The following is a 144,179-nucleotide window of genomic DNA, read 5'->3' as shown; positions in this document are numbered from 1 at the left end:
GATTGAAGGCTGGCTTTCTGAAAAAAAGACAGTAGGACAAGAATAGAGAAAAAAGAATGAAAAGGAACAAACAAAACATCTGAAATATAGGATTATGTAAAGAGACCAAATCTACGACTCATTGGTGTCCCTGAAAGGGATGGAGAGAGTGTAAGCAACTTAGAAAACATATTTTAGGTTATCATCCATGAGAACTTCCCCAATTTAGCGAGAGTGGCCAACATTCAAATTTATGAAATGTAAAGAACCCCAGTAAGATACCTCAGGAGATCATCCCCAAGACATATAATCATCAGATTCTCCCACGTCAAAATGAAAGGAAAAGTGTTAAAGGCAGCTAGAGAGAAAGGTCAGGTCACCTACAAATGGAAGCCCATCAGCCTAACAACAGACATCTCAGCAGAAACGCTACAAGCCAGAAGAGATTGGAGGGCAATATTCAACATTCTTAAAGAAAAGAATTTCTAACTCAGAACTTCATATCTGACCAAATTAAGTTTCATAAGCAAAGAAGAAATAAAATATTTTTCAGACAAGCAAATGCTGAGGGAATTCATTGCCATCAGACCTGTCTTACAAGAGCTCCTGAAGGAGGCACTGACTCTGGAAAGGAAAGACTATTACCAGTCACTACTAAAACACACTGAAGTACACAGACCAGTGACTATAAAGCAACCACACAAATAAAGTCTGCCTAATAACCAGTTAACATCATGATGACAGGATCAAATCTACACATATCAATACTAACCTTGAATGTAAACAAGTTAAATAACCCCAGTTAAAAGGCACAGAATGACAACTTGAATAAAGAACCAATACCCATTGGTATGCTATCTTCAAGAGACCTATGTTACATGCAATGACACACATAGGCTCAAAATAAAGGGATGGAGAAATATCTACCAAGTAGGTGGAAAACAGAAAAATGCAGTGGTTGCAATCCTAATTTTAGACAAAACAGAATTTAAACCAACAAAGATAAAAAAAAAACAACAAAAAAAAACAAAGAAGGGCATTACATAATGGTAAAGGATTCAATTCAACAAGAAGACCTAACTATCTTAAAGATATATGCACCTAACACAGGAACACTCAAAGCAAGTTCTTAGAGATGTTCAAAGAGACTTAGACTCCCACACAATAATAGTGAGAGACTTCAACACCCCGCTGACAGTTTAGACAGATCACTGAGACAGAAAATTAACAAAGATATTCAGGACCTGAACTCAGGACTGGATCAAATGGACCTGATAGACATCTACAGAACTCTCCACCCAAAAATAACAGACTATACATTCTTCTCATTGCCACATGGCACATACTCTAAAATCAACCACATAATCAAACACAAAACACTCCTTGGCAAATGCAAAAGAACTGAAATAATAACAACCACTCTCTCAGAACATAATCAAATTAGAAATCAAGACTAAGAAATTCACTCAAACCATACAATTACATGGAAACTGAACAACTAGCTCCTAAATGACTTTTGGGTAAATAATGAAATTAAGGCAAAAATCAGGAAGTTATTTGAAACTAATGAGAACAAAGATATAACATACCAGAATCTCTGGGATGCAGCTAAGGCAGGATTGTGAAGGAAATTTATAGCACTAAATTTCCAGATCAGAAAGTTGGAAAGATCTCAATTTAACAGCCTAACATCACAACTAAAAGAACTAGAGAACCAAGAGCAAACAAACCCCAAAGCTAGCAGAAGATAAGAAATAACCAAAATCAGAGCTGAATTGAAGGAGATTCAGATATGGAAAAACCATTCAAAAGATCAGCAAATCCAGGAGTTGGTTTTTTGAAAAAAAATTAATAAAAATAGACTGCTAGCTAGACTAATAAGAAAGAGAATCCAAATAAACACAATTAGAAATGACAAAGGGGATACTACTAATGATCCCACAGAAATATAATCATCAGAGAATATTATGAACACCTCTATGACACAAACTAAAAAATCTAGAAGAAATGGATCAATTCCTGGAAACATACACCCTCCCAAGACTGAGTCAGGAAGAAAATGAACCCCTGAAAAGACCAATAACAAACTCTGAAATTGAATCAGTAATAAATAGCCTACCAACCAAAAAAAAAAAAAAAAGCCCAGGACTGGACAGATTCACAGCTTAATTGTACCAGATGTACAAAGAAGAGCTGGTACCATTCCTGCTGAAACTATTCTAAAAAATCGAGGAGGAAGGATTCCTCCCTAACTCATTCTATGAGTCCAGCATCATGCTAACAGCAAAACCTGGCAGAGACACAACAAAAAAAGAAAACTTCAGGCCAGTATCTTTGATGAACAGTGATGCAGAAATCCTCAACAAAATACTGGCAAACGGAATCCAGTAGCACATCAAAAGCTTACTCACCATGATCAAGTAGGCTTTATCACTGGGATGCAAGGTTGGCTCAACGTGTGCAAATCAATAAATGTTATCACATAAACAGAACTAAAGACAAAAGCCACATGATTATCTCACTAGATGCAGAAAAGACTTTCAATAAAACTCAACACTGCTTCATGTTAAAAACTCTTAATAAACTAGGTATTGAATGAACATACCTCAAAACAATAAGAGCCATTTATGACAAACCCATGGCCAACATCATACTGAATGGGCAAAAGCTGGAAGCATTCCCCTTGAAAACTGGCACAAGACCAGGATGCCCTCTCTCACCACTCCTATTCAACATAGTATTGTAAGTCATGGCCAGAGCAATCAGGTAAGAGAAAGAAATAAAGGGCATCCAAATAAAAAGACGGAAATTCAAAGTATCCCTGTCTGCAGACAACCTGATCCTGTTTCTAGAAAATCCCATCACCTGGGTTCACAGCCGAATTCTACCAGAGGTACAAGGAGGAGCTGGTACCATTCCTTCTGAAACTATTCCAATCAATAGAAAAAGAGGAAATCCTCCCTAACTCATTTTATGAGGCCAGCATCATCCTGATACCAAAGCCTGGCAGAGACACAACAAAAAAAGAGAATTTTAGACCAATATCCTTGATGAACATTGATGCAAAAATCCTCAATAAAATACTGGCAAACTGAATCCAGCAGCACATCAAAAAGCTTATCCACCAGGATCAAGTGGGCTTCATCCCTGGGATGCAAGGCTGGTTCAATATACACAAATCAATAAATGTAATCCAGCATATAAACAGAACCAAAGACAAAAACCACATGATTATCTCAATAGATGCAGAAAAGGCCTTTGACAAAATTCAACAACCCTTCATGCTAAAAACTCTCAATAAATTAGGAATTGATGGGACGTATCTCAAAATAATAAGAGCTATTTATGACAAACCCACAGCCAATATCATACTGAATGGGCAAAAACTGGAAGCATTCCCTTTGAAAACTGGCACAAGACAGGGATGCCCTCTCTCACCACTTCTATTCAACATAGTGTTGGAAGTTCTGGCCAGGGCAATTAGGCAGGAGAAGGAAATCAAGGGTATTCAATTAGGAAAAGAGGAAGTCAAATTGTCCCTGTTTGCAGATGACATGATAGTATATCTAGAAAACCCCATTGTCTCAGCCCAAAATCTCCTTAAGCTGATAAGCAACTTCAGCAAAGTCTCAGGATACAAAATCAATGTACAAAAATCACAAGCATTCTTATACATCAATAACAGACAAACAGAGAACCAAATCATGAGTGAACTCCCATTCACAATTGCTTCAAAGAGAATAAAATACCTAGGAATCCAACTTACAAGGGATGTGAAAGACCTCTTCAAGGAGAACTACAAACCACTGCTCAAGGAAATAGAAGAGGATACAAACAAATGGAAGAACATTCCATGCTCATGGGTAGGAAGAATCAATATCATGAAAATGGCCATCCTTCCCAAGGTAATTTACAGATTCAATGCCATCCCCATCAAGCTACCAATGACTTTCTTCACAGAATTGGAAAAAACTACTTTAAAGTTCATATGGAACCAAAAAAGAGCCCGCATCGCCAAGTCAATCCTAAGCCAAAAGAACAAAGCTGGAGGCATCACACTACCTGACTTCAAACTATACTACAAGGCTACAGTAACCAAAACAGCATGGTACTGGTACCAAAACAGAGATATAGATCAATGGAACAGAACAGAGCCGTCAGAAATAATGCCACATATCTACAATTATCTGATCTTTGACAAACCTGACAAAAACAAGAAATGGGGAAAGGATTCCCTATTTAATAAATGGTGCTGGGAAAACTGGCTAGCCATATGTAGAAAGCTGAAACTGGATCCCTTCCTTACACCTTATACAAAAATCAATTCAAGATGGATTAAAGACTTAAATGTTAGACCTAAAACCATAAAAACCCTAGAAGAAAACCTAGGCATTACCATTCAGGACATAGGCATGGGCAAGGACTTCATGTCTAAAACACCAAAAGCAATGGCAACAAAAGCCAAAATTGACAAATGGGATCTCATTAAACTAAAGAGCTTCTGCACAGCAAAAGAAACTACCATCAGAGTGAACAGGCAACCTACAAAATGGGAGAAAATTTTCGCAACCTACTCATCTGACAAAGGGCTAATATCCAGAATCTACAATGAACTCCAACAAATTTACAAGAAAAAAACAAACAACCCCATCAAAAAGTGGGCGAAGGACATGAACAGACACTTCTCAAAAGAAGACATTTATGCAGCCAAAAAACACATGAAAAAATGCTCACCATCACTGGCCATCAGAGAAATGCAAATCAAAACCACAATGAGATACCATCTCACACCAGTTAGAATGGCAATCATTAAAAAGTCAGGAAACAACAGGTGCTGGAGAGGATGTGGAGAAATAGGAACACTTTTACACTGTTGGTGGGACTGTAAACTAGTTCAACCCTTGTGGAAGTCAGTGTGGCGATTCCTCAGGGATCTAGAACTAGAAATTCCATTCGACCCAGCCATCCCGTTACTGGGTATATACCCAAAGGACTATAAATCATGCTGCTATAAAGACACATGCACATGTATGTTTATTGCCGCATTATTCACAATAGCAAAGACTTGGAACCAACCCAAATGTCCAATAATGATAGACTGGATTAAGAAAATGTGGCACATATACACCATGGAATACTATGCAGCCATAAAAAATGATGAGTTCACGTCCTTTGTAGGGACATGGATGAAATTGGAAATCATCATTCTCAGTAAACTATTGCAAGAACAAAAAACCAAACACCGCATATTCTCACTCATAGGTGGGAATTGAACAATGAGAACACATGGACACAGGAAGGGGAACATCACACTTCGGGGACTGTTGTGGGGTGGGGGGAGGGGGGAGCGATAGCATTGGGAGATATACCTAATGCTAGATGACGAGTTGGTGGGTGCAGCGCACCAGCATGGCACATGTATACATATGTAACTTACCTGCACATTGCGCACATGTACCATAAAACCTAAAGTATAATAATAATAATAATAATAAAAGAAAAAAAAAAAAAAAGAAAATCCCATCACCGCAGCTCACAAGCTCCTTAAGCTGATAAATAACTTCAGCAAAGACTCAGGATACAAAATCAATGTACAAAGACCACTAACATTTTTATACAACAACAACAACAGTCAAGCCAAGAGCTAAATCAGGAACGCAGTCCCATTCACAATTGCCACAAAAAGAATAAAATACCTAGGAATACAGCTAACCAATGAGGTGAAAGATCTTGACAAGGAGAACTACAAAACACTGCTCAAAGAAATCAGAGATGACACCAACAAATGGAAAAATATTCTGTATTCATGGATAGGAAAATTCAAAATCATTAAAATGGTTGCACTGCCTAAAGTGATTTATAGATTCAATGCTACTACTATTAAACTACCAATGACATTCTTTACGGAGCTAGAAAAAAACTATTTTAAAATTCATATGGAATGAAAAAAAAAGAGCCTGAATAGGCAAGGCAATCTTAAGCAAAAACAACAAAGCTGAAGGCATCATGCTACCTGACTTCAAACTATACTACAGGGCTACAGTAACCAAAATAGCATGAAAATTCATTTCTGCAGGTTTTAATAACATCAGTAAGTAATACTGATTTAGCACCAGCTGTGTGCAAATCCCTGTGTCTTATGTGCAGCATCTTATTTAACCCTTGTGACAATCCTATGCAATTGGTGCTATGGTGATGCCCATTTTATAGAGGAGGAACTGAGATATAGAGAGATCGATTAGCCTACCCAGAAAGCCAGCAACCAGCAGATCAGGGTTTGAATCCAAGTCTTGTCAACTCCAAAGTTCAACAACTCCCCTGGAGCAGGGTTTCTCAACTTGGGCACTACTGGCCTTCTGGCTGGATAATTCGAGGCTTTCCAGTGCTGGTTAGGATGTTTATCGACATCCTCGTCCTCTACCTACTAGATGCCAGTAGCACCTTGCCCAGCTGTAACAAATAAAAACTGTCTCCAGACATCTCAAAAGCCCACTGGCATTCTGTTAGCTCACTAGCACTTCCAGTTAGTCTGGAGATAGGAAGACACTGTTCTGGGTGTCTTCCTGTCCCCAGACTAAAGGCAACAGCCCTCTCTTCAATCAGCAGAACAGAGGTCAGGAAATGGACTCAGGATTCATGGTCTATGTAGGACTTGCAGTCACTCTACACCTTCATCATCTTGGCCTTAAAATGAAAGAGGATCAGATATAATCTGAGGATTTGGTCAGTTCAGAAATCCCATGATTCCCATATAACATGGAAGTATTTTTGAGTGTGGAGATCCATGTTCCAAAAGCGCTATGTTTCCCAGGCACAAGGTGCAGCTGCCTATTCCATCCACCATGCCCCCTGGTTTGACTGACTCATTAAAATGACCTGAAAATGGAAGCTCCTGGAACGAATGGTTAGTTAGTAAAGACAAAAAGCAGCTTGTTCATCTTCTCATTTATAATCAAGTAAACTGGTCATCTACTCCATAACATTCTAACATTTTACTCAATATACTGCAGCACCCAGAAGAACACAGAGCGATTAACAATATTATGACACTTGATTGTACTCCAAGAGGGAGAGAACTACTAGAAAATTCTGAAACAGAAAACCATTCCCCTTTGCTTGAAATGATAGCTTTTTTTCTTTAACGTCATTAGTTCTTACAAAAATTAACTTGTTTTCCCAAATAAAACCTTTGTTAAATGTAAGTTTTTTCAACAGACCTTTGAGACTCTCAATGAACGAAAATGTAGGGCCCAGTTATGCAGAATCTAATACGTTTACAGCTCTTTTTCTATTTTTCCTTCAACTTTTAAGTTCAGGGGTACATGTTCAGGATGTGCGGGTTTGTTACATAGGTATACGTGTGCCATGGTGGTTTGTTGCACCTATCAACCCATCACCCAGGTATTAAGCCCAGCATCCCTTAGCTATTCTTCCTGATGATCTCCTTCCCACTACTCCCCACCTCTGACAGGCCCCAGTGTGTGTTGTTCCCCCCATGTGCCCATGTGTTCTCTTCATTCCGTTCCCACTTATAAGTGAGAGCATGCAGTGTTTGGTTTTCTGTTCCTGTGTTAGTTTGCTGAAGATAAAGGCTTCCAGCTCCATCCATGTGCTTGCAAAGGACATGATCTCATCCTTTTTTTTTGGCTTTTTACGGCTGCATAATATTCCATGGTGTATATGTACCAGTCTATCATTGATGGCCATTTGGGTTGATTCCATGTCTTTGCTATTGTGAATAGTGCTGCAATAAACATACACATGCATGTATCTTTATAATAGAATGATTCATATTCGTTTGGGTATATAACTAGTAATGGGATTGCTGGGTCAAATGGTATTTCTGCCTTTAGATCTTTGAGAAATCATCACACTGTCTTCCACAATGGTTGAACTAATTTATACTTCCACCAACAGTGTAAAATTGTTCCTTTTTCCCTGAAAACTTGCCAGCATCTGTTGTTTCTGGACTTTTTAATAATTGCCATTCTGACTGGCATAAGATGGTATCTCATTGTGATTTTTGCATTTCTCTAATGATCAGTTATGTTGGCCTTTTTTTATGTTTGTTAGCCACATGAATATCTTCTTTTGAGAAATGTTTGTTCATGTCCTTTGCCCAGTTTTGAATAGGGTTATTTTTCTTGTACATTTGTTTAAGTTCCTTGTAGACTCTGGGTATTAGACCTTTGTCTGATGGATAGATTGCAAAAAAATTTCTCCCGTTCTGTAGGTTGTCTGTTCACTCTGATGATAGTTTTGTTTTGTTTTGTTTCTGCTGTGCAGAAACTCTTTAGTTTAATTAGATCTCATTTGAAATGATAAAATGCCAAAAGCAGTTGCAACAAAAGCAACATTTTAGTCATGAAATCTTTGCCTGTGCCTATGTCCTGAATGGCATATAGCCTAGGTGTCTTCCAGAGTTTTTATAGCTTTGAGTTTTACATTTAAGTCTCTCTTAAGTTAATTTTTGTATGTGTGAGGAAGGTGTCCAATTTCAATTTTCTGCATATGGCTAGCCAGTTCTCCCAGCACCATTTGTTAAATAGAGAATCCTTTCCCCATTGCTTGTTTTTGTCAGGTTTGTCAAAGATCAGATGGTTGTAGGTTTGTGGTCTTATTTCTGAGTTCTCTATTCTGTTCCTTTGGTCTATGTGTCTGTTTTTGTACAAGTACCTTTCTATTTTAGTTATTGTAGCCTTGTAGTATAGTTTAAAGTTGGGTAGTATGATGCCTCCAGCTTTGTTCTTTTTGCTTAAGATTGTCTTGGATATATGAATTTTTTGTTGTTGTTGTTCCACATGAATTTTAAAATAGTTTCTTCTAATTCTATGAAGAATGTCAATGTTAATTTAATAAGAATAGCATTGAATCTATAAATTACTTTGAGCAGTATGGGCATTTTCACAATATTGATTCTTCCCATCCATGTGCATGAAATGATTTTCCATTGTTTGTGTCCTCTCTAATTTCCTTGAGCAGTGGTTTATATTTCTCCTTGAAGAGGTTATTTATTTCCCTTGTTAGCTGTATTCCTAGGTATTTTATTCTTTTTGTAGCTATTGTGAATGGGAATTTATTCATGATTTGCCTCTCTGCTTGCCTGTTGTTGGTGTATAGGAATGCTAGCAATTTCTGAGCATTGATTTTGTATCCTGAGGGTTTGCTTATCAGCTTAAGAAGCTTTTGAGCTGAGACAATGGGATTTTCTAAAAATAGGATTATGTCATCTGCAAACAAAGACAATTTGACTTCCTCTCTTCCTATTTGAATATGCTTTATTTCTTTCTCTTGCCTGATTGCCCTGGCCATGACTTCCCGTACTGTGTTGAATAGGAGTAGTGAGAGAGGGCATCCTTGTCTTGTGCCGGGTTTCAAGGGGAATGCTTCCAGCTTTTGTCCATTCAGTATGTTATTGGCTGTGGGCTTGTCATATATGGCCCTTATTATTTTGAGGTATGTTCCTTCAATACCTAATTTATTGAGAGTTTTTAACATGAAAGGATGTTGAATTTTATCAAAGGCCTTTTCTGCTTTTATTAAGATAATCATGTGGTTTTTGTCTTTAGTTCTGTTCATGTGATGAATCACATTTATTGATTTGCATATGTTGAAGCAACCTTGCATCCCAGGGATGAAGCCAACTTGATCGTGGTAGATAAGCTTTTTTATGTGCTGCTGGATTTGGTTTGCCAGTATTTTATTGAAGATTTTTGCATCAGTGTTTATCGGGGATATTGGCCTGACTTTTTCTTTCTTTGTTGTATCTCTGCCAGGTTTTGGCGTCAGGAAGATGCTGACACCTAGAATGAGTTAGGAACGAGTCCCTCCTTTTCCAATTTTTGGAATAGTTTCGGTAGAAATGGTACCAGTTCTTCTTTTTTCCTCTGGTATAATTCAGCTGTGAATCTGTCTGGTTCTGGGCTTTTTTTGGTTTGTAGGCTATTTATTACTACCTTAATTTCAGAACTTGTTATTGGTCTATTCAGGGGTTCATTTTCTTCACGGTTCAGTGTTGGGAGGGTGCATGTGTTCAGGAATTTATCGGTTTCTTCTTGATTTTCTAGTTTATATGCACAGAAGTATTTACAGTATTCCCTGATGGTTGTCTGTATTCCTGTGGCATCAGTAGTGATATCTCCTTTATCATTTCTGACTGTGTTTGATTCTTCTCTCTTTTCTTCTTTATTAGTCTAGCAAGTGGTCTATTTTTTTTTTTTTTTTTCAAAAAAAAAGCAGCTCCCAGATTCATTGATTTTTGAAGGGGTTTTCATGTCTATCTCCTTCAGTTCTGCTCTGATCTTGGTTATTTCTTGTCTTCTGCTAGCTTTGAGGTTTGTTTGCTCTTGGTTCTCTAGTTCTTTTAGTTGTGTTGTTAGGTTAATTTGAGATCTTCCTAGCCTTTTGATGTGGGCATTTAGTGCTATAAATTTACCTGTTAACACTGATTTAGCTGCATCCCAGATATTATGGTGCATTGTCTCTGTTCTCATTGGTTTCAAAGAATTTCTTGATTTCTGCCTTAATTTCATTATTTACCCAAGAGTCATGCAGGAGCAAATTGTTCAATTTCCATGTAGTTGTGAGGCTTTGAGTGAACTTCTTAGTCTTGAGTTCTAATTTGATTGCACTGTGGTCTGTGAAACTGTTTGTTATGATTTCAGTTCTTTTGCATTTGCTGAGGAGTGTTTTACTTCTAATTATGTGATCAGTTTTACAGTAAGTGCCATGTGCTGACGAGAAGAATGTATACTCTGTTGTTTTGGGGTGGAGAGTTCTGTAGATATCTATCAGGTCTGCTTGATCCAGAGCTGAGTTCAGGTCCTGAATATATTTGTTAATTTTCTGTCTCAATAATCTGTCCAATATTGTCAGTGGGGTGTTAAAGTCTCCCACTATTACTGTGTGGGAGTCTAAGTCTCTTTGTAGGTCTCTAAGATATTGCTTTATGAATCTGGTGCTCCTGTATTGGGTGCATATATATTTAGGATAGTTAGCTCTTCTTGTTGAATTGAACCTTTTGCCATTATGTAATTCCCTTCTTTGTATTTGTTTAATTTTTGTTGGTTTAAAGTCTGTTTTTTCAGAAACTAGGATTGTAATCCCTGCTTTTTTCCGTTTTTCATTTGCTTGGTAAGTTTTCCTTTATCTCTTTATTTTGAGCCTATGTGTGTCTTTGCAAGTGAGATGCATCTCCTGAAGACAGCGTACCTATGGGTCTTGACTCTTTATGCAGCTTGCCATTCTGGGTCTTTTAATTGGGGCATTTAGCCCATTTACATTAAGGTTTGTAGTGTTATGTGTGAATTTGATCCTGTCATCATGAAGCTAGCTTGTTGTTTTGCAGACTTGTTTATTTGGTTGCTTCATAGTGTCCCTTGTCTGTGTACTTCAGTGTGTTTTGTAGTGGCTGGTAACAGTTTTTTCTTTCCATTATTTAGTGCTTCCTTCAGGAGCTCTTGCAAGGCCGGCCTGGTGGTGATGAATTCTCTCAACATTTGCTTGTCTGAAAAGAATCTTATTTATCCTTCCCTTATGAAGCTTAGTTTGGCCAGATATGAAATTTAGCCCCCAATCTTTTCTGGTTTGTAGGGTTTCCACTGAGAGGTCCACTGTTAGTCTGATGGATTTCCCTTTGTAAATGACCTGGTCTTTCTCTCTAGCTGCCCTTAACATTTTTCTTTCATTTTGACCTTGGAGAATCTGATGATCATGTGTCTTGGGGTTCATCTTCTTGTGGAGTATCTTACAGGGGTTGTCTGCATTTCCTGAATTTGAGTGTTGACCTGTCTTGCTAGGTTGGAGAAGTTCTCCTGAATGATATCCTGAAGTATGTTTTCCAACTTGGCCCATTCTTCCTATCTCTTTCAGGTACCCCAATCGATCATAGGTTCAGCCTTTTTACATAGTCCCATGTTTCTCGGAGGTATTGTTCATTTCTTTTCATTCCTTGTTCTCTATTCTTGTCTGCCTATCTTATTTCAGAAAGATAGTCTTCAAGCTCTGAGATTCTTGGTCTGTTTTGCTATTTGTACTTGTAATTGCATTGTGAATTTCTTGTGTTGTGTTTTTCAGCTCCATCAGTCAGTTATGTTCTCTCTAAACTGGCTATTCTGATTATCAGCTCCTGTCATGATTCTTCTTTGCATTAGGTTACAACATGATTCTTTAGCTCAGTGAATTTCACAATTACCCACCTTCTGAAGCCTAATCCTATCAATTCAGCCATCTCAGACTCAGCCCAGTTCTGTGCCCTTGCTGGAGATGTGTTGCAGTCATTTGGAAAAGAGCCATTCTGGCTTTCGAATTTTCAGCATTTTTCTGTTGATTCTTTCTTGTCTTTGTGGGCTTATCTGCCTTAGATTTTTGAGGATGCTGACCTTTGAATGGGGTTTTTGTGGGGTCTTTTTTGATGTTGTTGTTGTTTTCTGTTTGTTTGTTTTTCTTTTAATAGTCAAGCCACTCTTCTGTAGGGCTGCTGTGGTTTGCTGGGGAATCACTCCAGACCCTAGTTGCCTCAGTTTTCCTTTACCTGGAGGTATCACCAGTGAAGACTGCGAAACAGTAATGATAGCAGCCTGCTCCTTTCTCTTGGAGCTCCATCCCAGGGTGGGACTGACCTGTTGCAGGCTTAGACACTTCTGTAGGAGGTATCTGGAGACTCTTATTTGGAGGTCACACTCAGTCAGGAGGCACGGGATCAGGAACCCGAGGTCACACTCAGTCAGGAGGGACGGGATCAGGAACCCGCTTAAAGAAGCAGTCTGGCTGATTATTGGTAGACCAGGTGTGCTGCATTGTGGCGAACCCTTTCATGTTTAGACCACCTGGACTCTCAACAGCCAGCAGGCTGGAAAGGCTGAGTCAACTGAACTGCACAGACCTCAACCACCCCTCCTCCCAGGAACTCCATCCCAAGGAGATATCAGAGTTCTGTCCATATAACCCTGGCTGGACTTGCTGAAATTCCCACAGGGAGGCCCCACCCAGTGAGGAGGGATGGATTGGTGTCCCACTTAAAGAAGCAGTCTGGCCACAATCTGGTACAGCAGCTGTGCTGCATTGTGGGGGATTCCTCCACATCAGGACCACCTAGGCTCCCCGGAGCCCGCAGGCTAGAATGGCTGAGCTGACCTAACCACAAAAATGGTGGCCACCCCTTCCCCCTGGAACTCATTCATCTCAGGCAGTCTCCAGCCTGCCGCACTGGCGGGCAGGAATTTCAAGCCAGTGGATCTTAACTTGTGAGGTGCCATAGTAGGAGGGCCTGCAGAACAAGGCTGCTTGGCTCCCTGGATTCAGCCCTCTTCTTGGGGGAATGTACAGGTCAAACTCCTGCCATGCCATCCCTGGGGCCAGAGTCTGTAAAACTGTTAGGTCTCTGTGTAAACCCAAGTGACTGTTCTGCTAAGACTCTACACAGCTGTGTGTATCAGACCCAAGGCCCTGGTGGCAAGGGCTCACAAGGGGATCTTCTAACCTATGGGGTTGCAAAGATCTGTGGGTTTCTGCATGGTTTCTGAGTTTGAAAACATAGAACCTAAGAGGAAAAAATGAAGGATGGGAAGACAAGGCATAACACAATGGTTCAGACAAAATCCAAATTTTTTTAAAAATCCAACTAGAACAGATAGCCCCAAATTAATCAAATTTAGACAGATATTAAAGTATTGAGAACTTTAAAGTTATCAAATATAGTCACACTAAGCCCCAGCTGATTTGTAGATGTAGGCTCCTGGAGAGGATTTACAGAAAGAGGTAGTTAGGGAGTGGCTGATGGGTTTGCTCTGCAATTCTTTCTTAGGTTTCCCAATTCATTACCCTCCCCACTCTGATACCCATTTAGGTAACCTCTGTGAAGAGCCTGGGCAGGTAAGATAACCCATGGTTTTCATTTCACCTCTGGGGACATTGGAAATATGTTGCAATGAAAAAAAAACACAGGACTGCTAATCAGGGGACCTGGTCCTAGACCCACCTCTGCAATTGGCCAGCTCGATGATCCTTAGCAAGGTACTAACCTCACTGTCCTAATGTTCTATAAAAGGGACTAACCTGAGACGGGGCACAGTGTCCCCACTTGTGAAATGATGGGATTGAACTAGCTGACCTTTAAGGTCAGTTTTTACCCTGAACTTCAATAAATCAAACCTGATGAAAAAAAAATAGTTAAGTCACTAGGTTTAACCAAGATCTCTAGAATCTAGCTTTTCTTTTCCCCTCTTTTTGTCTAGACAGTTTATTTTTATAAAACAGGATAGAATCTGATTCCATAATGTGTACTTTTGTGGAAAGCCTTTTATACCAACCTGCTGTCTCCCATTATATTTATATAGCAAGCCTTGAAGTCTACATTTATCCTGATGAATGGAGTTTCAGCCAAAGCTAAGAGTAGCGACTTAATGTACAACAGGGGAGGCACAAGAACTACCTTTTAGCTCTTGCTAAGACTTGTCCTGTGGCTGACCTGGCTGGGATCATTTCAGAAAGTCTGTGGGGCTAGGTCAAAAGAGGAAATGTGGAGGGAAGGATTGCCTCCTCTCTAATTCACTGCCCTCTGTCTTGTCTATTAACCCCATACCTTCTGAAAGAGAGGCCTGGGAGGATAGGAAGTGTGAGAAGAGTTCTGAGAAACAGGATGTGAGAAGAATCTTCTTGCCATTGAAGCCTGAGCATGCAAAGTATATCATCCTTGATGTCCACACATCTAGGGGACTGTGCCTTTCTAAAATGCAGGAGCTAGGCTAGTTAGAATGCATTATTACAGGCAAAAATAAATTTTTGCAATGTAATTCTGACGTACAATACCTAAGGATTATTTTGGCTTCACAATAACTAGGAATAAGGATGTGCTCATTTTTTGGCTTCCCACTTTGCTGGTGCCCTGGTTTTTTCTATGGACAGTTTGCCTGCTCTTTTGCATGATTTAATTCTAGTATCTCACTCACACGCACTTCTACATCTGCAAACACACTTGGGGGATTTAACGCCATACCGCAGGAGTTTCCTTCTCTTGAAAGTCTGCTTCTCAGGCTCCGTGAGATTTTCCAGGTTCTTCCCTGGACTGCCAAGTCCTACCTCTCACACACCCAAGTCCCCAGAATCCTGTCCACACATCTTTCCTGTTAATCCTCTTACCTGAAGATGGAAAACCATCTAAGTCAGGTTCTCTGCCACCAGCACAGTGACTGTGGGCTTTGACCAGTAAGTAAATGAAAAGGAAATAACAAAACTCGAGGGAGTGAGAGAAGGGAAGATTCCAAACATTTGGAATGCAAAGTGTTTATCTTCTCCGATTCTTCTAACACCATTGTACTTATCCTCATCTTATTTTATGTCTTTCATTTTTCTTCAGCAAACAATGGCTGAAAGTTAACTGAAGAAATCTTGTAATCCCAACACTTTGGGAGGCTGAGGCGGGTGGATCACCTGAGGTCAGGAGTTCGAGACCAGCCTAACCAACATGGTGAAACCTTGTCTCTACTAAAAATACAAAAATCAGCCAGGTGTGGTCATATGCCTCTGTAATCCCAGCTACTCAGGAGGCTGAGACAGGAGAATCGCCTGAACCGGGGAGGCGGAGGTTGCAATGAGCCAAGATCGCGCCACTGAACTCCAGCCTGGGTGACAGAGTGAGATTCCATCTCAAAAAAAAAAAGAAATCTGTAAATCAAAAACATGCACACAAGTATCAAGAGCATGCAACTGAGGCTCCATCTCTAGAATCTGATGATTCCTTTGAAAACTATTCCTAGCAGATGCTTTTTAGATGCAGTGGCTCAGCCAGACCATGGCAATTAAAGCACCTCTCTTTGTGCATGAAATGTCCATCCACATGGGTCAGCAAGGCATCTCTGGAGAAGAGAGGCGCAGGTTCAGAGACCAGATCAACGTAAACTGATATGCAGGAAAACCACAGTCAGAAGAAAAAGAATGAAGCTGAAATTTCAGGAAGAGTTTTCTTCACTAAAGAGGTAAGTCATTGAGTCTAGAAGTCTATTGTTCTGTATCATTTTGAGACCTGCAATGAGGAATATGTCTAAGGATTCTGGAGGTTGTAATCAGCATAACTGTTTACATAAACAGCCAACAGGACTTCCTCTTGCTAGAAGTAGAATATTCAGTGTATCCACTCTTATGTCAAGAGTGAAAGGAAAAAAAGAGAAAAGAGAGGTAGAAAAAGTAAATATCCAAGAAACACAGCCACATGTTGTGATGCTTTAAAATAAAGCAAGAATACTGACTCTGTATATTAATCAACTGGAGGGGCAGCCACATATGTTTGTGTATGTTATGGTTGCTACACTTTGGAAAGCAGGAGTGGAGGGGAAGTGTCACTTTAGATAACTGCAATTTAAGCAAAACAACAGCTTAATAAAGTGTCAGCAGCTCCCTCCCAGTTTAAAAACAGATGGGCTTTGCTACCCAGGAAGGAGAATTGTTAGACCTGCTGTGATTTGGAGAGACTGTCCTCACCCTCTACTGAATCATTAAAACTCTGAAAAGCATAAATAATTATAAAGTCCATAAACTTCAGTGCTGTATGTCTCATTTGGTCAACAGCACAAAACTATCATCAGTTTTAAATTATAATAAATATTTTTATATACAGGCAAACTCTGAACAAGGTTTTAGCCGAAGGACTTTTGCAATCTTTTCACAATAGAGTATCCGTGAGGCTAACAAGGTGGCTAACTTTTCAAGGTCAGACTATGAATCATATATACATGTTTTAACCCCTCTCCTTTAAATAGAGATATCTCAAGTATTTTTTATCTTAATGTTGTGTACTTCTTTCCATTAAAATGTGATTGTTATTGCATCTTATTTCAAAAGTAAGCTCTTATCAGACGATTGCAGAAATAAGATAATAAAATAACATCGTGTCCATTGTGGCTAATTAACAAAGTTGCAGATCCTAACACACCAAAGCTCTGTTTCAAATTGAAAGAACAAATCCATCTCCCTTATCTTCACTTTTTTACTCTGGAAGGTACTGCCAGCAAAGCCCAATTCTTTATATGCCCACTCCCTTTATGTCAAAGGAGGAGTAGGTCAGTAAAAATTAATTAAAAGAGTTACTTAAGCAGAAAAGAGAAATTTACCAAGCAATTTCCCACTTCTTGGAGAAAGCCTCATCTCAGGCCATGGTGTCTCCTGAAGAAGTGGCTCTATATTGTGATTTAACAGTAGGGTATTTCTTAGCTTATCCCATCTGCATCCATTTTCACAATGACTGAACAAATGCAATTAGCTTGCAGTGAGCCAAGTAATGGTTTTCTTAAAGGATTGGGAGCATTTTCTTAGATTTTAATGTGTACAGATGTCTGCAGCAGCTTCTTCCCACCAGGCTCTCATAAGTAGCAGGCACATGTCTTTTTCCAGAATACCAAAGCAAAAGTCTTGCCACAAGAAAACAGTACCATGGGATTGAAGTCCAGTTGAGAATGTAGATGGGGAGAAGCTTGTTTCCCTGCTATTTTCAGCTTGGAAACTCTATCTGGAACAAAGAAACTAACACCCATGGCACACCTACTGAATGGTGAGCATTGCACTGGTGTGTTTGCATACATTATGCCAACATTCACCAGAACACAGACCTCACCTGTCTTGCTCACCACTATATCCCAATGCACATGAGAGGCACTCAAAAAGTGTTTTGTTTTGTTTTTTTTGTTTGTTTGTTTGTTTGTTTTGAAGGCTAACTGAACAACCCTAGGAGTCATCTCCATCCTGGGTAGACTCCCAGGTATCTTCTCACTGTCAGCTGATCCTAGAAATCAGCTGACTTCTCAGGAATCATCATACCTGGGAATGCTCTGAAGGCCCAAAAGTAATATCTCTAAGACTTTCAGATTTAAGGGAACTGGGAAACATTTGAATGGGTATATTTAATTCACTGACCAAAGCAGAGGCCATAAGTTGATACCACATAAATGTATTCAAAAGTATTCAAATGAGACTAACCTAGACAAACAGTCCTCCTAGACAAACAGACAAACCTAACCTAGACAAACAGTCCTCCATTCTAACTAATTAAATTAGCTAACACTATTCTCTAAAGTTATTAATAAGTCAGTATTAGTCATGTATATTTTATCAATATTTGCCTTCAGTGACAAATATTTGAGAGTCTACTGGGTGTGGGTAAGGCAATATACTAGAGATGGTGGAGATTCCAAGCTGAAACAGGCATCATCACAGTTACCCAATCAACAAGCAGTAAGATTCCTACTTTCCAGCCCACTGATAACTATATTTCATCAGATCTAAGACACGTCCTGTCAACTGTAAGACACGTTCTGATTTCAGATATGGTAGAATGTGAATTATGCTGCAGACAGCCCTCTGAGATATTGTGGGTTCAATTCCAGACCACTACAATAAAGTGAATATTGGAATAAACCAGGTTACACAAAAGATTTCATTTCCCAGTGAATATAAAAGTTATAATTATACTGTACTATAGTCTATTAAGTGTATAATAGCATTGTGTCTTTTAAAAAATGCCCACACCCTTTTTTTTTTTTTTTTTTTTTGAGATGGAGTCTCGCTCTGTCACCCAGGCTGGAGTGCAGTGGCACAATCTCTGCTCACTGCAACCTCCGCCTCCGGGTTCACGCCATTCTCTTGCCTCAGCCTTCTGAGTAGCTGGGACTACAGGCACCCGCCACCATGCCTGGCTAGTTTTTTGTATTTTTAGTAGAGATGGGATTTCAGCGTGTTAGCCAGGATGGTCTCGATCTCCTGACCTCGTGATCTGCCCACCTCAGCCTCCCAAAGTGCTGGGATTACAGGCATGAGCCACTGCACCCAGCCGCACGTACCTTAATTTAAAAATACTTTATTGCTAAAAATGCTAATGATCATTTGAGCCTTCAGCAAGTCAAAATCATTTTGCTGGTGGAGGGCTTTGCCTCAATGTTGATGGCTGCTGACTGATCAGGATGGTGGTTTCTGAAGGTTCAGGTGGTTGTGGCAATTTCTGAAAATAAGACAACAATGAAGTTTTCTGCATTGATTGACTCTTCCTTTCACAGAAGACTTCTCTGTAGCATGCAATTTACCCACAGTAGAACTTTCAAAATTGGAGTCAATTGTCTCAAGCTCCTGCTTTATCAACTAAGTTTGTTTAATATTCTAAATACTCTGTTGTCATTTCGACAGCACCCAAGGCATCTTCACCAGGAGTAGATTCCATCTCAAGCGAACACTTTCTTTGCTAATCCATACGAAGCAACTCCACATCCATTCAAGTTTTATCAGGAGATTGCAGCAATTCAATCCCATCTTCAGGCTCCACTTCTAATTCAAGTTCTCTTGCTATTTCCACCACATCTGCAGTTTCTTCCTCCACTGCAGTCTTGAACTCCTCCAAGTCATCCATGAGGGTTGGAATCAACTTCTTCCAAACTCCTAATAGTATTGATATTTGGACCACTTCCCATAAATCTCAAATGTTCTTAATGGCATCTAGAAGGTGAATCCTTTCCAGAAGGTTTTTCAATTTACTTTGCCCAGATCCATCAGTAGAATCACTATCCATAGCCTTATAATTTTACGAAATGTATTTCTTAAATAATAATACTCAAAAGGCAAAGTTACTCCTTGATCCATGGGCTGCAGAATGAATATTGTCTTCACAGGCATGAAAACAACATTAATCTTCTTCTAATATCACCATCAGAGCTCTTGGGTGACCAGGTGCATTGTAAATCTGCAGTAATATTTTGAAAGAAATCTTTGTTTCTGAGAAGTAGGTCTCAACAGTGGGCTTAAAATATTCAATAAATCATGCTGTAAACAGATGTGCTGTCATCCAGGCTTTCTTGTTCCATTTATGAAGCACAGGCAGAATAGGTTTAGCATAACTCTTAAGGGCTCTACAATGTTCCAAATGGTAAATAAACAGTGGCTTCAACCTAAAGTCACCAGCTGCATCAGCCCCTAACAAAAAAGTCAGCGTGTCCTTTGAAGCTTTGAAACCAAGCACTGACTTCTCTCTAGCTGTGAAAGTCCAAGATGGCATCTTCCTCCAATAGAAGGCTATTTCATCTACATTGAAACTCTGTTGTTTAGTGTAACCACCTTCACCAATTGTCTTAGCTAGATCTTCTAGATAGCTTGCTGCAGATTTTCCATCAGCACTTCCTGCTTCACCTTGCACGTTTATGTTCTGGAGATGGTTTCTTTCCTTAAACCTCATAAGCCAATCTCTGCCACCTTTCAACTTTTGTTCTGCAGCTTCCTCATCTGTCTCAGCCTTCATAGAATTGAGTTAGGGCCTTGCTCTGGATTGGACTTTGGCTTAAGGGAATATTATGGCTGCTTGGATCTTCTACCCAGACCACTCAAACTTTCTCCATATCAGCAATAAGGCTGTTTCATTTTCTTGTCATTCATGTGTTTACTGGAGTAGCACTTTCAATTTCCTCCAAGAACTCTTCCTTTGCATTCACAACTTGGCTATTTGGTGCAAGAGGCCCAGTTTTCGGCCTGTCTGAGTTTCTGACATGCCTTCCTCACTAAGCATAATCCTTTCTGGCTTTTGATTGAAAGTGACAGACGTGCAACTCTTCCTTTCATTTGAACACTTATAGGCCGTTGTAGAGTTATTAATTGACCTAATTTCAATATTTTTGTGTCTTAGGGAATAGGGAGGCTCAAGGAGAGGGAGAGAGATAGGGGAACAGCCAGTCAGTGGAGCAGTCAGAAAACACAAGAGTTATTGATTAAGTTCACTGTCATATGGGTACGGTTTATGGTAACCCAACACAATTACAACAGTAACATCAAAAATCAAGGATGACAGATCACCATAACAGGTATAATAATAATGAAAAAGCTTGAAATATCGGAAGAATTACCAAAATGTGATACAGAGACACAAGGTGAGCACATGTTATTGGAAAAAAACATTACCAAGAGACTTGCTTCATGCCTGGTTACCACCAACCTTCAGTTTCTAAAAAACGCACTATCTGCAAAGCACAGTGAGGTGTAAGAGAATAAGTATGCCTGTATTGTTAACACTCCATGCATTTAATTCTGCTCTGCTCTTACTTCTATCATCACTACACTTCTGCTGAGCCACACATAGGAAAGAAAGAAGAAATCTGAAAGTGCCTGATGGTTTAGGATAGATGTGGGACTGTTTTCATCAGAAGAAATGTGGTAGTCTAGATGACCCATTAAACTCTTCATCCCAAGCCTCGGTATCCTTCTACTACCACAATATACTATATCACCTTCATTTGAATACACACTTCACACACATGCACAATTTAATTTAAATGGGAATTGACAGTAAAAAAACATTTTTAATGACAAAGTGAAATGATATGAGAATTGAAAACTAAATGTTTACATTTATATGTGATTTGGCAGATACATAAGTAAATTCAATTGCTACACATGAAAAATAATGATGCTTTTTTCATAATCAGTGCAAAACTATTTGGTTGGCAGGCTAAGTTCTGCATGCTTCAAGTGTATTTTATTCTAGGTTGAAATCCTCAGTTTTATTTCTATTGTTTACAATTTTGTAGCTCAGAGGAACTTGACCAAACAACTTATTTTTAAGAAAAAAAAAAAAAAAGGAATTAAGACCAGGCACAATGGCTCATGCCTGTAATCCCAGCACTTTGGGAGGCCAAGGCAGGCAGGTCACCTGAAGTAGGGAGTTCGAGACCAGCCTGACCAACATGGAGAAACACCATCTCTAAAAATTACAAAAATAGCCAGCCATGGTGGCACATGCCTGTAATCCCAGCTACTCAGGAGGCTGAGGCAGGAGAATCGCTGGAACCGGGGAAGCAAAGGTTGCAGTGAGCCAAGATCATGCCATTGCACTCCAGCCTGAGCAACAAGAGCGAAACTCCATCTCAACAACAACAACAAAAAAATGAAATTAAAAGTAATCTTTCTTTAAATCATTTCTATCTTTTTTGGTACTTTGGGGATAAAAAAACTTCACCACTGCTAAGTAGATTTTTCCATACAAATAAATGAAGAATTTGTAATAACTTCTAATACTGAATCTTGGAGAATTTTTAAGGCATAGAAACTTGATCAGTAAAAACGAAGAAAAAGTTATAGTTCTCTGAAAGTCATCTTTTTTTGTAAAGTTATCACAGAAAAGACACTCAAATAGGAATAGATACTCAAATAGGCATTATAGGTTTATATATATGCCTATTCCTGTGATACTCAAATAGTGTCTATTCCTATTTGAGTATCACAGCAAAGATATCCAAATAGGAAAGATACTCAAATAGGCATATATATAAACCCCAGAACCATCAGCCTCCTAAGAGAGGCAGGGTGGATGCTGGGTTTCATAGCGCCTGGCAGGTAATAAACTCTTAATAAACATATATTAATTGAACAAATGAATGAATAAGCAACTTGCACAGCCATGTAAGACGCAGCTGTGGATAACAGTCAAAAGCAAAGGATAACAAGTCCAGGATATAGAATGTTAAGGGTAGCTATACAAAACCACAGCTTAGTCCTAATTATACTCCTATGTTCCTACCAAAGGAAAATAAACAAATGCATATGAAGACAAAAAACAAAGAGGCTCAAAAGGATGTATTAGCTGAGAACAAACTGGCTAAGATGAAAGTCGTTGTGTATTTCTGGTAAGGGTCATGAGAGGGTTTATTCTAATCTGTAGAGCCAGAGAGAGTTTGCAAGTTCACACAGAAAAGGGAGGCAAACTCAAGCGGAATACAGATGTGCTTTGTCATGTGGGAATTTTTAGAGCTGCAAGGGCCAGGTATGACTCTGTTGGCTTCCCGTTGGGGATTCTGCAAGACCCAAACAAAGCTCATGTGGGGTACAGGGACTTAGAGGCCTTCATGGCGTACTCCTTGGAGAGCGTACAGTCCACAGGCAGATGGTGCCAGAGGCAGATCTGAAGCCCACATGTCCTGAATCCTTATACAGGGCTGTTGTCCTAAAATGTGTTGCTTGCCTGAGTCTTCTGCAGGAAAACCAAGGGCATGACTGTACGACTCAAGTCCTGAAAGTAATTGAAATACTGGCTGAAGGCAAACATAACAGTCTTTGGATCAAGATTTGCCTTTTAGTCCTGTCACAGTTATTCATCAAAATGAGAGGAGCAGATTCTGATACTGAATATTCTTGCCCACTGCTGCAGAAGCTGCCCCCCAGTGAGAGATGGGAGAGAGGAGGGGGCTGCCTAGGAATCCTTGCTTTGACTAATGCCATGCCACAGTGGCTCAGTGGCTGCAGAACTGCTGAGCTGTTTTTACTTTGCCTCAGGTGTCACTGACAACACTGTCGGTTAGGCAGAGATTGCTGAATCTTTATTCCTGGCAATGAGGCGAAAAATAGAAAGTGCACAGCTGGATTTTCTGATCACAGGTTGGGTTTGCGAGGCTTAGGGTTGGGGAGTGAGGGAGTCATCTTTTAATGTGCTAACTGAACAGTCAAGCTGGAAGTCAAAATCTATAAAATCGAAGAGGGAATCCCATATTTTGTCTGCTGCCAGCTCTCAGATGGGGCTGTATTTTAAAATAAATAGCAATTTTCTTTTAGGGAATTCTATGAAATAAGCAAGCACCCCCCCAAAAGTGGAAATCATTGGAGGCATAAAATCAATATATAAATTTATAAATGAATAAAAAGTTTGCAACCAATATATTAGAAAGGAAATGCCCCTACTAGACAGCGCAAGGACTTTAGAATAGGAGGACCTGGGTTCAAATCCTGACTCTACTACCTCTCTCTGTGATCATCGGGAAATTATTTCAATTCTTAAGCCTGAATTACTAACTTTGCAGGGTTGTCATGGTCCTTTAAAAGCATGAGTCAGATCATGTCACTCTTCTGCTCCAACACCTCCTTTCAATGGCTTCCCAGCTCATGCAAAGTAAAAAGCAATGTCCTTGCAAGAACTTAGAAGGTTCCACAGGATCTGTCCACTCCCCACTCTCCTTACCTCTCTGATTTCATCTGTTGTGTCTCTCCCTCCTGAGGACTGTGTCAGCCACATTGGGCACAAGCCAGCACATTTTGTTCACCTTGACTTCACCCTTCTTCCTTTCTCTTGGTCAGCACCCTACTTCTGCTGGGTCACCCATCTGCCAATAGACTTGGGTCGGGTGTGGCTTTCTGGTAGACCACCAGAGGTCCAGAAGGTATAATCTGGCAATGTGAGGAAGTTAATTCCACATAGGGTGGTCTTTCACCAATGCAAAAGAGAAGATGGGTGGGAGCCAGGCTGATAAACCCCTTCCTTTTGTGAATATACCAAGATGCAGTTCCTCTTTGCCATCCTTCCCTAGAACTCTGACAAGCCAAAGAAGATGCAACCTGCTGTGCCTATTGGCAGCTCATGATGCTGCAGCCAACTCAATATACATCACATTGCTTCACATCTCTCTTTTTTTGGTTTTTTTGTTTTTTGTTTTTGTTTTTTGATGGCATCTCGCTCTGTCACCCAGGCTGGAGTGCAGTGGCGTGATCTCAGCTCACTACAACCTCCACCTCCTGGGTTCAAGCGATTCTCCTGCCTGAGTCTCCCAGCCTCACATCTCTTATCTCTCTCCTCTTCTTTCTATATTCTCCAAGTCCAGCCTTGCACCTCCCAAATCCTTGCTTCAACCTCTGCCTCCTAGAAGAGTAGAGCTAGCGTTGATCGTATCTTGTTGATTTATAATATTTCATTATTTTATGTCTTCTTCCTAGAATGTAAGTTCAATGAGGGCAGAGATTTCATCTGTTTTATCCACAGCAGAATGAATACTGCCTGGAACTCAATCAATATTTATAGAATGAATAGATGAGTTTTTAGCACAGTATACAGCATTGTATCTGGCACTTAGGAATTGCCCACTGAATGGAGATTTTCACCATTATTCTTATTATCTACAATATTTAGGATAAGCTGTACTGTGTACTATGTGTTTTACACAAAAATAAGTTTTTCTAGGAACATTATTAAAGACATGTATAGTGTAATATTTTGTAATAGTATTTCAAGACATTTTCTGGATTTGACTTTTTTTTTTTGCTTAATACTAATTATACTCCAATGTCCTTACCAATGGGAAATAAACAAACACATATGACAAAAAAAAATAGAAGAATAAAAGGAATAGAGGATGCAGGCAAAAGAGCAAGGAGGAGTTAAAGAAGAAGCTAAGAAGGTAGAAAGACGTAGGATCTGTGAGGGAAGAGCATTTCTGGATGCTGTGGCAATATATAAAACAAAGAAGTAAAGGACATAGAGAAGGAAGGGCTGTCAGAGAAAGAGGAGAGAGACAAAGACAATAATTATATATTTTTGCAATGTTGTCTCCAACCTTAAAGCTTTGAGATTGTAATTAGAGTACTTTAAAAGCTATATTTCCTTTCCTTGCATATATTTTTTCCTAGCATGTTGCCAGCAAGTTGTGGCAACTGCCTTGACTTCATTCCCATGGTTCATAAGAGACATACTTTCTCAGAGATTCATATTTCAAACGTTCCCTTGGAGTTTCTAATACAAAAAATTTTTCACTTTATGATTATGTATCTGGAAATTCAAAAGAATCAAAGGAAAAGATACTATAACACTGAGAGCAGTGTTAGTAAGGGAGCAATTTTTAGAAGTAACAAAGAAAAATAAATACTCATCATATATTGTAAACAAAAACCAGTAAGAAGATGAAGAGATCACATTTGTGGTAGCAAAAATAAGAAGGAAATACCTAGGTATAAATCTTACAAAGAAGTGCCCAAAACCTACATGAAGAAAACCATAAAACACTCATGAGAGAGGCACAAAACTAGACTTGAACAAATAGAAAGACACTCCATGTCCTTGGATAGGAAGACTCAGCATCAAAAAAAAAAAAAAAAAAAAAAAAAATTCAGCACTCACTAAGCTAATAAATAAATGTAATGTAATACAAAGTTGAAGAATTCCCAGGTTTTTTACCTGGGCCAGACAGGCTGATTATATAGAATTTATTTGGATTAACATACGAGTAAGCATAGCAGCTTAAAAAAGGAGAGGAATGGCAGGGAGGGTGGTGGAAAGACCTCTCAGATATTAAAACACCCTACAAGCTGCCATCATTTCAAAAGCTTTATATTAGTGTTTAAATAGGTACACATGATTCAGAATATAAAATCTAGAAACAGACTTACGTGATTATTAAAATGTAGTATACACTAAAGTCAACATCTTAAGTCAGTAGGGAAAAAATAGACTCTTTCACAGGTGGTGTTAGGATAACTGGATAGCCATATGGAAGAAAATAAAATGGAATCTTTACTCGTGTTATATGATAGGATAAATTTCAAATGGTATGTATTTAAATGTAAAAACAAAACCAAACCATAAGGTACTAGAAGGAAATGTGGCTGAATTCCTCTTTATCCTGCGAATGAAGAAAAGTTTCCTAATTATGACTTGAAATCTGAAGCATTAAGTATAACATTTGATTAATTTGATCACCAAAAAAACCTTTTTTATGAAAAATTAACAGCATAAGCAAAGTAGAAAAGGGAAATTATAAACTAAGAAAAAACACATGTATCAAAAGTCAATAAACAATATAAAAGAGATTCTAAAAAGAGAAAAAAAGGCTCACAACTTGACCAACAGTAGTCTAGAAATATGAGCAGATAGTTTATGAAAGAATTAATGTGACTGACTCTTAGGCAAATGAAAGGTGCTCAACCTCACTTATAATAAAGGAAATTAATACTATACTAAGATGCCATTGGATTTAAACACATCAAATATGATTGAATTTATATGTTCATAATGATACATATGGGCAAAAAAATCTTCATTGATTACCTCTGGAGGTTGCCTGAAAACCAATTCATTATTGTGAAAATCAATAAGTAAAAAGAATCAAGCATTTGTCCTGCCTTTCCTAAATGGACTGTCCCTCAGTGTAGTCAAAGAGGTGGTAAGGGGAGCTTTCTTTTTATAGAGCTGTTCTAGCTAATAAATAAAGAATGATAAAATTTAAATACCTATCACTGTTTTGCAACCCCTAATGGAAATCATGCCTTAGAAAAACCCAAGTTACACAATGTATGCTCCTTTAACTTGGCTATCCCACTTCTATGCTCTTATCCAATGATATTCTGGCAAAAATCTGAAAATGTATAGGCAATTCATTGCAGCACTATTTGTGAGACTGCATAAAACTTGGAACAATCCAAATGTCTGTCAATCAGGTACAAGTTGAATTAACTGGGGTGCATATAGAAAGTATTAGGGTACTATGCAGCTATTAAAAAAGACTAAGAAAGATTTCCATTACGAATTGATCTCCAAGATTTATGGTCCAACGAGAAAAGCAAGATGGAGAATAGTAAATACAGTAGTCTAAGACAGAAGGGGGATTGAACATATATATAGAATTTGCTTAAAATTTAAAGTAAAAGAAGATAATTGTTTTTAGAGATTGCCTTATCGAAAGAAAAGGGAGTAAAATAGAAGGGACAGGAATAGAAGCCAGACTTCTTTGAATAAATCTTACCTTGTAGTTTTAACTTTAGAACATAATTAGAAAACAAAATTAATTTCTAAAAAACCAATCTCTAAAAATCAAAAATAAAGTGAACTAAATGAACTTAAGCGGCATCCAGTTGACAGCATAACCACAAAGAGGAACTATTCCAAATGCCGTTAAAACACATTTACAACTGTACATCTCCAGTGACAAATCTGTAAGGCAAAAATAACTTTGAACAAATTTTAAACTGTTTTCAGTAAATATACTGCTCCCACAAGTTTTGATATTGCGACATGAAACTTGTGTCTGTGTATCTTATGGGATAATGCAAATGAGTCATTACTTTGGTGTCACTGAGAACCTGAAATTTTAGCATAGAAAAAAATACAATTATGAGATTGATGAAGATAAGTAAAAACTCTGTGGTCCTAACTTTGAACTGGAAGCTTCAGGACATACACCTGGTAAAGTTTATCTTAAACAGCAAATAAACAAACAAGTAAACAACCAAAAAAATGTTTTGTCTCTGTCTGTTGCAAGTCCTAGAATCAATGACCAGCCCAGTAACAATAAACATCCCTAGCACCCAGGTTTTGTCTTGACATTGCATTTCCCATTAAAACGAATATGTGCTCCTTGGAGAGTGAGCTTTCCCAAGCCTGGGGTAGACATGTATAGGAAGAGGCTGGAACTTTGTGTTATGCTAGAAAGGGAGGAAGCTGTCAAAGACTGCTAGGGAGCTATCAAAAAGACACAGGAGCCAAGAGGAAACAACCAAATGTCCATCAACCAATGGATAGATAAATAAAAAGTGGTACATCCACAGAATGGAATATTAATTGGCAATTAGAAGAAATGAAATACTGATACATGCTACAGTGTAGAGGACCCTTGAAAACATTTTACTAAATGAAAGCAGCCAGTCACAAAAGACCGCCTATTATATCATTCAGTGTATATGAATTGTCCAGAACAGGCTCGTCTAGAAAGTGGATTAGTGGTTGCCTAGGTCTGGGGGTGGGGTGCAGGGATGGAAGAGGTAGGTGGAGGGAAATGGAGAATGACTGCTGCTGGGTACAGGGTTTCTTTCGGGGATGACAAAAAAGTTCTAAAATTAATTGTGGTGATGGTTGTGCAACTCTGTGAATATACTAAAAACCATTGAATGGTGCCCTTTAAATGGGTGTTTGTACTGTATGTGAATTATATATCTCAATAAAACTGTTCAAAAATATTCAGGGGCCAACCTGCCCAAAGTTGACAAATTTGATCCTGAACATGTCAATATGCTTACATCCCTAAGTTCACAATTATACTAAAAGAAAAAAAAAATCTTGATTACCTTTGGAGAATGTCTAGAAACAAACACATTATTATTAAAATCAGTACATGCTATGATTTGAATGTATGTATCCCCAAAAATGCATAAATGGGAACCTAAGACCCAGTGTGATAACAGTATTAAGAGGCTGGCCTTTGGGAGGTAATTAGATCGTGAGGGCTCTGCCTTCATGAATGGGATTCGAACCCTTATGAAAGGGCTCTGGGGAACTAGCCAGGCCTTTGGCCCTTCCATCTCTCCTGCCACATGAGAATACAGTATTGATCACCTCTGGCAACAAGGCTCTATCTTGGAAGCAGAGAACAGGCCCTCATCAAACATCAAAACTCTAGGTACCTTGATCCTGCATTTGCAGCCTCCAAAATGGTGAGAAATGAATGTCTGTTCTTTATCAATCACCCAGTCTCATGTGTTTTGTTATAGCAGCCTGGAATGGGCTAAGATAGTAAGTAAACAGAAAAATCCAAGCATTTATCATGCCTTTCCTAAATGAACTGTCCCTTGGGTTATTAAATAGGTGACTGGCAGAATCTTTTTCTTTATAGAAATAATTCAGCAGTGAATGAAGCGTGAAGAGTTAGCCCATCACCATTTTGCAATCCCTTATGAATTAATGGATTTAGTCAATCAGGAATTGTTTCTGTGTGGCTCTCAGGCCAACAATGGAGTTTCTATAAAGAATGGTGAAATAAAACAAAAAAGAATAGACAACAGAAACCACAGGTGGTGTATTAGTCCATTCTCACACTGCTATAAGAACTGCCCGAGGCTAGGCAATTAATAAAGAAAAGAGGTTTAATTGACTCACAGTTCTGCATGGCTGGGGAGGCCTCGGGAAACTTACGATCATGGTGGAAGGCAACAGGGATGCAAGGCACCTTCTTCACAAGGTGGCAGGAAGGACAATGCCTAGTGAAGCAGGGAAGAGCCCCTTATAAAACCATCAACTCTCGTGAGAACTCACTATCATGAGAACAGCATGGGGGAACCACTCTCATGATTCAATTACCTCCACCTGGTGTCTCTCTGAACACGTGGGCATTATGGGGATTACAATTCCAGATGAGATTTGAATGGGGACACAAAGCCTAACTATATCAGGTGGCCTGAAAAGCCGGAATATCTACCATCTGGCTCTGTACTGAAGCATCCTGCCACCTTCAGTGCTCATCCGCCATGTCCAACCTCACAAGGAGCCGCGAGGCATCCTGATGACTTTCAGTGGAAGGAAGTGCAGCCCAGCACAGAGCTACCTTGTCAGTCACCCAACACCATCACCATGGCCAGTGGTCAAAGACAAAACACAGAGATACAAAAGGCCGATGTCCTCACCTCAAAAGGGACCCACAATGTGGCAGGATTCCTGCCATGGAGCTGCCATGGGCTCTGGCAGAAGCTGGTCTCCGGCAGAGGCCACATCCCCAGCCTAGCCCCGTGCCTTCCACCATGTGTCTTCCTGATCCCTCCTCCTCCTAAGAATTCTGCCTTCATGAATCCCTCATGTAGTCTTCCCCAGCTCCAGTTCTGCTTCTGGGGAACTAAAGGCCCTTGGCATCAGAGTGAGAGGGTACAGGGGTGGGGAGACCTTTCGGTGCCCATGGCCCTTCACAGCATGGAGGCATCTGCCAAATTCCACCAGTGCAGCAGGTTCTGATTGCACCCCTGTCTCAGGGTCTCCAGCTTGATTTCTCCCCTCCCAGAAGTCACTTCATGGCTTTGACATCAGGGACACAGGGGCAGCCCCAGAAGTGAAGCAGGAGAACTGGCAACACTGTCAGGCAGGCTCCAGGGACATGACTCCACCCACCCTTCTCTACCGAGCAGTGGCAGCAGCACGGATTCCAGAGGGACACCAACCCATTTTATTCCCAGTGGATTTCTATCCTGCTGCACTCCTCCTTTCCTCCGCCCTACACAACTTCTCCACCCATCTCAATATGCACCACATCTGGGGATGCCTGGGGCTCATTATAGAACCTACTCAAGTCCTTGTCAGCAAGCCTTTCTAATGTGGCAGAGGGGAGAAAAAAGAAAGGGAAACAAATTATTGCTGCTTTAAGACTCATAGGAAAAAAAACATGTTTCCCCACTAGATTTCACATGGCTAACAGTTTTAGCTCTCATTTCTCTCTTGCAGAAATGGAAAGAAAGGTTTTTTTTGTTTTTCCTGATTTTGTGAGAGTCTGGAGAGAGAGGCAACATTTTATTTGTCGTTTGTACATTTTAGCTCCGTGTGGGTTCCTTGTTCAACTGATGGCCCAAAGAGTCATCAGTGAGGGGGAGAGTGCGCAAACCACTTTGCCTTTGATCATTTTGCAGCAGGTCTGGGCAAAACCACGCTTGCAATGTATTAATGATTTCTGCATGTTTGCAGAGCAGATGGTTTTTAAGGGTATGTGTGCGCTCTTGGTAGGGCCTGCTCCCTGCAAAACACTGCTGCTCAAATTCCACAAGGCATCTCGGATTCCAGAGTAAAAAGACCTCACAAAACCTCTCTATCCAACCATCTTTCCAAGGCGAAGCTTCTGTTGAGTTGTCTCGAGGGGTCAAATGTCTTCCATGTAAGAACACATTTCAGAATATTCAACCAGAATTCTATCTTAAGTAGACTTAGAATGTATTTTCCAATATAGCTGCAGTGTCAGGGGAGCAGCATTCTCTCTTCTATTCAGTACTTCTCCCACCCAGGGTTTCAACTTCCTGCATGTCATCCTAGGGTTGACACAATTTGAGTCGTGTTTCCTATTTCTTTTTTTCCATAGACATAGTTTTCATTTTTTGACCTATTTTTGATCCTGTTTTCCAATCTGGCCTGTCATGTTCATTCCATTCATGTTTGTGAAAATGTGCTACTTGTCTAGTCCTCCTAGATGACACACTGAAAGTTGAGCAAGTCAAATAGGAAGGCAACTGAGTGCACACCTGAGTAGAACATGGGGCAGGTCTGATCCCGGCATGAGACTTTTACAAATGATGATGTGTAAATGGTGGAAGATGTCTGAGTTACTGGCGAATCCATACGGGCCTGCAGCAACCTCAATTCTTGCCTCCACAGAAGAAACAATTTAGCCGGGCACGGTCACTCACACCTGTAATCCCAGCACTTTGGGAGGCCCAAGCAGGTGGATCATGAGGTCAGGAGACCAAGACCATTCTCAGAACGTGGTGAAACCCCAGCTCTACTAAAAATACAAAAATTAGCTGGACGTGGTGGCACATGTCTATAGTCCCAGGTACTCAGGAGGCTGAGGCAGGAGAATTGCTTGAACCCAGGAGGTGGAGGTTGCAATGAGCCGAGATCACACCAGTGCACCCCAGCCTGATGACAGAGCAAGAAGAAAGAATTTGACTGAGAGGCATAAGGTAGAAAAAGAGACCAAGGCAGTTTCAGAGCAGGAGTGTAAGTTTATTTAAAAAGGCTTTAGAATAGGAAAGAAAGGAAAGTAGGCTTGGAAGAAACCCAATTGGGTGACTTGAAGAACAAGTGCGGTGTTTAACCTTGATGCTAGGGCCTTATAGGTGGCCCCTTTCCCACGATTCTTCCGTTAGGCTGGGCTGCCCGCATACGCAGTGCCCCCCTTACCCTTGGGAAGTGAGCACCCGCAGTGTGTTTAGGAAGCTGTCCACATGCCCATCTGAGGCTTTCTTCCCTTTTCCTGTGGGGTGCCCTTGGAAGGTCATACTCTGCCATTTTGTGTCTTTATGTATATGCCCAGGAAGTTGCTTCTCCCTGGTGTCTGCATTCAGTGAACACTTTAGTGCAACAGGTGTGGGCCAGCAGGAAATGGCCTCTCCCTGGCACCGGCTGCCAATTTACCATTTTTAGAGAGACATTGTGATCATTGCTGAACCATTACCCAACATTCCTAGTGGATGGGAGAGCCCTCTTCTGCCCTGCTCATACTGTCTGACTACCTGTAACAATGAGGGAGGTAAAAAGGAGGGACCCCACTAGATTGTGGCTTTGGGAAAGCATATGCCTTTATAAGGGAGATGGCACTGTGGTTGGGTTTGAGTGATGGACATGATTTCAACAGGTAGAAATGGGAAAGGCATGATGGGAAATGCAAATATGTTTTTTGCAGAGGGAACAGCCTGTGCAAAGGCGAAAGGCAAGGAAGCACAGCCATGTTCCCTGGATGGGAATCAGCCCAGTGTGAGCTGAAGCCCAGAGCATGGATGGTAAGCAAGTGGGACAGTAGAGGCAGGTCCACGCCAGATCAGAAGGGTCCTGAGAGGTGGGCCAGCGCTGCCTCACTGTTAAACATCCAGGAGCCACTACAGAGCTTTCAGCAAGTGAGTGGCTGGATTGTCCGTAGTCTGTGTTTGCCCACGAGGCCTTCCATAACAAAGTGCCACAGACCATGTGGCTCAAACACAAATTTATTTTCTCACAGTTCTGGAGGCTGGAAGTCTAATATTGAAGCGTCACTAGGTCTGGTTTCTTCTGAGGCCTCTGTCCTCGGCTTGTAGATAGCCGTCTTCTCCCTGTGTCTTCACATGGTCTATCCCTGTGTGTGTCTGTGTCCTAATCACCTCTTACTATTAAGGACACCGGTCAGATTGGATTAGGGCTCACCTCAAAGACCTCATTTAAATTTAATTACCTCTTTAAAGACCCTACCTGCAACTACAGTGACATTTCTGAGTTACTGGGTTAGAACGTCAACGTGTGCATTTGGAGGGACACAGTATTCCACCTATAACATAGTGTATCTTTATAAAAATGCACTTAAAGAAGATGGAGACAACAGAGAAGGAGGCAATGGCGTCATGGAGGCCATTGGAGGCTGGCAAGATGAGTCCAAGGAGAAACAATAAACAAACAGGGAATGAGGACTTCAGAGATTTTGTGAAGATAGATGTTTAGGACTCGGCACCTGATGGGTGCTTCCTGTGTGGGAGGGAAGAACTAAAGATAACTCCATTGGAACTCCACGAGTCAGCTTGAACCTGGCACAGACCTTTGCATAACAATAGTTTATCAATAACTAGGAAGGGAAGGATGAATGGATCCATGGGAGAGCTGATTTGGGCAGGGACTAGGGTGGGAGGCACACTTGCTCTCAACAGTACTTTTGTATTGCTTGAATTTATTTATTCAAAAAATTAAATTCAATTCAAAAAATCAAAAACAAAATAAAAAATAATATATAATTGCAGAACTTCAAGGAGTTTTCCATTCTGGGCTAGTTTTTCATATCACTGGACTCTCCCCCTGACCGCAGGCATGTTTGTTGAGGACCCCCTCTGAGAAATCATGCCAGAGTAGAAATTGCAGTTGTCTAAAGTGAAGTCAACTACTAGAAAGAAAAGAAGTAGGAATTCACGAGAACCACAGCAAATCAGTTATTTATGGAGAGCAATTTGATATAAAGAGGATTAACCCTGGGCTCTTCCAGGAAGATTCAGTTATTAAGGTCCATCTCACCTCCCAACAAAGCCCAATACAAGGGGCTTCAGGTTGTTAAACTGATGGAATGAGATGACACCTACAAAGTGCTAGTACCACACCTAGTGCAGAGTACGTGCCCAGCAAGTGTTAGCCATTGTCGTGGCACTAATAACATCCTGTCATGCATTACATTTTGGGGACCTCCTCGGTGAGTTACATGGAGCAGAGGGTGCAGCCATTCTTGGTCACTACCCCACAGCTCTTCCCCCTATTACTTGCCAGCAGAACCCCAGCTGTGTCCAGGGACTGGAAGGCCTTGAGCTTCTGGGGGCTGAGCTCCCCCTCTAGCCCTAGGGTGAATTGGGATTGACCTTGGCCATTCATAGTCATTTTACTCCCCTTGTTGGTGGCTAGTTTAAGATAGTGTGATGGTTACTGTTGTGTCAACTTGACTGTGCCATGAGACATCCAGATATTTGGGTAAACTTTATTTCTGGGTGTGTCTGTGATGGTGTTTCCAGGTGAGATTAGCATGGGAATTGGTAGATTAAGTGAAGCAGATTGCCCTCCCCAATGTGGAAGGGCCTCATCCAATCTGTTGAAGGCCTGATGAGAACAAAAGGCTGAGCAAGAGAGAATCTGCTCTCTCTGCCTGGCTGACTTTGGGCTGGGACGTCTCTCTTCTGCTTTGGACTCACGCTAGAACTTAACATCATTAGCTCTCCTGAATCTCAGGCTTTTGCATTGCAGATCTGGGGACATTTCAGCCTCCAGAATCATGTAAACCAATTCTTTATTTTGTATATATACACACACACACAAACACATACACACTTACATGTATGTACATAAATGTATCTATCTCCTATTGGTTCTGTTTCTCGGGAGAACTGGACTAATACAGCTTGGAAAGACGACACAGTCATGGTCAAGGGCAGTGGAAGTGAAAATCTGCTGGAGAACCTCTGGGAAATTATCCCCTACTCTTAAAAAGGGACAGAGATGTTGTCATCTACATGGCATGCCTGGAATTGTCATAGCCATCTCTGCAGCATGAGGAAAGCCAACCCTAAAAGGATAAATCAAGCCCACGAGGATCGCAGAGAGAGAAGGGCGGAGGAATTGAGTTTTAAAGGATTTTGTTGCACTGCTGAGTTAACCAAGCCTGATACTGGCCTATCTCTGAACTTCTTGTGAAGGAAATAATGAATGACCTTAGCTTCTTTGTTATCTGGTCTATTACTTACAGCCAAAAGCACCCTAACTGGTAAAACATTGTTTGGTTCTTGTGAAAAGCTTTGGCTCCTCATCTGGTGCACCTCTCGCTGTTTTCTTCATCCAGACTTGGGGTAGAGGTTTAGGGGAGTCCCGGTGCAGAGGCCTATAAACCAGCATTCTTCCCACAAGAGCATGTTACATATCCCTGAAGCATCTTCCTCTTGGAAAAAACTTGGGCAAACAAGTATAATTTCCTGGTGGCTAAAGCGCATGTGTTTCACACTGAATTCTTCGCAAGTTGAGTCTTCTGTTATCTAGTAACTGCCCTGCTTTTGCCTGGACTCTTTTCAATGTTTTCAGCATCCTGGTGCTCATGTTTTCAGCATCCTGGTGCTCACATTTCTAAACCCCAATACAGAATTCCAACTGTGGGCTCATCAGCTTTCTCCAGACTATTTTCTTTGTGTTTGCCAGGATTCTTTTCTGAGATGAGTCAGAATGCTTTTTCTACTGATAAAGAAACAAATCAGCCTCACTGCCCCTACAACCCTGGGCTGTCTGCCATTCTTCTTCTATCCAATCTCCCCCATTGAACTTGAAATAGTAGCAATCATGACAATGCCTTACAATGCATTACACGGTTCTCAGTAGTTTACAAAGCATTTTCACACGTGCCATCTAATTTACTCCTTGCAACAATGGATGAGATGAGTCGAGCAGACGTAATTATTTCTATTTTACAGAAGAAGAAGCACAGATAGAGAGGAGGGCTGGTTGGGCCAAGGTCAAACGGCACATAGCTGGCCCAAGTAGAAATCAAGTTCAGAGTTAACCAGAGTTTCTCCCCATCTAATCCAATTCCACTCCATTCATACTTAGCCAGCCTTCCCCTTGTGCTCAGCACTTTGTGGCTTGCCTGGGACAATTGTAAGGGTGAGGATTAATGTTCATTTCCCTGCTTAAAAGAAATAGAAGGAAGTCAAACTGCCATCAGACAGCAGTGGCTGGAATCAAGGAGTCTCTCACCTTGCCTTCGTTGTGTGAACTTAATCTGGTTCTGGGAATTTATATATTCTATGCTTTCTTCTATTAGGAAAAGCCACTTTGGGTTTGTTTTTCCTTGAACTGTGTGTCAGGAATGAAAAGCAGGATGCAGAGGATGTTCAGTGCCTATGAAGCTGGGCGATGCCTGTGCTTAGCATGCCCAGCAGAGGCCAGCAGGGACTAGCGAGGACAGTCACACAGGAAGGGGCAGAGGCTCACCATGGAGAAACCAGTACTTATGGGGGGAGCTGAATAAAAAGCTAAAGATGCTAGCTACATTTACTCAATGTTTATTGTGCTCCAGGTGTTTCAATTAGTTATCAATGAGCAACACAATACCCCCAAATATACTGCCTGAAAACCACAACTGGCCGGGCGCGGTGGCTCATGCCTGTAATCCCAGCACTTTGGGAGGCCGAGGCAGGTGGATCACCTGAGGTCAGGAGTTCAAGACCAGCCTGGCCAACATGGTGAAACCCTGTCTCTACTAAAAATATAGAAATTAGCCGGGCGTGGTGGCACGCGCCTGTAATCCTGGCTACTTGGGAGGCTGAGGCAGGAGAATTGCTTGCACCTGGGAGATGGGGGTTGCAGTGAGCTGAGATCACGCCATTGCACTCCAGCCTGGGTAACAGAGCGAGACTCTGAAACACACACACACACACACACACACACAACCATGTGTCAGTGTGTCATTTCTGAGTTGGCTGGTGAGGTTCTGCTGACCTAGGCCAGGCTCAGCATTCTCAATTTGGCTAGCTCATATGTCTGCAGTCTGCTGGCAGGATGGCTGGGCACAGGCATCCTTGTGAACCTTGAACTTGGCCAACCTCCTTCCAAGTCAGAGACCCCAACACAGCATTGCACAAGGAAAAAGGAGTGTCAAGGACAGCCCTGGCCCTGCCTGCTTCAGTGAGGCATGGAGGTAGCCAGGTTTGGGGTACATAACAGAGTAAATACTGTCACAGTGGAACAGTCTTTCCACTGCATGGAAGGGTGACACAAGGTCATCAAGCCCCAGAAAGGAGAAAAGCCTCTAAGCAGGTCCCTTGTTTTTCCCAAGGCTCAGAAAGACACAGACGATAGCCACGGTGAATGCTCCAGAGTCTTCCAGAGTCCTTGTACTAAGCTAAAACTCAGGTGAAAATTCTCACAGGCTGTTTTTTTTGTTTTATTATTTTATTTTTATTTTTATTTTATTTATTATTTTTTTTTTTTCTGAGACAGAGTCTCACTCTCTTGCCCAGGCTGGAGTGCAATGGCGCAATCTCTGCTCACTGCAACCTCTGCCTCCCGGGTTCAAGTAATTCTCCTGCCTCAGCCTCCTGAATAGCTGGGATTACAGGCGTGTGCCACCACACCTGGCTAATTTTTGTATTTTTAGTGGAGATGTTTGTTTTATTTTTAACATTTTAGGCTATTTACCTCATAGTGGAGTGGAAGGTCTCTTGCAATGGTATTTCAAACATCAAACTAAACTGCCTATCTCCTGGGCAGTGGGGTGGGGTGGGGGTGCTGCTCTGAGCCTGGCCCCCTGAGTACCTCTGCCCATCTTCTGGACCAAGCCTCTGCCAGGGTTCCCCCCATCCATTCTGAGGCAAAAGCACCATAGCCCAGGAATCCAGCATTGTTCCTCCTTTGGATGCTCAGCCAAAGCCAGAAGCAGGAAGCAGGAAGTGGGAAGCCAGAAGTAGGAAGTGGGAAGTGGGAAACAGGAAGCAGCTTTTTGTGCTGCTTCAAGAGTCCTTCCTCTAAGGCCCGGGGCCTGGAGGCAGATGAGGGCCCAGGGAACTTTCATCTGGCCATGGCCCTTAAGATGATGGATATAAAGAATCCTTCCCTTGGGGTTCAACTGTAGGGAATATTTCTGGAAACTGTTGATCAGGGTGTTGATTTCTGGTATTAAAGAAATAATAATGTGAGAAAAGAAAAAATATTCCGGAGCCATTGTAGAAATAACGTTAATAAATAAAATGCTGCGATTGAATAACACTTAGGTACATTTTTAAAAGTCAACTTAACTTTGAGACAACTTTTCTTCCATTACAGGAATTATAAATGGCTCACATGTGTCCCTTCCTCCTGGTGTTTTGGTTGGGTAGCATGGTCTAAAAAACAACTAGGCAGACATTAGCCTGTAATCAACATGGAGTGGACACCCCACGGTGACATTTTATCTAATATGATACTTGTATGCCTTCCTATCTGTAGCTGATGTGTCCTAGGAAAATTGACTGCAAATTAAAATTTCCAAAGCCGTATGATATTTTAAATGTCCTTTAAGGTCTGTCTCTAATGTATGCATTCTCAAAGAGGAGATATTGTACTCAAGGGGGTGAAAGTTTGAATGAGAGGGTGTGTGCAACAAATGGTACTCTTTTATACATCTTTTATATATCATTTTATGTGTTAAGAAAAAATATACAAACAGTACATAAATAGGTATACAGTATGTCTTCAATATTAAAATTTCATTGGGGGAGTGATTAGGACAAAAATGTCTAAAAAGCCTTGTTATTAGGGAGGGAGGTAATGAAGAAAGAAATATTGAGAAATACTGCTCCAAATGGATACTTTTGTGAAGCTCTTCTATTTTGCAGTGTCACCTTCTAATTAATTTTTAAAACAGAAATCTGGATTTTCACATCTTGAGATTGCTTAACATAAGACAGATCTACAGAAAGTCCATTACTGCCAGAAGGCAATATTCATCCATCTTAGCCATGACATGGAGGCCCCCAGGAGAGTCTTCCAGCAAGAAATTTGTGCCATGCTATTATAAAATAATAAGGTGCTTATTGTCTACAGCTTGTGGAAACAGTCTCATTATTATTTTATGGCCAGATCTCTTTGGTAATAATAGTACTGATAATTACAAGACCACAATTCATCAAATCAAGACTCCACTGATTGTAAGATGCATCATTAAAATTTGACACAGATGCCATAGGCGGTCAGATGCACTGAAGAAATGTTAAACTGTGAAAAAAAATGCATCTTAGGATTGATGAATACAGAAATAATAGCTGAAAATCACAGCCTTCTGTATGTGCCAAGCAAGACCTAGTTTATCTAATCAAACACTTTGAACAGTGATGCCTATTACATGCAGTGATATCTATTATTCACTCCAGTTTACAAAGGAGGACAGCTGAGATTCAGAGAGGTTTACAACTTGCTGAAGATTACACAGCTCCGAAATAGTAGAGGAAGGACTCAACTTGAAGGCCTCAGGATCCTAATGTCTCAGCCTTCTGGTGAACACAAGGGTTGTATCTTTCTCTACCCCTGTTCTATCTGTTTCCCCTGCTACTCAGAAAATAAAATTCACCTCAGTGCTTTTAAGGTACAAGTTTCTAGAAAGTGCACAAAATGAAATGCTTATAGCTTTTAAATTGGTGAGGGGGAAGTTATTTTTTTTTAAAGGTTGTTATATAAATAATACTTTTGATAATGGGGCAGCCTCCTGACATGGTGAAAAGATAAGTAATCTTGAGCCAGGAAAACTTGGGTTTGATTCTTTTTTTATTCTATATGTTGTGCATCTTTATGGGATACAGAGAAATATTTCAATACATGTGTACAGTGTGTAATGATCAAATCAGGGTAATTAGCATATCCATTATCTCGAACATTTATTTCTTCATATCATGAACATTCAAAATCTTTTCTTCTACCAATTTGAAAATATACAATAAATTTTTGTTAACTGTAGTCACCCTACAGCAATATAGAACACTAGAACTTATTCTATCTAGCTGTAATTTTGTATCTATTAACCAGACCCTCCCTATCTCCCTCTCCCCATTACCCTTTCCAACCTCTGATACTCACAATTCTACTCTCTACTTCCATGAACTCAAATTTTTTATTAACTCCCACATATAAGTGAGAACATGTGGTACATATCTTCCTGTGCCTGACATTTCACTTAACATTATGGTCTCTAAGCTCATCCATTTACCATGAATTACAAGATTTTATTCTTTTTAAATGGCTGAATAATATTCAATTGTGTATATTAACACATTTTCTTTATCCATTTGTCTGTTGATGGACACTTAGGTTGATTCTGTATCTTTGCTATTGCAAATAGTGCTGCAGTAAACATGGGAATGCAGTTATCCCTTTGATACGCTAATTTCCTTTCATGTATGTGTGTGTGTGTGCAAGTGTTTAAAGACCTGATCTGACTGTCACCCAGGCTGCAGTGCAGTGGCGTAATATGGCTCACTGCAGCCTCGACCTCCTAGGCTAAAGCAATCCTCCCACCTCAGCCCCCTAAGTAGCTGGGACTACAGGTGCATGCTACCACACCTGGTTAATTTTTGTATTCTTTGTAGAGACAGCCTGGGTTTTGTCATGTTGCCCAGGCTGATCTTGAACTCCTGAACTCAAGCAATCTGTGATTTTTTTTCTTTTGGATAAACACCCAGTAGTAGGATTGCTAGATTGTATGGTAGTTCTATTCTTGTTTTTTTGATAACTCTACACTGTTTTCTATAATGGCTGTACTAATTTACATTCCCACCAACAGTGCATAAGAATTCCCTTTCCTGATCGAGACCATCCTGGCTAACACAGTGAAACCCCGTCTCTACTAAAAATACAAAAGATTAGCCGGGCGTGGTGGCTAAAACTGGAAGCATTCCCTTTGAAAACTGGCACAAGACAGGGATGCCCTCTCTCACCACTCCTATTCAACGTAGTGTTGGAAGTTCTGGCCAGGGCAATCAGGCAGAAGAAAGAAATAAAGGGTATTCAATTAGGAAAAGATGAAGTCAAATTGTCCCTGGTTGCAGATGACATGATTGTATATTTAGAAAACCCCATCGTCTCAGCCCTCTTTTTCTATTGATTGGAATAGTTTCAGAAGGAATGGTACCAGCTCCTCTTTGTATCTCTGGTAGAATTCAGCTGTGAATCCATCTGGTCCTGGACTTTTTTTGGTTGGTAGGCTATTAATTATTGCCTGAATTTCAGAGCCTGTTATTGGTCTATTTAGGGATTCAACTTCTTCCTGGTTTAGTCTTGGGAGGGTGTATGTATCCAGGAATTCATCCATTTCTTCTAGATTTTCTAGTTTATTTGCGTAGAGGTGTTTATAGTATTCTCTGATGGTAGTTTGTATTTCTGTGGGATTGGTGGTGATATCCCCTTTATCATTTTTTATTGCATCTATTTGATTCTTCTCTCTTTTCTTCTTTATTAGTCTTGCTAGTGGTCTATCAATTTTGTTGATCTTTTCAAAAAACCAGCTCCTGGATTCATTGATTTTTTTGAAGGGTTTTTTGTGTCTCTATTTCCTTCAATTCTGCTCTGATCTTAGTTATTTCTTGCCTTCCACTAGTTTTGAATATGTTTGCTCTTGCTTCTCTAGTTCTTTTAATTGTGATGTTAGGGTGTCAATTTTAGATCTTTCCTGCTTTCTCTTGTGGGCATTTAGTGCTATAAATTTCCCTCTACACACTGCTTTAAATGTGTCCCAGAGATTCTGGTATGTTGTGTCTTTGTTCTCATTGGTTTCAAAGACCATCTTTATTTCTGCCTTTATTTCATTATGTACCCAGTAGTCATTCGGGAGCAGGTTGTTCAGTTTCCATGTAGTTGAGCGGTTTTGAGTGAGTTTCTTAATCCTGAGTTCTAGTTTGATTGCACTGTGGTCTGAGAGACAGTTTGTTATAATTTCTGTTCTTTGACATTTGCTGAGGAGTGCTTTACTTCCAACTATGTGGTCAATTTTGGAATAAGTGTGATGTGGTGCTGAGAAGAATGTATTTCTGTTGATTTGGGGTGGAGAGTTCTGTAGATGTCTATTAGGTCCGCTTGGTGCAGAGCTGAGTTCAATTCCTGGATATCCTTGTTAACTTTCTGTCTCGTTGATCTGTCTAATGTTGACAGTGGGGTGTTAAAGTCTCCCATCATTATTGTGTGGGAGTCTAAGTCTCTTTGTAGGTCTCTAAGGACTTGCTTTATGAATCTGGGTGTTCCTGTATTGGGTGCATATATATTTAGGATAGTTAGCTCTTCTTGTTGAATTGATCCCTTTACCATTATATAATGGCCTTCTTTGAGTCTTTTGATCTTTGTTGGTTTAAAGTCTGTTGTATCAGAGACTAGGATTGCAACCCCTGCTTTTTTGTTGTTTTCCATTTGCTTGGTAGATCTTCCTTCATCCCTTTATTTTGAGCCTATGTGTGTCTCTGCACGTGAGATGGGTCTCCTGGATACAGCACACTGATGGGTTTTGACTCTTTATCCAATTTGCCAGTCTGTGTCTTTTAATTGGAGCATTTAGCCCATTTACATTTCAGGTTAATATTGTTATGTGTGAATTTGATCCTGTCGTTATGATGTTAGCTGGTTATTTTGCTCGTTAGTTGATGTAGATTCTTCCTAGCATCAATGGTCTTTACAATTTGGCATGTTTTTGCAGTGGCTGGTACCAGTTCTTCCTTTCCATGTTTAGTGCTTCCTTCAGGAGCTCTTGTAGGGCAGGCCTGGTGGTGACAAAATCTCCTAGCATTTGTTTGTCTGTAAAGGATTTTATTTCTCCTTCACTTATGAAGTTTACTTTGGCTGGATATGAAATTCTGGGTTGAAAATTCTTTCCTTTAAAAATGTTGAATATTGTCCCCCACTCTCTTCTGGCTTGTAGAGCTTCTACCAAGAGATCCACTGTTAGTCTGATGGGCTTCTCTTTGTGGGTAACCCGACCTTTCTCTCTGGCTGCCCTTAACATTTTTTCCTTCATTTCAACTTTGGTGAATCTGACAATTATGTGTCTTGGAGTTGCTCTTCTCGAAGAGTATCTTTGTGGTGTTCTCTGTATTTCCTGAATTTGAATGTTGGCCTGCCTTGCTAGATTGGGGAAGTTCTCCTGGATAATATCCTGCAGAGTGTTTTCCAACTTGGTTCCATTCTCCCCGTCACTTTCAGGTACACCAATCAGACATAGATTTGGTCTTTTCGCATAGTCCCATATTTCTTGGAGGCTTTGTTCGTTTATTTTTACTCTTTTTTCTCTAAACTTCTCTTCTCGCTTTACTTCTTTCATTTGATCTTCAATCACTGATACCCTTTCTTCCACTTGATTGAATCGGCTACTGAAGCTTGTGCATGCGTCATGTAGTTCTCATGCCATGGTTTTCTGCTCCATCAGTTCATTTAAGATCTTCTCAGGCCGGGTGCGGTGGCTCACGCCTGTAATCCCAGCACTTTGGGAGGCTGAGGCGGGCGGATCACGAGGTCAGGAGATCGAGACCATCCTGACTAACACGGTGAAACCCCGTCTCTACTAAAAATACAAAAAATTAGCCAGGTGTGGTGGTGGGCGCCTGTAGTCCCAGCTACTCAGGAGGCTGAGGCAGGAGAATGGCATGAACCCGGGATGCGGAGCTTGCAGTGAGCCGAGATTGTGCCACTGCACTCCAGCCTGGGTGACAGAGCAAGAATCCATCTCAAAAAAAAAAAAAGGTATTCTCTGTGCTTATTTATTCTAGTTAGCCATTTGTCTAATCTTTTTTCAAGGTTTTCAGCTTCTTTCCAATGGGTTCAAACACCCTCCTTTAGCTCAGCGTAGTTTATTATTACCGATCATCTGAAGCCTTCTCCTCTCATCTCGTCAAAGTCATTCTCTGTCCAGCTTTGTTCTGTTGCTGGTGAGGAGCTGTGTTCCTTTGGAGGCGAAGAGGTGCTCTGATTTTTAGAATTTTCAGCTTTTCTGCTCTGGTTTCTCCCCATCTTTGTGGTTTTATCTACCTTTGGTCTTTGATGATGGTGACCAAATGGGGTCACCAAAACCAGATGGGGTTTTGGTGTGGATGTCCTTTCTCTTTGTTAGTTTTCCTTCTAACAGTCATGACCCTCAGCTGCAGGTCTGTTGGAGTTTGCTGGATGTCCACTCCAGACCCTGTTTGCCTGGGTATCACCAGTGGAGGCTGCAGAACAGCAAATATTGCAGAATGGCAAATGTTGCTGCCTGATCCTTCCTCTGGAAGCTTCTTCTCAGAGAGGCACCCAGATGTATGAGGTGTCAGTCAGCCCCTACTGGGAGGTGTCTCCCAGTTAGGCTACTTGGCGGTCAGGGACCCACTTGAGGAGGCACTCTGTCCGTTCTCAGATCTCAAAGTCCATGCTGGGAGAACCACTGCTCTCTTCAAAGCTGTCAGACAGGAATGTTTAAGTCTGCAGAAATTTCTGCTTCCTTTTGTTCAGCTATGCCCTGCCCCCAGAGGTGGAGTCTATAGAGGCAGGCAGGCCTCCTTGAGCTGCGGTGGGCTCCACCCAGTTCGAGCTTCCCAGACGCTTTGTTTACTTACTCAAGCCTCAGCAATGGTGGATGCCCCTCCCCCAGCCTCACTGCCACCTTACAGTTCTATCTCAGACTGCTGTGCTAGCAGTGAGCAAGGCTCCTTGGGCGTGGGACCCTCCGATCCAGGCACGGGATATAATTTCCTGGTGTGCTGTTTGCTAAGACCATTGGAAAAGTGTAGTATTAGGGTGGGAGTGTTCCGATTTTCCAAATACCGTCTGTCATGGCTTCCCTTGCCTAAGAAAGGGAATTCCCTGACCCCTTGCACTTCCCAGGTGAGGCGATGCCCCACCCTGCTTCGGCTCACACTCCATGGGCTGCACCCACTGTCCAACAAGCCCCAGTGAGATGAACCCGGTACCTCAGTTGGAAATGCGGAAATCACCCGTCTTCTGCGTTGCTCATGATGGGAGCTGTAGACTGGAGCTGAACAGCATGCAGGTGTGCAGTGGCCCCACTACTGGAGGGGTGGGGTGCTTCTGGTGGCAGCAGCCCTGGGCAGGTGGCTCCCAGGCTCTGGAGAGCATGCGCTTGGGCTCCCTCTGTTCTGAGGGTAGCCTTCCTGCGTGCTGCACTGCCTGCTCTCTGCGTGGCCATAGGACACTGCATGGGCTAGAGTGCTGAGGATCCAGCCAAACCACTGGGTCCAGATGGTGTTGTGATGCTAAAGACCTCTGGGTGGACATGGGGGCAGCTCAAAGGGTGATCCATGGATGTGGAGATGCAGGGGATATTGGGCTCCAGGGCAGAATGTAGTCTGGTTGAGGCTGGACTCTCAAAATGGTGCCATGCCATAGCAGCTTGGGTCTTAAGGGATGAGAAGGACCCAGCATTTCCTCTCTAGGACAATGCAGTCATGCATACTCCAGGCAGCTCCCTGTACTAGTCTCAGGGCCTGTGAGGGCCAAGGGGTTCTCTCGTGGCCAGTATTGCAGGAGTCTGTGGTGGGAATGTGGACTGTTGGGAATCTCTTGCTATCTTTTCCCCACAATGGGGAGTTCCTTCTGGCTTTATACCAATCTTAGGTGGACCAGCTGCTTTGCTTTCCCCACCTCCACGCTTCAAAGGGTCCCTGCCACTTCCCTGCTGAATTCCAGTGTATTATCCTAGATGTACTATTCAACGTGTGGTTATCTGTTTGCTGTTTTGGTCCTTCTTTGTGGAGGAGGCAAGTGCTGGGTGCCTCTATTCCTGCTCCAAGAATTTCTTATCTTCTTCAGACCTGTATGCTATTTTCATGGCAAAAGGCAGAAGAGCCTTAGGTTTGATTCTGTCTCTTCCACTGACCAGCTGTGAGAATGTGGGTGGAAGTTTACCTTTGCGAATCCTGGTTTCCTCCTCAGGAGCCTCTTGCAGGTGGAGGTGTGTGAAGCTTGACCAGATTACATGTAAAGTAGCCAGCTGTTTGCTGCCCCTTTCCTATGTATTTGTTTGTTTTTTGAGTTGCTTGTTTTTGAGACTTTGGATACTACATTTACTTAAAGTGATTATACCCAGACTCATCAACTCCTTTCCTCTTATAAGCTGGAGCTTAGTGTTTATCTGGAGTTGGAAAGAAGCTGATGCCTCATAAATCCAAGCTCTGATCGTCTTATAGCTTCATTAATATTTTCCTGAAGGATGAGATGTTAAACCTACGCTTCTGATAGGTTTATAGCTTTCTGCTTGGGGGCTAGTGTCAGGGAGAGATGTTCTATTTTTATCTCTTTTTTTTTTCCTTTGTTTTGATTGCTGTTGTGTAAAGGATCTTGGCTTTCCAGAGCATATTTCACTCATTTGGCTGGGATACTTTCTGAATGGTACAGAGATAACCAATTGTGTAGTTTATATTGAAACTGAAAATTTCACCTCCCTCAAGAATATTATAATCTTAACTTATTGTTTGAGGCTCCATTGCTTTTGAATAAATACAGAATGTGTTTTCTCTTCCCCTATACAAGTGGGCAGTTTTTTAAATGGACTGTAACAGGAGCTTTCTCTGTTTGCATTGGGAGCCATCTCAAGTTTACATCCAGAAAACCTAATAAAAATTTGAGCTGCAACAACTGGGTGGAAGCAGAGGAATGAAAGAAGTTGTTTGATGAGGATTTTGCCGAACGATGGCACAAGGCTGTTGCTTGCAGAAGGGCTTAGCAATTTTTCAGGAAGGGGGAGCTTGCTCCTGCCCACTCCAGTCTTTCTGAAGGTTCAGATGACCATTAATCCCTCTTGCAAAACTATCCCACACATGTGAGGTGGTACATCCTTATGCACTGGCCTCACTTAGGGTGCATTTCTAGTAAATTCTCCTTTCCCCTAACTCAGTGTGATACAAAGCTGTTCAAAATTATTATAAACAAAACCAAAACAAAACAACTGAAAATCTCATCAGAGTAGATGTCTCCCAGAGCTTATACAGTAATATTTATCATTTTGCCAATTTCCGGACAGGAAAAAATTCTACATTTGTTAACTATACATTGTGTCATAAATCAAAAGGGAATGTTTTCTTTCTAAGATTTCTCCATTGTTTTAGTTGACTGGAGCACATGTTATCAATTGAACAAGTAGATTTTGGCCAGTAGATGAGATGGTGTGTCAGTTCTGTTTCTTGTTGGTGTTTGGTATCATGGTGGTCTTTTGATTTGGAAAACCATTCCTTCACTTTACCCAACTTGTGATTCCTTAGTACCTAAGCCAGCTGTATTGTTTACAAGAGCGGACTACTAGTGCCTCCTACCAACACTGTTTTCAGTGACATCATTTTGGTAGCCTGAAATCATTTATGAGTGGAGTGTTTACACCACAGAAATGGGCAAACTCTACAAATCAGGGCTCTCTCCCATATTCCTGACCCCCAGAGAGCTGATTGCTAAACAATTACAGACCTCCAGGGCCCATGGCTGTCAATTCTGAATACCTCAAACCCTAGAAGACAGGGGACTAGTGTTGGACAGAAAGTCACCATCTGGGAAATTGATCTGGGTCTTCACCAGCAGATAAGTAAGCTGGACATTCCTACTGTCACTGCCTCTGCCTACCATCATGCAGCTGGAAGGAGCTCTGCCTGAGTGTGTGTATACCTGTGTGTGTATTTATGTATGCGGAAGGCCTGTGTGTGTGCCTGTGTTTATGTATGCATTCATGCATGTGACTGTGTGCATGCATGTGTGCAGGTGTACACCTATGTGTGCCCATGTGTGTGCATGTGTGTACCTATATATGTGCATGTACACCTACATGTGTGCATGTGTGTGCATACATGCCCTGTAGCTCCTGCAAGCAGCTGTCTGAAGCAGCCTCTGTCCTCTGCCACACATTTTCTCTTTCTGCCTAACACATCTTTCCCTTCCACCTCAGCCCATCAGAACAGAGCTGGGCCTTCACTAGCCTGGACGATCAGCTGCTCAGAGCCTTGCATACAGTGGGAGGCTGAGGAATGTTCTTTCTAGAAGAGTGTGAGTATCAGGGGCAACTCCAACCACATCTTTTCCCTTCTCTTGTCTGCCTCTCCTTCCTTGCCTTTCAAATTCACATTTGGGAACCTTTAAAGAGAAAAAGACGCCTGGACTGGGAGGCTGGTGGGAATGAGGAAGGAGGGAGAGCCGTTGCTGCCTGTTTGCCCAGCAGTGGTAGAGAGTTTGTGGACTGGCCGTGGATGTCAGAGCCTGGGGGCTTCTCTAGGATCTTCTGAAGGGCCTCTCCCTTCTCACCAGTGAAAACCTAGACTGATCTCCAAGACGTGAGCCTTTGTATAGCTTTTGGGTTTTGTCAGGCCTCTGCACTACTGTTTAGGCCACTGGGGCAGCAGCCTGAGTCACCACTCAGAGTTAGAGATGACGGCCAGAGCCCTGGCCTTCTCTCTGTGCCCTGAGGCTGTGCTGCACCAGCCTAACATGTGCTCACAGTTTGCCTGTATTGTTCTATAGTCTTTAAACATAATAGCTTCTTTACAGAAGGGCCCACTGAGGCAGGCCCCTCATATTCCCATTTCACTCTTGGAGAGACTGAGGTATGAATCGGTGAAGCAACTTGCCCCAAATCTTACAGCCAGCAAGCGGCAGAAACAGAATTGGAAGACAAAGTTCCAGGTTCCCAGCTAAATCTCTAACCTGCCACTCGAGGGCCAGAAGCAATGTTTCTGTTTATTTGCTAGTTTCTGTAATCTCTAATGTGAATCTCTCTTCAATCCGTTTTGTGTCTTAAATGTAACCACAGAAATCCAAACTTCCCAGGCTAAGCTGAGGATCTTGGTGTGGAGTCCACTCCTGCTGTGGGGCCTCTAACTCTTGCTCCACTCCATGCCCTGACTTGGTTGCAGCCAGGAGATGGCTCCCTGTGCAGACTCAACAGGTTAAAGCTGGAGGAGCCATCCGTCTCTGAACACAGCCCCTTGCTCTACCCCGGGGGAATCGAAAGCCGAGAGAGTAGTACGTCCATCAATGTAGAATGCTGGATTCAGGCTCAGCCGGCCCGGCTCGGGCCCATCTCGTGTTCGTCCCTCCACCTGAGGGTGCAGACAGGGCTCTGCCGGCAGGTGGAGAGTGGGTACATGGGAGCCCCTAGACAGGGGACAGATCATTGCTGTTGGCCACTGGGAGGAGCTGCAGCAAGAAGCACAGAAGCATGTCTTAGAGCCATTCCAGGGCATGGTGGAGCTGCAGATAGATACCCACATAAGCATGGGCATTGGCAAAGTGATGTGAACACTGGGGCTGGGGTCTCTCTGTTCTCCCCAAAGACCCGAGACCTCGCAGAATTATGATAAGGCTAGAGGAAGACTTATTTTTATTTCATTTTTTTCTTTTTTACCTCTAAGGTGATGCCTTGTGCAAAGCTGGTGCTCAAAATATATGATTATGGATGGATAGGTCAACAAAGACATAAACAGCAACAACGCTGGCTGCTCGGCCCTTTTGCTCTCTTCATTGGCTTCTTTTTCCAGAGCATGCATTTTCTAATAGGTCTAACCGCAACAGTGATCAAATGGGACCTCTGTTCTATTCCTTTCTTAACTGTAATCATGTGTGTTAGCATGGCTGTCATTTTACTGCCTGCTAGGAAAAGGGAATATGTTTGAATTTTATAAGTTTCTGAATTTCGTAATTTTTTTTATTTTTAGAGGTGCTCCAGGCTGACTCCACACCTCTCACTGAATGACAGTTGTTCTAAAGGTAGATGTTCTTATTTAATCCTCAAGAAAAGCACTCTGTAGTGAACAAGGGCACTCACGCAATTGGATTCATGGAGAGATGTTTGTTTTTCTCCCACTTGTTTACTGTTGCTGGTGTTAGATCAAGTCTGGCCTTTACTATTCCATTAAAAAATGACCATTTGTGATTAGATATTTACAAAAACATATTCAGAAGGATATATTTCAGATATTACATTTTTTCTAACAGTTCATTTTAGTTTTGAATAGAAGCCTTAAAATACTTGGCCAGGTGCGGTGGCTCACGCCTGTAATCCTAAAACTTTGGGAGGCCTAGGCAGGCGGATCATGAGATCAGGAGATCAAGACCATCCTGGCTAACATGGTGAAACCTTCTCTCTACTAAAAATACAAAAAATTAGCCGGGCGTGGTGGCAGGCACCTGTAGTCCCAGCTACTTGGGAGGCTGAGGCAGGAGAATGACGTGAACACAGGAGGAGGAGGCTGCAGTGAGCTGAGATCACACCACTGCATTCCAGCCTGGGTGACACGGTGAGACTCCATTTCATAAATAAATAAATAAACAATTGGAAAAGTAAGAGTTAAAAATAAATCATGGAAAATCATAAAGTGATTCATTATCTGAAATACTTTCTGAGTACAAAGCACTTTGTTTCCACTTCTTTGCTGATACCTGCATGTGAGCTAAAATGTGAAGGAAGGCATTTGTGATCTGATTTTGTGTCTACAAATGTCTATGCCTAACCTTGAGCTGCTGCCTTTGTTGGTGTGTGAAGTGATGCAGCAGAGCAGGGGATGGCAAACCTTCTGCAAAGGGCCAGACAGTCAACTTGTTGTACTTTGGGGGCCAAATGTGTCTGCCACGACTCCTCAACCCCGCCATTGTAGCCGAAAAGCAGCCATGAATAATATGTAAAGAAATGGGCATGACTATGTTCCAATAAAACTTTACACAAACAGGCACCAGGTCAGACCTGCCTTGCAGGCTACTGTTTACCCACCCTGTAGTAAACAATACTCAAATGTACTCTAGTTGAGAATAAAATTAAAATTAGCGATAATGGTACAGTACAGCTAGAACATTATTATTTCTGACAGAGCATTAAAGTGCTATGTGTATAAAACACTTCAACATAAATATGGGCAGATTATATTAAAAGGTTGTGTTGGCAATCACCATCCAAGTAGTGACTCCTGACCTGTGACTTCTCCTGTCATCTACAACCACTTAAAAATTTGTTGAACCACTGGGGCGAGAGTGGCAAGATATGAAATCTTCCCTTTGTCACCCTAATGATGAATTTCTACATAATCAATTGGAACAGTGATACCATACATTTCTTTGAGTTGATAATATGGCAAAAAAAAAAAAAAAATCATGGGGCTGCCCATGAAAATCCCATCTGTTTAGGAGATATAGGCAATATAAATGAAATAAAAAGCTCATAATAATAATTACTAAACCTGAAATTAAGGTAGAGGAAGACACTTGCCCATGAAGATGTTTTAAGTCTGAATGCCCAGAAACAAGAGTCAGCCAAGTCGAAAGTTTGAAGAAGTCTCACCGAGTCTTCTCATTCCTAATCCACTCACAGAAGCAGAGAAGTCTGTTATTTCAGGCCTCGGGCTGACAGCTCCCAGGGCTTGCCCTTCCATTCTGTCCTTTACACCACATCTCAGATATCCCAAAACTGAAACTCGACTTGGTGTGTGCCCTGCCTGATGGCCTTTTCCTCCTTAAAGGAGGGTAAGAGTGGGCAAGAGGCAGCAGCCTCCAGTTGCAGCATCACAACTGACCCCAGCCAAGAAGGACACCATGACATTCATGCTTTTCTTGTGCCTTTCAGGGGAATCCATAAATCAGACCCATTCATGGCCACCTGGGAAAACACCAGGAGCTGTTCGTAATCACAGCACACGAACACAACGCCATCAGTCAACGTCTTCTCCTCAACTGTGATCGAAATTAATTTAAAGAGATTTAACTTTAAAAAGGAACATTGATGCGATGTTCATAAATCAATGAGCTAAATATTAGTCCTCATAAGTGTTATAAAATCAGTTAATGATCCTTTCTGCTGTAAGCACAATTCTTAATCATTAGCGCCATTATACACAGCTTCTCTTGAAATGCATCACCCAATACATCATGACACACAGCACTCAGTTTCTAAGCAATCACGTGAAAGAATAAGGAGATATCAGTATTTCAAAACTGCTGCAGGCTTCTGACATCCTAGCAGGCAATAGGCCCCTAGAAACTATAGATTAGTGATGTTCAGTTGTTCTCAAACTTTAGCATGCATTAGAACCACCAGGAGGGCTTATGAAAACATGGATTGCTGGGGCCCAGCCCAGAGTTTCAGATTTAGCAGATCTATGGTAGGATAAGAACTTGGATTTGTTTATAACCTCTCAGTGGTGCAGATGCTACTGCTCCAAGGACCACACTGAAACCACTGTTGTAGAGAAGGGGCCTACACACTTTCTCTAGAGGGTCAAATTAATACTTCTGCTTTACAGCCCATGCCACCTCTGTTGCAACTACTCAATTCTGCTCTTGTAGCACAAAAGCAGCCACAGACAATACTTAAGTGAGTGATGTGGCTGTGTTCCATTAGAACATTATTCACAAAAATAGGCGGTGGACTGGACTTGTCCTTTAGCCACAGTTTACTGACACCTGCTAGAGAGAATGAAGGACTATCTTCAAAAGACTTGCCCCGTCTCTCTGACATGAATAACCGAAAGGGATAAAGTGTATGCAAGCCAGCCTCTCCCTACCCAAAATTTCTTCCTGAAAGATCTTGCCTGCACGTAACATAAAGCATGAATGCCTTGGCACCTGACTTTTATCTTTTAAAATATGTTCCAAGGAACTGTCCAAAAACAACACATTATATTAATATCAGAAAGCTTTAGAAAGTGGATCATTATTCAGCATTTCAGTCTGTTTTAGAGGAGAATACCAGAAGCCTACCTCTGTTACTTGTCACCATGTACTGTGTCGGCCTCCACTGGACTAGAGTATAAGCTCTGAGAGAGCTGAAACTTTATCTTCACTCTCTAGAAAGGTGCCTGGCAAAAGGAAGCTGCTCAAAAATATTTTCTTGAATAAAAGAAAGTCTATGAAATCAACAACTCCCTTCCCGGCCTTGAGATTTCTAGATTTATCTTCAGAGCCTGGTAGCCAACCATGCCTCCCTCCTCTCCGTTACTACAGCCTTGGGACTGTAGGAACAGAAAAGAGACTCCAGGAGGGAGGCTCAGGGTCAGCAGATGTCTACCATGACCACCACACTTGGGCTGATGATAAGGACAGACTTCCTTTCAGTCTCTCAGCTCCTGTACTTTGCTGTTTGGACCCTCAAGGACCACTCAGCTCTCCAGACACCTAAGTGAAAGTTGGAAGTGGAAACAAACACCAGGGAACTGAGATCAAACAAAGCAGAGAGCGTAGGGCTGTTGATGGAAAGAGCTGGCTCCATGGGACAGGCAGACTTTAGTATCAGAAAGGCCAGCAAGGTAGGTGGAGTTCGGGGGAAAGGAGGTGGAAAGCAAGACTTCCCGTTGTGCAATGAATTCATTAGAACAGAAGCAATGTAAGTGTCCATCGACAGATGAATAAAGAAAATGTGACATCTGTGCACAGTGGAAAACTATTCGGCCAAATACTGCAAGACCCCACTTACATGAGCAAGCCACAACAGTCAAACTCATAGAAACAGAGTAAAATGGTGGTGCCAAAGGCTGGGAGAGGCGAAGACATATCTCTTGATATATCTTACAGTTTGCAAGATGAATACATTCTAGAGATATGCTACACAGCGTCATGCCTGTAGTTAGCAATACGGTATTACTCAAAGGTTTGTTAAGAGGGTAGATGTCTCATTAAGTGTTCTTACAATAATAAAGAAAAAGCCATTAGAGGCTCTGCTTTTTATTTATGTGCAGTTTGCAAGTTAGAAAGAGAAAAACTATAACTGAGGTCTGAAAATCTGATTAGCAAGAGAATTTATGTAAGATATAATCTGCGACGATGAACTAAATTAGTACGAGGTCATTTTGCAGCTTAAGTCTTTAATAATAGGCACAATGTATGAACACTATTCCCTACAAGGGAGAGGTTTAGGAACAGATGCAATTATCTTAAATGTGTTTTACAACTTGGAGTTACACAAGGTATGAGGTTAAGGGGTTACATTCCTAATGGGTAAAGATAGGCTCTGGGGTAAAACACTGGATAATAGGAGTGCCCTCATCTCTTGAAATCAAATTTCAGAAAAACCTGGCAGGAGGATCAGTAACTTATGATAGATGACAGAGTATAGCCAAATGTGATATGGTGTGAGGCCATCCATCCTGGTTGTCAGTTGACAGGGCTGCTTGATTAGCTCACTAAGTTGTAAATGTTCTCTCCACTTCAGCTTACACCCAGGAAGATCATGTACAGCATAACACCTGAATCAAAGTCGGTTCAGGTCCAAGAATGTTGCATGCTGTCTGCATCAGGTCTGGAATGGAGATCCAGGAGAGAGGAAAGTCATAACTGAGCATGTCAGTCAGGGTGCTCAGAGAAACAGAACCAATAGGGTGTGTGTGTGTGTGTGTGTGTGTGTGTGTGTGTGTGTGTGTGTGAGAGAGAGAGAGAGACAGAGAGACACACACAGAGAGAGATTTATTTTAAGGAGTTGGCTCATGAGATTGGGATGCCTACAGTCAGTCTTTTTTCTGCTAAGGTCTTCACCCGATTGGAAGAGACTCACCCACATTATAGCGAGTGCTCTCCTTTACTCAAAGTTCACCAATTTCAGTGTCTAGCTCATCTAAAATAGAGCTTCACAGATACATCTAGAATAATGTTTGACCCAATACCTGCACCCTATAGCCCATCCAAGCTGACACATGAAATGAACCATCACATTGAGTCATCCACCAGCAGCGTCCTAGACAGAGGTCGTTTGTTGGTGTTTCCAGAGCTTCCCTAGTTTTCTTTCTTTCTGAGGCTGCCAGAGTCTTCTCCTTAATACTGTGAGCCCCTCAAGTACCCTGTAAATATTCCAATAAGAACTTGGAGTTGGTTTCTCCTTCTGAAACGAAAAGAGAAGGGAAAAGAAAAGGAGAATAACAACATTCTTAAGGGACAGAGGAACAGTAAATAAGCCAAACCCAAACTAAGCCCGACCCAGCATGTTATTCCCCAATATTTGTGCTGAGTGATGTCATGTCAAGCTATACCTTTGCCACAACCTTGCCTGGAATGCTAAGTGTAGCTTTTCTTTACCCAAATGCCCTGTGGTTCTTTGTTAAGGCCATGAATAGTCATGTTGTAAGTCTCCAGTGAGCTACTGAAATTGTATATTTTCTTTTATTCTTTCCATGGCCAAAGGCATTTTATTAATTTGTGTCAGTGAAAAGCTTGTGAATGGTGCCCCAGAGGGTCCCTCCAAACCTGAAGGATGGCTTTGGGATTTGTTCTTATCTGGATTAACAGCAATTGTACTTCCCAAGCTCGGACCTTTTCTAAAATTGAGCAAGAACAGAGCTGGCTTTTCTGCAAACACACTGAGGACTAGGATCCGACAGAAGTCATTATTTACAACCCTCTCTAGCCTGCAAAGTCACACACAGATACTTCACCCTGAATGTAATAATTAATCAATTATAGGAAATCACTTGCTGAGAAGAAAGATGGTCTAAAAAGAAAACCAAGTAATTTCAGCAGGAAAAAAAAGCTCTAAATTTTTTTAAGGAAATTACTTGCCATCTCTAACACTAGAATAGTGAGAGCAAATAAAGCTGAGACGGCAAGAGCCCAGAGGTATCTTCCAGACTCATGACCAGGCATAGGCTTGTTAATATAGACTCTTAGCAATTATTGGGGAACTTTAAGGTTATGATACAAAGAATTTAGCCCATGTTCATATTGAGTCCTATTATAGAGCTGAACTCACCAATAAATTAACTTAAATCTAATAAAATGGCCATACTTAAAAACGCTTTCTATCATGAGGTGATCAGGTTGACATCTTCAGTGATTAGTCATATTAATAACATGTATCCTTAACATAATGTGATAAAAAAGGGTCACTATGGTCTTCCTTCCCAAAAACCTGTAACTCCTGTTTTTAACTATGAGAAAAACATCAAACACAAATTAAGGGACAATTTACAAAATAAGATAGCTAAAAAGAATCCTTGTCTATTTTTGTCTGGAAGCCTGGAGGGACGTACAACAGAATGTTACCAGTGGTCAACTTTACCTGCTGGTAGGATTGTTGAGAAGAGGTGACTTGCTTTTTCCTTTGGACATTAATCTGTTATTTAGGTTTTCCAAAGTGTATTATTTTTTGTATTTTTTAAAAAACTTATTCATAAAAATTAATTCTTTCTTGAAAGTAGTCAAAACGTCCATATGGCCAGTGAGAGAAGATACAACATGCTCCTTTGGAGGAAAAAATAACCCAGGCCAACAGCCTCTTCTTTGAGACCTTCTTCACTTCAAAGCCTGTGAAAACAGCCCTTCTGAGAAATGGTGTCACTAATGCTATCAAAACTCTGAGACTGCCAAAACTACCTCTAGGAGGCACATAGTACAGCACGAGGGCTGTAAATGCTAAGACATAATATTGAATAACTATTTGAATCTTCAAGTAAGATAGGTATTATGGCCTCCAATATGGAAATGTAATTACAGAATGCGTAAGTAGCTTGCACAAGGTCAAATAATGACTCAATGCAAGAGCTAGACATAAAATTATCCTTACCACTCCCCATTTCTCTGCTAAAACACATTTTTTATAAATAACTTACAAACCATTCGAAATTCCCTAGAAAATCAGTATTCATGGTTGTGTTACTCTCAACTTTTTTGCAGTTTCTATTTTCTAACTTTTAAATAAAGATAGGAATATTTTGCCAAGGTTCAGCCTGGTTATTTTTTTCTTCAAATACTGTTAACTAAAGTATAACCTCATTTGTGACTAAAATGGACCTCCATGCTCTTTATTAGCTGTTGAATTACTTTTGAAAAATGCCTGAAACTGTCACTGAGTGATAAGTTGAGGCCCAATGAAATCCCAAAGATCCCTCACTTGTGTGTGTGTGTGTGCACACGCACATGTGTGTATATGTGTGTGTGCACACGCACATGTGTGTATATGTGTGTGTAAAATATATTCTATCATTTTTATTTGATTTTGAGATATGTATATCCTCTTCAAGTGTTTTATGTGTATGTGTGTATGTCAAAAAATTACATTAAAATTAATTTAAAGCCTACACTACATAGTATAATAAGAAATATCCTGAATGTTACAAAGCAAAGTCAAGAATGACTGATGCTCTCCCCTTATGAGCAAAATTAACAATGGAGGAGAGATCAGAAAAATCCTGGGTCATTGTCTTGGTCCGTTTTATGCTACTATAACAGAATACCCGTGACTGTATAATTTATAAAAAACAAATATTTATTTCTCACAGTTCTGGAGGCTGGGAAGCCCAAGGTCAAGGGCACCACATCTGGTGAAGGCCTTCTTGGTGTGTCATCCCATGGCGGAGGGTGGAAGGGCAAGAGAACACGTGAAAGAAGAGGAAGGAGGGCTGAATTCATCCTCTTATCGGCAGCCCACTCCTGTGATAACAGCATAAATCCATTCATGAGAACAGAGCCCTCATGAGCCAGTCGCTTATTAAAGATCTCACTTTTCAACACCATTGCATTGGGGATTAAGTTTCCAGCACATGAATTTTGGGGGACACATTCAAGCCATAGAAGTGGTAAATGAGAATACAAAATTCTCATCTATCAGACAACAGCACAAGAAGACAGGAAACAGAAACCAGCCTGGAATAAGAAAGCAATATTCATCGAAGTGATTGTTATGTGAGATTATTTTAATACACACGGGGACTATTCATGTATTTCATGAATGCTGATAAAAAGAAACTCCCTTTGCAGTAATAACAGTACATTCTCTAGTATATTATGGCTTACAAAACACTTTTAAATGTACTATGGATAAGATAGCAAGAGCTGGGTTCTCTTGGGTCTCCCCACACTAGCTACCAATCCTTGTACCAAGCTTAGAAAATCCAGCTACAGATCCAATTTCTCCATCAAAAAAGACCAGAGAACTCCCTGTGTCTCAGGATCCTGTGAGGGGTAAATGGGGTGACACGAAGCTGTACAAGCATAATCATGTTTAGTCAAAGCCCTTCATTCTCACAACCTTCCTGGGAGAGGCATTAGCGTTCACATCTCTGACTTGCAGATGAGGACACTGAGGCTCAGAAAGGTTTAGTGATGTAGCCACGGACACAAAATACATATCTGCAAAAGAGAATCTGCATTTTCTGTTTCTTCAAATACTTTTTCCGGCGTTTACAGCATTCGCAATAAGTGAATTTACCACCATTTGGGATTAGAAAACACCCTATTTATGGGCGGATCATCTGAGCTCAAGAATTCAAGACCAGCCTGGGTAACATGGCAAAACCCCGCCTCTACCACAAATACAAAAAATTAGCTGGGCGTGGTGGCATGGGCCTGTAGTTCCAGCTACTTGGGAGGCTGAGGTGGGACAAACGCTTGAGCCTAGGAGGCAGAGGTTGCAGTGAACCGAGATCGTGCCACTGCACTCCAGCAGGGGTGACAGAGTGAGACCCCATCTAAAGAGACCCCATCAAAAAAAAAAAAAAAAAAGAGAGAGAGAGAAAACAGCCTATTTAGAGAAGAAAAGAAAATGGTTCCCAAAACTCTATTTAGAAGTAGTCAGCCCACACTTGGGGGAATGGAACTGGGGCTTAGAAAATCCAGCTTTGGGTCCCAGGTCACACTCACCAGAGTTGCATCCCACATAAGTCCAACAATGCTTCTCTTCTCCATTCTGTTTGTTTGTTTTTGTTTTCCTTGGTACATCTTACTCCTACTGTTATTGTGAGATGCAAATAAGATTATTCATTCAACAATTCTCATCCTATCTACTGAGTATGTACATCTACATAGAACATCTACATAGTACATCTATATCACCAGTGGGTGATGCCTGACATTTATCCTCAGCATCTAGGGCTGGAGGGGCTGGACACTCCCATGCATGCATGCACACACGTGTGCACACACATATGCACACACAAAGTATTTACAAGATAAAGCAAATGTCAGAAAAGATCAGTGGCCATGTGCCATCTATATGCTATATACATTTTTCATTCTCTGTGTAGTCATCATTGGCTACTCTTCATTTAGGTAGCAGTTGTGAGAAATTAAATGTATCTATGTTCTAGAATTATGGGGAGAAAATATCTGTTGAATGCTTCTGTGCTGGCCATGGTTTTAGGTGCTGGGAATACCTATTGGGCAAGATGGATTAGGTTTCTCCCCTCATGGAGCTGACGTTCTCGTCAGTGGAGAAAAACAATAAGCCAGCAGACAGATAAATGAGGAATTTCAGATGAGGATAGAGTGCTATAAAGACAGTAAGACAGAGCAGGCCCCTTGAAAAGCTGATTCCAGAATGAGAAGAAGTTAACTACGCGAGGATCTGGAAGAGACGGCTCTCGGCAGTGGTGTTGTAGGACTTTCTCGTTAGCCTAGCTAAAAACAGCGTTCTTGTCACACAACCACGAAAGATTAGGCTCACAGACACTTTGAAGGGTGGAGAAAATGGAATTTATTAGGCAAAAAGGAAAAAAAGGAAACAGGGACTCTCAGCAAAGCAAGAGTCCTGCTAGCCGGTTTCCCGCCTCACAGATTGAATCCCAGGTTCCACCTGGGAAGAGAAGAGGTCAGGCTCCTCTCCCCAGCAAAGGGCGTGAACTTCTGTGGCTCCACCCCATCTTCCGGTGTGCAGGTAGTCAGAGTTTCTCTGGGGACCCCTTTATGCTTGGCTTTCTCAGTGGGAGTGGCTAACACAAAGGCCCAAGGGGAAGAATTGGCTTGTCCTGCTAGAGGAACCTCAGAAAGGCCAGTGTGGCCAGAGGAGCCAAGAGGGATGAGCTCACAGTTGGGCAGGATCCCCACCATGCAGTGTCTGGTAGGCCATGTCTGCCCATGAAGACACCAACCACAAGGACTTCATTTAATAGAAATTTGTTTCCCACACAACAAAAAAGTCTGGACGAGGAGTCCACAGCTCTGAAGAGCCTCCACGGACCCTCAGATTCCCACATGCCTTTGACCTTCCTGCTCTGTCACCTTTAGCATGTGATTTTCATGCCTTTGATTGCCTCACAGTAGCGATATGATTGTTCTACCTTTGGCCTTCTGTCTGAATTCAAGGTGGTACAAACGATGAAGTCACCAGGAGGAAGGGGTGTCCCCATATTAAGAATGTAAATTTCCCCCAAAACCCCCCAGCAGATTTCCATGGTCAGAACTGTGTCACTTGGCTACCCCTAGCTACAAGAGAAGCTGAAAAATAAATGTCTTTTTGTGTGTGTGTGTGAAGTTCACTACCTTCTTAACAGTATTTCCTTCATTAGAAATGCTATTGAGTAGACAGATTATTCCACACTGTAATGAGTAGCTTGGATTGTATTTTAGAGGAGAAGCTATTTGCTGGTAGGTGGGAGAATCAAGAGTTCTTTGAACATGTAAAATTAACTTGGCTGTCACACTGTCAGGAGCAGAATGTATCTGAGTCACGTAGCACCCAAATATAATATGTTAGTGGCAGTGAATCTGTACGGGTCTGCAGCAACCTCAATTCTTGCCTCTTCAGAAGAAAGAATTCAACTGAGGGGTATAAAGCAGACAGAGAGACTGAGGCAACTTTAAAGGAGTGAAAGTTTATTTAAAAGCTTTAGATCTGGAACAAAAGGAAAGTACACTTGGAAGATGGCCAAGCAGGTAACTTTAGAGATCAAGTGCACAGTTTGACCTTTGACTTAGGGTTTTATGCATTGGCATACTTCTGGAGTCTTGCATCCCTTGTCCCGATTCTTCCCTTGAGGTAGGCTGTCCACATGCGCAGTGACTTGCCAGCGCTTGGAAACTGAGCAGGGGCAGTGTGTTTATTGGAGGTGTACACATGCTCACTTGAGGCAATCTTCCCTTACCAGCCCCATGTTCCTAGAAGGTCATATACCAGTCAAACGTTGCCATTTTGCCTCTCGATGTGTGGCAAAGAGATCTTACCAGAAAGCTGCTGATCACCACTTTCAGGTTTTTTCTATCTACTGGGAGACCGCCTTTCCCTGGCGCTGACTGCAACCAATTATTATTTTAGAGAAACAGTGTAACAACTTCCTGACTATCACCTGATGGTCACACAACATTTCTGGTGGTATGGGTTGTAGGGGAAGAGTCCTCTCCTGCCCTGTTCAGTCCGACTAGCTACCTACTCTAAGACAACCAGAGTTTCCCAATCAGTACAACCCTGGAGAACAGGTAACAGGCAAAGATACACAACCTGTCAGACCTCAGGGCAGTCCAGGGGCCACCAGGGCCCCTCTGGAGCTCTGCTCCTTCCTGTGAAGGCTTTCTCCCCCACCCCCCAGGGTTCCTTACCAATAGCATTTGTTATTGAGTCTAAGAAGCTGTGGCTCACAACATGCAACTTTGTTTTAGGTACCACTAAGGGTAAAAACACTACCAATTAAATGATACCACAAGGTGCTCTTTCAACTTAAAATTTTCATTTTATACTTCCAAGAAATAGTTCTTTAGGCTTAAGACATAAGACATAAGTTTTTAACTATATAGCACTTTTGCACATACATAAAAAGGAAATTACTCATGAAATTAATCGGTTAGGTATCCTTAAACTTTTAAGAACGTGAATGATGTGGTATCTCTTTAAAGAGTAACCCAGTATTCATTTCAGGATTCTCTTCTAAACTGCTGGCACCCACCTGCAAGTTTCGATGTGAATGCAAGACAATGACAAGCATATCGTGACTGCAGCCTGGCCAACGATTGTCCTATTAGTGGTGTTGAAACGTGTGTATGGAGTGGGGAATGCAAGACCAATGTATGCTATGTGCATCTCCACGTGTGCCCTGATGCACCGAGTTGCGCAGCACTGAGTTAGACAACAAACAGAGAAGCCAAGGTGACAGTGGTGAGTCTGGAGTTCAGTGGAGCGGCAGAAAGAGAGAAATTAGGTTGCAGATGTGGCACCCATAAGCGTCTGCAGGTGGTGGTGGTGGTGAGTCTGGAGTTCAGTGGAGAGGCAGAAATAGAGAAATGAGGTTGCAGATTTGGCACCTGTAAGCATGTGCATGATAGTTGTCCACACGGGGCTGCATGTGACTATCTGTGGGAAGTCTCGATAGAGAAGAAGGCCAATGCTGAGCCTTGGGATACTCAAATGTTTATAAATCTAGAAGAGGGCGAACCGCCAACCTGACAGAGTGAGCAGCCAGGGTGGCCAGAGAACTGGAGGGTATGATGTGGCACCTCCGGAGCAAAGGAGGAGGGGGACGGCCAGCTGCATCAAGTGCCACTAAGAGCTCAAGCAGAATGAAAGTGGAAAATGACCATTGGATCTGGCAGCACATAGTTATAAGTGACTTCCACAAAAGGACTTCCCATGGTTGAGGGCAGTGCAGCAGAGCTTGATGAAAACCAGACAAACTGGACTGGAGGGAGTGACAAGAGATGAGGAGCTCAGCCTCGCTGAGCAGTTTTGTTGTCAAAGGGAAAAGTACAGCCAAGAGAGGGGTGGTGTTTCCTTCGCTAAAGAGATTAGGCCTGTCTGAATGCGAATCCAGCAAGGGCATTGCGGAAGTGAACAGCAGTTGCAAAGCACTGGGGCAGGCGGGAAGAACACGATCCAAGGCGCAAGAGCCAGGGATCAGCCACAGCAACAGGAGGATGATGGTGAAAACCGAAAGTGTCTGAGACTGGTCTCAATTTAGGAAGTTTATTTTGCCAAGGTTAAGGACGTGCATTGACACACCCTCAGGAGGTTCTGAAGACATGTGCCCAGGGTGGCCAGGGAACAGCTTGGTTTTATACATTTGAGGCAGACATGAGACATCAATCAATACGTAAGATGTAGGTTGGCTCTTTAGGAGGTAAAATGTGAAGTGGGTGCGTTCGGGTCATAGGTACATTTAAAGGTTTTCTGATTGGCAATTGTTTGAGAGTTATCATCTAAAGACCTGGACTCAATAGAAGGGAATGTCCGGGTTGCATTAAGGAGTTGTGGAGACCAAGGTGTTATCATGCAGATGAAGCCAGGAATACACGGCAAGTGTTTCTTATCAGAGTCCTCTGTTAGTCTTAGGGTCTCCGTGCGGATGTTTGTGAGGCCATGTTTGACTTCCACTTCCCATCAAGGCCTGAACAAGTTTTTCAAGATAACTTAGAAGGCCACAGGCGGAGGGGAGGGTCCATCCGTTGGCTGCAGGGCTTAGAATTTTATTTTTGGTTCATAACGGAGGAGGGCAGGGACAGAAGCCACCGTCTCTGCTCCCCAGCGCTGGCCCTCACTCGGAAAGCAGGCTCTCCCCTCGCATCGTCTTTTAACAAATTCCTGCTCTCTCGGCCCCCGTCGCTGCCATCTGGGCTCTCCTTTCCGCGCTACATTACGCGCTGCCGCGGCAGGGGCTGAGGGCCTCAGGGGACGGTCGCCTCCCTGCCGGGACGCCCCGGCCCTGGCCCGCACTGTGGGGCGCCGTCACCCCGCCGTCGCCGCGTAGCCAGGAGCCCGGCTGAGCGCGCTCGCTGCAGGAGCCATCCTCAGCTGGGCCCTACTTAACTTCCCGCAACTCCAGTCCCCGCAGCCAGCCGGGGACCCCGCCTCCCTCTCCTTCCTTCTCCCTCTCACTCCCTCACCCCTTCTCTCCCCTCCCTCCTCCTCCCCTGCCTCCACCCTCGGCCACTGCATCCGACGTGGCGCGGCCGGCTGCGCATGCACCGTATGCTTGGCTCGCGGCCCAGCGGGGCGGGCGGGCCGCGGTGACGTCAGTGCGCATGCCGTGTGTGGGCTTGGCTGCGCCACGTCGGCGCGCGGCGGCCGCGCCCCCTTAACGGCAGTGGCACTCGCTCGGCTCGCGCGGCCCCGGCGCCCAACGCGCGCGCGTCGGTCTCCAGCCCGCTCGCTCCTCGGCGCTCACACCCGCGCTCACTCGCGCACTCCCGCCTGGCCCGAGAACCGCGCCGCCGCTTCGGCCCCGCGGAAGCCCCGCCACGCCATGTCTTCGCCTCCCGAAGGGAAACTGGAGACTAAAGCTGGACACCCGCCCGCCGGTACTGACTCGTTTCCCCTTTCTCTCCACGCGCGGGTGCCGGGGGCGGGCTCGAACCCGGGGGCGCCGGGCGGGGGCTCCGCGGGGAGGGCCCGGCGAGCGCTGAGACGGGGTCCGGGCCCTGATGCCCGCCCGAGGGGCGCGGGCCGCGGAGGGGTCGGGCGCCCAGGCCCGGGACGAGACCGCCGGAGCTTCGGCCCCGCTTGCCGGCGGCGGCGAAGCGTTTCTTCCTGAGGAGCGCGGGCGGCCGCGTACCTGTGCGATTGCGTGCAGGCTCCGGTGCCTTGGGCGAACCCAGTTGCACAACTTATAACAAAGTTTTGGCGGATAATATTTACTTAGAGGATACAGATGTCTAGAAAGAAAGTAGCAGAAGCAATGAAAAGTCAGTGGTGTTAATATCATGGTGATGATTAATTAGAGGCTGCCAGCGTTTCATACCGACCCAAGAACCAAGGAGCGGAAATAATTTTTATCATTAATCACTCAATATGACTTTCGCCGCCAGTTTCTTCCACATCCAGATTTTATTTTTTTCCCAAAGTTGCTATTTCTCATTTTGAGCAAATCCTAAACTTCTGAGCCAAGGAAGTTAAAGCCAGGAAAGAGCGGTCTTTCTTAGAACATAGGGATCTAAGCAGCCTTCATGCTTCTGCCACCTCCTCCTCTCTCTGGGCACAGTTCCTGTTTGCACTTTGGACTCTGTCCAGACGGGTCTGTTTCCGTTTCTGCTCTCCTTTCCAGTGGCAGTCGGCCCATATGGAGGGACACTGGTGAGAAGATCAAAGGCCTTGGGTCTCAGAAGCCAAGTCACCTCAATGTATGGATGCGTGAGGTTCTTTTAGGGTCTTAATAGCACGCCTTAGTGTCATAAACTCAGTCTTCTAGGAACACAAGTCTTTGAGAAACATGGCTTCTTTTGGTGGCACATTTGTGCCATTTTCTTGGCAATAAAGATTCCTGGCCAGGCGCAGTGGCTCATGCCTGTAACCCCAGCAGTTTGGGAGGGCAAGGAGGGTGGATCACTTGAGGTCAGGAGTTCAAGACTAGCCTGGATAACATGGTGAAACCCCGTCTCTACTAAAAGTACAAAAATTAGCTGGGCGTGGTGGCGGGAGCCTGTAATCCCAGCTATTCAGGAGGCCGAGGCAGGAGAATGGCTTGAACCCGGGAGGCAGAAGTTGTAGTGAGCCAAGATAGAGCCAAAGCACTCCAGCCTTGGCGACCAAGCGAGCGAGACTCCATCTCAAAAAAAAAAAAAAAAAAAAAAAGATTCCCATTATCCTTCTCTGCTGTCCTCCGCTATAGGGCGGGAATTCTCTGCCCCAGCACAATGAATAGGAGCGGTTCTTTAAATATGTTGCAGTCCAAAGTAGGCAATATTTTTCAGTGGTGACGGAGGCTCTCTACAACAAAACTAACTGGCACTAGGAAAGAAAAATGTCTGACTGATGTCAGAGGACTTAAGAGGCATGGGGTTTTAGAAAATCATTCCACCGTGATGGAAAATGGTTTTGGGGGAATTTGTGTTACATTGGTTTTAAGAAAAAAAGTACCTCAAAGGGAGTTTTTTTTTTAATGGGATTTCTTTTAAGGATAACTGACTTCCTTTCTACCACAGCGGGTCGCTGTCCACTGTGGGGAGGAGCGCCTTGATTTCCACCCGGGGCAGGGCTGCCTCCAGGAACTGCACCAGCCGCCTGCCCTGGCCCGCCACTCCCCAGGACATGGGTTACATTAAAGCATATCTGTTGGAATGATACAGAACCAAAGTACAGTAATTGAATTGCATACAGAGACACACCCATATAGAAGTTTTTTGTTTTGTTTTGTTTTTTGAAACAGAGTCTCACTCTGTCACCTAGGCTGGAATGTAGTGGCACGATCTTGGCTCACTGCAACCTCTGCCTTCTAGGTTCAAGAGATTCTCCTGCCTCAGCCTCCCGAGTAGCTGGGTTTACAGGCACCTGCCACCACACCTGGCTACTTTTTGTATTTTTAGTAGAGACCGGATTTTGCCGTGTTGGCCAGGCTGGTCTTGAACTCCTGACTTCAGGTGATCCACCCGCCTCAGCCTTCCAAAGTGCCCATATGGAGATTTTTAAGGTCAGAGGTATAAACTGTACATACTCACTCCCTGGGAGAAATTCCTTGCTGGACTCTGGTTTTCTTTGAATTGCAGAGTAAACAGCTAGGCTTTGTGAATTACAGAGTAAGTAGTTTATTTACCCCTGAGGAGGGAAGAGGCAGCTTATTTGTGCTAGTGTAGCAGTGAGCTTGGGTTCTAAGTTTGAAGACATCACTTCACGCTTCACTGGGGCTCAGTTTTTCTCCTTTATGAAATGCGAGGTTTGGGCCTCGGGGCAAGTCGCAGGGTGGGCCTGTGTTTGCTACAGTGACTCTTGCGTCCCGCTTCAGCATCAGGGTACCAGCACTGTTCATCCCACAGGTAAACTCCTCCAGTGACTTCAGGGCAACTCCTTTAGACTTACGGGGCGAGCTCTTGCGGGTGGCTGTCACCATCTGTCATCTGTCTCCAAGACCATAGTTAGAGGAGGGGCCCAACAGCAGCACCCCTCAAATGCCAGCAGCATCCCTCAAATGCCAACAGCACCCCTCAAATGCCAACAGCACCCCTCAGATGCCAACAGCACCCCTCAAATGCGCTTTCCCAGGTGTTACAGAGGACCATGTGTGAACCTTTTTTGGCAGGAAGCTCCGGTGTTCTTGTTTAGTCTGGCATTGCCAGAGAGGAGGCAGCTCTGAAGGGTAGATAGTTTAAAAAAAAAAAAAAAAAAAGGCGGCCCACTACAGTAAAGGATAATCATCAAGGATAGCCAAGAGCACAGTTCATAAATCAAAATCACTGCCTTAAAAATGTTGAGAATGCTTTCATTAAGTGTTTAAATTGGATAACAGACTTGCGCCTCAATGCTCAATCAGAAATAATAAAATTCTCTTACAGTGACTATCTTAATGTTCATTTGTGTCTTCTCTTTATTGCTGTCTGGCCCATATCTCCTCCTGTACATTCCCTGCAATCCCCTAGTTTTCCTTCATGCGCTAACCTTCGCCTCTCTGCCTGTCTTCTTGCTTCCAGGGCTGGGTCTTCTTGATCTCTTTATTCCCAGGGGCGGCACACAATACTCAATAAGCACTCCAGAGTTTCCCCAGGGCCTCTTCTCACCCCCCACTGCCCCCATAGCAAACCAGGCCCACACCTTCCTCGGCTCTGAGCTCTCTGTACTGTGCGCAGGGATGCAGGTGGTCCTCTTGGCTGGTTCAGGCAGCAGACTGGTGGAAACACTAATGAAGTTTGTTGAGTGTCACAATGTGCTGACACACTTCTAAGCGCTTGGCACGTTTAACTCATGAAATCACCAGTCATCTTACCATTGAGATACCGAGGACAGTGCCATTTAAAAACCTGACCCAGAGCCGAGTGCGGTGGCTCACGCCTATAATCCCAGCACTTTGGGAGACCCAGGTGGGGAGAGCACCTGAGGTCAGGAGTTCAAGACTAGCCTGGCCAACATGGTGAAACCCCGTCTCCACCAAAAATACAAAATTAGTCGAGTGTGCTGGTGGGTGCCTGTAATCTCAGCTACTCTGGAGGCTGAGGCAGGAAAATCGCTTGAACCTGGGAGGCAGAGGTTGTGGTGAGCCAGGATCACACCACTGGACTCCAGCCTGGGCAAGAAGAGCGAAAACTTCATCTAAAAAAAAAAAAAAAAACCTGACCCAATTGTTTGGAGTGTCTGTTGCCAACTCCCCTGAGCTAGTGACCCAGTGGGAGCGGCCGGAAAGGCTGTTGCCTTTTGGAACCTCAGCGGCCCAACAGACAACTCCATCACTGGCCAGGTGCCTCCTCCCAAGGTGGGAGATGAATGAGGCAGTTTGTAAAGGCTTCTGAAGAGTGTTAGAGAAAGGTGCTGTGCAAATACAGGTATTGTTATTTACAAGTGATGGATGGCACTGCATCACGTCCTGGCAAATGTGCTGTCGTCTGCAGTCCTCTGTAAAAGTAATCCAGCCTTAATGATTTGAGACCTCACCACTGCTCTTGACTACAAAATATTTGCAGAGAAATGGGGTGAGACTGCCTGTTGGATGAGTTATTGCAAATGCAGATTAGCAAAGTTAGAATTAGCGAGATTCTTTCTGTTTCATCTAACAGCAGTCATAGCATTCCACAGCAGAAAAGAGGACCTAATTATAAGCCTCGCTGTTACTCATCTCTGCCAGTCTTTGTGAGTCTGTGGCAGTGAGATGGGTAAAATCTCTTTGCTAAATACATTTTGCTGGCCCTGTTCCCCCTCCATTTCCCAGTGAAGCCAAAACCATGTGTCAGTAGAGTTCTCATAAATCTGCTACATGATAGCTTTGAATGTTGCTAATCTTACATATGGTTTTCTTTGAAAAGCAGACTCTACATCCCCTCTCAAAGTGAATTAAATGGAAATATAAGCACGATTGTATTTATTTCAAGTAAAATGGAAAATAGACCATGTTACTTTTTTTAGTAACTTCAAAGTAACTTAGTTCTCTCTTATACTAATTGATCCGTCAGACATGAGTTAAGGATGCCTTTCAAAAGTCTAGTATAATTCTCCCTGAATTATCTCCCTGCAGAAAGACTTTCAGATTATCCATTGCTAGAAACGGAAGACTAATTTGTCTTCTATTAACCCTGTGGTCACAGATTTGCTAAGCATAGTCCCACTGTCAACCAGTCAGGACCAGAGATCGAAGGGTCCAGATAAGAGGTCTGCTCTTGTTCCCAACATGCCAAGGAAAACAAGACCCTTTAGTTACTATGTTTTTTTTAGAAGCCTTCTGTCAAGGCGGCCCCTGGCATTTCACCTCTTCCCTAGCCATTTTTTTTTCTCCAGACAGGGTCTCACTCAGGCTTGAGTGCAGTGGCATGATCTTGTCTCACTGCAACCTTGGCCTCCTGGGCTCAAGAGATCTTCTCGCCTCAGTGTGCTGAGTAGCTGGGACTACAGGTGTGCACCATCACACCCAGCTAATTTGTGTATTTTTTGTAGGCACAAGATTTTACTATGTTGCCTAGTCAGGTCTCAAACTCCTGGGCTCAAGCGATCTGCCCACCTTGGCCTCGCAAAGTGTTGGGACTCCAGGCATGAGCTACTGCACCCAGCCTTCCCTAGCCATTTTTGGTTATCTGTGCCTTCGTCACGTCTTTGGTGAGTGTCCTTTTCATTTCGGCCAGTGCCCTGTGCATTCTTACTTGGTTTTGTGACTGCTTTTCCCTTCCCAGCTTCAGAAATCTTTTTTTGTTTCTACAGAGAATATTCACTTTTGTATAAAGTACTAGATTACGTATAGAGAATGGTACTTCCTATTGTAACAAACAACCTAAATTCTCAGTGGCCAAACTAATCCAGGTTTATTTCTCTACTGGGGGAGTCTTCTTAACAAGGAACAATTCAGAGGCCTAGACACCCCTTGCTGCATAACACTAGCTTTTCAATGTGTGGCTGCTGCAGAGGGGACGAGTGTAGGTCGCTGTGCTGGGGTCCGTATGGTGTGGCCCACAAGCGGTATGCATCATTACATCAGTTTCCTATGGCTGCTGTACCAAATCACAATAAACTTAGTGGTTCTAAACAACACAGTTTTATTATGTTACAGTTCTAGAGGTGAGAAGTCCAAGATGGGTCTCACTGGGCTAAAATCAAAGTATCCACAGGGCAACTGGTTCCTTCTGGAGGCTCAGGGGAGAATCCATTTTCTTGCCTTTTCCAGCTTCTGGAGGCCGCCCACTTTCCTTGGCTCATGACGCCTTCCTCCACAAGCCAAGGAAAGCTTCTTCAAAGGCAGCAATGACTAGTCACATCCTCACATCACACACTCAGAGCCCTGACTCTTCTGCCTCCCTCTTTCACATTCAGAGACCCTTGAGATTACATGGGCCCACCTGGGTAATCCAGAATAATCTCCTCACCTTCAGTCTGTGATTCTAGCACAGAATAGCAGTTTCCCTTCTTCTTCCTCAGCTTAAGGTCAGCTGATGAGCAACCTTAATTCCATCTATAACCCTCATTTCCCCTGGCCATGTAGCCCAGCACACTCACAGGTTCCAGAGTGGGGGGACATGATGACATGATGCTGCCCACCAAAGTCACTTTTCCCCGTACTATTGGGCAGGACCCAGTTTGATGCCCCCAATCCAACTACGGGGAAGCTGGGAGTGAGACTGGCGAACACCTGACTAGTCCTTGCCTCAACCAATTCCCAATGACAGCTTTTCCAAAGCACCTCCAGGCAGCCGATCCTACTTTCCCCTGAACTTTTTGAAATCAGCCTCCCTACACTCAAGGATATACATGTAGCTGCTCCATGTACCTCCCAGCTTGAAAGGGGCCCAGTCAGCTGTCCGGCAGGGTGCCCATCCTGGCCCAGTCAGTACTCATTTTGTCCTTTGGGTCAGAAACTATGTCATGGATGGAACACACACTGCTGGGGAAGATGGAGTCAGGCATTACTAGTTCAGAGTCAAAGCACCATGGCCTAGGGGGTTCCCACTATGTCTCTGAACTTCATTCTTTGATGGGGTTGCTCCGTGTAATTTAAGAGCCTTCTCACCGTCACAGTCTATGATCCTGAGCACAGAATAGCAGTATGAAGCCTATAAGGTGCAAATTCAGGAATGTATCTGGGGCTTCGGCTCGTTTTTTAGCACAAACCATTACTTCTACCTTATATGTGCACACCTGAAAGCTCCTGTAAGGGCTCCACTTGGTCTGGGGGCAAGGTTCTCATTGGGGTCTTCTATAACTCATGTCTGTTATTGGGCCAGACTGTCAGTACCCACTCTCTGCATACGTTCTTACCGCCTCTCACCCCTTTATCCTCTCCACTTTTTCGGGTTCCCACCTTCAGGTGCATGGGCTTCCATAGATGTGAGTCTCCACTTGCCAGTGATTATCCTCTCTCCTGGTGGAGTCATTTACTTAACTAAGATAGGCCATAGTCCCTTGCCCTGTTCGCATTGAGAAGTTCTACCCACCTAATCTCACCAACCCCTTTGCTTACCTGCCACTACATTGCTGTACCTGAGATCCTTTGGTTTAATCATAACCTGCAGCACTGGTTGTTTTCTGTTTTGTTTTGTTGTTTCCACCGGAACAGTCCTGAGAACCTTTCGTCTCTTCTTTTAGGTAGAAGAGCTTCCCTTTGAATAACATTTCAATAGCTCTTCTCAGGCAAGAACAAAGGTAGCATATACTTGCGAGTCATAATCCATTACCTGCAGTGAATGCTTTTGAGACATTTGTGTGAGTTAACAGCCCTTCCTAGCTCCCTGCTGGAAACCGCTCCCTGGTTCATGGGACTCTTCTGGTATTTCCCCTTTCTTCTTCCCGCAGTAGCATTTTCTAGTGTGCTATTGAGCACTAGCAGATAGCAAGCCACCAGTGACTCTGTCTTACAGCCAGGCATCCTGACACCTGAGGATGGATGCTTGGCCCTGGGTCCCACATAGTCATTTGCTTCCTTGGTATTTGCTTACCTCCCAGATGTGACCATAGGTAAAGCTTCCTCCACTCCCCTTCCCATTTGGGCAGGCAGCTGCTCTGTGGAGAGCTTTTCATTTCAAACTCAACTTCCCTTATCTAGGTAGTGTAATAACCTGGCCCTATCTGTAGGCCGTTCCTTTGAGTTACTCTCAGAAGCCATGGTGCTCTGTTTCCTGGAAGGAGTCTGAGCAAGGAAAGGCTTACCTATGATTAAGGGTGGAACCCAGTCTGCCGCTTGCCAGCTGTGCGATTTGGGGCTGCTGGCTTCCCCTTCTCCCTGCCTCAGGATCTACTCCGTGGGGCTGCTGTACAGGGAAAGATGTGTGGACTCCACATGGTTAGAGCAGTGCCTGCCACAGAGTGGTGACGAGGAGCAGAAGTTGGATCTGTGATTCTCCCGAAGCTTCCTCACTTAGATGGTGATGTGATGACAGAAGTCCTGGTGGTGGTCAGCATCACGATGGGCAGGTGCTTCACAGGGCATGGCCTTCATTCCCCAGCAACCCGTAGGGCAGTGCTCTTTAAGGAACTGCTGTGAAGAGAGGGTGAAGAGCTGGAAAAGCACCAACGATTTGAGGACTCCAGAGGCCTCTCTAAGTATTAAATGCTAACTTAAAAACCCATTTAATAAGATTAGCTAACAGTTGAGCACATCCTGTGTGCCAGGCCCTGTTGGAGGCATTTCTTGTGTCCTAACTCAGTAATCCTCAGCTGGCCCTGGGAGAGGGGAACATTTTCACTCTTTCTTCATAGGTGGAAGACCCTGAGGCATAGAGAGCTTCAGCAACTTGCCCACACACAGCCATACACACACACAAGCCCATACATTTGCACACATGTGCACACACTTATGCACAGGCACATGTGCGTGCGCGCGCGTGCGCGCGCACACACACACACACACACACACACACACACACACACACACAGGCAGAGCTGGGATTTGAACCAAGGTTCTGGCTCCAGCATCTGTGTTCTTATCCTCTGCACAGCACTTCTGCTAAGAGGAAGCTTATTCTTTACATTTGAAGCTCTCATTTGAATAACAACCACCACAACAAAAATCTAAGGTTTTTCTGTTTCTCCTAAAAATACTGATTTGCAAAGGTTTCTGCAAAAGTAATTCTTCTTTTGTAGTTTTGCAAATGAAGAGTTCTAGAGTCAGTGATACAACAATCACAATAAATATGTGCTGTCATATTTTTTGGCAGTATTGCAAGTTAAAATGAATCTGTCTCAGCTTTGAGTTATTATTATTATTATTGCCACTTTTTATTGCTACATTAATCACCAAACATACTGAGAGGGATTAATGAAGTTAAGTGTTTTTAGAAACTAAATTAAATGCAAGTGCTAATGCTGGGTGACTGAGCCTTGACATTGTGTGCTTATTTCAGCGGAGGAGTGGACAGGCTGCCCTGCAGGAGCTTCAGAAGACTTGATCATTTCAAATGTCACCTTAACATTCATCATTAGTTTTCTTTGTAGTTAGTTGCACAGCTCTTTTTATTTTTACTTTATGAACACATCTGTGAGTTATAGTTTAAAAGTTTTATGTGTGCCAAGTTGAAAAGATTCAGAGATCATTTTTAAATGGGCATCTGTATTGTTGGTTCGGCCTGCCTTAACAAAATACTGCAGACTGGGTGGCTTAAACCACAGACATTTATTTCTCCCAGCTTGGGAGGCTGAAGTCCAAGATCAAGGTGTCGGCAGCTCTGCTTTCTCCTGAGGCCTCTCTCCTGGGCTTGCAGATGGCACTTTCTTGCTGTTTCCTCGCAGGCCATTTCTTTGTGTGTGCACATCTCCGGTGTCTCTTTCTCTTATAAGACACCATTTCTATTATACTAGAGCCTGACCTCAATTCCTCATTTTAACTTAATTATCTTTTAAAGCCCCTCTCTGCAAATACAATTACAATTTAAGGATATGTCAGTTAGGACTTCAACCTATGAATTTTGGGAGGATACTATTCAGCCCATAATAGCATCTTTCATTGATTTCTGATGAGCATGGGAAAGAGTTGGGATAGAGCGGGGAGGGAAATTAATTTTTAAAAAACATTTAGTGGGACAGTTCTTCTAAGCTCTTCCTTGGGCCCAAAACATTCATAACTCTTGAGATCCTGTGTTTCAAGAGAGTGGAAAATGACCCTAAGGTGTAGATAATTGTATTTTCAGTCTCCATTTCTGATTGGGAGGCCCCATTTCTGATTGGGAGGCCAACTACATAGGCTGGGAAATCTTTTTAATCTTAGATTAAAAAGCTGCCTGCAAATGGTAGGTTTTTTCTGTTTTGTCTTTGGCTTTGTGCTTTTTTAAAAAAATTTGACCTTGAAGTGAAAGGAATTCCTGGAAACCCAAAACAAAGAAGGAACTGAAATTCAGACCTTTAGCATGAGAGGTGGGCCCACAGGAGGCAGGGAGTAGCCAAGGTTGGATGCTCAGACGCCACACCCCTGGGGAAAAGGTGGAAGAGGGAAACCTGCTCAGTGGCCCTGGGAGGGCCAGGAAGCCGGACTGTGTCAGGCTGGGCTCCACATGGGGACAGAAGTCTCCTTGAGAATTTGTAAACAAAGGCTTGCTTTTACATGAGTTCAGTTCGTATTTGTACTGTTTGGCAATTTGTCTTCTGAGAAATCTGCCTTGAAAAGGATTTTCAGACACCTATACTCCTGGCCTGACAAAAACACGTGTAGCATCTCCCCAGAGGGTTGCTGTGTGCATCACAGGCCCCATAAGATCAAGCCCAGTGAAGACAGATTCCTCCTCCAAGTCTCCCAGGACAAGAGCAAGAATCTACAGGCAAAAACAGCAGGATTAGACTCCAGAGGACTTCAGAAAATCAAATAATTGGATATACAACTAAAATGATTAAATAGATAAAGGAATTGAATGCACAAGAAAAGAATAAGACCCCATCAAATACCTGGTGAATTTGAGATGAAAGCTCTAGGAATGAAAAATACAGTGATTAAAAATCAATTGATGGGATATAGAGCAGATTTTTGAGAGGATTACTGAACAGGATTCTGTTTCCTTCTGCCCCAAGTAGAACGTCCTCTCCGTTGAGAAGAGGTTCGGGCAGCGGGGAGATTTTAGTTCTAAACCCAAGCCAGCAGAGGAATGGTTTAAACATAGTCCTTCATTTTCCTTGCTCTCTTTTGCCCTTTTCTAACAGCCAGCTGCTGGGGCAGTGCTGGTCCTGGGAGCAAACGTCACCATCTCCCTCCAGTCAGGGGCTGGCCAAGTCTCCCAGGGAAATTGAAGACCAGTACACCTGAAGCATGTAAGCCCCAGGCTGCCTCTCCCATTCTCCTTTCCATTCATCAGCAGCATAAAGAAAGTTGGCCTGGGTTTTCGTGACTCGGCAGGGTCCACTCAGTTTAAAATGCCAGAGGACATGGTGTGGCAAGTTGACTGTATCATGATGTTAGCCGTCTTGTGGCAGAGACTCAGAGACTCGAAGGGTAAAGCTCAGTAAGGCCTGCATCCAGAGCCTGGGGGGCCAATGACTGCAAGGAAAACGGCCCTGCTTTCTAGCCAGCACCCCACTCTCCCGAATGCCTTTCTCTTCTTAACAGTCTGAGGAGGTTTGTCTCCTTTCTGCAGATGAAGCAGGGAATCTTTGAGAATCTGAGACACTAGTCTGAGACCACATAGCTGAGGGCGTGGAGGAACGTGCCGACCCCAAAACACATGCTGGTGGCCACCATGCGAGGCTGGCTTTTTGGATTTAGGGCCAGCCAGCATTTCCAAATTCTGTTCATGGAACACTGTAGTCCTGATGGAGGATAACTGGTACTATAGCCGGAAAAAAAAAAAAAAAAAGTTGTGTGGTTAGATAGGCTGGGGAGAGTCGGCATGCTCTATGCCTCCCGTAAGTCTTCCTCATGCAGGGTAGCACACTAAGGACCAAGAAGGTCTCTCTTGGGGAAACCTATTTAATTTTGTTCAACCTAGCATTTCCCACTCTTATTAGATCCTAGATCACCGACACCTTACAACACAGTATTAACATATTAGCCATAAAGGAATTGCAAATCAAACCACAATAAGAGACCACTTCACACCCACTAGGATGGCTATAATTAAAAAGACACACAATAGTAAGTGTCGGGAACATGTGGAGAATTAGAACCCACACACTGGTGGGAATGTGAAATAGTGTGGAGGCTTTGGAAGACAGCTTGGTGGTTTTCAGAAGGATAAATTCAGAGTCACCATGTGGCCTGGCAGTTCCGTTTCTCGGTATATACTCAAGGAAATGAAAACATATGTCCGTACAAAAACTTATGTATAAGTTCTTCACAGCTGCATTGTTCATAATAGCCAAAAAAGTGGAAACAACGCAAATGTCTAATTAACGAGTGGAGAGATACAATGTGATACATCCATGCAATAGAATATTTGACAAGAAGAGGAATGAGATACTTACATGTGCTGTAACGTGGATGAACCATGAAAACACACTAAGTGCAAGGAGCCAGTCACCAAAGGCCACATAGTTTATAATTCCACCTATATCAAATGTGCGAAATAAGCAAGTCCAGGTGATTGGCTTCCAGGAGCTGGGACGGGTGGAATGGAGGGTGACTGTTCATGGGTGTGGGGTTTCTGTTTGGGGTGATGAAAATCTCCTAAAATTGATTATGGCAATGGTTGTACAATTCTGAATGCACCCAAAACCATCGAATTATACAGTTTAAATGAATGAATTGTATTCTACATGAATTACATATCAATAAAGCTGTTTTTTAAAACTAAGTTAACATCTGCCAGCAGTAGAGTTTCACAGCACAGTTTGGGCAGAGCTGCAGTAGAAGTTTTGTTGCCACTTGCCTGGGCTCTGTGAAGGCACAGTAGCTGTCCCATGTCACCCATCACCGTATCACCCCATCAAAAACATCTTCGATATTTGAGAAAGTAAATTTCACAGGGGAGGGTTGAGGTGAGCCCTTGTGTTGAGACTGTGGAGAACTGAAAGCAGCAGCCACTCTCTTCGTGTAGTTTGTTCCCTCGTTACACTGCTGCTCTGACAAAATACTTGAAAGGTGACCAGATAGAAAAACAAGAGCCTTGGAAAGTTTCTGAGCGATCTGTAGTAAGAGATTATGTTGAGTGCTGTATCATTTTGAATTTACCCTGACAACCCTGACCTTCCCTAGTTAATCATTGTCATTGCCAGATTCTCCAGACTAACTTGTGGCCACTGAGCAACCAACACCTTTCCAGCTGGTCCCCCTGATCCACAGGCAGCCCCATTTCCACATTAATCCCGCGCTCTCTGTTTTCATTTCAGTGAAAGCTGGTGGAATGCGAATTGTGCAGAAACACCCGCATACTGGAGACACCAAAGAAGAGAAAGACAAGGATGACCAGGAATGGGAAAGCCCCAGGTGGGACGATGCTGGCGACTCTTGAGCATGTTTCCCAAAAACCCTATTCGGTTAAACATTAACATTTGTTCTTTGTTCTATGATTCTGGTAACTCCTGGGCTATGTGGAGACCTGTTCTGTGTATTTTTCCCTTCCTAATCAGGGAGGAGGGGGCTTTGTTCTCAGACAGGGGAGAAATAGAGCCCCAGAGGTCCTCTTTCCTGACCAGTTCCCACGAGCCCACCCTGTTCCCCACCCCACACCCAGGGCTGGTGCCCTGTCTGTCTGCACAGTTGAGATCTACCTCCACCTGCCCAGGTGCCTGGGTTTAGCCGGTGTGCCTCCCTTCCTGGAAGCCAGGGCAAGCCAAGCCAAGCAGGAGCAGCTTCCTGTGGCCCCTTGGTTTTCTGATGGTGGACACAGCTGCCAGCTACCCTGTCCCCAAGGCTGGACCACCAGAGTGGACAAAGTAGGCAAATTCTTACACTTGTGAGTCTTTTGTACTCCAAGTTTCTGTTGTCATTCCAGAGAAGCAAATACTAACAATTTCTGGGCAGTAGTTTGCAACTTAGGCTTCCATACTGAAATCACATGGAGACCCTTGAGAATTGCCGCACTAGTTGAACCTCAGGGGTGGACCTGGCTGTCTGTGTAGCTGGGGCGAGAACTTCTGATTTCGGAATGGTTGAAGCATTTCCTCCCTCGGATCATCAGCCAGATCTAGAATTACAAGGCCATGCCCTTATGAGTGACTGGGTGTCCTTATATGATACCTCTGCTGCCAACCCTCCTGGGGCCTGCACAGGGGTCTCCTTGCAGACCCCTCCTCCCCTGCTCAACACCTATTTTCCTTAAAGGTTCAGATTTCCAGTTGGGTTCAGGGACCTTGAAAGGAATCCATTTCCCTCGACTTTGCAATACGCAAACAGGCACCACTAACACACCTCTGCGGGAGCTCGTCCACGTAGAAGAAAGCACTAAGCTCTCTACTTACAGCCTGTCTCCAGATGATGTCTCAGCCAGAAGAGGAGAGGGTGTGGAAGGGGAAAGAGGCTGTGGAAAGAAGCTAACCTTGATTCCTGTGGATTAGGCACATGCTTTTATGTCATTTCATTCCAGCAATCCTGAATAGTAGGTGGTATTCTCCCCAGTTTATGCACAAGGAAACAGAACCCCAAAGAGGATATCAGCTTGCCCATGTCATGCACCTTGCTAGGTAATGGAGCAGGAATTTCAACCCAGTTCTCATGGAGTGATCAGCGGGTTGGGCTTCCGAATGGATAGTTGCCAAGAGTAGGCACCCACATGAGGAAGTGGTGCATGTTCTTGGTAACCCTGCCTGTCTGCTTCTAAGTGGCCTTCCCCATTGAGTATTGTCTATAAAACCTCATACGGTATGAGTTGTGCAGCGGCCACGTGAGGGAAGGACAGCATTTTGGGTGACATTTCTGAGTGATTATTAGTGATTATTGTCCATTTTAAATCATGAGATTAGCAGTGTAAAGATTCAGTCCCAGTTCTGGTTTTAAAAGAAGGCAGTTTAAAGAAAATGCTAGAATTGTCTGGGCATGGTGGCTCACCCCAGTAATCCCAGCACTTTGGGAGGCTGAGGTGGGTGGATCACTTGAGGTCAGGGGTGCGAGACCAGGCTGGCCAACATGGGGAAACCCCGTCTCTACTAAAAACACAAAAATCAGTCAGGTGTGGTGGCATGCGCCTGTAATCCCAGCAACTCAGGAGGCTGAGGCAGGAGAACCCCCTGAACTCAGGAGGCGGAGGTTGCATTGAGCCAAGATCATGCCACCGCACTCCAGCCTGGGCAACAGAACGAAACTCTGTCTCAAAAAAAAAAAAAAAAAAAGAAAACGCTAGAATTATTTTTCTCACTTACTATATTCACAAAGCTATGTTTGGAACATAACAGCATCAGCAACTCTCCTATAAGTTCACAATTGTATATCTGTAGGACTTGCGACCCGACGTATTTTAGAATGGAGAAGTTTGGGAGTCTAGGAGGATATTACTGCTTTTAGTAGAATAAAACCTTGCATATACCACATAGTACCCCCAGTGAGGTCTCAGGCGGCATATTGTAATCTGTATGTGATGTTGAAACCGAATTAGATAATTTTTTTAAATTTAGGGACTTGTGTCACTTCAGGTTAAGTTTTGCCTCCGTATAAGTTATGAGGAAACCTTCCATTTTCTGAGCATTCTTGAGTTGGGAATCGAGGCTAAGAGTGTGTAAGCCTGTAGTAATTTCCCTCTAGGAAACCTGGGGTGTCATTGCCCTTCTTCATAACCATCTGTTTCCCTAAGGAAGAAAGAGGGCAAGAGATAACGCCTTGCCTGGAAAAAAAAAGTCCTGGAAAGTTCATGAAACACTGCTTTTCTTGGTGAGTTTAAGTGGAATAAGGTACAGATAGCTAGTTCCCTACCTAACACGGTGTCAATACAATGAGAGATAGCAATTTATTAGCAAGTTTAGAAATAAGGACAGAACAGCCCACTAGTTTTCTTTCTATTGATTTTTTTCGTGAGTTGAAATGCAGCTTTTCTAGAAGATGATCAATTTAAATAAATATGCCAGAGGGTGAACAGTTGAAGAGGAAAGATCGAGCACCCCAGCACTGTAGATTGTAGCATCTTATTTACCTTAAAGATTTGTTCTCTATCTCTAGAGAACCAGATATTTTGAAGCAGGCCGACTGCAGGGTACGGTTTGCAAAGCACATGAGCAAGGCTTTTGTTGTTGTTGTTCCCTGCAGCCAAATTGCTAGGATACATTCCTGATGAGTGTGTTAGCACTTGTCCTCTTGACTTGGGCTTGGCTGTTTACTGCTGTGGGTTAAACAACTTGACACAGCATTTACAGAACGGGGTAAGCCTGTGTACACTCTTTAGCTTTGATGTAAGTTGCCGAAATAGCTCTTTCTAACACACTCCACGAGGCCTGGTACTCTGTGTAATAGTTCACTTTTACCACTATGCACTCCTACTCCCCATTTCTCTGGTGGGCTGATTGAATAATCATAGTTAATCATCATCATCACTCATTCTTACAGAGTGCAATGAACTTGGCCCTGTTCTAACTGCGCTGTTCATACTAATTCATTTGATCTGTGCTACTGCTTAGTTTGTTATCATCCCTATCTCAGAGCTGTTTATTATTGGCTATTACTCCCATTCTGAATTACTACTCCCTCTTCAACAGCTCTGAGAGTGAAGTGACTTTTCCAAGGGCACACGGTGGGTAAGTGGCAGCGCCAACATTCCAGCGCTGGTGGCAGCTTCTGGATTCCTTATGCTCCTCCACGAGGCTTTGCTTACCCATTGAGCTCTTGTTTTGTGCTGGGCACTTGCTAAGTGCTTCACGTTGAATTTAATGCTCACTGCACCTATAAGTTGGTATTACTGTGTCCATTATAGAGATGAAGAAAGCAAAGCTTAGGGAGGTTTCCAACCCAATGATATGTAGTCAGTCATTGGCCTGGCCAGGATTCAGCCTTGAGTCTGTCTTGATTTGGAAGCCCTTGCTCCTGATATGTCACATAAGTCCCTGGATCCACATAGACTGCAATCCTGATCTCTCTGTAAATGAAACATTGATTCTGGGGTTGCCCATAACCTTGTCTACGCTCCTCAAAGCCATAATCCTACCCTTTTGCAGCCTCATCATCAGTAGGTGGTCTAATTATCACTTTACAATAAGGTTTCAGGGGACTAGGCTGGTTTTACTTCAGGTATGGAAAAGCCTACTTACTTGTAGAATGTATAAAACACTTAATTATGCTCTTGGAAATGTCTTATGGCATGTGACTTTCCTATCCACATTACCCTGATCCTAAAGTTTTATATTTTTTAATTTTGATCCCAGTGTTGTTCAGATATGAAAATGAGTACCTAACACCAAATGCCAGTTTCCTTCTTAGCTATAGATGTACATTTGCAAAACTTTCTTTTCCTTGCCAGACATTCAAGAGTAGTTTTAAATTTACTGACTCATCTCTGGTGGCTTCCTTCCCCATTAATTGGAAAATCAAGTACTGATTACAGAGAAAAGGGACAAATGGAAGATTAAAGATGTTATTGTGTTGACAGGGAAAAAAAAAACCCTGCAACTTTTACTAGTTATTTTTCTTGCAATTGTTTCTGCAACTATTATTCCCTTTAATCTTGTAGCTTTCCACAGACTTAAACGTAATTTCTTATGCTACCAAGTTGTTTTGAGATGCTGTGTTAAAAAAAATATAGCAAAAATGTGAAAATGCTGCCAAAGAATTTCCATCAACCTGAGTTCTAGTTACTGGTGGCTCTTCGTGTCCAGGAAGAGTAATAGTCTTCATTATTATTAGCTAATACTTTCCTGCGTGGCTGCTTGATTCCGTCTCGAGCCGACCCAATTAAGGAAAGTGGTGGTTTTCAAGCATTTTGTCGAGTGTCATAAGATAAAGTAGCAAGTTTCATTATGTAAAGGAGAGAACTGCAGACATAGAATGGGCTTCAGGAGTCAGGGTTCACTAGAGAAAACAGTTTAATGTCAGACATTTCCTGACATTCTTCCATGAACTGGGCTTGGCACAAGATATTAAAAAGGAGTGGATAACATGAGGGGTAAACCAAAAAAGAATGGGTTTGGTCACTGACAAGTGGTGGATGGAAAAGGGGTGGAACGAAGGAACAGGAAAGGGGAGTAAGTAACAATTCTTCCCTGAGCTTGACTTTTTGCATGGTTCTGACCTAGAACCGTGGCACTGTTTCACATACCTGACAAGTAAGCCAACAATTCACATCAACCAAGAGGTGGGATGGACCCAGAATGGCATACAAGCACTGACAGATTGAAGGGAGTGGGAAATGCAATTGCTTGATATAACCATATTTAAGAGAGTGGGGAGTTACCTAAGTAACTTTGGAAAACAACATTTTTAAGTGGATAGTATAAGGCTAAAGACAATAAAAAACTATACATAAATGGGGTACTTCAGTTAGTAAACAGGCTTCTTAAAGGGCATGGTTTAGCAATTCTGGAGTTGCCTTAGGTGAATACTAGGATTCAACAAACAAACAGCCAAGTTCCTCACTGTCAGAGAAAGAGGTTACAAATAGGAAAGGGAGAAGATTGAAATGAACTTGGTGCTGTTGGATGGGAACTGGAAGTATCTGTATGAACATATGGCTCTGAATGGATGGATGGATGGATGGATGGATGGATGGATGGATGGATGGTAGATACAAACATACCTATACAGATATACAGAAATGAATATGGATGAGAGGGTTAGTGTTACACCTGTATTTCCTAGCTTTGTTCACTGAGAGGGCCTAAAGAACTGACACCCATGCAGGCATAAGCATCCCTAGGGCCCAGACTATGGTGTTTAAACACCATTCCCCAGTCAGAGGAACCATGGTTCCTTGGAGAAGTAGTTGATTCCAGGCCAGGCCAGGAAAAATACTAGATGAGCCTGGAATATACTGTAGTGCCAGAACATAAGGAAGTTCTCCAGAAAGGTTTGGGGCAGGGCAAAATGTTACAGAAGCCCAGCTGAAGGATCTCCTTATGGCCTTAGCTGGAATAATTTGCAACAAAGTGATAGTATTAGACTTTTTTGTTTTGTTTTTGAGATGGAGTTTCACTCTTGTTGCCCATGCTAGAATGCAGTGGTATGATCTCAGCTCACTGCAACCTCTGCCTTCCGGTTTCAAGCGATTCTCCTGCCTCAGCCTCCCGAGTAGCTGGGATTACAGACACCCGCCACCATGTCCGGCTAATTTTTTTTGTATTTTTAGTAGAGACAGGGTTTCACCATGTTGGCTAGGCTGGTCTCAAACTCCTGACCTTGTGATCCGCCCACCTTAGCCTGCCAAAGTGCTGGGATTACAGGCATGAGCCACTGCGCCTGGCCGATAGTGTTAGATTTCAACCCATACAGTAAAATAAATATCCATGAGTCCATACTGACATAAATAATTGAATTAATAAGCCAGGAGAACGGATAGCTCTTTTTTATAGAAGAACTCCACTTACTTAATGTATAAGAAGGGAGGTAACTAGAATATCACCAGGAGGCAAACAGCACAGTGATTGTCATAGACAAGATCCACTGATGGATGTCAGAATTAATGGGTAAAAGTTTGAGGAAAAACACAATATTTACATAGTCAATTTGCGTAGTCTCAAAGTATCTTCCCCAATATATGTATTAATTACAAAACAAAATGAGAAGAGTGTCTTTACTGTGGAAGCCATAAGAAGCACATTGTGTACAGTATGAAAACGGAAACAAGGCAGAGCACCACCTTCAGCCTCAGCTGGGAAAACAGGTTGATTGTCACAAAAAATACAACAAAAAGCCTTCGCTGCTCTCTGCCTGTGACTGTGAATGACCACGAAGGTGCTACGTGTGTTTGATTTTGGGGTTACAAATAAATTTTAGCAAGTAGGCAAGTTTACAAAAATGGAATACATAAATGGTAATGATGGACTGAACTTATTATCTCGTCCTTTACAGAAAAGCTTTGCCAACCCTCATTTTAACTTAGTCTGCCTTCAAAAACTAGTCTACTTCATAAACAGCTTCAGAAACTTACAACAGTATACTTCTAATTACCACTCTACCCACTTTGTGTTTTGTCATATACTTTACTTCTACCAATACTATAAAAAAATAATGTGCTGGTGATTACTTAACTCCTGGCCCTCCAAGAAAAAATTTTAAAAGCCCCGATTTATAGCATTTGCTAATTTTATGGTGTGAATACCCCTACCACAGCCCCCCACCCCACCTGCTTTTTTTTGAGACAGTCTTACTCTGCCATCCAGGCTGGATTGCAGTGGCATGATCCTGGCTCACTGCAGCCTCAGCCTCCTGGGCTCAAGCAGTCCTCCCACCTCTGCCTCCCAAGTAGCTAGGACTAGAGGTGTGCACCACCACGCTCAGCAAATTTTTAAATTTTTTTTGTAGAGACCAGGTCTCACCACATTGCCCAGGCTGGTCTCAAACTTTTGAGCTCAAGCAATGCTACCTCAGCCTCCCATAGTGCTGGGATTACAGGCATGAGCCACCACACCCAGCTACAGCGAATTTTAAACTAACAACATGACATCACTAAACATAGACTTGTGAAGACATGTGAACAGTCAGCTCTACATGCCAGTGTAAGTCAGCTCCAATACACCACTGGCTACAGCTTCCACTTACATTGTTATTGTTTTTAATAGTAGCCTTTTAAAGATGTTTAAAGAAAGATAGATATGAAATATCTTTTAAAGATTCATTGTGCACATCTAATGTTCACTCTGTCTGGTGTCCTTTATTTCTTCCCACTGGGTTTCTATCTGTTTTATTCTGTTTCTGAAAATATTTGTGATAGTAAATGTCTGCTGGAGATGAATTCCTCCAGGTTTTGTCTTTCCGAAAATGTCTTTGTTTTGCTTTTACTTTTGTAAGATGTTTTCACTATATATTGAATTCCTAGTTAAAAGTTTTTTCTTTCAATGTGTTAAACATGGCATTCCATTTTTTTCTGGCTTCCATTGTGTACAGTGAGAAGTCAGCCATAATTCTTGTCATTTTTCTCTGTACATAATGTTTCTGTTTACCTATGGTTACTTTCAAGATTTTCTCTTTATTTCTGTTTTTCAACAGTGTGTTTGTGATGCACCAAGTTTGTTTGTCTTTGTATGTATCTTACTTGGGATTCACTGAGCATTTTTTATCTATGGTTTGGTGTCATCAGCTTGGAAAAATTGTTGGCCATTGTCTTTTCAAAAATTTCTTTGCTTCATTTTTCTTTTTTTTTTTTGAGACTCTAGTTATACTCATAGTGAACATTTGATATGTTCACAGGCCTCGGATGCTCTGTTTTTCTCCCCTCTGCCGCTGACTCTTTTTTCCTCTTTATTTCAGTGTTTCTTTTGAACCTGACTCCTTTCTCTTGTGCCCAGTGTGGAGATAAGTCCAGTGAAAGAATTCTTCATCTCTGATATCCTGTTTTTCATTTCCACTTCCATTTGGCTTTTAAAAATATATAGCTTCCATTTATCTGCTGAAATTTCCTGTCTTTTCACAAGCATTTGTTACAGTTATTTTAAATCTTCATCTGATGAGTCCAACTGTATATCCAGGCTTGGTCCCTCGTTCTGTTAACTGTTTGTTTCTTTACAATGGGTCACATCACTTCTTCGAGGGTCTTTTAATTTTTAAGTAAAGTAAAACCTGGTGTGTAAAGGAATGACAGAGACAGAAATAACACTAGAAGCTGAAGTAAATAATATTTACATCAGTCCAGAAAACAGCATGCCTTTTCTGTTCGAACCCATTCGTGTGTGTGTGCGTGTGTGTGTGTGTGTGTGTGTGTGTGTGTGTGTGAGAGAGAGAGAGTTAATTTAGTATTAAAAGTTGAACCAGGCCTGGGCTGTATTGCTGCTTTAGTTAGATTCAAGACTTCACAAATATCAAATTAATTGAAGGTAGGATTATAACCTTCCCACTTGTAGTGGCTTAGGATATGAGTGCCTCGGAGGTGTGTCTATTTTCCTGCCCTGCCATTGGACTTCAGCAGGCTCTGTGTGTGTGCTGAGCCTTGTGGGTGAGGGCCTTTCAATTCCCCCATCCCTTTCCAACCAAGGTGGACCTCTGCTTGGTCCAGGGTGAGGCCTTGAGTGCCAGTGGGAATCATAATATTTGCCTCATGTGATTATAATTCACTGGTCAATTAGACAACATATAAAAACACCTCAACCATCTCAGTCACATATTAAGTGATAGCTGTTATTACATCTGTGGTGATTTTTAAAACTTTATATTTTGAAATAATTTCAGACATACAGAAAAGTTGCCAAAAAAAAAAAGTACTGAAAAAATCCCATCTACCCCTCACCATATTCCTCATATGATAAAATTTTACCACACTTGCTGCTCCTCCCATTTCTTTCTTGCTTTTGTTTGTTTGTTTGTTTGTTTGAGACGGGGTCTTGCTCTGTCACCCAGGCTGGAGTGCAGTGGCGCGATCTCGGCTCACTGCAAGCTCCGCCTCCCAGGTTCACGCCATTCTCCTGCCTCAGCCTCCCCAGCAGCTGGGACTACAGGTGCACACTGCCACGCCTGGCTAATTTTTTGTATTTTTAGTAGAGATGGAGTTTCACCGTGTTAGCCAGGATGGTCTCGATCTCCTGACCTTGTGATCCGCCCGCCTCAGCCTCCCAAAGTGCTGGGATTACAGGCGTGAGCCACTGCGCCCGGCCGTGCTCCTCCTATTTCTTACCCTCACGTATATCTAAATCTACATCTGTCTGTTTATACGAACTTTCTTCTCAAGAGCCCTTTTACTCTGGAATACTTTAGTGTGTGTTTACTAAAAGCAAGTACTGTATAAGTATCAAAATCAGGAAACTAAAATTGAAACAGTAGTGTTATCTAATCTACAGACTCTTCAGACTTGGCCCGTTTTCCCACTACTGCCACAAATTTCAGTCCAGGATTATACCTTCATTTAGTGATATCTCTTTAGTCGCCTTTAATCTAGAACAGTTATCCAGCTTTTTAAAATCTTTCATGACCTCGACATGTTTGAAGAGTATAGGTCACTTATTTTGTAGGATTTTCCTCAGTTCAATTTTTCTGATGTGCCTTCACGATTGGATTCAGGTCCTGCTTCCAGGGCAGGGACTGCACAGAAGCGAGGTCTTGTCCTTCTTGGTGCATTGGATCAGGAGGTACATGACACTCCCCATCTCATGGCTGGTGATGCCAGCTTTGATTGTTCGGTTAACATGGCACCTGCCTAGTTTCTACACTATCAATTTGCTATTTTACCCTTTCTAATTCATACGTATCTCATGGGGGAATACTTTGCAACTCTATGAGTATCATGTTTCTCATCAAACTTTTGCCTGCTACTTTGAGCAGTCACTGATGATGCTTGCCTGAAACAGTGACTACTGTAGAGATACTGTATTTATTTCCCAGGGCTGCCTTAACAAAATGCTACAACCTGGGTGGCTTTAAATAACACATTTGTCATCTCAGTTCTGGAGGCCAGAAGGCTGAAAGCAAGGTGTTGGCAGATTGGTTGCTTCTGAGAGCTGTGGGAAGCATGTGTTCCATGCTGCTCCCCTAGCTTCTGGTGGTTTCCGGCAATCTCTGGCATCCCCTGGCTTGTAGATGCATCACTCCAGTCCTGTACCTTTACGTGGTTTCTCCCTGTGTCCCTACATCGTTTTTCCTCTTCGTGTGTCTTTGTGTCCAAATTTCCCCTTTTCATAAGGACACTGGTCATACTGGATTAGGACCCATCCTGATGACTTCATTTTAACTGGATTAATAAAGATCCCATTTCCAAATAAGCTCACATTCTGAAGTACTGGGAGTTAGGATTTCAACGTGCCTTTTTTTGGAAGACACAAGTCAACCCGTAGCAGATGCCAAATGGTGATCTATAGCAGTTTTTAATGGTTCTCTCAGTCAAGTTCATTGTTAAGATAATAAATAGAAAATTTAAAACTTCAGTTAAAAGATGGCCCAGCCATGTGCCAGCTTGAATCTCAGGCCTATATGCCTGGGAATTTTTATCTTTAGCCATGATCTGCATGTTTGAACTTTAAGCCGTTTGGTGAACCAATTTCAACGTCACCCTTAAGTTCTAATGTTACCTTTTATATCCAGGCTAGTTGCCAGCTGCCTTTTAAAAGGGGTGTGTCCCTGTTCTCTAGGATGTGTGTGGAGATTTCAGCAGACCAGGGATGCTGAGCTTCAGCCACCTTTCAGCTCCAGTTTTTGTTGTTGTTGTTTTGTTTTGTTTTGTTTTGTTTTGTTTTGTTGAGACAGAGTCTTGCTCTGTTGCCCAGGCTGGAGTGCAGTGGCATGATCTCAGCTCACTGCAAGCTCTGCCTCCCAGGTTCAAGTGATTCTCCTGCCTCAGCCTCCCGAGTAGCTGGGATTACAGGCTACATGCCACCATGCCCAGCTAATTATTGTATTTTTAGTAGAGACGGGATATCACCATGTTGGCCAGGCTGGTCTCAAACTCCTGACCTCAGGTGATCGCCTGCCTCAGCCTCCCAAAGTGTTGGGATTACAGGCATGAGCCACCGTACCTGGCTCAGCTCCAATATTGTGAGTGCTCCGTGCTGGCAGGCAGGGCCCACCACTTGCCAGCAGCAGCTGACCCAGGTGCTGGAGTGCCACGGGCCACAGAGCCCTCCACTGGCCAAAGGCAGAGCCGCAACATGGCCCGGGTCCTGAGTGACATGGAATGTCTGTTTGAGGGGGTAACTGGTTGTCACTGCTTATGGACTAAGATGCCTCTTCCAGGGAGAAGCTGTAAGGAAGGTACAGCAAGACCCTCAGAATAAAAAGCAGGCCTGATTTCATGGCGGTATAAAATAGTAACAAATAGCCCATCTGCCCTGGGAAGGAGAATCAGGAAGACTCCCGTTGCTGTTGGGCAGCTCTTCTTGTCAGGTTTGTGAGACTGAGACTCAGAGACCAAGTTTGTAGGCAAAACGGGGCATTGCTGAAGTGTCTCAGTTTATGTGCCAGCTGCCAGCAAGGGAGTGGTAAAAGCAAGCGTTTTGCCTGTGGCAACTTGGGCGGCAGAAAGTTGACAGAAGAAGCACAAGCCCTCAAACCCCCTGATGGCAGCCGAGTCTTCTGGCAGCATCCGCTGCGCGTGAAGCCCCATGCAGGATGACATCTGTGCGAGCGAGGCTGCCCAGGGAGGGTTGGCGTCTGGCAGCCTCTCCAGAGGCTGCAGGCTGTCCTAATGGCAGCATCGAGATCTGCCATTAGGACAAACCCACTCTCATCTCCACCCAGGTTAGAGTGGGCAGAACTTCCAGGCAGAACTTCTTGGCCTCTCCGCCAAGAAGCAGCACATTAGTTTTCCTAGGGCTCCCATAACAAAGTTCCACAAACTGGGTGGTTTAAAAACAGAAATGTTTCGTCTCACAGTTGTGGAGGCCAGAAGCTTGAGATCAAGGTGTTGGCAGGACCACACTCCCTCTGCAGGCTCTGGGGAAGGCCTGTCGCAGGCCTGTCTCGCAGCTTCTGGTAGTGCTTGGCTGCTGGCAGCCTCACTCTGCTGCCTTTGCCTGACGTTCTCCCTGTGTGCCTGTCTGTGACCAAACTTCCCCTTTTTATAAAGACACCTGTCCTATTGCATTAGGGGCCTACCCTTATCCAGTATGACCTCTTCTTAACTAATTACATCTGCAACAATCCTGTTTCTAGATAAGGTCATGCCCTTAAGTACTGGAGCCTAGGATCTCAACCTCTGTTTCTTGGGGAAACGTAAATTCAACCCACAACAAGCAAGCAGCACCTTGTGCCACTAGGCATCAGCTGGCAGTACCCGGCTCTGTTGGCATTCCAACAGCAATGACAGCATGATAATTTATTAACTGTGATGCTTTCATGGCAAATGATTCTGTCTTGCCCTGTGCCATTGTTTACTGTTACCCAGGCTGAGCACTGCAACAGCCCACCTTCCTGACCAGGGGCATTTTGTGTACAAGCGGTGTGGCCCCAAATTTGATCACACACTTTCTGTATGCATCCCCAATATATGTATATTCATTTTAAAAGTATACATGTGCACTACACTACCACTGTATAAGTTATGAAACATATACAAAATGGATGGTAAGATATTTGATAAAGATGAAATCAGCAATATTTTAAATGTCTTGCTGTTTCTAGTGACTTTGTACTATCATTAGCTAACCTCAAGGTCCAGCTACCCTTGAGATGGGGTTTCTCGTTCATGAGTCAGGATGTAAATCTAAATTTCTAATGGGTTCCAGGCAATTTCAGGTTTTGTAGGGGAGAGCTGCTTCTTGTCACATGTGACTAGGTCGTTGGTATTTGTAACATGGAGACCAGTGACAACAGGCAGGAGCGCTTCCCTTTGCTTATGTTCACTTGTGCTTGTATTGGGATTAACTTCAGCCTCCAGAGGTTATTTTTTCAGGAATTTTTTTTAAGCTACTTGTCCATTTTGTAAAACTAAAATTTTTGTAAAAGTTAGCTTAAATTCACTCTAAATTCAACATCTGAGCACAGTTTGAGGCACTTGGGATATATTGAGGATGATACTAGAGAATTGAACCCATTACCCCGTTAGCCAGATGGAATCATGGATATGTTGCAAGACACTGAAAGCAAGTGTAGCGCACGGGGGCCTTTGGGTGGCGGCCCCGCGGCTTCCCTGGGAGTTCTCAGGACCAGGAGGCCGGTGAGGGATAGTCTGCCTGGGGGCCACATAGTAAATAGTGGCAAAGCTTAATTCTTTTTGTTTCTTTAGATAAAAAATAAATGTAAATAGAATATATCTTCATGTTTATCTCATTTTCCCAGCTAAATAATTGGCTTCTTAAGCACATGGGACTGCCTTAATCATGGATTAATTCATCATGGCCCAATACCACTTTTGTTGTTGTATATAATAGAAATTAAACATTTCTCCCAGCACCTGTGGATATGTGTATTTTAGCATGATTAGTAGAAATGACACTGTGAGCATTTTAAGGAGTTTTGCCCAGAATCGCCCTATGAACACTGGGTAATAGCACTGTCAGGATTCCCAGTGAATCTAGACTGATTCCTCCTGTCCTGGAGGTGGACGCCAGAGAAAGACTTGAGGCTGGCAGGCAGTGAATCAAAGCCTTGCCACAGAGGGACGCAGCATATGGGTACCCATGTGTCACGAGATCCTGGCTGACCTCCTTAGATTTGGGGATGAGAAAGAAAGTGCGGGCGGCCAGGCTTTCCTCTAGGGCCAGTGGCTGCTGGTAATAGGCTTTGAGGCAGTGTTTGTACAACGTCTGGCTACATAACGGATGTGGAAACCAGGTGTGATTTATGAGCTTCCGAATGGCCCCTTCCTGCTTTCTCTCCCTCCACAGGTCCCAGCCTCCTTCTAGGATTGTCACACTCCCATCTACACTGGCAGGGCTCTTTTGATCTGATGGAAGGAGGGAAGAAAGGAAATGGGGCTATCACTTCTCCCTTCCAGGCTCTTCTCTGTGTGTCTGCACTGCAGTCAGCCTCTTGGAACGGAGGCTCTTCTGTTTTTATGGTGTGACTCAAAAGGTTGCACTGTTTATCAGGAGTGTTTTCTTATTACATAAACATAAGAACTGAATTTAAATCAACTCTCCAGTGCTTGGATTTTATAGAATGAAATATGTAATAATAACCACATCAAAGAGCCATTCTTGAGTTTATTGCATTAAAATGACTAGGCCTGAAGTTTTAAAGTCCTTTTTATCTAAATAAGCCCTGTTGACTTCAATTGTCTCGGAAGGCGTAGCACTCAGAAAATGCTTGGTGAATCAGTAATAATTATCTTGGACTTTGATTCTCTAAAGATAAAATAGTCAGTTAACTTGATTACTTCTTATTTTCCAGTTGGTGGAAAAAGGTGAATGCAGTAGTAGCCATGTTGGGGAAGAAAATTCTTTATCTTCACATGTTCTGTTGGGCCTTCACTTCTCTCTAGGCAGGATGTTTACTTTGATTTTTTATTCTGCACATCCCCTAAGGCAGGACTGTAGTCATTACTGTGGAATTAATATGGGCTGGAGTATCAAGGGTGATGTTCTACTCAAGGGATTCTCATAGAATCAGCAGATTTAGTTGGACACAACCTGAGGATCACTTAATCCAGGTGCTTGTAAGTGGAGGCCTTGAGAGGTGAGATGTGAGATTTTGCTAAAGATCCAGAAGGATCTAGATACCAAAAGTGAAACATATATTGAGTAGCAATCCACAAAGTTTTTTGTGTTAAAAATTAGCCCTCATCCTCTTCTGGGCGTATACCCAAAAGAATTGAAAGCAGCGGAGTCACCAAGAGATATTTGTACTCCTGTGTTCATAGCAGCACTGTTCACAGTAGCCAAGAGGTGGAAGCAACTCACGTGCCCATCAACAGATGAATGGAGAAACAAAATGTAGGGTATACACACACACACACACACAAACACACACACACACACGCAGGAATATTATTCAACCTTAAAAAAGGGGGAAATCCTGTCATATGCCACATCATGGGGGAACCTGGAGGTCATTATGCCAAGTGAAAGAAACCAGCTACCAAAGGAAAAGTACTGCATGATTCTGTGTATATGTGGTATCTAAAGTAGTCAGACTCACAGAAAGTTAGAATGATGCTTACCAGGGACTAGGGAAAAGGGGAATGTGGATTAGTGTTTAATGTGTACAAAGTATCAGATTTGCAAGATGAAAAAGTTCTGGAGATCTGTTTCACAACAGTGTAAATATACTTAACACTACTAAGCTATACACTTAAAATGGTTAAGATGGTAACTTTTGTGATATGTTTTTTAACCATAATAAAAATATTTTTAAAACAAAAAACAAGGCCCTTCCTGCTGTGGTAAGCAGTTTGGTGGACCCTCAAAAAGCTAAACAGCATTTCCATGTGACCTGGCAATTCCCTTCCTAGGTATACACTCAAGAGAACTGAAAACAAATGCTCAAGCAGAGACTTGTGCATGAATGTTCATCCCATCATTATTCACAATAGCCAAAAAATTGGAACAGCCCAAATGTTCATCAGCCAATGAGTGGAGAAACAAAACATGGTATATTCATACAAAGAATGAAGTGCTGATTAATGGTACAGTCATGGAGGAACTTTAAAAACATTGTGCTATGTAAAAGAAACCAGACACCAGGCCACATATTCAACAAGGCCATTTATATGAAATATCCAGAGTAAGCAAATGCATAGACACAGGTAGCAGATGACTGGTTGCCAGGGGCTGAGGAGAAAAAGGGGAATGGTGAGTGACTGCTTAATGGGTATCGATTACTTTTGAGGATGATGAAAGTTCTGGAATTAGATGGTGGTGGTGGTTGCATAACATAGTGAATGTATTAAAAGCCACTACATTGTACAATTTAAGGTGGTTAAAATGGATTTTATGTTCTATGAATGTTACCTCAATAAAAAGGAAGTCCTCATGCATGAAAATTGGGAACCATGGCTAGGTTCAGCCCGCACATTGTCATCGCTGAGAAAGCGGAAGCTCACTGTAGTGACAGGACTTCTGGAGGTCCATGGCTGAACTCCTCAGGGACATCAGGACCCTTCAGGTTTGGGGAGAGAGGCATCTCATGCAGCCAGGCTGCAGGCCTAGGCAGCAAGGACACATTGACTCCTTGAAGAAGTCTCAGGATGGGGTTGACCACAGGAGAGGTGGGTCCCTGGGGCTCTTCCAGGGCCACCTCTCTGCCTTCCTCCTAGAGCAGCTGCCTCCACAGGCTGGCAGAGGGTTGGCCATAGTAGATCCATGCTTCACACCCAGACAAGTGGCATTGAGAGGAAGAAACAGGCATCTCCTCTTTCATCTCTTTTTAGGAGCAAGTAAAGCTTCACCAGAAGCCCCCTAGCAAACTCATTGGCCAGAAATAGGTGACCTGACTATCCCTAAGTCAGACATTGCTAAGATTGCCTTAGATATGTGGTTTACAGTGGCATGGAGTTTGGGAAGTCAGGCACAAAGACCAGCACCACAGGCAGTGTGGCCAGGCAGAAGCCAGGCTAGGGAGGTCTCCTGGAGTAGTGGGGATGAGCAGGTGGCCCAGGTCTTTACAGAAAAGGAATGAAGTGCAGGGAGCACTGCTGAGCCAGATGTTAGGACCTGGAGCCTGGGCAATGAGGTTCAGGAACCCTCACACAGGGCTTGGGATCCAAAGCCAATGCAGCTGGTAGCAAGAGATCGGAATCCAGGTCCAGGGTCTGAGGTAAAACTGGCACCAGCCAAAGCCATGGAGAGATTCCTCCCTTTCCTCCACCCCCAGGGCTCTCAGTAGAGAAAGATTCCCCCCGACCAGGGCTCTCAGTAGAGAAAGATTCCCCTCCACCGGGGCTCTCAGTAGAGAAAGATTCCCCCCCAACCAGGGCTCTCAGTCCCCCACTCTCGTAGTAGATTTGTATAGGACAGGGTTTCGTGTCCTCATAATTTTTTCAGCAGCAGCCCTTAGCTGTTTTCCCTGGCACGCACATCTGAGCATCCACTCGCTGCACATGGGCATTCCCTTGATGTCCGTAAGTGCCTCGTCTGTGCCAGGTACTCTACACAGTGGGGACACATTAGTGAGCAAAACAAAATCCCTCTTCTCACAGGGCAGGCATGCCACTGGGAACAACAGATGATAAGCACATGGACAGCTGAAGATGAGCTGTGGCAAGTGGACTTAGCAATGCTGCAAAGAAAGCACAGAAGGCAAGGGGCAGTGAGGGGTCTTTATCTCCTGAGAAAACTGCCCGTGAGGACAGCCTGATTGAATTTTCATAACCACCGTTAATGGTAGCCAAGGCCCTCTGCAGAATGCACGTGGAAAGAGGAAATGAAGACAGATGTTAGGGTAGCTGCTGCAGGACACAGCTGTGCAGGCAGGGTCCTCATGGGCCCACAAGTGCATGCTGGAGCTCGCCAGGCAGGCTCTGGCAGTTCCTGGATGTCCGAGCACTTCTGCTTCACTCTTAATTTGGGGTTGCCGTAAGGATGAATTTTCTGTTAAGGGGAACCAGAGTAGCATCTCTGTGGACATGGCTTCAGGATGTATGGGCAAGCCTGAGGCCAAGGATCCTGCAAACTAGGCACGATCAAGAGTGTTTGGTGTGCTAGTCAGAATGTGGTTGGCTGTAGTTGCCCTGGCATTCTAGGTAGGGACAACCAAAGAAAGAACACTGGAAAATAAGGGACATCTTTGGTATTCCAAGAATTCAACAAAACCTCTAACTAGATCACTTTGAATTTATCTAAGTCAGGAATAAAGAAGATTATAAATGACATCTGTTGAGCATTCCTTTGTAGCAGTTTCAGAGTGATAATGAAATTTAGGGCAATCTTGGCCAATCTAAATTAAGAGAAGTAATTGCTGTTTACTTTTTGGGGGAGCATCGTGGGAGGTAGGAAATGAAGGGGAGGGAAGCTAAGATGGTGGAGTAGAAATATACATGTTCTGATATGGGTGCCTATTTTCAAAGATGGTGGTTGGGTATAAAGTTTGTTTGATTATAAGAGCACGAATTCATTGCATTTATCTAACATTCCTACCTACAGAACAGCAGAGCATGACCTCTGTAGCTAAGGTTAACTTTCAGCTATACCTGGCTTCAGTGGAAAGTGGACGTGAGGGAATTGTTTTGACATTTTTGAAACCTACACTCTTTGTGGGAAAAGGGTTGTTGATATCCTGCGATATTAAATAAGTTCTGTGGGTTGAGAAAAAAACTAGGACAATTAACAACATGGATGTTGTCAATTAACATGCTGTTTAATTAACATGAGAAAGTTGATACTCTTTGAACTTAAGAGAGCACATAGAATTTTGATAGGTGGAAATATGGCGAATCTGTACTGGTTGGGGGAACAGCATCAATGTTTGTTTTGAAAAAAGCAGAATAAATGATGTCAGTGATGCTGGGGATGGGGCTGACTGGCCCTCTCCCCCTGCCTCTTCCTCTCCGCATCTCTCCCCCCAATTCATTCACACTTTGACACAAGGGTGCCACGTAGGGGTATCTCTCCAGACCTTGTTCGTGGGTTAGCCCTGCAGCCCCCTGTCCAGTGCTGTGGCCGTGATCAAAAGTTGTATCTAAGGCAAGACATGTTTTTCCTAGTGTGTGATTAATTTGAACCCAGGAGTTTGGTAATTATATCTGTTTACTTGGACTTACAAGAAGGTCAAGTTTTCTCAAGAACATTAACAAATCAGTAAAATTATCAATTAGTAGCACTGCTTTAATTTCTTAAACTCAGAATTGACTTGTCCATACATCTATTTATATTTAATTTCCCTGAAGCTCTGAAAATAGGGCAAAAGAACATAGTCTTGGTCCATCAGAGGTCTTCTTTGTTGTCTTTTTGGCCTATCCCTTGGGCTCAGTCTAAATCTTTCCCCCAGGATTTTAAGTAACTCCACACTTAAGGTTTCTAGAAAGTAGCAGTGATAGCTGAAAACCTAATACAGACTGAAAGTGAATGGGAAGTTCATATAAATCAATCATAAACACATCAAATTCCCAGTGAATTCAAAAGAAGATGAACAAATAATTCTCAAAAGAATAAATATTTGTAAACAAATATTAGTAAATAAATACAAAAAATAAAATTTCACTTTCTGATATCCAAAAAAAAAAAGTAAGTTACGACTGCCTCATGTTCTTTTCTTTGTCTATTAATCATAGACAGTCAGCCTTCTGTATCTGTGGGTTCTGCATCCAAGGATTCAACCCACGGCAGAGTCAACCAACTGTGAACTGAAAATATTCAGGAAAAAAAATGGATTATTGCATCTGTACTGAACATGTACAGACTTTTTTCTTGTCACTCTTCCCTAAACAATACAGGATAACAGCTATTTACATAGCATTTACATTGTATTAGGAATTGTAAGTAACTGGAGATGATTTAAAGTACATGGGAGGATGTGTGGAGGTTATATGCACATTCTACACTATTTTATATCAGGGATGTGAGCCTCTGTGGGATTGTGGTATCCACAGGGGTGCTGGAACCACTCTCCCATGGATGCCAAGGATGACTGCATAGATTGGATATCTCAATTTATACTCCCAGAAACATAGCAGATTGCCTACAAACAGCACACCATTTTCGTCCCTCAAACTCTGCTCCCCTTTCCATCTTGTTACTGGGCTCTCATAACTTGGATACTGAGTTGTCCAAGCCAGAACCAGGGAATCAACATGTATTTCTCCCTCTCCCCTGTCCCCCACATCTAAACCCTCAGAATGAAGTCGGGCCCTTTAGCATAAGGAGCAAGGCAGCAGGCCCCATCCCCACCACCCTCTCACGGCCGACTCTCAGGGCTCCCTGCGTGGCACTCAGAACCAGCCAATCCAAACATCAAGTCTCAGCTTGGAAGTCGGCCCCAGGAACCCTTTCCTGACAGCCCTGCCTTCATCAGGGTGTGCTGACCCCTGTGTGTTCCCACAGGCACCTGGGATTCCCCTCTCATGACACTGTGGTTCCATTGTGGGTGGTTCTCAGACTACAAGCTCCCCCGGGGCAGTGGCCAGATACTGTTGCCTGCTGTGTGCCAGCCACCCATTCTCCTGACACATGGGCACATTGAGAGACAGTTCCTATGGACATGTCATGTTTCTGCACAGTCCAGGTCCTCTGAGCAAAGACATTTACAGCCAAGTTAATAATGTTCGTATAAGGAGACATTTTAGGACAATACAGCTTACAGAAGTCTCCCTTCCACTTCCCTAAAACAGTTGCTTACCTTCCAGGATCAAGCTAAGTCTCTGTCTCTCCCTCTTGATAGTGGAGAGAGAAGGTCATCAGCAGCCCTGTACAAGGTCAGCGTTTCTTAATTCTGGGGTTTCTCTTCTGTGATGATTCCACTACATGCATAAGTGACACTTGGCCCTCACCATGTCGCATCACTGTGGGAACTGGCACTTAGCAAACTAGTGCTAAGATGTCATTCTTTCTGCTCTCTCTGACTCAGAGGTCTTGCACCTTCTGTTGTGAACACTCATACTCACATACACACACACAAACACACTTTTCCACATACATGTACACACAGTGGCAGGCTGATGTATTAGCTGACAAGTGAGATAAAACCTCAGGCCCTTCACAGTTTTGGATGTAATGAGGGTAAGCTTGGAGGGTGATATGACTTGCCTGTTGTCCCTCAGCTAAGCCGAAGTGGCAGGGGCTGAAGAGCAGTCAGAACCCGGCCTCCTGGGCCGGGGCTGGCACCTTCACCATCACACCTCTGCCTCCTCTGTGTGACCAAGGGGCCTCCCAAACTTGAATGCACTTGCAGATCACCTGAGAATCTGGTCAGAATGCAGATTCTGCCTCAGCAGGGCTGGGGTGGGCCCGAGACTATTTCTCATGAGCTCCCAGAGTTAGTGGTGCTGTTGTTCCCCACCACGCTGTGAGCAGCACTTATCTGAGACACACACACCATCCCAGTCTCTGCAATGCAAGTGAAACCTACACATTTCAGAAATGTATGAACACTGTGTTAAAGGGAGAAAATGGTTCATGAACAGTTTATTCTTTCACTGTGGGTGAGTAATGATAACTTCCTAATTGCCCACCATATTTATAAGGACTCCAGAGGGGAGGCGAAAGAGAGTATAAATGACAACTGTCCAACAGGCAGAATTGAACGTTTTTTTCCATGGGACTTGAATCTGTTTTGAAAGCATCTGTCATGTGTCCTGTTGACTTTATGATTATGTCTCAACTTAATTGGTCCTTGGGGAATGAGAAGTTTAGAAGATTGTCCCTGGTATGACTTAAGCAATTCAACAGTATTCAGGAAGTCTAATAGCCAAATAACAGCAAATACAGCTACCTTTAGACCAGGTGCTTTACATACTTTGTCTTATTAGTCTTCACGTCCTACAAGGTAAGTGGTGGGACTCTCTTTTATGGTCAAGTGTATCTACTGAGAAAGACTAATGACATGCCTAAGGTCATTACCAAAGTAACTAACAAATAAGATGTGAATCCAAATGTGTCTGACTCCAAAGACTTCCAGTCTCCTGCCCACCATTTCTGCTCTGTTAACTAGTCATCTTTTCCCAAAGAGTTGTGGGGAAATTATTGAGAAGAAAGCCTAAAATCCTACTTCAAATGTTGAAGTTGAGAGACATCTTTTCAGCAGTAGGATTGTATTATTAGGGACTGCTTTCCATCAGGCTCATTTAAGACGGAGGCGTTTCAGTGATTTTCCTTCTACCCCAATTGTCAACTCAAGCTTTGTGGCTTTATAAGACACCACGGCAGTGTTAGAGCAGCTCTGCAGCAGCACCGGCTTCTGCAGAGGCTCCCTGCCTCCACCTGAAGGTCAGCAGCTGCCCTGGTGAGTCTTCAGATCTTGTGGGCAGGAGCCTCAGAACCAGGAACACAACAACCACTCAGAAACCCCTGGCCCAGTGTGCAGGAGCCCACACACCTCAGGACTGGAGATGGCCCAAGCTCAGGACCCGGTAAAACCATGTCAGAGGCTAGCGACTGGAGACTTTCAAGGTGCTGCAAATAAAGGAAATTAGACTGGAAAAGTACAAACGAGAGGAAGCTGGAGCCAGGGTTAAAACCAATGACTCACCTCTGCCAAATTCTTGATGACTATAAGTGGAAAAAAAAATAAGCCTAAAATGGGAAGGGTGGTGCCAAATGGGCCCAAAACAAACACGGCTGAAGAATGGAAGGTTTGTTTTCACTTTGCTAGGGATTCCAAATGTGATCAGAGATAGAAACAAATGCAGCCCTTTCCCAGCCTTAGGGAGACGAAGCCCATGGGGTGTTGGGTCAGAGAGGAGCATGAAGGGGAGAGGGGGGAGCAAGAAGCTCAGGTCAGCACACAGCTGCAGAACCCCTGCCTTCTCCTCCTGAGGGAAGGAGGGAGCTACACCCCCTGGCGGCTTTTGGGTTTGTCAGAGCTTGACTGTCCAGATGGCTGCGTACCCAGGTGAGAGGCCCTGGGGAGCATCAGCACTCTGCTCTCCAAGTCACTGGAGCCCTTGTGCATTAGGCACACAGAACCAAAAAGGAGGAATGTTTCCTCTGCGGCTTTAGTTTGACCCCACTCAGGCTGAACCTTTGGTCTGTTAGTTCATGTGCTGGTTATAACTTTTTGAAAATCTTGGACCACATTTATGACTCCTAAATCAAGCAATTTAGGTACACATAGTCCACAAGAGCCAGCCTCCCCTGGTCTACCTGAAATGTGTGTAAAGCATTTAGTCTAGGAAAGCCCTATGCTGATGGGCCCTGGGGTGCTGGCCCATTGCTCCTGGGTGGCCTCTGGTAAACCATGAACCTTTGGTGCCTGTTTCCTCATCTGTAGTGCAAGATTCGTGCATGTGTCTATTTCTCTTATGGGACTTTTATGGAGAAAAGAAAATGAGGGAAAAATATGAATATCTGTAAGCTTTGAAAAGAACTAAAAGCACAGCATGAATTAATAGCAGTCCCATATTCATGGGGTTCCTGTTATAGAGGTGGAACCTTGCTAGATTCTGGAGAAAATAAGAAAGGATAAGTCAGTCCTCAAGAACCTTCCAGAGATGGATTAATCCTGACCAAGGCCATCTGCATTCCTTTGGTGGCAGAGTAGTTCCTGGGTAGGTATTTATAAATTATTTCAAGCTTAAACAGGATTAGAGGTGCTGTGCTTTTAAATCATTTTAATTTAGAGTTTTTACCAGAAATTATTGTATAACATTTTGAGGGTAGCACAAGGAAATGGATTGCCTTTGCTGTATGGTGCCTTGAACACATCCCACAGGTTTACTTTTTTGCTATATGTTTTTTTCTGCACCCAAACAATGCACCATTTGTATTTTGGCATTTACTTCAATAATCTTCCAAATAGACACCTGGCAAGTACACTTGGATAGCAAACAGTCCCCTAAGATACAGAGCAAGACGTGCAAGTCTCCTTCTGTATCCTTAGGAGCTCTGTCAACATAGAAGGTGTCACAACTCAGCATTGTAATGAAGACGAAGATAATGGCGTATAATAACATGTAGGGCCAACTCAGACCAGAAATCTTTAATGAGGTAGGAGTTTGGTTTCACACATTCTTTTGCTTTAGTATCTGACCTGGAGCTTGTGATAGAATCTCTCCTCAGAAAGGGCTATGTGTTAATTAGTGGCTGTAACATGCTGCCTTTTTCTTTACTTAAAATGCTCAAGAATTGTTTTGTTTCTTGCCTGGGTCTTCTTAAAGATTGTTTCTGTATGTGCCTCCATCCCTTCTCTGCTGTTTCTTTCCCTGATATCCCAATGAAATGAGCTTCACAAGAGTAGTTTTGCTTGGATGACCCAAAGGAGCTAAGTACTATTTCCAAGGTTTTGTAGCCACTCAATTATTCTTACAAGGCATCATGCTGCAAAGCAAGGACCGGCCTAGAAGACCTGAGCTGACCGCTGCACTAATAGCCAGCTGAGCAGCCCTGTGGAAATCAAATTATATTTACAGGATAGACTACATATAGGGAGTTGAATTAATTGCCATGGTTTTTATCATTCTTATCTTCTAATTTTTTTGACCTGATGGGCTATTAGTACAGCATCTTCCCTCTTCTATCAATGTGAGTTTGTTATTGTAAGCGGTGTTTTACAGGGACTGAACATTTAGCTTTTCTTTTTTAATTGCTTACTCTTTTAAAGGAGACTGTGATGGCAAGAGGGAGGAGACATGGCAAAATACATAAGGCATATCTGTCTATATTTCTTTGGCATTGACATTTCATCAAGGGACATGACTCTGAAAGATGGCTGTCCCTTCTAATGGCTGGACTTTGTGGCTGCAGTGGCCAGAAGCTTAAAGACGTGTAAAGAGGATTTTTCAGTACATCGAACACTGAATGTCTTGCTATGCAGCTTCTGTGATTGATATTTGGTTCTATGGGCTCCTTCCTTCCTAAGTGCAGTCTGTAAAGGATGGTGGGGAATAGTAATATCAAGAAAGATTTGGCATGAGTATCCGTCGTTGGATGGTGGGTGTGAGAAGGGCGTTACTGTTGGTGGGTGAAGTGTCATCACTAAGATGTTGTCATTTCCCCCATATAGTTTTCATTAAGGTGACGTTCCTGTGGCATCTGGGTCCGGGCAGGGTATAGCAGCCAGCATCTGACTGCTTACAGTTGTGAACATATATATATATATATAGAGAGAGAGAGAGAGAGAGAGAGAGAGAAAGAGGGAGCTTATTAACTTACACAATTATAAGGTCCCACAGTAGGCTGTCTGCAAGCTTGAGGAGCAAGAAGAGCAAGAAGAGCCAGGTCCGAGTCTCAAAACTGAAGAACTTGGAGTCCGATGTTCGAGGGCAGGAAGCGTCCAGCATGGGAGAAAGATGTAGGCTGGGAGGTGAGGCCGGTCTCTCGCTTCATGTTTTTCTGCCTGCTTTATATTTGTTGATGGCTGATTAGATGGTGCCCACCAGATTAAGGGTGGATCTGCCTTCTCCAGCCCACTGACTCAAATGTTAATCTCCTTTGGCAACACCCTCACAGATGCACCCAGGATCAATATTGCATCCTTCAATCCAATCAAGTCGACACTCATTATTAACCACCACAAGTCCATCCCTTGTCAACTTGAACCCATACACATTTCCTGAGATCATACATAATCTTCAAATACAGTAAGGTCATAATTACACCTAACATAATACAACTATCCTTTGTACTACCAGAAACGCACTGATCCCCAACCCAAATACTATTACGTAAGGTTAACAATACTTAAATGCTGATATGAAGTCAATAAATCTTATGTCACATAATAAAGGAAAAGGAAATAAAATAAAGATATTTTCTTAGTAAAAGTGTATACATGCACAAACATGTTTTTAGCAAAAGAAGGAGGAAATACTCATGACAATTACAGTCCCCATTTCTGGAGCTGGAGCTGGTCACATGGTCATAGCTGGTATTGATGACTACCTTCTTCTACCCAATCTGTATTCCCTTTGCCTTCAGCAAGCACCTCAGCAGGTTGTGGTTTTTTCCCTACTTCATTCTTGAGGGGTCTGAGCCATTTGTAGTCCTGCCTGGGTTGGGCTGTTGTAGTTTCCCATCGACCTTAATCACCGGGAATGGTAAGACTAAGAGATGCCCTAATGGATCTCCTGTATTCCATGCATACTCTTCCTTACCTCCGTTGTGGAGTAGTAGACTGATTTCATCTAGAGAGTCTGGGTCAATCACCCCAGCCAACACTGTAACTCCCTTCTTACCTTGTTGACTTAAGGTAATAACAGCCCAAAGTGTCCAGGCAATCTTAACTTCCAGTTTCCCTGGTAGCAGCGTTCCTCCCTTTGGAACTAAGACCTCTAGGCCAGCAGAACATAATGTTGTGGGAACAGGAAGCAAAAATTTTGCCAGTGGATCATTAGGGGTGATGGTGAGTAATGCCACTTCCACCTCTTAATTCCTGGACCCGTGAATCCTGGCTATGGGAGAAACAGTACCATATATTGGAGGCTGATTGAGAGCATACACACCCTTTTGGAGAACTTTGCCCCAGCCCTACAAAGTATTGTCACCTAGTTAGTGTTGTAATTGTGACTTCAAAAGGCCACTCCACTGTTCTATCAATCCAGCTGCTTCAGGATGATGGAGAACATGGTAAGACCAGTGAATTCCATGAGCATGAGCCCACTGTCACACTTCTTTAGTCGTAAAGTGAGTGCCTTGGTCAGAGGCAATGCTGTGTAGAATACCATGACAGTGGATAAGGCATTCCGCAAGTCCACGGCTGGTAGTCTTGGCAGAAGCATTGCATGCAGGATAGGCAAACCCATATCCAGAGTAAGTGTCTATTCCAGTGAGGATAAACCTCTGCCATGATGCCATCTTCCATGATGGAAAAGGTCCAATATAATCAACCTGCCACTAGGTAGCTGGCTGATCACCCCAAGGAATGGTGCCGTATTGAGGGCTCAGTGTTGGTCTCTGCTGCTGGCAAATTGGGCACTCAGCAGTGGCTATAGCCAAGTCAGCCTTGGTGAATGGAAGTCCATGTTGCTGAGCCCATGCGTAACCTCCATCCCTGCCACCTTGGCCACTTTGTTCATAGGCCCATTGGGCGACAACATGTGGCTGGGGAAAGAGGCTGAGTGGTGTCCACAGAACGGGTCATCCTATCCACTTGATTATTAAAATCTTCCTCTGCTGAGGTCACGCATTGGTGAGCACTCACAGGGGATGCAAATATCTTCACAGTTTTTGACCACTGAGAGAAGTCCATCCACATACCTCTTCCCCAAATTTCTTTGTCACCAATTTTCCAATCATGCTTCTTTCAAGTCCCTGACCATCCAGGGTGCCTTCTGACCCATCAAGCCATAAAGTGGGTCATGCACAGCAGCATTCCGTCATCAAATGGAAGTGATATAAATGTGATTGGGCTTGAGCAGGTCCTGAAGGCACAAGTAAGTTACATGAGGAAGTGGCTCAAATGCTCATGGTCTCCTTGGTCAGACCATATGGTCAACAGTATTATGTATAAAGTCAATAAACTCCTTGCTTCTCACAAGCAGTGAATCAGACCGCTTGGAATGACCTCCCTGACCATCCAGCCAAACCATTGGCTATAGCCCATGAATCAGTATGTAATCACACATTTGGTTATTTCTCCTTCCATGCAAAGTACACAACCAGGTGCACTGCTGGAAGTTCTGCCCACTGGGAAGACTTTCCTTCACCGCTGTCCTTCAGGGATGTCCTAGAAAGGGGCTGTAGTGCTGCAGCTGTCTACTTTTGGGTGGTGCCTGCATATTGTGCAGAACCATCTGTGAACCAGGCCCTAGTCTTCTCTTCCTCTGCCAACTGATCATAGGGAACTCCCCGTGAGGCCATCAGTGCAGGCTGTGGGAGAGAAGGCAGGGTGGCAGGAGTGGAGACTATGGGCATTTGAGCTACTTTCTCATGTAACTTACTTGTGCCTTCAGGACCTGCTCGAGCTCGATCACATTTATACCACTTCCATTTGATGATGGAATGCTGCTGTGCATGACCCACTTTATGGCTTGATGGGTCAGAAAGCACCCAGTTCATGATAGGCAGTTCAGGTCACATGCTGACTTGATGACCCATAGTCAAACATTCAGTTTCCACCAAAGCCCAGTAACAGGCCAAGAGCTGTCTCAAAAGGAGAGTAGTTATCTGCAGAAGATGGCAGGGCCTTGCTCCAAAATCCTAGTGGCCTATGCTGTGATTCGCCTATGGGGCCCTGCCGTAGGCTCCAAACAGCATCCCTATCTGCCACTGACACCTCAAGCACCATTGGATCTGCTGGGTCATATGGCCCAAGTGACAGAGCAGCTTGCATAGCAGCTTGGACCTGTTGCAGAGCCCTCTCCTGTTCTGGACCCCACTCAAAGCTGACAGCCTTTCAGGTCACTTGATAAATGGATCAGAGTAACACACCAAAATGAGGAATGTGTTGCCTCCAAAATCCAAATAGGCCCCCTAAGTGTTGTGCCTCTTTCTTGGTTGCAGGAGGGGCCAAATGCAGCAACTTATCCTTTACCTTAGAAGGAATATCTTGACAGGCTGTACACCACTGGACCCTTAGAAATTTTACTGAGGTAGAAGGTATCTGAATTTTAGTCGGATTTATTTTTCATCCTCTGGCATGCACATGTTTTGAGTCCCCTGGAATCAACGTCAGCTCAGAGCCAGTGTCCAGTAGTCCCCGAAATGTCTGATCATTTCCCTTTCCCCAGTACACAGTTACTCTGGTAAAAAGCTGGAGATCTCCTTGGGGAAAGATGGGAGAAAGATTTGCTGCATAAGTTGTTGGTAATGTAGTGGGGTCATTCCTCAAGGGGACCTGGCCTCCCCTTCATTCAAGAGGTTCTGGGTTTGTAAACCGGCTCAAGGCTGGAAATTGAGGGGCCGTGATTCTCTGTTTTTATAATTCAAATTAGTCTTTTGTCCATTTCACCTAGAAGCTTTTTGCTTGTATAAATTAAGTAGGAATGCAGTAAGCTTCCTATCAATTTCACTTCTAGGAACACTGTGATTAACTAGCCAATGCCATAGCTGTACACTAGTCAGACTATTCTGATTGCCTCATTGCCTCTGCCGTTCATTATGGTAGCTGCACCCACCTTGCCTTTGATGGTCGAGTGCTGCCACTTGGCCCCTGCCACCTTGGTATCTAATTAGCAAACAGAGGTGTTGGGGTGGCTTCTGAGGAGAATCAACATTATCTTGCCTGGCAACTGCCTCAGAAGAGGTCCTCACTGTTCCCTCAGGCAGCGCAGGGTTCATCTCCTCAGACAGAGGTGCAAAGGCTGGTGGCAGCATGGGTCGGGGAGGGGATGTTGCCACTACTGGGGATGGGGAAATTCCTTCTGGCAAAAATGGTTCATCAAAGTTTACAAACTCAGTGTGCCCAGCTTCATCGGGGTCCTCACAAATGTCCCCATTCCAAGTTGCAGGGTCCCATTCTTTTCCAATCAATGCCCTCACTTTAACAGTAGACACCTCGCGAGGCTGTGCATGCACCTTTTGTTTCAGGTCAGCCACTCGCATCATAAGGGCTTGTGTCTGTTTTTCCACAATTTCAGCTCTTTCTCTACAGGAGGTAAGACTCTCCCTCAGTGCAGTCTTAGCAGATTTGAGGTTCAGTATCTGCTTCTGAAGCCCGGAGACAGAGTCCCTGAGTTCATCATTTTCTTTCATCAGTTTGTCTACTGAACTTAGGAGCAACCCACCAGCTTTATCATGTTCCTTGGTTCTCCACATACGGTCAAAGGTATTATGTATAAAGTCAGTGAACTCCTTGCTTCTCACAAGCGGTGAATCAGGAGTGTCAAATGCATTTATTTTGCATAAGGCTAAACAGTTTCTGCCTAGGACTATCAGTGTTCTCCATACTATTAGAAGCACAGTCCTTAGCATTTTGGGGCCTAATCATATTAAGCGGCCGACTCCAGAAACCCTAATACCAATGAAAGAATTCCATTTTTAATGTTCTGTTCCTCTAGAACCACTCCTGGTACCAAAATCTGTATTCCTCAGAGTTCCCTAGAGGGATAGAACTAATAGGTAGCTATATACATATAAAGGGGAGTTTATTAAGTATTAACTTACACGATCACAAGGTCCCAGAATAGGCTGTCTGCAAGCTTGAGGAGCAAGGAGAGCCGGGTCCAAGTCTCAAAACTGAAGAACTTTGAGTCCGATGTTTGAGGGCAGGAAGCGTCCAGCATGGGAGAAAGATGTAGGCTGGGAGGCTAGACCAGTCTCTTGCTTCATGTTTTTCTGCCTGCTTTATATTTGTTGTTGGCTGATTAGATGGTGCCCACCCAATTAAGAGTGGGTCTGCCTTCTCCAGCCCACGACTCATGTTAATCTCCTTTGGCAACACCCTCACAGACAGACACATCAGGATCGATGTTGCATCCTTCAATCCAATCAAGTTGACACTCAGTACTAACCATCACAGTTAGTATAGGGGTGGAGGGAGAGAAAAAATGTTATTTTTTCTTACTACCCACAGATATCTAGACTTCAAAGGAGTTTACTTTGCACGATAGATGTGTTCCTGAAAAGTTCATTGTAAAGCACAATTTCTCTTAGTCGCATTTTATCTTCTTACCAACAGTTTCAGGGCTTATCCAGCTTCATTCTGCCCACTGTTTCTTCACCAATGGAGCTCAATGTCTGTGTCCCCTGTCACGTTCTCATCACTTTGAAAATGAGAAATGATTGGCAGGCAACCCTAGGACACCACACTTCTAAAATTGGCCACAGCTATCAGCTAAAGGGAGCAATGCCAATATGAGGTGGGCCCACATTGTGTGAGATGGAAATTAATGAAAGTAGCCCTGGGTTGATACTCACATCCTCTGCTGGAGAAATTAACAGCAGTGTTTATCTCTGCTAAATCTAGGCATGGTGTATCTTCGAGAGGTTTCCTATCAGGTCCAATTTGGAATCATCAAATTAATTGTTACATGTGACAAGCTGACATGCAAAGAAAGCGATAAATACCTCAGTGCCGGCTCCTTGTTGGAATTCCATGGTGAGTTCCCAGGGCGAGGGGGCATGAATGATAAACGAGGCGAACGGCCTCTCTGCCTACAGCAGCCTGCCCGTTTTCTCTGTGGCATCGGAAAACTCACCTGCTTTCCTTGAGACCTTAGTTAACTCACTCATTTCCTAACAATTGTGTTAATTCTTCTTAGCATTTTTCTTTTGCTTCTGAGAGGTGCTATGTACCTAGAAATGACCCAGCAGCTTCTTCAAAAGTACCTTTGCTAGGTCTTCAGGAACTGCCTGGTAATTGACCCACAAGACATTGCCAGTTTGCCTGCGTTTCTCAAGCTCAGAAGATTTTGCTGTAGGAACCCACTGGCAGCTCAGGCTTCTACTCCACGTCCCCAAGGGTGGAGTGGTGCAAGGTGTGGCCAGGCGCTGTTTAGACCCGGTTGCCTAGTGGTGCAAGGTGTGGCCAGACGCTGTTTAGACCCAGAGTGATTGGCACCTGGAGGTGGGTGGGGCATCAGCCTGATGGGTTGGAAGTTGCTCCTGTTGCTGTCCTGGGCCCTGTAATCTGGCTGCCATTCCTATTACTTCACAAATACTTCCTAGTGCAAGTACAGTAGCATCCTCCCAAGGACCAAACCCAAGGGACATCAGGCTACTGTGTCTTTAACCTCTCCAACATTTTACATTTGGGGCCTCCTCCTCTCCTCCAAAAACAAGAACTCAGCAACTGTCCATATAACTCCCTGCACTTTGGGCACAAGCCAATTTAAGTCACATTTGTGGCACAACTCTAGAAGACACAGAGACCCTTATCTGTATATTCGTATGTGTTAGTCCATTTTTGCACTATAGCAGTTCAAATCCCTGGGAAATACCTGAGACTGGGTAATTTATAAGAAAAGAGGTTGAATTGGCTCATGGTGCTGCAGGCCGAACAGGAAACATGGCAGCTTGTGCTTCTGGGGAGGCCTCAGGGAGCTTCCAATCATGGCAGAAGGCAAAGGGGGAGCAGGCGTCTCACATGGTGGGAGCAGGAGCAAGAGAGCAAGAGGGGAAGTATTACACACTTTTAAACAACCAGGTCTCATGAGAGCTCACTCACAACCTCGAGGACAGTACGAGGAGGATGGTGCTAAACCGTTCATGAGAAATCCACTTCCATGGTCCAGTCGCCTCCCACCAGGCCAACCTCCAACGTTGGGGATTACGATTCGACCATGAGATTTGGTGGGACACAGACCCTATATCAACGTGTGTCTGCATATCTGTGCTTCCTCACGTTTCATATCTGTTTGAATTTTTTTCTTTATATTTTTCCTGACTTTGTTTTTATTTGTATTACCTGTTTTCTTGCCGTAAGAAGTATGAAGTACAGTTATCAAAATATTACTTTAAATTGTGATTTTTTTAAGATTTAATAACAAGGTCTCCTGATAGGTCTGATCACTGCCGTCACTTTAGAGTAGTGATGAATGTCAATGGTATTTCTAGGTATCTGCAACAACAGGAATGTGATATAAAACTATTAATATCTGTGATTTCTATTGATGAAAAAGTTACAGGCACTGCTGATGCTGCTGAGTTCACCCTGAGAAGGCCGGCTAAATATCAGTCAGATGTCAGTGGAGATAAAGATGTGGGGTTGGTTGGTTTGTTGGTTGGTTTTCCCCCAGCCTAGTTCATGGGTGTCCTGAATTTTATTTCTGGACCCATTAGATTAAGAATCTTTACCTTATACCTCCTAGATCTGTGTTATGTCAAAACATATATGTCTACTCCAGTTTTTTATTACATCAGACAACTTTCCAAAGGTGTGGATCTCAGCGTGACTCTCACGGTTCTACACCCCATATGCCCCTTCCATGTGGAAAGAACCCACAGCCTAGTTTAAGTGATTCCATTGCAAGCCTGCTTTGCTGTGAGTCCTAATTACCCTTTTCATTGTCAAATATTAAGAAGAAATACATGGGCAGCCTGATGGGATCTCGACTGCTCCCTGACGTTTGGTTCTCAGACCTCTGCTTTCTTCTGTTCACCGTCCATTAGAGAACTTGCATGTTCCCGCCTTTGTCATCACCCGAATGAGGAATAAACGCAGCAGCACTTGTCCAGCCCTGCTTCCCCGCTAGAGCACACCAGGCGTGCCTGCTGGCTGGAGGGATGGCTCCTTGCTGGTCCAGCTTTACCTCAGCCTCTAGTAGATGGAGTGCACAGGGCTTGGGGCAGGAGACTTGGGTTTGAGTACCAGCTTTGGGACCTGCCGTCTGTGTGATTGTGGAAAACACTTCAGCTCTCAGGGGGGCTGAAAATGGGGGTAAAACAATAACCCCTCTCAGATGAGAAGATGCCAGCCTTGAGCAAGATAAAGCACGTTATGAATGGCTGTTGTTGGTGGTACTCTGTTTCACTCTTCTGCCTCCCTCATTCCCTGCTCCTGGGCTTGAAAATCAGTCATTGTGATCTCCTCCTTTGCTGCCCAGCTCAGTCCCAGCCCAGTCCCAGCCCAGTCCCAGCCCAGTCCTGCTGTCGTGCCTGGAACATAACTCCCACAAGGAAATGCTCTGACTGCCACAGATCCTAGACTTGGTTAGCCACAGAACCTCTTACTGATCACCTTGTCTCAGTCTTGCCCCAGTCAGTTGACCTTCGATTCCGATGTTAGGTTGTCTTGCTGAGATTCCAGTTTCCCCACCCCGTAACATTTACTTCCTAGGAATCAATTATGGAGCCTTTGGCTTGGGAAGGTTGCCCGCGGAGTTCATCCTGAGAGGGCATGTTAAATATCAGTTCAGATGTCAATGGAGATAAAGATGTAAGGCAGATTGGTTGGCTGGTTGGTGTCAGCTGGTTAGTTGGTTTTCCCTCAGCCTAGTTCATGGGTGCATGTGTCGTATGGAGGCCTGCGCTAATGAGTAGCTGCCTTGGGGTCCACCTCAGGCTTCTCCCTCCCCCACTTCAATAGGAGCCCCACCTAGATCCATTTGATAACTTGAGGTTCCATTCAGATTTGATGTTTTAAAACAGGATCTACTGCTACAGAGGGAGAAGTCGATAACCTCTGAAAGAGTTCAACATAGTCATTCCGCAATTGAATAACAGAAGCCCTGAGAAGCTAAGGGCATTCCCGCCAGCTTCAAGGCTAATGTATAGACCCACAGGGCTTCCCTTGCCCTAATCTAGAACTCTCTCCCCTGTGCCATGTTGGTCTTATGGGTTCCTGCCCATTGTAACCTGTCATTTAAGGCCCTGCCTAGTCTCCCCCACCCCATCCAGCCCTCCTCACAGACATCAATGCCTACCTTTTCCATGAATCAGGACCTGAGAGGCCAGAATCCGCTCGAAAGAATACACCATGCTCAGTCCTCCTCCGCACCTCTCCTGCCCTTCCTATGTGGAGGGGTCTCCCAGTCCCTCCATACCCTGAATTGCGCCGGTCCTTCCAGGCCCCATTGAAGCGGCTTTTTCAAAGCCTTCCCTTATGACCCCAGCCCACAGGAGCTTCCCCCATCCGAATTCTTTCTGCACATGCTGTGTGTGTCACTGTGTTAGTTTGCTAGGGTTGCCTTAACAAAGTGCCACAGACTAGGTGAATGAAACACCATAAGTTTGCTGTCTCACAGTTCTGGAGGTTGAAAGACCAAGGTGTCAGCAGGGTTGATTCCTTCTGAGGCCTCTCTCATTGGCTTGTAGATGGCCGTCTTCTCCCTGTGCCCTCAAATAGTCTTCCCTCTGTGCCTGTCTGTGTTCTGCTCTCCCCTTATAGGGACACCAATCATACTGAGTGAGGGTCCACCCTAATGATCTTGTTTTAACTTAATCACCTCTTTAAAGGCCCTGTCCCCAAGTAGAGTCATACTCAGAGATTCTGGGAGTTAGGACTTCAACATATGAATGTGTTGCTGGGAAGGACGGGGGTGAAATTCAGCCAGAACAGCCTCTCACTTGGCACACAGTGGTTGCCTGCCTCAAGTCCTTCCTGCCCTGCCTTGTCCTGTGTTTGATGAAGGATTATGTAGTATATTACTTTGTACCCACGCAGTGCTTGCAAATGCTAAACATGCCATTTTTCAATGAAAAACTAACTTGCTTTTGAGTCCCAAACTTGGATTTAATGAAGCCAGCGAATCAGCAGTTCTTGAGGCTCTATTCAGAGCACTGTGTGAGAAAGAGTAAACAGACGTCCCACCCAGAGTAAGGTGGGTGAGGTCTCATCAGGAAGATGGGGATAGACAGTTGGAGGGCAGGGTGGTGAGAAGCACTGACTCCAGGAAATAGAGGAGGCACTGTCAGAGTTCAGAGGATTTTTAATGTCGATAGAGTAAGAGAGCGTAGAAGTTATGGCTCTCACAGAGCGTAAACGCTGGAGGCAGGTGTGCGTGTGTCCTCAGAGGACCAGTGTGGGGGCAGTCGTTAGGAGAATCCTGTAAACACTGCTCCTTCCTCAAACCAGGACAGTTACGCCCCAGTGAGACCACCTTTGTCTCCAGTCCCACCCTGTCTGAGGCTGGCCTTCATAGAGGGTGGATGCAGACATGGATCGCTTGGCGTCAGGGCAAAGTTCGAATGAAATTCTGATGAAGGTAAAAGTCCCAGGCCACCCCGGGTGTGCGGACTTCAGCCGCCAACTGGGAGCCATGTGCTACTCTTGGCCCTGCTGATCCTGAGGTCTGCTCACACCTACCTTCCCCTTGCTGTGTACAGAAGAGCAAAACCCTTTTCTCTCCCCTCATTTCAAAACATGGAAGTGTGGACCCCATGGCCATATTTATTTCATGTTGACAATTTCAGATGTTTCAAGAGTTCAAGTCTTAGATTCACTGATGTTTAATTAAAGACTTCAGTTGTTATTTATTAGCTGCACTGCCTTTTCTCTTTGTCTCTTCTGTCCTCACACAACACGCTGCAGGGTAAATTCATTTCAGCCACAGTTTCTCACACCGTGCCTCTGCGGACAACCCCTCAGCCCTCACCACTTCCCCTGGCTCAGCTTGGTATTGCTAACTGGGCAGCTTGATGCAGATGCGTGAGATACCTTCAGTTGTCCCAAACAATTCCATTTGCCCCTCCCAGTCATACCTGCTTCTCACTCACTCCACGGTGTCCCTTAACACCCGGTGATTGGGACTCAGGCACAGGTGCAGGGCTGAAGGACACTCCCAGCCTGCTTGCCCTGTCACCCGCAGAAGCCAAGGCACGTTCTGCCGTCAGGGCACCTTCTCCGGCCCCCTCCCAGGCGCTGTGCTTCCCACCAGCCCCTCCATCGGTGTGGACCCCCATCCCTTCCTCTGCACCCTCCAGAGCACACCCATCATCCCACCACACTTCCAGGCCCGATGCCAGAAGCCTCCTGACCTCACTCAGAGCGCTCTGTGGCCCCTAAGCCCCATGAAAGGCTTCTGTGGCCCCCTCATGGTTCTGTGTGTGTTGGGGCTGTGGACACGTTTCCCAGGAGGCCTCTCAGTGCAGTGGGGTGAACACAGGGAGATCAGGAGCTAAACCTGCCTCTGCCAGGGCCATTCTGTGGCTTGGGTCAGATAACTGCAACTCCCTGAGCCTCAGCTTGTCGTCTTGGAGATGGGCCTCTGATAGTCGTTTACAGGACTTTTCAGGGGATTTGGTGTGATTGAGGCTGTGAAGGCTTCCGTATGGACCCTGGCCAAGAGGAGGCCCTCAGAAGGACCCTGGCCAAGAGGAGGCCCTCAGAAGGGCCCTAGCCGCCTCTCCCTGAGGCTTTGGGGCTGGATTGTTTTGGAGCCGAGGGAAGGGGAGGGGTCGTTTGCTGAGGAAGTGATTTTTCCCTGATTTGTTTCTGAAGGTGGAGGTGACGGAAACTCCCAGGCAGCCCCTTTATGTGGGCACTTCTCCGTCATCACAGAGCCTGGCAATCAGCCTCAAGCGGCGCCAGCATCACCTGGGGCTGGTTACACACAGATCTCTGGGCCCCTGTGTTTGGGGAAGGCTTATGTAGTATATAGAAATGTGCATTCTGACCAGTCCCAGGTGAATCCATACCAATGCCCTGGGTCCCAGGACTCTGCTTGGACCCATTGCCCTAAAGAATACAAGAGGGGCTACAGTGCCCAGCACTCTTCCCTTTGAGGATATCCCCTGGGACATGTTACAGGTGGGTAACTGTCAGCCTCTGGTCCATTGCCCACATTTTCAATGCCCTTGTGGAGGGTGGGAGCCCTGCTGTGCAGCAGAGTTCCAAGCCTGCTCCTTGGCTTCCTGTCATGTGGTCAGAGGCAAGCAGCCTCTAGGATTCTCTCCTGGAAATTTATTATGCACCTTAGCTTGTGACCTGGCCTGGAGACCATGCCTCGGAGAAAGCCATACAGTCCTGTTTAACCATTTGCCAAACCCATCTGACCACGAGGCAACCCTCTGGGCAGTGCGGTGGGATGTTTTGAACACACCTGAGCAATGAGGTTGGAATTGAAAATCCTTTCCAAGCTCTCCCCAGTGGTGGGATTGATGTTCTGGGCTCCCTTACCTACCTCGTTCCTCTGGGAGTGTCCTGCGTTTGGGTCTGGCACACCACACCACACAGTAGTCACACTGTATGAGCTCCACGGCTGCAGCATCGCATAGTCGGACTTTTATTCATCTTCTTTCCCCAGTAAGTCGCCTGGGTTTTTATAGGAATGCGTGTACACATCCTCAAAAGCAAACCTAAAAACATTTATAATGCATACCTCATACAGTAGAACTTCAGCTATTTGTGTTAATTATAGTGATTGGTAGTCAGATGTGCTTTTTAAAAATCCAGATTATTAAATACAAAGAAATGTGGTGGTACTTTCATGATCAAGCCGTACCACATGCCTGTCTATTCCAGAGGTGCCAAGTGGATTCCTCGTAGAGGAGATGTGACTGAAAGCACAAGGGAGGATTACTTGATTACTTGTAATGAACATATCAATTATTTGTAGATTTAGGGTCTTTTGATTTTAATATTCTTTCTACTATCTTGTTTACGTTGCCTATAACCTTTGATCCAATGAACATGAATTTCAAATTAGTGAAATCCAACGAAATAAGGTTTTACTCTGTCAGAAAAATCACTCACCCGACAACAGGCACAGCTGTGCTCCTGTGCTCTTGCACCCTAGTTAGAGGTGCTGAGAACATTTCACAGTGTCCAGAGCCTTATCTGTTGACCCCAAACCCATTCCTATATGGGCCTGCAGTGTAGGAGTCCACCTGCACAACCGCACAAGGACTTTCCCCCATTGCTTACGATGACAAAGAAAAGTGCAAGCGTGGAAACTGTTATCATTAATAACATGGTTTCAGAGTCGCCGTGCTTTTCACACTGTACGCTGTAGCCCGTTGGTGGGTCATGAAGTCAGTTGAGTGGATGGAGATCAGCAGGGATGGGACCATGCAGAAAACATCAGTGCATCCCAGGATACAAGGGGCAGAATTGTTTGTTTAGGGAGGTGTGTGTGTGTGTGTGTGTGTGTGTCTGATATGTGTGTATGTGTATGCCTGTGTGCGTGTGTGTATGTAGTCTGCATGTGTGTGTGTGTGTGTGTGTGTCTGTGTGTGCGTGTGTCTGTGTATGTGTGTCTGTGTGTATGTGTGTATATGTGTGTGTCTGTGTCTGTGTGTCTCTGTGTATGTGTGTGTGCACTTGCGCCCACTGCATCACAATGTAAAATGATCCAGGTTTTTGTTGTGGGTCATGCTGAAAATGTAGGAAAGCCATTTGATAGAAAATCTTTTAAGCAAGTCCAGAGTAGAGAAGAATTAATAATTTGGTTTTAAAATTTTCCTCCTCAAAGTGGTCATTTGAGTTTATATTCTCCCAAGTTATTTCTCTGCTCTGACAGCATACGCCCTTTATAATCTGCCTGTTGGTATATCTGCCTGGAGTTGTAACAATGCTCAAGTTTGTATTGCCCATGAAATTCCTTTGTACTTAATATTAAAGGATAATTCAACTCTTCAGTGTGGCATCCAACTCTTAAGAATTTTAAGCCTAAATAAGAATTGGAGCCACTTGGAGGTAGTGACAGCATGGGGTGAGGCACCAAATTAATGTGATTCATGGAGAATTTAATCTAAAAGAGAACTGGATGATGAGCAGAGCCAGTGCTCATCCAGTGCCACCCATCCATCACACCACCCTTGCACCACAGCACCTGTGCATCACATGATTTCTACACCACACCACCTGTGTGCCATACCACCCGCACACCACACCACCCATGCATCACACCACCTGTACATCACACTGTCCGTGCACCACACTGATCGCAAATCACACCACCCATGCATCACAACAACCATGCATCACACCACCTGTACATCACACCGCCTGTGCACCACACTGCTCACAAATCACACCACCCATGCATCACAACCGTGCATCACACCACCTGTACATCACGCTGCCTGTGCACCACACTGTCCGTGCACCACACTGATCACAAATCACACCACCCATGCATCACCCGTGCATCACACCACCTATACATCACACTGCCTTTGCACCACATAGTTTATGTACCATGTCACCCATGCATCACACCACCAGCTTTCCTGCCCTCAGCTCCGTGCTGGGGCCACATTGTTACGGGGTTTTGAATATGAATCTTTAAATTACTCAAGTTTGTGCTGCTGTTGAGAAAAGGCAGAATCCACCCTTGGGCAGTTCTCCCCTTCCCGAGCCCACCCACGTGTCTGCCTCTCAACACTTGCTCAGCTAACTAAGCTACACCTTTCAGATATCAGCTGAAATCTCACTGGCCCTCCAAACCAGTTTAAACCCCTGCTGTATGCTCCTTTAGCACCTTGGCCTTCCCCTTCATAGCACTTGGCTTAAATGTGAATGCCCAGTTGATTTTTCATTATTCATTTGACATTGAGCCCCAGCCACCTCAGACGTTGCAAACTGGCCGACTGACTTGGGGACAGACCCATGGCTTTTTTTAAGGCCAGTCCCCTCTGACTTCTCCACGTGGGTTTTGAACTTAGCCTGCCATCCTTCCCTCTTATAGTTGTGGGAATTCAGATCAAGAAAGGAGGAAGCGCGTGACCAGGTTAACACAGGATGTTCATGTTGTTCATGAAGATGGACCTGAAGCATGCCGTGTGCATCGGGTTTTTCTGGGCTTTTCTGGAATGCTGAGCCCTTTTCTCGAGGGCAGTGCTCCCACCTACAGCATAGGATCAGGTGCACTCATCTGTTGGCCTCTTCATTAGGTACAATTTAATGTATTAAATTTGGATACTGTTTCTAGGTTAGTAAAAGTGTGTCCTTATCAAATGCCATCACCATTTTTGTCTCATAAACAAGAGACAAGAAATTCTTCCAGGTAAAATGTTTCTCAACTGCCTCGTCACTGATTAGTAAAGTGAGTTTGTCTTAACAAGTCTGTCTCTGTCCAATTTTCTAACAAACCAGTTAACATTTGAATAAATTCTCAAGATTGTACCCAAGCCACATAAGGCGTTAATGCATTTGAGGTTTGGATTTGAAAGCATCAGCGGCAGTTAGGAGCCCAGGCTTCGGTGTCACACTTGTGAGTTTGGTTCCTAGCTTCTCCTCTTACTCACTGTGTAGCCTTAGGCAGGTTATTCAACCTCTCTGTGCATGTGTCCTTATCTGTAAACTGTGATTATTAATAATATTACCTAAGCTGACTGTTGTGAAGATTACGTGAGTTAATGTGTCTCCAGTACATAGAATAGTTCTGGGCCCAGAGTCAGAAAGAAATACTAGCTATTATTAGTAGTATGTTCATTAGTAGTTGATGTATCTCCATCATTTTATAGTCAAGCACCTAAAACTAAAAGTAATCCTAACACCCTGTAAGTGGATGGCTGTGGTTAATACAGAATATTTAGGCAAAATGTGTTTATGAAGACACTTCTGCCTGTTGTTGTGTACTGCTTTCCATGTTGTACTGTTGGATGCAAATGCCGACATGAGCTAAGCTCTCTGCTGTCCAGAGGGTGGAGGTGACTGTGGCTTCTTTCTCATCTACCTAAAATGATGCATGTTTGAGAAGTGCTTTGTTTCTAGGGCTCTCACATGATTCAGGGGCAGTAAATCCCCAGAGGAATGTCACTTTTTTATGGCTCATGGAACTAATGTCTCACCAAGCACACTTGGTCCAGCACACCCACCTAACCAAGGATTTCATAATTTCTGGAATTTTCCAACACATAGATATATCAAATCATAACAAAAGAAAATCAGCACTCAAAGGTATGACTGCACCTTACGTTTAAATCTGCTTGTCTCCCCATGAAAGATGATACTGAGTAGGAAAGGAAAACTGCAGGAGGGCAGAGAGCATCTTAGACCAAAGTTGAGTTCTCCTTTCTCTATGAAAAATGCCTGTTGTCTGACAGGTTTTGCCCAGATAGTACATACCATGAGGGCGTGTGGCCCTGCATGGAACTGCTTCTGTTTCATCAAAAATGACAAGGCAGCTGAAAGGCTGGGGCCGAATGCACAGCCTTGTTCTCACACAGCAGTAGAGAGAGCCCAGGCTTCCGCCACACAGATTTGTCCTTCCAGTGACCAAACAGCACGTGACCCAGCGGTGGAGAAAAGGAGGATGGAGAAATGGATTCCCTAGCCCAGGGCCTCCCGCTAGATCAATGTGGCCCCTCTTTAGCCTCCGAGGTAAAACTCTTTCCAAAATGTGTAAGCCACCTTCACCTCTACGTAAAATATGGAACACAATTGAAACTCTGCCTTTAATACATGTCTCACAGCCCTCTGTAGTGTGGGCCACGGCGGGTTGATGCTAATGGAAGTTCTGCCCAAAAGGCTTCCTTATTCAGACGCACTCAGGAAATGGGTGAAATGAAGTTAATCTGGTTTCCTTAAGATGGCTCAGAGCCCCAGTACTCTAAGGGGCATTTCAGTCTCTCAGAGGAGGATACAGGAAGTAGTGTTTCCAGAATTTAGTTGACCACAGGTTACTCAAATTGCATTGCAGGATGAGAGCCAGGCAGAATGTATTTTGGGCCACAATTCTGAGGTTGTGCATCCGACAGGTGTAGGAAGACCAGAGCTGGCCAGAAAGTTTGAGGACCCAGGTGCTTGTCCTGGCGCCACTTCCTCCCATTCCTTTGACCACAGGGACTGTCTGCCTCTAAGCTGCTTTCTCACCTATATGAAAAGGAGGTCAGTGATGCTTGTGGGCTCCTGGCCCTGTACACTGCGCAGGAAAGACTGAGGGACCACAGGCAACGGGCTCTAAAATCAGTGAGAAGCCGCACAAACAGAAGACAGGTGTTGGTGCTCAGTTCTATTAACCCAGAAAAGGCCAAGATACAATTTGGGGAAAATTCCCTGATTGCATTTGTTCTATTCTGCTTTGCCAAGGGTTTCACTTAATTGAATGAATCCAATTTTACTCTATACAGATAAGTGTATAGAGCCGACCATGGCATCTCCATGTAATCCAGGAGTAATCTTTTTACCTCCTGACAGTTTTACTGTCTTACTTGTTTCTAATCCATTTCCCTTTCTTGGCAGCAGACTGGGCGACAGCACAGAGACGCATAGGAAGTGGTGAGCGGAAAGTGCCCATGTCTCCAGGGCAAGCAAATACACATTCCAAAGCACTCGGAAAACTGCAGAGGCCTTTATGTTTTCACACTGAAACTCATGGTGGCAAAAATTGAACTGATATGAGGCTATTTATGGTCCCTAAATCCTACTTAGTGTAATATCCATACATTTTGCTGTAGAAAAATTAATGGGTTTGAATATGGGGTGCTGCCCAAGCCCCTCCAGAACTGTTCACTATATATGATTTTTATAACATATTGCCTTTATAAAACTTGAAAAATCCTGAATTCTGAAAACTATGTAGCCCCAGGGGCTCCAGGTAAAAGAGATCAGGGACTATAAAGGAAACTCTGGGGTACAAAGGCACCTGTGAAGATGAAGGTCACCAGGCTGGCTGGTATTTGACAGGCAGGACGCCCTGTTCCCGGGTTCAGGCAAGAGGTTGCCCAGCCCTCAGGATGCTGCTCTCCGCCACAGCATGGTGCTGTGAATTCTCCCCCTCCTCACCGCTGCTGCATGTTTTGTGAAGCCATAGAGACAAGCCAGTGCCTGGCCCCCAGCAGGGCTGGAGAGGCAGTGAAGGCACATCCCCACAGCCACGCCCTGCGCTGTCCTCTACCCAGAGGCCCTGGGCAGCCAGCCAGGGGAAGCCTCCCTGTGCCCCCCACACCCAGGCTGCTGTGTAAAGAAGCAATTGGCATGAGCCCCAGGACACTAGCTACTGCCAAAGCCAGCAGCATTTTATGAGCCTTAAAAAATCTTGTTGTACCAGTCCGTTATGAATTATTGAATTAACACTGCATATTTATAGCAACTTCTTAATAGTTTAATAATTTATTCATCCCTTATGGATCCTTTGGTATATTTCTTTTAATTGTTAGAGAAAAGAGTTTTTTTAGAGCTAACTTAACTGGACTACTTCCTCAATGATGCTTCCAGAATACTAAAATAGAATCCTGCACAGTTGTTCCAAAGCTTAAAGCACCTGATGCACAGCAAACAGACCTGCCCACATGGGAGCTGGTGACACCCCCCCTGCCTGTGCACAGGGCTGCAACTACTCTGTAGAAGCCCACAGCCGGCCAGGCCCAGCTCTCAGCCCCAACTCAGCACACTAGGATTTCACAGCCTACGCTTGGATTGTGTGTCTTCTGAGACAGTTTAGGGACCTAAGCATCATCCATATTGTTTCTAAAGGGAAAAATATCTTACTGTGTTCCAACAAGTAAGCTCCCTATTTTGGGAGCACCCCTGCTTTGTAAGGTGTGTCCTACTGCCCAGAGTGAGTCATTCCTCACAGAGCCCTGCAGCTGGCTCCTGCTCTTAGGTGCTTGGTGATAAGGGGAATCAACAGAAACAGGCTGTTTCCCAGCACTCACTTGCAGATGACTAAACCCAGAAATTGTGGAGTAGCCTTAGGTAAGGAGACGAAAGTTGAAAACTTAAGACCCAGATCCTTCAGACATTCGAGACTCTGGCTGAGGAGGCAAGGCATGCCAGATCGTCTGTGCTTAGGGTAAGGGTCCATATCTGTCTGCATGTTACTGTCCCTTTTGCAAGGGTTTTTTGGTCATGAGTGACATCGCACTTTATTAAAAAGACATGCTTTCTTAACAAGATGAGCTACCTTTGATCCGTAGTCTTTCTCTGGTTTAGGCAGGAGTCCTGCAAAGCCATCCAGCTGTTGTTGGCAGCTGCCAGGAGTTGCCATAAAGAAGGTAGATGGAGTTTTTCCTGTTAAATTCGTTAATTCAGGCTCGTGAATGTGGTCTTTGATAACACCCCATCCCTCTTTTCCTTACTGCCTCTAGCTAACTGTGCTTATCATTTAAGCTTCAACTCATGGTTCTATCACCATTCTCAAGTTTGACTTGAAAAGATCTGAAGAAGTACCTGTTAGCCTGAGCTCCCTCTAAAGAGGGAGAAAAGCTAATCTTCCAGGTCAATCTGGCAAAAGCTGGAGGAAGGGCCTGTTTGCTTGGGGACTCCAGATATCAACCCATGGCCAGCAGATCCAGCTTAGCCAGATTGTCGGGTCACAAAAATAAATCCACTATCTCTAATCGCTCTTTTGCAAGCCTTTGAGGCAGGCAGGGCATGAGAGTTACTCATTCCTAAGAAATGAGCAACAAACAGTTCCAGCTAAGCACCCTGGTTCGTTCACTGCCTGACCACGACCACAAACTTGTGCTAAGCTGAGGGTCACTGACCAGTGATGTCATTTGGTGCTCAAAGCATTTGTTGAGTATGTGTGTGCACCAGACCACGTGCCAGGCGCTGGGCACACAACAAATTCCACCACGGTCCTTGACCTTGAAGGGGAGCCATGCGTGCAGAAGCCTAAAGCCTTGTTGTGATAAGTGGGAAGTTCTTGTGGGAACACAGCTGGGAAAGTATAAGTCCTGCCCTTGGAGGGGAAGGAAAGTGATGGAAAGACAACATGAGCCAGGCTTGAAGTTGCTGTTTATCAGCTGGCTTAAGTATCAAGGTAGAACCAAGCACAGGCAATCCGAGCATTTCTTCCATGAACAATGAAACTTAGCCCCGGAAAAGTTGAGGATCATACCAGAATTCCGTGTCTCAGCTTGGAGTGATCATGCAGCATATTTAGTCTGACATGCTTTGAGAGTGAAAGAAAGCACTGCTAGTAATAACACCAGGACCGATGCCTGAACCCAGATTGTCCCAGGGAATCAGGGACACATAACCATCATCCTAGGGATAACTTGAGGCCTAATTTGCTGCCCTGAATGAAGTTCATTCTCCCTCTACTGGTCAGAGAGGAGATGGCAGGGGATTGGTTGCACCACCCACTGCCCCCCCGCCCCCTGCCACCGTCAACCTTTTTATTTATTTATTTATTTTAAGAAAATGATAGAAGACAAATACAATGTCATCTGACATTGCAATCATTATTGGAAACTACACTGCACAGTATGTTTGTACTTATATCCTTGAAAACCATTTTAGGGCTCTCTCAGCCCCGTCACTGAACCATAAAGATGCTGGGTTTAAAAATATTCAAATTGGTTCCTTATTGAGGCAAATGCTGAGAAAAAGCAGCAGATTGCATCTTGAGCTTGAAAAGAACTCCTCTTTGACTTGCGTTCTCCATGATGCAGCTGACTTCTTTTAAATCGGTGTTCTGAGTTAGTGCTCCTGTTCCATCTTTACCTGCCTTTATTAAACAAGCAACACAGAAGCAGATGACTTCTCTGGGTGCTTTATGCATGTATCTCACTTTAAACACTGCATTCTTTGTTTCCTTGGGAAATAAACCCTCATAGCCAATGGTTGCTTCAGGTCTTGACCAAGTACCCGCATGCCCCAGCCAGATGCCACGGTTTGCCTCCTGGGTGTTCACCTCTCTGTGGGCTTCTTCCCTCTGGTTTCTAAGGTGACAGCTTGTTCATCAGATGCATGGAACAGCACAGACACAGGCATTTCACACCTGGCTATTCAGAGCAGGGGCCCCATGGCCCAGATTTTCTGGGAAAGTTCTGTTTTCACACATTCTGCCTTGTGCTGCTCAGCCAATGTGTTCTGGTTTGAGATAACAGAATGTAAAACATCTTACCTATAGCACATGACCCAGAGAAACAAGGGTTCTGGGTTAGTTTGCAAAGCAGGTCAAGTCAGCCTTGAGTCCTATAATGCTGCAGAGAGCCCAGCACCCTCATGCCCCAGCAGGGCCGGCCCCGTCTGGGTGGTTGCTCCTGGGTCTCCAGCACCCAGCACTGGGCAGGCACTGGGTGGTTGCTCAGTGAATATTTACCTGATGGAAGCGCCCAGGCACAGTGGTGGTGAGCACAGATCCATGCACACTGACTGCCATGCCCCACACATCCACGCTGCCCCTGGGGCTCCACAGTGCCAGTGAGAACTCCCCGCCAGAACCTGTGCCTCAGAGGAAAATGTCCTTCCCTTCTCCCATCCCTAACAAGACTCCCCTTCCTACAGGTCCCAGCAGGTGTGAAAAGGAGAACAAAGAGCCTCCAGTTCCTCCTTTGGCCCCAACCTTAGTTTGCATTCTAATTCATTAACATTTGCAGGGTGGTTTGCAGCTGTCCTTAGAGATGGTAGTGGCAGTTCTCCTGAAATGCACCTGTGTTGTTCTTGCACTTTCTGTCACTTCTCAGTGGGCCTCAGAATCAGATGGGTGGACTTATCTCCCCAGCCACGTGGAAGAAGGAAGGCTGTCATGTAGATGTCTACTCATACATACCACCTCAAAGTGAGGATTATACACTACAAACCAATTCCCCTCTGATGTCTTAGTGGAAAGTTTCCATTGAGCCCTAATGCTCCCTAGAAGTATGTCACTTCCTGCCCACGGAGGGTCCCACCCAGGGCCCCATTCTGGTTACCCTCTTCATGCTCGAGGCTGTGCCCTCCAGGTGCATCTCAGCTCAGAGAGGAGCCCTTAGGGTCGCAGCTTGCTCTGTCCATCATCCAGCATCTGCCTCCTCACTTTGTGAATAACAGGGCACGTAGATATCTTCACTGGTGAGATTTGCTGGTGGTAAAGCATATTATCTGGCTGTCCCCATGGAAAGCAAAGGAAGCTGCCTCAAGGCAGGGGACACCCCAGGGAACCTTTGGGAGAAGCAGGAAGGAATGAGAGCCGTGGGCCTGGGGCCTAGTGCAGCACACACTGGAGATTCCCCTTGCTTCCTGCCCCTGCCCTTTCACTCCTCTCTGGAAAGGCTCATTTGCCAAGTTCACAGAGATTCTGTGGTTCCCTGCATGTCCTCAGGAATAGCTCCCGGGGAGTTCTCATCCCTCAAGGAGGATCAGTCTTGTGGGAGTCCTTCCTGTCAATAAGGACATTCTTAGTTTTCACGTGGTTGCCACAGAGACCGGCCACATCAAAACAGAGACAGCCCACTTTTCCAGAAACCCATAGTGACCCGCTTTCGCATTAGCTTCTGGTAAACCTCACAGGTGTGGCCTGTTGGCCTCTTGCTATTTAGGGAGCCCTCTGGGACCAGTCTTCACCTCAGTCCCTAACCCAGCATCCTATACAGTGTGTGAACACCAAATGCCTGTTAGTGGAGAGGAGGAAGAAGGTGACAGTGATAAGAAGCGGAGACAAGCTCCTATGTCCCTCCAGCAACTGGACAGGCAGGAAAAAGTAGGAGATGCTCCAGAGATTGTGCAAATGCTTCCTTATTTTCAGGCATGCTTGATACTTATCAACACCGTAGACAGACAGACAGATAGGTAAGTAGGTAGGTAGGTAGGTAGGTAGATGTGAACAAATGTGAACCTGGAAGGGCCAGTCTTCCAATATAGATCCTTAGTGGCTCACTGAGTCCAGATTTTAAATAGAGCCAAGTGGCCATTTGCCGACTAGGGGTCATACAGGTACGCTGAGATCCCTCCCATACCTGCACCTTTTTATCTTTGGGACTTTTAGAGCTCACCTGAACCAACCAACCAGGACTCAGCCATATCAGCCAATCAGAACTAAGCAAATTTCATTTTTTTAAATTTGAATAAACAGACCTGATTGGGAACCTGGGTGGGAACTTTTGCTCTAAAACCCAAGCCTTCCTTTGTTCTTTGGAACATACCTTCATTTTATATTGGAGGCTGTGTCTCCCTGGTTTGCAAACTGTTCACTGGAATAAAATCTCTTTCCTCCAAATTCCTTTTTCAGAGAACTTTTGTTGACAGATAGATAGATGATTGATTGATAGATAGAATGACACTCTACATATATATGTATAGTATGTGTGTGAATAAATGAATGAAACCAACTAATAAATAAACCACAGTAAACCTTAGGGCCCTGAATATTAATTTACCCAGGAGAGACCCAGTCACTAGAGATCAGGGCATCATGAATAGTCAATATGAGGGAGTGAGTGAAGACTTTAATTAGTGGCTCACAGTGCATTTCTCGAAACCCAGACTTTAGGGGCCTTTGATGCTGGTCTGTACCACAGCCTGCCCTGCTGTGCTCCCATTCTATTCTAATACTCTGCAGTGTTTGCTATAAACGTGGGTGAAGGTAGGGTTGTTGGGTTTAATGTAAGTTATCCCAACTCACTAGCTAGTTTTGGAAAGTAAGCAGAATTGGTTGTGAGTTTAGTTTTCTGTCTACTTGACCCTGCTGTCTCTCTTTTTTTTTTTTTTTTTTTTTTTTGCTAAGCCTGGAAAAGGCCGAAGTGCTTGGTATGATCTGAGGAAGGGCCTTAGGAGGGTCCCCAGAGCTAGCATTTCCAATCAGGTAGCAGTTGAATTTGCAGATCCAGAGATCACTGAGGACACTTACTTGCATCAGCCTGGCTGGCTGGTGAGTAGCTGTGCTCTCACCTCACCAACTCCCTCCCTTGCTGTGTGTGGGAAAGGTGGACTAAGGACATAATTCCTGGTGAATTCAGCCACAGAGGAATCAGAAAGCCCTTGTCCATCATGCAGTGTCCCTGACCTGAGCCCACACTGTGCGTGGTTCTCACAGGCCATGCTTTGATTCTTGCTAGATGCACAGCTCCGTGACTAAGAGACACCTGGCTGGAAAGTATCCTCAGTGCAAGTTAACTCTGGCATCTCTCTAATTCTGTTGCTGGGTTCGACACAAAAACATCCTAGTGACAGCTGGTCCCATTTAAGGTCAGCCACCTGTGCTTCCGGAGATGGAACCAGATGAGTTTTTTGGTGTCTGTATTGGATTAGTGTGTACTTCTTTCTAATAGGAATTCCAATGACAGTTGTCTTGTTGGATTTTTTTCTACCTACATGATCATTTTCCTTTTTAGAGCCACCATAGTTTTATCCTATTTAAAATACTCTGTACTTTGAACCATGGACACCCACCTCCCAAAAATTATACCATTTATAACATGACCCTTGAGCCTGAAGATTGCATTTCAAAATATAGACAATAAATAGAGTGGTTTTTAAAGCACCCGTCTAATCAGCATTAAGCAGTCACCAGCACTTCCCCATAATTGAAATTCCAAAGAATGACTCTAAAGCATGGACGTGTTCAGAATCAAAGATGGAATCATTTTTAGGGTAAATGTTACATACTGAAATCAAGCAACATGTAAAGTTTTTAATACATAGATGATCGTTATACAGACTAATAATCATACCAATTGTCCTCAAGCCCTGCTGGACAGCCACGCATCTGTCTTGTAACAAGCTAACCATGTAATAAAGCACGGTGAGCAGGCACTTCCTAGGGCAGTGCCAGGAGCCTTTCTGAATACTGCAAAGCACTATGTCCGATGCCTGATCTAGCATCTTTAGCGATGGCCCACCTACAGCCAAGGTCTCCCAACAATGTGGCTTTACAGCTAAGCCTAGGTGGGCTTCCCCCTAGTATGTTCCACATTGCCATGTAGTTAAACATGCACACTTTTTTTAAAATTTGCCCCTTGCCTTTAATGATAATCTACATTCTTCCTAAAAGTTACCTTCTCTGGAACATTTCATTAAGGAAAGGAAGCAGTCATTTTTGCTGCTTTATACTGTTTGAATTGTTCAGGCTGCTGGGAGTGGAAGTGGACAGGGATTCCCACTCTTTGGTGCTGGGGGAACCTTTTCTCATAGTAATGCCCTGAAACCCTGCCCCATGGCACAGTGCAATGCTTAGAACAGAGGAGTGAGGAAACTCAAGGTGGGCACGCTGGCATTCTTCAAAGAAGCCCTGAGAAACTCTGAAATTCCCCAGTCTTGAAAGAAATGAGAGCGAGAGAAAGGAAGTGTTATGCTTTAGAAGACAAAAAGCAATTTCTGACTGTCTTTACATAGGAAACTAATTCATTATTTATCGCCACTAAACATGAGCTTGTCAGTGGAGGCCTATTCCAAGCACAGTGAATACACTATTTTCTTTAAACTCCCTATTCTACAAAGTAGGAATCATTCCCATCTTACAGATGGACACTGAGGCTTTGAGAGGCTGCTCATCTGAACTGAGATTCAATCCCAGAACCGTCTATTTCCTAAGCCCAAGCCCTCAAACGTGCCATGACACTGCTTTTGTCTGTGGTTCTGAATCGCCTCTGACTCCTGTAGAGATGGCAGCAGAATGTCTGGGATTTCTACACCAGGCTGAGGCCTCCCCCCACCACACCCCCTACTCCCTGGCTCACTGTCAGGAAGTGGTGCCTGGGCTGTGCCCCTCAGATGTGGTCGCTCCTGTATATGTGATGAATTTTGAGACTCTCAGTGGCCCAGGACCGTCACTATGTATTAAATCCATAAGATGTGAGAAGAGTAGTTAACACTTCCTGTCGTTATTTCCCCTTCTTTGCATCCAGGGAAAGAGGTAGAATAAGGAAGAGCAGGAGGAGGGGGAGGGAAGATCCACATGCCAGAAGCTGAAGTGATCTGGGACGGGAAGAGTGCTGGGCACACAGGAGCTTTCTGGAGCTGTGTCTAGAGGGAAAATGAAGGTTCCTGCCTGTTTAAACCAGACTCCCAGTCTGTGGCTTTCACACTGCATGCAGAGTGTGGAACACATCATCTACTGATGAGCCCTCTTCACCCGACACACTCAGAACTTGGGGTTTTAGCCTTTCCTAACTAAAAAAAAAAAAAAAAAATCTCTGTGAAGTTTTGATATCTGGATCAACAATTAGCCAAATATCTGTGGGTGGAATGCTACCTGGAGAGAAATATTTCAGAACCCCCAAATGAGAGCATCCTTCCCACACAGACCCAGACCTGGCCTAGACCCAGAAGAACAGGTTGGGATGAAGTTTTGTCCTGAAATCACAGTGTCCTGGAAGCAGTAGTTCTGAGGAAGGGGCAGATTGCTGTCCCACCCTCTTCATTGAGGGATTTGAAGGCTGATTCCAGTTGTATGAAACCACCATCTCACTGCAAAGAAGGTGCTGTTAGACCAATGTGAACATGAGCTCAAGCATTCTCCCCAAGAAAAGCACCTCTGATTGTGCCCTTTTGAAAAATGTTATAAATTTCTTATACCAAATTTAGAAGGAATTAGGTTCCAGATTATTTTCTCGCGGGTTTAGAATTGTGTTTATGGCACTGGAGTTGAGTTTTATATACCTTTGGTCAGACTCATGTGACAATTAGCCACTCCTGGGGAGAAGGGGCACCCTCGTGCCCAGGTGCCAGCAGCCCTCACCCACAGTGCTCGGCCGGCTTCCATTTCTCCTCGAGGTGGCCGAGCTGGCCCGAGCGTTCGTGGGCTGAGAGGACCAGCAGTGCCATCTTGTGGAAATGTTTTCAGTGCTGAAGCCAGGCTGAAGGAGGGAGACAGCCTCGACTGTCACACTCTGAAGAATGACGTTATCCAGAAATGTCTGGGTGCAGTCGAGTGAGACATTTCCCTCTGCTCACCAGCCATGCTAATTATTATTTTGCTGTCCAGAAAATTAATAGCCCAAATAAATTAAGACCAAGCCAAGAAGGTATTTCAAGAACTAAAAATGGCAGGAACGGATTTGTTTTCCATCGACTTACTAGGAAATGTTTAAAAAGTCACCCCAGGTAGGAATATATTTTCTATAAACTCTGGAAGCACAAAGCTACAGATTCTGAGCAGAGTCAAAACAAGAGTTTTGGAATTTGCTCCTAGGCTGCCCTGCAGGCTCTGTGCTTTCCTGAGGAGAGTGGATGAGGAGACTGCTTTTCCCAGTCAATGAGCGTGTGTGCTGGGCCGCAACCTAAGTCACCCCCTTCATCAGTGCATGAGAAGAGCCCCCGGCCCCATTCACTTTGTGTGGGCAGAAGCTGATCGAGAGTGCCCCATCCCACTGCAGTGCTCTAGCGTGTGTCCTCTCTGTTACACACGTGCTAAGCATACACTGTGACTACCTTTCATCGGCACACAGTGGGTGAGGCCCAAGGGCCTCTTCTCCTGCACTGACAGAGGGTTTGATTTGAGGTGCGGCCCAGTTCTCAAGGTCATTACCCTGGAAAAGCAGTCTCTTTGCCCACCCTCCTCAGGAAAGCACAGAGCCCGCCAGGCAGCCTAGAAGCAAATTCTGAAACTCTATTTCAACCCTTTTTAGAATCTGTTGCTTTCTGCTGTGTGTGTGTGTGTGTGTATATACACATATATACAGTCACCTAAGGAGGTAGGGTCTGTGTGTGTGTGTGTGTGTGTGTATACACATATATACAGTCACCTAAGGAGGTAGGGTCTGTTGCTGTCCAGTTTTATAGACAAGGAAACTAAGCCTCAGAAAAGTCAACCACCAGCTCACCAGCTTGTCCCTGGCAGAGTCAGGATTTGAACCCGGATCATCCAACAACCTAGCCCACACTCATGGTGTCCATTTGCCACGGTCCCTCCTTTCTGTGGTTCTGAATCGTCTCTGGACCTGTCAGCTGCCTCTGGATCTGTTGGATGGTTTGAAGCCTCCCCTGCATTTTGTTCCCGAGACTGAGGAACAGAGTCGTCTGAGATGGTGGAGATCTCAGACAACCCAACCGAAGAGCACAGCCCTTGCGCTTCCTCCCGGGCTCCACCCCCAGGACCCCAAGCAAGGTTCCAGCCTCTCTGAAGCACCATTTCTTTCTCCATAAAATAGAACATCACCTGCCAAAGGAACTCAGATGAGCTAATGATTTATGTGGAAGTGCTTTGTATGCTAGTTACATGCTAGAGACATAAGTGATCATTTTTCAGAAAAAAAAAATCCACTATCAAGTCAGAAAGTAAATCTTTAGGTAGATTTGAATATATTGTACTGTCTGGTTGAACAAAAGACTCTCAGGTTACATTTAGATTGCTTACCTTAAAACTCTTCATCTCTAAATCATATACAGAAGACAAGCTAAAACTTGAGGCTGCTGAGCCCTTTAAAATGAGGGGACTGGGCTTGCGGCCAAGGTTACATGCCCTATACGGCCCTCGTTCCAAGTCTGGTTCCCAGCACTTATTACTGTGCAACGCTCGGGCAAATGACCGGCCCTTTCTGACTTACCATTCTAATCTGTGAAATGGACAGCTCCTGCCTCACAGGACCAAGAGAGTTAGATACAGCACTTCTAAGGGGAGCGCCTAACTTAGCACCTGGTCCATAGTACATAGTGGTGATTGATAAACAGTAGCTTTTATCAACCTGAGATCATTTCTATCCTTTAGGGAAAATAGAGCACCAGTGGCTTATTAAAGGCCATATGTCCCTGCCTTCTGTGTACACGCTTCCTGCTGATAGAGTACATTTACATGAAAAGGAGACAGAATTTGCAGAGGATAACTTGAATAGACTTCCATGAACCCAGGTCAAAACTAACATGAAAATGATTCTGTTACATACAGCTCTCCACATACAGCTCTCTTTGCTGCCATTTTGATTACTTTCAGCGGGATCAGAGACTTGACCAGATTCCCAGTTTCACTACTACTACGCGTGTGTGTGTGTGTGTGTGTGTGTGTGTGTGTGTGTGTGTGTGTGTGCATGTTTCTCCCCATCCCAGAATGCACCTACGTGGTAACTAAGCTGACCCTAATCCCTGCCAGGATGTCTGGGAAGGAAGAGGCTGACCAGTTGGATGCACATCGGACCCTCCCTGTTGCACAGAATCCTATTTTGGGGTGAAGAAGGGCACTGCATTTTTCTAACAGGCAGAAGCTCCCCAGGGTTAAGGGAAGAAGGGTAAGGACCCCACAAAACTAGCTGTGGTGAGCCAGGCTGGAGCAGGGCAGCAGATACAAATTACTTTGTTCACAAGTTGCCTATCAGTAGCAATCCTGTTTGAAGATTATTAGCAATCGGTCCTTTTGGGGAGCCCGGATTCATTTCCTGGCTGGCCTGCTCTCTGTAACCCAGGGGAAAGTATTATTGCGATATCGGTGTCCTGTGGGGACTGAATAGGTACATGTGGGGTGTCATGTACAGTTCTAGGCAAAACTCTAGAAACCACACTGGAATGCAGTTGAGAGAATAGCTGAGAGAGTGAAGGAATTTGAAATCATGCCTTTGAGTCTGGGAAAGGGATGTTCTGGGGGCTTGTGGTAGCCTTCTTCAAATATCAAAGGGCTGTCCTGTGGAAAAGCGTTAGACTTGGGATGGGCGCTGGACTAAGTGCGGGGAGACAGAATCCGGCCCACCTGGGAGACATCCAGGTGGCCCCCACTGAAGGCCCTTCAGCTCTCAACTGTGAAAGCATGAAGGTATAGATTGCAGCAGCCGTCTGCCTCGTAGGGAACCTCCTGTCCAGCCCTAACTCACAGAGTGCATCGCTTTACAACTCTCAGAACTGGGGCAGAAACCAGGCTGTCAGAGCCCCGCGATGATGAGGGAGGGTGTAAAGCCTTAGAACACAAAAGAATGTTAAGTCTTCTCAATTTTTATATGAGTTACCTGTTGGGGTATCAGTAACTTGAATATATTGAGTTAAATAGTTGCCGTTTGGGAGTTTAGGGAAGTTTTAAAACCATGAATTTGGGTTTCTCAGCCCTTTCCACGTTCCTTTAAAGATGAGACCATCAAACTCAGTCTTGATGATATCTGCATTCCACAGGGTTACTCACTCACTGAGCATTTCTGGCATTTTATCCTGTCTGTCTGCAGTTTCCACAGAATGCCAATAAGGTATAAATCTTCTTCATTAAGAAAATTTAGAAAATAAGTAATAGCGAACTTTTGTTAAGGACAAAGGGTCCTTTTAAGAGTTTGATGTGGTCCTTGCCAGATGGACAATAGAGACCCATGTGCACGGACATCAGGTGGCTGCTTAGTCTGGGTGTGAAAAAGCTGCAGTTTCTGCTAGTGTATAGGAAGTGTTACCTGGATTCTAATCCTGGCTAATTCTGCCTGGCTTGCAGTTCCTTTAAATTTAAATAAGTGTAGTTTTTAAAGTCTGGAAAAGCCTGAGGATATGGGGCAAATAGGGTTGATAGTTTTCACTCTCTCTGTTTCCTGAGAGAAAATAATGTTGCATCTTCAAAACAGCGTCTGTCAGAATGATTTTCATCAGATTAAATAAATCCTCAAAGCAGCTATCATACTTCTTAGACTTGAGAAATGTAGGTTATACTTTGCATGGAAGCCTAATGGCATTTAAAATAGGTGTGTTTTGCATGTACAGCCTTACACCCAGACCTTTGACTGGGGTTTCTTGCTGGTGAGATTTTGTTCAAGCTACCACATCTCAGAGTTTAGTAACTGTTTTTACTATATAAACGTCATAAATAATTGTTTTCCAATTTAAGTTGCTGTTAATTATAGTTGGAAAAAAGGATTGGGCTCTGAAGCCTTTGGGCCAAACTTGATGAAAACCTTCAACACAACATACGCTCTGTCACGGGACAAGTCACATGAAAATACATATTGCCGTTAGACATTTTGGAAGAGGCCTGCCTTTTGCCATCTTTTCATGGGCAGCTGCCATATGTCCTTACAGCCAATTATGGCCTTTTCAGTTTTAGAGGAGAGAAGAATTTTGGGGGCGACTTTTGGTTCAGAAAGCCCTTTAATGAATGATCAATACAGATTGATATTTATTATTCTGCGGCAAGGAAGCTTATTCTTAAAATTAGTTGCTAAATCTAAACCACAGTACGATACCTCTTCACACCCATTAGAATAGAGCCTTTATCCAAAAAACAAAATAAAACAAAACAACAGAAAACGAGTGTTGGCAGGGATATGAGGAAATAGGAACCCATGTGCGTTGCTGGTGGGAATCTAAAATGGAACAGCTGCTGTGGAAAACAGGTTGGTGATTCCTCAAAAAGTTAAACGCAGAATTACCATATAACCCAGCAATTCCACTACTGAGTTACACACAAAATAATTGAAAGTAGAAACTCGAGCACGTATTTACACACCCGCATCCATAGCTGCACCACTCACAGCAGTCCAGGCGTCCATCAGCAGATGAATGGATAAGCAGAAAGTGGTCTGTCCGTACAGTGGAATGTTATTCAGCCTCAAAACGGAATTCCCACACATTCTGCAACATAAATGAACCTTGACAATATTATGCTAGATGGAATAAGCCAGACACAAAAAGACAAGTACTGTATGATTCCACTTACATGAGATCCCTAGGGCAGTTAAACTCATGGTGATGGCCAGCGGCTGAGAGGAGGAGAGAATGGGGAGCTAGTGTTTAACGGGGACAGACTTTCTGTTGCGAATGATGAAAAAGTTCTGGAAATAGATAAAGGTGATGATAGCATAATATTATGAATATACTTAATGCCACTGAACTGTATACTTAAAAATGGCTAAAATGGTACATAATTTTTTTGTAATTAGTGGCTGAGCTGGCTGGGGTTTCAAAGCGAAGTTAGAAGGGAGGGAGAGCTTGGGACTGTCTTTAGGAAGAACGTTCGCCTCGAGCAGACCAGAGCTAAAGGAGACCCTCAGTCTGGTGTCCTGTCACTTCCCGCCAAGTCACCTCTTGCGGCTCTATAAGACTCTCTCACACAACACAATTCTTGAATATTGTGTAAAAAGTGCAGTCTTAAAGCAAGGACCTCACCTGCGGAAGTGCTGGACACACAGGGTTCTTTTCTTTCAGTGCCTTATTTCTTACCAGTGCCAAACAGATGGGGGCGCTGGAGCACAGCAGTGCAGGATGAAGTCTCAGGTCTTCATGTTGCTCTTCCCCAAGTTAATTAGGTGGAATGCACACTGTTTTGGTTGTGCCCCAAAAGACTGCTCTGACCTAAGCTTGCCACTGAGTGACATTCCCTGTCCCTGCTCCTCAGCTCGGAGTCAGCCCTCAGGGTGTGCACAAGGGCAAGTTCATGGCCTTTCCATCCTGAGTCCCTTTGACTGCGGCACCAGACCCTCAGTCTTGCCGTCACTCGGCCAAGTCGCCAGCACCACATCCAGCAGAATGACTAGCCACTTTGTATAGGTTGTAGCACAAAGGACACCAGTCCCTGGCTCATCGCCGCACCCGGCGGGCCTCACCCGCCACCACCCAATGGTTGGCAGAGGCACATTTCTTACGCTGAGCCTAGCATGATTTTCATTGACATGCTCTGTCTTTATGAGCAGAATCCAGCAAGCCACTAAAGCTCAGCAGATCCAGTAATGACTCACCACAAAGGAGCTATCTCCGTGAATTTGGGGTTTCACAAGGACAGCGCCATCTGTGAATGTCTCCTGTGGACTCTTAGACTCTGCAACCTGCAACCACGGCCCTGGACCCTCCTGGAATGAGCTGGGCCTGTCGGGGGAGGGTCATTCTTACTGCTGGGGTCTCCTTTAGCCCCCAGGGTCTCCATGGCCATTCAGCAGTTGCGATGGGACAGTGTCTTGAGCAGCTCACATGGGGGTGAGGTGCTAAATGTGGGTTTAGGAAAGGAAAGAGTGTGCCCCGGGAGTCAGAGGCTGGTTTCTAGGCCTCGGCTTCCATGTGTGTTTTCCAGCACTCAGGCTAGAGCAGAGCTGTCATGATCTCATATCATCACTGTTCACACACGTTTCTCCGGGGACATACTCGAGGCATAGAACCCCACCCTTGTCGTGATCAATGCAGGAGACGCCCAGAGGACACCACCTCTGAGGAGCACCGAGGGCAGGGAGGAAGGGTGGGACTGTGGCAGGCCCCTGGGCTCCAGACTCCCGTCCTCAGTGCACACAGGGGACCAGTGCTGGAGACAGACTCCTGATAGCCGGGTCCCCCGAGAGCCTCACGTGGCAGCTACTACACAGTGGGGCTGGGCTCAACCAAGGAGCCTGTGAGGAACACCCAACATGGAGGCCTCTCCACACTGGCGCCCTGCTGCTGGACGGCGCCTCTGCGTCCTGGAGTTCCACTCCACCTCTGCAAAGGGTGGCGTACTCACAGGGTAGACCACCCTCATTGCTGGGGATCTCCTTTAGCCCCCAGAGTCTCCATGGCCATTCAGCAGTTGTGATGGGACAGTAGTTCTGTGCATGTGTCAATCTTTATAAATACACACAGTAATACAGAAGTACAAGTGATTTTAACTTGTTTTGCTTGTCTGCTTTTCAATAATCAATATGTACAGGCAGACCGCAGAGATATTGCAGGGTCTGCTGCAGACCACCATGATAAAGCAAATATTATGATAAAGTGAGTCCCACAACTTTTTGGTTTCACAGTGCATATAAAAGTTATGTTTACACTCCACTGTAGCCTATTAAGTGTACAGTAGCATTACGTCTAAAAAACAATGTGCATACCTTAATTTAAAATTTTAAAAAATTTAAAAATTCTGTATGCTAATGATCATCTGAGCCTTCAGTGAGGCTCAGTCTTTTTGTTGGTGGAGGGTCTTGTCTCAGTGTTGATGGCTGCTGACTGACTGAGGTGGTGGTTGCTGAAGGTTGGAGTGGCTGTGGCAGTTTCTTAAAATAAGACAACAGGCCAGGTGTGATGGCTCACGCCTGCAATCCTATCACTTTCGGAGGTCAAGGCGGGTAGATCACTTGAGGCCAGGAGTTCGAGACCAGCCTGGCAAATGTGGTGAAACCCTGTCTCTACTAAAAATACAAAAATTAGCCAGGCATGGTGGTGCATGCCTGTAATCCCAGCTACTCTGGAGGCTGAGGCATGAGAATCGCTTGAACCTAGGAGGTAAAAGTTGCAGTGAGCAAAGATCGCACCACTGTACTCCAACCTGGGCAACAGAGTGAGACCCTCTCCCTCTGTAAAAAAAAAAAAAAAAAAAAAGACAACAATGAAGTTTGTGACATAGATCAACTCTTCCTTTCAGGAAAGATTTCTCTGCAGCATACGATGCTGTTTGATAGGATTTTACCCATGGTAGAAATTCTTTCAAAAATGGAGTCAGTCATCTCAAACCCTGCCACTGCTTTATCAATTAAGTTTATGTAATATTCTATATCCTTTGTTGTTATTTCAGTGTTTACAGCATCTTCACCACGTGTAGATTTCAGCTCAAGAAACCACTTTCTTTGCTCATCCATGAGAAGCAACTCCTCATCCCTGAGGAGTTTAATCACGAGATCACAGCCATTCAGTTCCATCTTCAGGCTCCACTTCTAATCCTAGTTCTCTTGCTGTTTTCACATCTGCAGTTACTTCCTCCAGTGAAGTCTTGAACCCCCTCAAAGTCACCCATGAGGGTTGGAATCAGCTTCTTCCAAACTCCTGCTAATATTGATATTTTGACCTCCTCCCATGAATCATGAGTGTTCTTAGTGGCATCTATAATGGTAAATTCTTTCCAGGAGGTTTTCAATTTACTTTGCCCAAATCCACCAGTGGAATTACTTCCTAAATAATAAGACTTGAAAGTCAAAATTCTTGATCCATGGGTTGCAGAATGAATGTCTTCTTAACGGATATGAAAACAACATTAATCTCCTTTATACTTGGTCTTGGGTGGCCAGGAGCATTATAAATCAGCAGTAATACTTGGAAAGGAATCTTTTTTTCTGAGCAGTAGGTCTCAACAGTGGGCTTAAAAAAAAACAGTAAACCTTGATGTAAACCAATGTGCCGTCATCCAGGCTCTGTCATCCCATGTATAGAGCACAGACAGAGTAGATTTTACGTAATTCATAAGGTTCCTAGGATGTTTGGAATGGTAAATTGAGCATTGGCTTCAAATTAAAGTCATCAGCTGCATTAGTGCCTACTAAGAGTCAGCCTGCCCTTGGAAGCTTTGAAACCAGTCATTGACTTCCCCTCTCTAGCTATGAAAGTCCTAGATGACATCTTTTTCCAATAAAAGGCTGTTTTGTCAACACTGAAAATCTGTTGTTTAGTGTAGCCACTTTCATCAATGATCTTAGCTAGATCTTCTGGAGAACTTGCTGCAGCTTCTTCATCAGCAGTTGCTGCTTCACCTTTCACTTTTATCTTCTGGAGATGGCTTCTTTCCTTAAACCTCATGAACCAACCTCTGCTAGTTTCCAGCTTTTCTTCTGCAGCTTCCTCACCTCTCTCTTAGCCTTCATAGAACTGAAGGGAGTTAGGGCCTTGCTCTAGATTAGACTTTGGCTTAAGAGAATGTTGTGGCTTGTCTTCTTTCCAGACCACTCAAACTTTCTCCATATCAACAATAATGCTCTTTTACTTCCTTGTCACTCACTCCAGTGCTCACTGGAGTAGCATTTTTAATTTTCTCCAATAACTCTTCCTTTGCATGCACAACTTGGCTATTTGGTACAAGAGACCAGCCTGTCTGAGCTTCCGACATGTCTTCCTCACTAAGCTTGGTCATTTCTAGCTTTTGATTGAAAGTGAGAGACATGCGACTCTTCCCTTCATTTGAACACTTCTAGGCCATTGTAGACCATTGTCGAGTTGCTAATTGCCCTAATTTCAATATTGCTATGTCTCAGGGAGTAGGGAGGCCTGAAGAGAAGGAGAGAGACAGGGAATGGCTGGTCAGTAGAACTGTCAGAACACAACAACAAGTATTGATTAAGTTTACCATCTTATATGGGCACAGTTCATGGTGACCCAAAACAATTACAGTAGTAACATCAAAGATCAATGACCACAGATCACCATTAACAGACATAATAATAAAGAAGATGGACACCCATAGACTTGCTTATGCAGAGTTGCCACAAACCTTCAATTCCTAAAGAAACACATTACCTGTGAAGTGCAATAAGCAGATGCCATAAAACAAGGTGTGTGTGTGTGTGTCTGTCTGTCTGTCTGTAGATGGGAGGGTGTTTATATATGTATATAATTACTCAAGCTTCCTCAGCCACCTTTTAGGGCTCAGTTTGGTGGGGAAGCTAATTCCCTTTATTATGCATGTATTCTTACTAGATTGACTCTCTATGGATGACATTTTTATCAAGTTTCTGGAGTGGGGTGATCTCCTGTATTTCCGCCTTTCAGAGCCTCAACAGGTTAAAAAACAAATAAGACATGGAGACAGTGGAAGCCACTGTGCACTCCTGCTACGGAAAGACGGCTGTGCCTTGTTGAAGATGATACTATATGATTCGTTACCAGAGTGGGGCCATCCCTGCTTCAGGCTGTTCCTAGATGTTTAAAAGAACATTCCAAATGACGTTAAGAAACTTTGTGCTGCCATTCCTGTATTCCTTTCCAAATCTTTCTAAAATGTTAGAATTCAGACCACAGTTCCCGAGCTTTGGATGCAAACTCCTTCGCCCTGAATCCCTGGATGCCCTCCCCTGTGGATGGTATCAGGCATCACAGCAGGATGTGCTTTAAGAATCCAAATGAATTCAGTTATACCACGTGGCGGGGCTTAAACTTGAGCTGAGCTTACTCATTTCTGGCCGGCTATTAATCCTATAGCTAAATCATATACGTAAAGGAAGGGGAAAAAAATCCAACCTGGGTAACCACACAACAAACACCAAATAAAACCAAGGTAATGTATGGGGCATCTCTGTGCTGCTTAGTAAAACTTGAAGTTTCTTAATGTTGCAAAGTAACAGAAATTACTTGGGGGAATTTCAGGTGTTTTTGGTAAACTCTTTGGGGAAGTAAACAGTCAGTGAACTTTCGGAATGCTGGGACTTTTGCCTGCAGCACGACAAAGCTAAGACAAGTGGATTCCTTAAAAAAGACCACTGGCAGCAGAGGAGAAGCAGAGCTGGGAAGAGACAGGCTGGGGAGCTCGGGGGACAAATTCTACCCCTCTGCCCAGCAGGGCTGGCCTTAAGCAAAACTGAGCCAAGAGGGACCCCCGTGAGTGTCCCCGATCGATCGCGCTGTCCCAGCTGGGCTGACCTTGTATTCACCTCCTGCTCTTGTGTGTCTGTACCTCTTGGTGGAGGCATTTTGGAAGTGCACACACCTTGTCCACTACCTCAAACTGTGTCCTGATGTTTTTAAATTATGGCACTCGTAGCCATAAAAAATAAATGTACAGAAGAGTATATAATTACATGGAGAGATGCTTGCCATAGCCTTAGTTCAGAAGGCAGGTTACAAAACAGTATAACTATTTTTGTAAGAAAAAAGTTAACAAGAAGACAAGCACGTTCATCTGTCCATAGAAGGAAAGCCTGGGAGGATAGCCCCATGTTAACAGCGCGTGTTTCCATGTGGTAGACCTGCTGGCGATTTGAGCCCGTTTGGGCTTGTCTGTTTTTTCACACTGAGCTGTATTGCTTTGGTACTGCATCCATTCCCTCAATACTCCACAGTTTGGGTGAGCTCAGTGTGAGTTAACATGTCAAGAGGTGACAAGTTTCCCGAGGACCTTGTATTTGTAATGCTCAGGGATTGATGGGGACGGGAGGTTTGTGTTGGCTCTGGAATCTCCCCTGTGAGGACGCTGGAAGGGGAAGCCCAGGGTTGAGAAGGCAGTGAGAAAGTCTCCAAGTCCACACCATGTAAAGCTACTTCTCCCCTGCTTTAGGAAAGTGCCTGTTTCACGATCTCATGAAATCAAAATAATTGGGCTTGCCCATAGTTAAAATGTGTTGATTTAACCAAAAAACAAAAATAGGCTGGGCACAGTAGCTCATCCCTATAGTCCCAGCACTTTGGGAGGCCAAGGTGGAAGGATGGCTTGAGGCCAGGCGTTTGAGACTAGCCTGGGCAACATAGCAAGACCTTGTCTCTACAAAAATTTTTAAAAAAAGCCAGGTATGATGATGCACACCTGTTGTCCCAGCTACTCGGGAGACTGAAGCAGGATCACTTGAGTCTAGGAGGTGGAGGCTGCTGTGAGCTATGATCGTGCCTCTGCATTCCAGCCTCGGTGACAGAGACCCTGTCTCTAAAAAAAACACAAGTAGAAAGTGCTTGAAGGCAATTCACTTGCAGCTGGCTGCAGTCTCTTTCTCTCTCGTACTTGGGGCTGAACTAGCCTCAGGAGAAGGAGGCTCCCGAGCCCCATAGTGTGATCATTACAACAAATAACGCAGAGGAGAGGTTTGCTCCCCATTCCACCTCCACACCCTCCAGCCTGGCTCATCCACATACACATTGTCTGCCACCGTGTCCCCTGTTGTGGACTGTTTTGTTAAATCTGCCTTTTCCCTTTTTTTTTCCAGTCCACCTAAACCCACTGTGTTCATCTCTGGGGTCATCGCCCGGGTAAGTCTGGGAGCGTCTGCGGTGGGTTTGAGGCTTTTGCATGGCAGCATGGAGTCTCCTGGTTCCTTCTGGTTTTGTTAAACTCTACCTGGAATAACCCAGCACCACTGCTCATCTCATCTGTGGCCATGGCTGTCTTCGTTGCCACATTTCCCCAGAGGGCGCTTCTGCAGACCGCAGGCCAGACTCACAGTTTGGGTCACATCCTTTACCTTTCCAGAGCCGCCCGTCTGGTGAGCCCAACATTGTGACTTAAGCGCAGACCTCCCACCAGTAAACTCCCATCAGCAAACCCCTGCCAGCGAACCCCCGCCAGCGAACCCCCACCAGCGAACCCCACAGTATTGCCATCCACAGGGCTGCTGTTTTCAGAACGTTCACTTTCTTATCAGAGGATGCCTGAAGAAAGTGCCAGTGTTGGGGACAGCCCACTGTTGGTGGAGCTGTGACCACAGCCAGCCAACCTGCCAGCCAGAGAAGTGTGGCTCCAGCCTGCCCATGTGGACCCCACCCTGGCCACACCCACAGTTGCCACAGAAGCCCATTGATCCCTCTGGAAAATAGCGAGTCCCTCTTGAGACTGGGCAGGCCGAACCTGGCTCTGTCTCGTAGGCGCCCTGTGCATTTCCTTCCCGGCCAGCATCCCAGGCCTGGCTCACAGCTGTGGTGGCACATCTGAACTTAAGATCCTAGATTTGGTTCTGTCCTGCCCCCAATTTAAATAGTCACAAATACAGATGTAGCAGAAGAAAGCCCCCAGCATCCAAGTCAGTTCTGTGGGAGTCACATGTTCCTGTGTCTCACGGCATGAGGCAGAGCCAGTGAGCATTCTTGCTGTCCTGCCAGTGTGTGGGCCTCAGTGCCACCTGCCATTCCCTGGTTTTGATGGCCCAGGCCCTCCACCACCCACAGGGGACAGGCTTCCACCTTCCTTTACCCATTCACAGTCCATGCCTGCCCTGCAGGGACGCTGGTGGGCGCTGGCCTGGGGCTTCCTCACATACAAACCCCATGCTTCCTGAAGGGACGCTGGTGGGCACCAGCCTGGCACTTCCTCACATACAAACGCCATGCTTCCTGAAGGGACGCTGGTGGGCGCTGGCCTGGAGCTTCCTCACATAAAAACCCCATGCTTCCTGCAGGGACGCTGGTGGGCGCTGGCCTGGAGCTTCCTCACATACAAACGCCATGCTTCCTGCAGGGACGCTGGTGGGTGCTGGTCTGGGGCTTCCTCACATACAAACCCACTGCTTCCTGCAGAGATGCTGTTGGGTGCTGGCCTGGGGCTTCCTCACACACAAACCCACTGCTTCCTGCAGAGATGCTGTTGGGTGCTGGCCTGGGGACTTCCTCACCCATGAACCCCATGCTTCCTGTTGATCAACTTGAGCTTTCCATGTATCCTGACAGGGTGACAAAGATTTCCCCCCGGCGGCCGCGCAGGTGGCTCACCAGAAGCCGCATGCCTCCATGGACAAGCATACTTCCCCAAGAACCCAGCACATCCAGCAGCCACGCAAGTGAGCCTGGAGCCCACCAGCCTCCCCCGCGGCCCCGGCTCTGCTGCACTTGGTATTTCCCCGACAGAGAGAACCAGCACTTTCTCCCAAATCCTACTCTGCTGGGAAATCTAAGGCAAAACCAAGTGCTCTGTCCTTTGCCTTACATTTCCGTATTTAAAACTAGAAACAGCTCCAGCCCAAACCTTGTTCATGGGGAGTCCGGTCGGATGTCATTTGAGGATCATTGTGCCCCTAGAGGTGCCATTAGCAGAATTTGCCAAGATCCGAGAAAAACTTTAGCTTTAGTTCTATTTCAGCAGTCACCTGATGTCCTTGTCTGTGGTCTTAAAAAACAAAAAGGCACACATTTGAGAGGATGAGATTAAGGTTAGGAGAAAAGCTCAGTCATTGCATGCTTTTTAGTATGGGACAATAAAATCTTAACACCTGTGGGAGAGTAAGAAATAAGAGAATGAGTTTGGGCGGCCCCTCAGAAAGGCCCTTAGAGGCAGGGAACAGCAATGCCGAATTTCCCTCTCTTGTGAGATGGGGGATCCTGTGCAGGCTGATGAGGCACCCATGAGAAAAGCCAAAAAAGCATGCATCTTAGAAATAGCCCCTCAATTCCAGGAGTCAACATGCCAAAGAATGAGGCTGGAGGCAGGTAGCTCCGAGGGAGGACTTCTGGCATGAGATCTCGGCGCGGCAAGCCCAGCATCGCCTCAGCCCAGACAGGCTCCACCAGGAGATCAAGCAAGGGCTGCCTTTCAGGAATCACCTCCTGAGCCACTTCGGAGTCCTGGAAATGACCACGGACCAGGGTGGAGGAATAGACTTCTAGTTCATTCTGGGACACTTGAGCCAGAGAGTTGAAAGCTTGGAAAGACCAGATAAGAAACCTGCCCTTTGTCTCCCTAGGGACATGAGACACCACATTCCATTTGTGCTAGAAAAACCTATCCACTGATGAGTCTAACTGTTCCAAACGCCTCCTACCCCGTGTGCACAGCTGCCTGGGTCCATCGTCACTTGGGTGCATCAGGTTGTCCTCCGATTTTTAGATGAATTTCCTGTCTAGAGATGTCCTAGTCTGCTCACTGGCTGGTGGCAGTAGGGTACCCTGCATCTTCGAAAAGCCAGAGGGTTCACCTAGTCAGACGAAACTCCAGAACAGTGCTTGTGGAGGGCCTGACTGTCCTGCTCACCCACAGCCGATCTGCTGCAGGTCAGCAACTGTGCCATGAGCAGCTGCCAACCACCAGCCTTTCTGGTGCTGTTCTCCAGTTCACATCTGCCAGCTGGTGAGGGCAGAGGCAGACCTGGTCAGACCCGGCGCCCCTTCTCCCTGAGGGAGCACGGCACAGCCTCACACTTGAAAGACAGTGTTTGGTTTCCCATCTAATCAACTTAAGGGAAGCCAGCACGTACCCTTCAAGGCCCTGTCACCGCCTATTTCCTGATCAGTTGGTATAAACTGAGGGTGGCTTTTAGAGACCCAGACTTGGTCAGCAGCGCTGCCATGGAACACCCCAGCAAGCACCTCCCAGCCTGCCTTTCAGAGCAGCACCCAGGAGGGGATGCCGCGCTCCAGCAACACCAGGTCAGGCCTGTGCAGACCCCTGCCCTGCCGCTGCAGAAATCCAGAAGCATCCTTCGTGCTTCTCAGTCTTCAGCCGGAGGGAGGGCTGTTATTTCCAGAGGTGCGCTTTTTATGTACTTTTAGCTAGATGTGGCATGCATCTGTGGGCTTTAGATCATTAAATCCAAAATGTTTGCCTAAATGAGTTTATCAGTTGTTAACTTCAAAAATATTAATGATTTATAATAAAGCTCCTGCATTTCTCTCCGGCTTTGTTTTTTCTTATAGATCAGAGATTCCCTTTTACATTTTACCAGGGTTGCCAGATGGTTTCAGTAGAAATACAAACGTGTACATGATAGGTATTTTCAAAACTTATTTTCCAGATAGAAAAGCAGAACTCTTGGACACCTGGTGACTCGAGTCTAATTATCTACTTAAAATGTCAGAACATGGAAAAGCTTAATACCATTGATTAAAACATATTACTTGGGCCCAGCAGCTGGCCTGTGCCAGGTAGGCCCTTTGGGAACAGACTTAAGAGAGAATGATTAATAGTAAGCCCAGGGGTGACAGTGAGCAGCTTTTGATGTACAAGACGTTTGCCTTAATCAGAAGGTCTCCTATAACCCTTGTGAGAAAATAATCACAACTATTACACTGGCGATCCAGAATCAAATCGGAATTTGAGTGGGAGGGGCCTGAGGTTTTCTCACCCAGGGCCATATTTGTCAGGGAGCATCAGAGAGAGCACCAGGGGCCACATTCAGAGCCCCGGCTTGGGAGTGGCTGGAGCCCACACCTCCAACAACCCTGGTCTTGCCTGGTGTTGCCTCTGAAGCTGCTGCTTGTATTCCTGCCTCCTGTCTCCCATGCTAAGCTGAGGACAGGAACCAGGGCCATACTCATTTTCTGCCACTGGGCAGAGAGGCCATTCTCAGTAAATACATTGTGGTGGCCAGAAATGCCAAGCATCCAACAAGCATGGAACAGAACCACCCCCCAGGGCTCTCCACATC

At 44.2% G+C, this 144,179-nt stretch overlaps 1 protein-coding gene across 1 annotated transcript; it reads left to right on the top strand.

Annotated features, from left to right (window-relative positions):
• The first annotated feature begins 63,495 nt into the window (after positions 1 to 63,495).
• DAP (death associated protein) lies at positions 63,496 to 143,423 on the top strand. Its single transcript, XM_054488252.2, has 4 exons — positions 63,496 to 64,135; positions 76,977 to 77,073; positions 140,037 to 140,079; positions 141,490 to 143,423. The coding sequence occupies exons 1-4, from the start codon at positions 64,081 to 64,083 to the stop codon at positions 141,601 to 141,603; spliced, it is 309 nt and encodes a 102-aa protein (XP_054344227.1). The 5' UTR covers positions 63,496 to 64,080; the 3' UTR covers positions 141,604 to 143,423.
• Positions 143,424 to 144,179: the final 756 nt, after the last annotated feature.

The sequence above is a fragment of the Pongo pygmaeus genome, chromosome 4 (genome assembly GCF_028885625.2).
Source record: "Pongo pygmaeus isolate AG05252 chromosome 4, NHGRI_mPonPyg2-v2.0_pri, whole genome shotgun sequence".
NCBI classification, from domain to species: Eukaryota; Metazoa; Chordata; class Mammalia; order Primates; family Hominidae; genus Pongo; species Pongo pygmaeus.
Note: the sequence above shows the minus strand (reverse complement) of the source record. Positions and strands in the feature narration are given on the sequence as shown.

Excerpts from the sequence above, each read along its gene's own strand:
- DAP (XM_054488252.2), top strand. The coding sequence starts at position 64,081 with ATGTCTTCGCCTCCCGAAGGGAAACTGGAGACTAAAGCTGGACACCCG. Across the intron at positions 64,136-76,976 it reads AGCTGGACACCCGCCCGCCG|TGAAAGCTGGTGGAATGCGA; the intron begins GTACTGACTCGT and ends TTTTCATTTCAG. Across the intron at positions 140,080-141,489 it reads TCTCTGGGGTCATCGCCCGG|GGTGACAAAGATTTCCCCCC; the intron begins GTAAGTCTGGGA and ends GTATCCTGACAG.